Below are 125,896 nucleotides of genomic sequence, written 5' to 3'. Positions count from 1 at the left end.
GAACAAAAGATAGAAATTCACACAGTTGAATGCAAGAATGCAGGTTGCTGGACTCTTAAACTATTGCTCAAATGTCACCTTCTCCACAGGGACTTCCTGACCACCCTATTGAACATCACAAGCACTCTTGATCACCTCTACCCTGTACTTCTATTTCTCCTATTATTTGTACTCTTTGACTCCCCCTGGTAGAATATAAGCGCCCTAAAGCCAGGGATCTGTGTATTGTGTAAACTAAAGTCACCCTGGCACCTAGAACAGCACCTTCCACAGAGCCGGGCAGAGAGCAGGTCCTTAATAAACACTGTTGAGTACAAAAAGCCAAAGGTTACTACCGTGCAAAGAACAAGAGATTCCACATCGGGCCGGGGATTTAGCTTAGTAGCACTGCGCCTGCCTTGTAAGCACAAGGTTGTGAGTTCGATCCCCAGTGCAAAAAAAAAAAAAGAGAGACATTCCACATCACTCTGTCCAAGTTCAGTGGACCCCTCAGCACTTTCTGCTTTATCTCACGTGCTTAGGCTTCCATTTACTCATCTACAAAATATGGGTTTGTGGTGTGACCATGAGATTCAATACAGATGAGGTACCATAGCAGCCAGATCGGAGCCAACCTCAAGAAGTGCCTTTAGCAAATAAGTGTTATGAAGTAAAGCTCCAGCAAGTCCAACAAGACAAGTAGAGAGCTGGTAGACTTGACTTGGGCATGAAGCTCAAAGATGAAATATTTTCTTCCCTCATTGGAGGAAAATGTTTGGGTCCAAAATCCAAGGAGCTGAAAGGGCTCTGCAGAAAGAGTGAGGAGGCTAGTTCTCAGATTAACCTGCCCATTTCTTGGCATGAAGCTACCTTGGTCTGCTCATCTGTGAAATGGGATGAGAGTGCTTTCTCTGTTGACTTTGGAAGTGTTAGGAGAACTGAATGAGAAGTTGCAAAACGCTTCATGAGCAGGCTACAGTGTGCTTCTGTGGGGGCAGTGGGGCCTTGCCCTGGCAGCATGCCTGTTCTGGATAATATGCTTGCTGCTTTGGGGAGGTGCTAAGGGCAAAATTGTGCCCTCTCCAATTCATATGTTGAAGCCCTAACTTCCAGGATACTTTAGAATGGGGCTGTATTTAGAGATAGGATATTTAAAGAGGTAATAAAGTTAAAATGAGTCAATAGCATGGGACCTAGTCCATATGACTTGTGACCTTAGAAGAAGAATTTTGGACACAGACACATGCAGAGGGAAAATGACAAAAAGATACAGGGAGAAAGAGAGAGAGGCCTCAGAGAAACCAACACTGCCAACTCCTTGATCTTGAACTCCAGGCCTCCAGAACTGTGAGACAATACATTTCTGTGGTTGAAGCCATGTAGTCTTTGTTATAGCAGCCCCGGGAGAAGACGCAGAGATCTGGATGGGACGAAGCAAGTGCCAGCAGCAGAAACCTTGCTGCCCTTTCCCACACAGCCCCTCTCTACACATTGGCCTCAGACATCCAGTCCCTGGGGCCCACCCTGGCCTCGCTGGTCCCTGAGATTTCCAGCTGGGTGTCTCATCCTGAAAGACCTGGGGGCTCAGGAGGAGTCCTGATGGCACCTGGGGCTGATGGTCCCTGGCCAAAGACCCTCAGGAGCACACTGTGTTGAGATTCCATGAGAAGGGGGTGTCTGGAAGGGTGCTGGCCACACTGATCAGGAGGGAGAGTATGCTGCATACCTGTAATCCCAGAACTTTGGGAGGCTGAGGCAGGAGGATTAAAAATACAAGCCCAGCCTTGGCAACTTAGCAGCTTAATGAGACTCTGTCTCAAAATAAAATTTAAGAAAAGGGCCGGTGGTATGGCTCAGTATGAAAGTCCTGGGTTTAATCCCCAGTAACACACACACACACACACACACACACACACACACAGATGCACACTTGCACAGGCGCACACGTGTGTGCACACACACACACACACAGAAGTCTGTATTCAAAGGGCAAAGCAGATTCCCAGGCCCTGGACCCGAGTCCCTCTTTGCTCCACATGCCCTGAGAGTCCTACATTGCCCCACCAGGCTCTTAGAATCAAGAGATCTCTTAGTGATGAGATGTGATGGTGTCCTCTTGCATTTCCAGAGTCACCTGACACCATTATTCCTTCTGGCTGCGGGGGGATGCTCTTCCAATGGCTTTGGTCAACAGTGCAAGCTAAAGTTTAAGAGGACAAAACCAACATATCAATATTGTGTAGATTAATTAGTTCTTTTGGAAGAATTTCCAAGTCAGACTATGGGGTAGAAATCATGTGCAACCTTTGTAGAAAGGACCTTATTTCTTCTGCAAAGTGAGGGGAAAAATATAAACAAAATAAGGGTTTTTTCTTGGCAAAACAAGGCCACCCACATACTTAAAAATCTAGGCCCGCCTGCAGTAACTAGATTTTGTTCTGTTGTCATGTAACTGTCACCCTATGACAGCATATGGTCTGAGACATATGGCAGCATATGGTCTGAGACATTTCCTTATTTGACTGCCTCCTGATTCAGGAAAACAGGAGCTGCCAGGACCCAGGCCACATAAATTCCACAGCTAATACCACCTACTCCCTTCCCTTTTCCTGTGTGTGTGGTGACACATCCTAGGGCCCGTGGGGAGAGAAGACTGAATTCCAGCCCCACAGACTTGCTCCCAACTTGCTCCTGCATGTAAGGAAACAAATGTCAGAGAGTCTGGGTCCATCCATGGGCCAGCCCACAGAAATTGATTGTCCTGAAAAGCCTTTGGCTCCCTAGGAGCTGGTGGCATCAGGTGTTTCAGATTCACAGAAAATCCTGTTTGGTGCTGGACAGTTTCTGAATTCGGACTTCAGCTCTGGTTAAGAACAGTCATCCTGGTCAAGTGTTTTCAAAAAAGCGCTTTAGACTTTGGCTCCTCTCTGCATGCATCACCTGACCACCCTAAATATGGATGTTTTCTGTTAAAAGCTGAACAATGCCCAGACCTCAAGTTCTGTGGCCTTGAATGTATTTGTACAAAGGGTCAGACCAAAATGGGGTTCTACTGACAGTTCCAAGAGTGGATTAGTGCCTGGGCTTGTGGGTCTCAGGGCTGGAGCAGCCTGAGGAATCTATCTTCTAGCTGTCTGCAAGCGGAGGCAGCTCCTGAGAAGGGAGGAGCTGGCCTAGGTCCCCTATGATGGAGGGAACCCTGGAGGTCCCTCTGTGGCAATGGCTTTCTGCAGCCCAGGGCCTGCCTGCATCTGTAGCTTATACCATGATGCCTGTGTTCATGGGAACCCAATGCCAGGGACTTTTCCTTCTCAATGTCGCTTCCACTTAGAAGTCAGAGCAAATAAGCAAGCAGGAATGTATTTTTAAAAGATGTCTAGGGAGTTTCCTGGTTTTCACCACACAATAGTTCTTGCCTCCTACTTTTGCAGCCTGAGTCTGTTGGAATTCAGAATGATGTCCTGGGAATTATAAAATTCTGACTAATTTAAAAAGTTCAATTATGCTTACTAGATGAAACTTACAGAGTCAGGAAAATGAGAAATATGTTCAGTAAAGATTTCCAATAATGGGATGCGAAACATTCTGTAGACATTCTGTGGTCTATAGGCTCCTCCGATGACCATGCTCTGCTGACCTGATCACAGCTGAGGTCCCACCCAAAGGCAGCTGCTGGCTGGTGAGACAGACAGGAGAGGTCCAGGCACCTGGCTTCAGCAGGGAAAGAGTCCTGCTTTCTTTGCTTCCGTGGTTCCAATCAGATAGCTGTCCCTCAATGGCTTTAGAACCAGGGACCCACGAAATGAGAAGCAGAGGAGTACAGAGAGAAACAGACACAGAATACAGGGAAGTCACATCATGAGGCCAGCAGATCGATAGGAGTGGAAGTCATAGATGCCACCTTTGGGGGAGAACACATGCGGGTCACCTTGGCAAAACGGTTTTGCACTGATTGGCTCCTACAGCTTGGGTTTGCATCTCCATCCTGTGTTTACTGGCCGGAGAACTTTGGGTAAGTTCCAAACTTCTGTAAGTCTCAACATGCTTTATGGGCAGGATGATGCCATAAAGCTGTGTGAGCACCAGGGTGATGTACACAGAGAATCTGGTGTCATGTCCAGAAGTGTTCAGCAACACTCAGCATCATCATTGTTAAACCAGGCTTTGTGCAAATCCTCAATTCTAAGTCCTAACTCTAGGGCATGGCTGGTGTCCTGTTCATCTACCTGTCCACTCTTCCTTTCTTCGTTTAACTTAAGTGTACTCTGTTTCCTGAAGTGTGGAAGAGTCTCTCCAGCACAGAAATAAAAAGAACTCTAAGGAGGGGCCAAGGAACCACTCTGTGTTAAACACATGTAGGGAAAACTGCTAGAGAATGCTGGCTTGGCTCTTAAAGAACCTGGGTCTCGAGTGTCTTTTGGGTCAGTACCAACAGAATGAAATGCAGTTATGGGACACCGCCCTGCTGGTCAGGGGAGGGGGTTGCATTTTGAGGCAGGTTGAGAGGGAAGAAGCCCATGTCCTGGGCCTGTCCAGAGGAGGAACAGGAGCATGCTGAGGCTTGGTGTCAGCAGGGGTGCTGTGCACCTGCCCTGTGTGGGTGAAATGGGCATGTGTGTAGACGAGAATGGGTGAGATGCAAGTGCAGGTGTCCTGTGTCTGTGGGTGTGTACGTATTTGTGCCAGGATGGATATGTATGCAGACAGAAGCTGGAGGGAGAGTGACTGCGTGTGTGTGTGTGTTTGTGTGTGTGTCTGTGTGTAAGTCTGTACCTGGGGAGAGTTTTGTGGTTTGGGGAAGCTATGGGTGGTGGTGTCTTGAGCGAGCATGTACATATGAGGATGGATACATGTGCGTGGTGTGTGTGACCAAGCATGCATGAGGTTTCTATGCATGGCGTGTGTGTGAGGCAACTCTCTCCTACCTTCAGCAGCTCATCTAGCTGTAAAGCAGGAATGGGAGGGGAAGGCTATCTGGGTCATCCGCCTGGCAGGGTTGGTAATGACAGCTGTTATGGAGCCTGCTGTGTCCAGGAACCAGCTGTCGAAGACCAGGAATGAGGAAGTTCCAAAGGTTCCTCTGGGTTTTCATTTCAAGGGGCACAAAGTGACCTTTGCCTGCACCATCTGAGCTTGCAGTAGGCTCCTTGTCCCTTCCCCCCGGGAAGTAAGAGAAGCCAGGTTCACTTTGCTTCCCAATCATTTTCACTTTCATGCTCCCTCAGGTAAACACTGACGAAGGAGAAGCAGCAATAGTGTGAGAGTGTTCAGGCTCCAGGCTGCAGTGCACAGTCCTGGTAGAGATGTCCCACATTCAGGAACTGGCTTTGGATTCATATCAATTGCTGTGATCAGGCCATAACTTCCTCAAATACAGGGAACTGTAGCTCTCTGGGCCTCCTCCTTTGTGGTGATGAGAGCTTCAGAGCAGAGGGAGAGTTCTCCACAGTGACACAGAAGCTGATGCCAGAAGAGCTATCAGGCCTCATGTTGAGGGAGGTTACTGGCTGGTTGGCCAACAGCAGGTAAAGGTAGGTGCTAAACACCAATCCCTCATCCTAATGGTCAATGACAGATGACATGACTCCCAATATGTCTGTTCATCCAGAGGTGTCCCCTTGCCTTCCCTGGCCTGGCCATACTGCCTTCACTGTTCCCTGATTCCTGGGCACTCTTCCAGAGGCCCCTTCCTGCAAGACTCATCCCACTCACTTCCTTATGGGTCCATCCCATGTGACAGGCCATGAGCAGCAAGCTGAGCCTTCTCTCTGAGTTGCCAATGCCCAGCTCCCCACACACAGCATCCTTGAATCTGAACATTGTTCTGGGGCCTGAGGCCTTTTAAGACAGGCATAATGGGCCCATATTCTCCACAGTGCTTCTGACAATGATGACAGCAATAACAACAACAACACACACACACACATCTCTCATGGGTCTGTGCGTCCTTAGGACCCCCATCTCTAGCCAGTTGCACCCTCTCATGTGACTCTAATCTGTTCAGCTCTGCCTAAGCCTTGCTCCCCCAGCTCCCTACCAATACTCTTCAGAGTCACCCTCTGTGTTGTGGCCTATACTAAAAAGATGTGTCCTGGTGGGCCTTTGATATTCCTAGCTGAAATGCGTGTGTTCTGTGTTTTAAATAAAATGATAGTCTGATCTCAATTCGGAGGAAAACTTTAAGTGCATAACAAGAACTATTTCTCTTTTAAGTCAGTCTCCCATTAAACCTTTGAAACCTGCAACTTCAACCAAAATAATCAGGTATTTGATACATAGCATTTAGGCTCCAAGTTTGTCATCTCAATCTTCACAATAAATGTGGCTTTTGTCTACTTTTATCCCATTGAAACACTTCATGTGTCTGAGATGAAAGGCCAGCATCATGGCATCTCACTATGGAATGGATTAAATGGACCCATTCTCTGGGAGGTCACTCAAGAGCATCTTTGCTGTCATCTGTCCAGTGAGTAACCTTCCCATGAACTTGACTGTCCAGGGAGTCACAGCCAGGCTGGGTGTTTGTCACTAGCATCTTGGAGGTGGCTTAGAATAACCTTCAGCCACCTAGTGTAGGGTGGCCAGATTTAGCAAGTAAAAATAAAACACAGGGCACCCAGTTCAACTCTAATTTCAGATTAACAGTGGTTGCTTTTTAGTATAAGTATGTCCCAAGAATGAGATGCTTACACAATTGTACTGTACTTATACTGAAAGTGTGTTGTTTATCTGAAATTCAAATTGAACTGGCACCCAGTGTTTTCTCTGGCAGCCCTTCCCTGGCGCCTACCCCCACTGGTGCATGCCATCAGGCATCAGAGACTCTGCAGTGAACCTGTAACCATAGCAACAACTGAGTTTGTCAATGATCTACACTTGAAGGCAGATGCAGGCCTCTCTTGGCAGGAATGCTCCTCTCTTGGGCTCTAGAAAGTGGAATTGGCCAATCCCACATGTGTGCAGCCTTCCAGAGATCCCCTCAGTGCCTTGTACAGCAGATACCCCCTGCATAGTGTTTTGAGATGGCACTTCACTTTGTCCAGCCCCTTTGTTTTTCTTTTTCTTCTTTGCCCATGAATACATTTTGGGGAAGGAAAAAAACAAGCCCAATAAAGACAGCACAAGCAAACATATACCTCATGACACTGTCCCTGAGCAATGATGACACTGTGAACATCCCTCTGAGTGGATCCCATGAATGACCAGGCCTGGGCTTTGGTATAACACTATTTCAGTAAATGATCATCTGTCAATTAAATAACAGAAAGACTTGTTCATTCTGAGTCTTCTTTTTTTTTTTTTGGTACCGGGGATTGAACTCGGGACCTTGCGCTTGCAAGGCAGGAGCCGGAACCACTGAGCTAAATCCCTGGCCCTCATTCTCAGTCTTTAATAATGCCTCTAAACTTATTAATAATACTTACAAAGTATAGATAAACCAAATCAATACTTATGGAAAAGTAGTCAAGATTTGAGAACTTAAATCAATCTTGTTCATTTATCCTGTAAAACATCAAATTTTAGGCTGACTTGTTTAGTCATGCTAGTGCAATGTTTTGGGATGAATACTGCTTCAAAATGCCACATCTATACCTCATTTTGCTTTGTTTCCCCACACGGTGTTTGGGGGATACGTCAGCAGCTGGGGCTGGGGGCCAGAGCCTGGCCCAGAACATCACTGTGACCTACCCACTCCCACCTTTGAGCGGCTCAGCAGCCACATTTTCCTTCACCGACATCACTGTCAGATTGACTCAAGAATCTGCTGGGAACCTCATCATGGTTTCCCCAGAAATGCCAGGTCACGCATGAGCTAGAACAAATGTTCAAAGTTCTTGTGGGAAACAGAGGAGTTGTCATACCATTTACTTGGTCAGACAAAGGGTCCAGATAAGAAGGCAGTGGGCAGACCCTGTCTTGGAAGACTCAATGAGCAGACTCCCTGTCCACTCTGTCCTCAGGGGCTCTGTTCCAAGACATGCCTAGGCCTGAAGCTGTGACTTTGGGCCACACTGCCAAGATGGAGAGCATGGCCCAGCCTCCACCTAGCTGGACTTGGTGGACAACAGTCTTCGGCTGGAGCAACACAGAGGAATTCTTCAATGGCCAGGGGCCTGTGGCAACATCTGCTAAAGAAAAGTGCACATTCCATAGAAGGACTTGACATGGCTTTAGGTACACAAACAAACTTTGGTGTTTCTATAAATAAGTATGAGTTTGTTTTAATGTAAGCTTCAAAAATATGACATCAAAGTCAACAATAATCCTTTCTCTTATCCCAGTTTCTGTAGAGGGAGTTGTTTAACCTGTTCTGCTTCTTTTTATCATTTAGCTGTTTTAAATAGGATGGCTTTATCTCCCCAGGAGGACAGTGACTTTCTTAAGGAAATATCCTATGCCTGAACTTGTGGATTTGACCCAGAGAGCCCAATGAATAAGGCGAACCAGGCATAAAACCACACAGCTGTGGGTAGATTTTCCCAACTCTTGGCTCTGGGCAAGGCAGGTATTTTCACATATTTATGCCCATATTGATCCTTTAAAAATATCTTTTGTCTGCCTTTCATTAACTCCTGGCCCCCATGCCTGGTCTTTCTTCATTGTTCTTCAGCCCCCTAAATCTCCTGAGGCCTGAGGACTAGGATGGAGAGAAGCACCAGACTGAGGAACCTACAAGGGGAGAGATGCCTTCATAGTAATCAGAACACAGTTCTCCTCTTGTAGAGTCCCGGAGATCTAAACATCCAGAGAAGGGCAGAGAGCCCTGGATGGTTGCATCCATTTGGGGGGTCACCAGAAAGTGGGAATGGGAGCAGTAGAAGAAAGGGCTGATTTGGCTCAAGTAGGCTCTGAAGGCTCATGATGGGGAAATTGTAATTTGTATATTGCTGAGTGACCATTGTTCCCTGGCAGCCAGCTGCAGTATAAAAGAGAGTTTGTTTTATGCCCAGTGTGAGACCTTTAAAAAAGGGAAGGATTAAAAGAAATGGAAAAAAACTCAATTTAGATGAGAGTAGCCAGTATCACATCAGATCATCTGGACTGAATAGATCACCCTGGAATGAACACATTCATTCATTCATTCATCCAGCAAATATTTATTGACCACTTTTTTGGGGGGACGGGGCAGGCAGTGCTCCAAGCCTTGTACCACAGGCTTTATTAAAGTATGACTGTTTTGAATGGTTAAATAAGATCTGGGTCTTGGGAAGGAAGTATTTACCAAAGAAAATATCATATACTTTCAAGCTTCCTTCAAAGAAACTTAACCACTGACCCACAGCTTCACACATCCATGTGTCCTTGTGATGTCAGTCCTCCGGGAATCAACCTGCTTCTTTCTGTGGAGATATGATCATCCCTTGCTGACTGTGGAAAACAGGGCAGGCATTTAACAAGGGGTTCAAGGTAAAAGCCATGTTCTGAATTCCTTGTGCAGAATGAGGGCAGAGAGGAAGGAGAGGGGTGGCTATGAGGTGGTACCCCTGGGGAACAATGCCGACCTCAGTTTTTTTGTGTTTTTTTTTTTGGTACCAGGGATCGAACTTGGGTACTTGTGCTTTCGAGGCAGGCGCCGGAACCACTGAGCTAAATCCCCGGCCTGACCTCAGCTTTGATACTGTACTGGGACTCCTGCATCAGCAAATGTGTTTTATCTCCATGCATCAGCCCTGACTCTCAACCTAGCAAGTGGGTGCTGCAGGGAAGCCCAGAGGCCCTAGGGGACACTAAGAAGGAATGCTGCATGCATTTTTTTTTTTTTTTTTTACATTTTGAGGCCTTTGTGGAAGTGCAGCTTTGAATTTCTTAGTACACACAGGAATAGAGCCTAGAGAAAATTTAACAGTCACAAAAGGGCTATCTGGCTCTGGGGAAGTTGTGGAGTCAGAGTGCTCCTCTGGTGGCTGTCATTGCCACTTTTCTGTGCCTGATACTTGGTCAGTTCCCATTTTCCGCTCTCCAGCTATGGCAACAAGGACAAAAATTAAGTTGGAAAATGAGCCACCTGTGAGTTCAGACACAGAAGCAAGTTGATGAGCAGGGATGGACTCCCCATTGCCTGCAAATACAATACGGAGGGCCCAAACCACCCCTCCAGCTTGGGCAGGAGTGGTCCTCTCTTGTCTAAGCCTATTGTACTCATTGAAAGTTTTAAGATGAGATATTTTCTTCTAAAGAATGGTTCTGTAAGTGTGGTTGCTGAGCCAGAAGCAACAGTAGTGCCTAGGAGTTTGTCAGAGACGCAGAATTTAGGATGCCACCCCAGGCTTTCTGAATCACAAACTCCAGGCAGGGCCCAGCAATCTGTGCCTGAGGAGCTCTGCATGCTACACACACAGCAGGGGAACCACTGCTCTCTATAGACCACCTCCTCTTTCCTGCCCAGTAGCTGCTTGTGCCCAGCCACACAAGTGTTACTGCACAGACATGACATATCAGAACATGGGTCCCTGGGTTCAGCCAGTGGCTACAGGCTTGAGAATCTCCAAGGCCCTCTATCCCCCACTGGTTCCTGTCTTCTCCAGCTTTCATTGAAGTCCCACAGCATGCAGAAGTCGGTATGTTCCACAGAGACAACCTTCCATATGACCCATGACTCTTCAGGAGAGTCCCGAAAGGTAAACAGGTCAGAGAACGGACACATGGCCTATTTGCATAGTGAGATCAAAGTTAGGCCCGCTAAGAAAGATGAATCTCATGCATTGGTGAGGAATTACCTTTGGCACAAAAGCTCCATCTAATACATTTTAGGACTTGGGTATACCAAAACAGGGAGAAGCAAATTGCAGCTGGAAGGAAGGGTATTCTGACAGCTGTCCATCCTCTTCCCTCATCAGGAGCTTGAATAGCCATCCTCCGTCCACAGTATCGTTTCTATAGATGAAGAGAATGCCTAAGGCTTACATTCTGTGACAGAGTCTGAGAAGGTTGCAAGGAGCAGGAAAAAAGGTGGACTTGATAAATTCTAGAAGTGGAGACCTCAATAGAACAAGTCTTAAAAGAGGAAGGGGACACATTGGGGGTAGCATGAGGTCCAGAGGGGGCCCATATGGACCAGCCTCCTCTGAGTCATATAAAGCCTTTGAGGAACATCACAGTCTGGGCAGTAAGACCCATATTCTTGATATTCAATCTCAGCCCCAGCACATGAGTTATGTCATCCCAGGGCAATATGCCAGCATTGTCACTCCGGTGAGGATGACCTTCCCAGACCTCCCATGGATGCCTGAAACTTCAGACAGCACCGAGCTGTACATATACTATGCTTATTTCTATACAAACATGTCTATGGTAAAGTTTAATTTATAAATTAAGGCAGAGCAAGAAACAAATAATAACATGGAACGATTATAACTATACACTGTAATAAAGTGTATGGTGCATACTCTCATGCTCTCAGCATATCTTATTGTGCTGTGCTTACCCTTGTGGTAAGATGTGAGATGACACCCGCCCATGGGAAGAGATGGACGGTGGTTCGTGACACAGTCACTGCAAGAGAGCGCTGGGCTGCTGCTAATCTGACTAATCATCAGGCTCTGACGACACAGGTTGTCTGAGGGTAACTGAAACCTCAGAAAGTGAAACTGTGGGTAAGAGGGACAACTATATTGCAGCTGCCTGACTGTGAGGAGTAGGGGACACCAAGGAAGATTCCAAGATGCATGAGCAGGAAGATGAGATGGTGTGGGGAGAAAGAGGGGTGCATTCAGCTGTGAGATTGGAAGTAGGAGGTGGGGAGGACCCTGCATACCAGGTTTGAAGGGCAGACAGAGTCTGGGTTACAGAAAGATTCTGGGAGCTGATAGCAGCAGGTGGTCACTGAGCTCATGGGAAGTGAAGTGAGAAAAGGAAAGGATCAGAGACTTGTCATCTATGTTTTATGTGAATATTACTATTGCAATATGGTATATATATTGTAAAACTTACAGAAATTAAAAATTATGAGTCGGAAAAGACCTACAAATAAAAACTGAAATCTCTACCCACTGTCTGTGGGATGGCACTCTGTCCCCAAGCAGGGGGCACAGCCACCCCGCCTTTGAGATTGCTGAGCCGTGTTATGAGTTGCTAGGATGTGCTGGTGTCTCAGAGTTCCTCCGTGTCTCCTGCTTGAACAAGAATCATGTTATGTGCATAGCAGGTGCTCAGTAAATATTTGTGAAAGGGACAAATAAACAAGTCACCCAGGAATGCCCTGGGACAGAGGCAATGTCACAATGTAGCCAGTGGGGTGGATTTTGGAACTGGGCAGGCTGCCACTCAAATTCCAGCTCAGCCCCTCACTAGCCCTGTGGCAAAGGGTCCACAGTTAACCCTCCCTGATAACCACTGTGAGCAGGCCCTATGCAGCAGGGTCCAGTGCTTAGCCAGGAATCAGTAAAGATAGGCTGTATTCACCTGGAGAGGGAGCCTGGAGCAGCCGGACTTCTGGCTGTTTAATGAGTGCTCCCAGAAGTTGAGCTCTCACAGGAGGGCAGAGAAAAAGCGAGGATTTTGGCAGAGGCAGCGACTGAGACATTAGCACTGGAGGTAGCTCATGTGCCCTCCCATGGAATACAGAAGCAACAGATAGAAGTGGTAAATCCCCCATTTCCACAAAGGGAGGTGTCAAGGCAGGTCAGGGGCAGGCCCATATTCCTGAACACCCGTCTGGATACAGGATTCCAAATGATTGGCTTCCATTCCACAGTTGGTAAAGATGGAAAAACTGCTGTCTGATCAGGTTTCTCCCTGCTCTTATTGTTTTATAAAGCTTGTTATATTTGCTTCATTTTAAAGTAATATTTTTCATAAAAGTTAGATATAGAAAAATAAAATTATAAAAACATCCTTATCATGGAAATAAAATCTTTATTTACATTTTGCTATATTTTCTTCTAATCTTTTTTTCTTTTTAATTTTATTGGTACATTTTAGATATACATAATAATAACATTCATCATATAGACTTTGTACCTGTATGTAATATATCTTGTTTCTTCTTTTTTTCCCTTCCTCTCCCCTTCTTTCAACCCCTCTTCCCTTTCTCATTTACAAAAGTTCTGTTTCCATCTTTTCCCTCCTATTCTTTTTTTTGTCCCTTCCTCTCTACCCTGCCTCATTCCCCTCCCTATTTGAACTTTTTCTTCCCATTTCACAATATCTGTTATACATTTTGATCCTTATTTACTCTTTCAGGTTCTCACACCAAAGAAACAATGCAGTATTTAAATATGTGTGTCTGGTTTATTTCACTTAAGATATGGTCTCAAGGTACATCCATTTAGCTAGAACTGTCTCAAGCTTATCCTTCTTTATGGCAGAGAAGCACTCAATTGCATTAAAAGAAAACACATCCTCTTTATCCATTCATCAGTTGGTGGGCATTTGGATTGTTTCAAAATTTAGCTATTACAAACTGTGTCACTATAAACATGGGTGTGCATATATTGCTATGGTATGATGCTTTTAATTCTCTCAGAAAAATAGCAAGAGGTAGAATAGCTGGTCAAATAGCTGGGTCAAACCTCTAGGTTTAGTTTTTTAAGAATCTCTACACTGATTTTCATGGTGGTTGTACCAGTTTATACTACCACTAATAGTGGAGAAATGTTCCTTTATTACCACAGTCCAGCCAGTATTTGTTATTGGCTGATTTCTTGATAATAGCCATTCTTTCTGGAGTGAGATGGAATCTCAGCATTGTTTTAATTTGCCTCCCTTGAATGACCAGTGATGTTGAATATTTTTCATATATTTATTTACCATTTCTACTTCTTCATCTGAGATGTATCTATTCATTTCAAAGCCTATTTTTGGATTGGGTCTTTAAATTTGGGGGTCTGATTTTTTTGAGCTCTTTATATATTCTAGATAGTAGTCCTTTGTCTGAAGAACGACAGAAAAAAATTTTTCCCACTCTGTAGGTTGTCTCTTCACTCTGTTGAAAGCTTTGTGAAAGTTTCGTTGCTATGTGAAAGCTTTTTAGTAAGATGAGATCCCAATTTTTGATTCTTTGTGATATTTCCTGTACAATCAGGATTTTGTTAACAAAGTCTTTGCCTACACCAATGTCTTCAAGACATTCTATTCTATGCTATCTTACAACAGATTTAGTATTTCTGTTTTAATATTTAGATCTTTGATTCATTTTGATTTTAGTTTAGTGCATGGTGAAAGATATGGGCCTAGTTTTAATCTTTGGCATGTGGAAAACCAGCTTTTCCAGCACCATTTATTAAAGAGGCTATCTTTCTTCCAGTGAGGGTGTTTAGCTCCTTAGTCAACGATGAGGTGGCTGAGTGTGTTTGGAATTGTTTTTGCATCTTCTTGTCTGTTCCGTTCATCCTCAGTTCTGTTTTTTGTTTTGTTTTGTTTTGTTGCCAGTACCATGCTATTTTTTGTCACAGTAGCTTTGTAGTCTAATTCAAGTCAGGGATTGTGATGCCCCCTGCCCTGCCTTTGTTGCCCAGAATTGCTTTTGCTATTCTAGGTCTCTTCTGTTTCCAAATAAATTTTAGGATTGTTTTCTCTAATTCTGTGAAATATGCTATTGGTATTTTGTGTGTGTGTGTGTGTTTTTTTTGGTACCAGGGATCGAACTCGGGACCTTGCGCTTGCAAGGCAGGAGCCGGAACCACTGAGCTAAATCCCTGGCCCAGCTGTTGGTATTTTGATTGAGATTGCATTAAATTTGTGTAGCAACTTTGGAAGTATGGCCATTTTCACTATATTTGTTCTTCCTACCCGAGAACAAGGGATGTCTTTCCATTTTCTGATATCCTCTTTGATCTCTCTTTTCAGAGTACTGTAGTTTTCAATGTAAAGGTCTTTTACTTCCTTCATTAGATTGGTTCCTCGGTATTTTTTAGGGGGTGCTATTATGAAGTGTGTTGTTTCTCTAATTTCTTTCTCGGTGAGTTTGTTATTTGCATACAGGAAGGCTATTGATTTTTGAGTGATGACTTTGTATCTAGCTATGCTATTGAATTCGATTGTTAAATCTAGGTCTTCTGGTAGAGGTTTTGGGATCTTCTATGTAGAGTATCCTGTCATCTGTACATAATGATGATTTAACTTCTTCCTTTCCTATTTTTATTTCTTTTATTTCTTTCTCTTGTCTAATTGCTCTGGCTAATGTTTCCAGAACTATATTGAGTAACAGTAGTGATTGTCTTGTTCTTGACTATCCTTGTCTTGTTCTTGATTTTAGAATGAAAGCTTTCAGTTGTTGTCCATTTAGTATGATGTTGGCTATTGGTTTGTCATAGGTGGCTTTTATCAGATTGAGATGGATATAATCTACTCCAATTTTCTGTAGGTTTTTTTTGTCATGAATGGTTGTTGGACTTTGTCAAATGCTTTTTCTGCATCTATTGAGATGATAATATGGATCTGTCCTTGGTTCTGTTAATATGGTGTATTATATTTATTGATTTGCATATGTTGAGCCATCCCTGCATCCCTGGGATGAATTCTACTTGGTCATGGGGTATAATCTTTTTGATGATTTGCTACATTCTGTTTGCCAGTATCTTATTGAGGATTTTTGTGTCTATATTCATTAAGAATTTTTGGTTGGATCCTTCTCTGGTTTTGGTATCAGGGTAATCTTTGCTTCTAGGAATGAATTTTGGAGTATTGCTTCCCTTTCAATTTCATTAAAGAATTTGAAAAGTAGTGGCATTAAGTCTTCTTTAAATTTCTTGTAGAATTCAGTAGCGAATTCATCAGGATCTGGGCTTTTCTTTGTTGGTAGGTTTTTAATTACATCTTCAATTTCATTCACTAATATAGGATTATTTAGAATTTTTATATTTTCTTGATTCAGCTTTGGTAAATTATATGTATCCAAGAGTCTGTCCACTTCTTCTGTGTTTTCCATCTTATTAGAATACAGGTTCTCAAAGTAAGTATTGATGATCTTCTGGATTTCTGCAGAATCCGTTGTGATTTCACCTTTTTCATTCCTAACTGCATCAATTTGAGCCTTTCTTTCCTTGTTTTGATAAGGTTGGCTAAGGGTTTGTCAATTTTATTTAATCTCTCAAAGAACCAACTCCTTAATTTATTGATCCCTTGTATTGTTTTCTTTGTCTCAGTTGAACTTATTTCTACTCTGATCTTTATAATTTCCTCCCTTGTAAGAGCTTTAGGCTTGACTTCCTCTTCTTTTTCTAGAAGCTTGAGGTTCAACATTAGGTTGTTTATTTGAGCTCTCTCTATTTTTCTGGTGTGGAAATTCACCAATTTAAATTTCTCTTATAGAACTGCTTTCATTGTGTCCTATAAGTCCCAGTATGTTGTATTTGCAATATCATTTAATTGTAGAAAATGTTTAATTTCTTCTTTAATTTTTGTCTGTGATCCATTGGTTGTTCAGGAAGGTGATATTTAATTTTCATGTGTTTGTGTAGCTTTTGTGGCTTCTTTTGCCATTGGTTTCCAATTTCATTGCACTATGATCTGATAATAGGCTATTATATGGTATATATATACACAATGGATTATATTATATTATATGGTATATTTTCAGTTCCTTTGCATTTGCTTAAGTATGTTCTATGAGCTAATATGTGGTCTGTTTTGGAGAATACCTTTGTGCAGCTTAGAAGAATGTATATTCTGGTATTGTGGGGTGGAACACTCTGTAGACATCTACTAAGTGCATTTGTTCAAAAGTTTCATTAAGTTCTGATATTTCTTTGTTGATTTTTTGGCTAGCTAATCTATTTGTGACAGTGGAATACTGAGGTCCTCCATTACAACTGTATTAGTGCTTTGATTTTTCATGTCCATTAATATTTGTTTTATATAGTTGAGTGTGCTGGTATTTGGTGCATATATATTTATGGTTATCTCTTCCTCCTGGATTTTTTCCTTTACAAAGATGTAGTGACCTTCTTTGTCTCTCTTAATCAGTCTTTGTCTGCAAATAGAATAGCTACTCCTGCTTTTTTCTGTGTTCCTGTTGCATGAAGTATGGTTTTCCATCCTTTGACTTTCAGCCTGTGAATTTCTTTTTAAATTAAATGTGTTTCTTTTATGCAGCATATTGTTGGATCTTGCTTCTTGTTCCATTCTGCCAGTCTGTTTCCTTTGATTGGCGAATTAAGACCATTTAGGTTGATGGTGATAACTGATATATATTGACTTATCCTTGTCATGTTATTTTACTATTGTTGGTTCCCTTTTTTCACCTCTGTTTAATTACTTGTCTTTCCTGATAGATTCATTTTGTTGGGGCTCATGGAGTTGTAGTCTTGTATCCTTTTAGAATGTTCTTCAGAACATTTTGGTGGTTATGAATTTCTTCAGGTGTTCTTTGTCATGGAAGTCTCTTATTTTGAAAGATAGTTTTATGGGGTATATCAGTCTGGGCTGCAAGTTGTTTTCTTGTAGGGCTTTAAATATTTCACTACAAGCTCTCCTTGGCTTGAGAGTTTGTGTTGAGAAGTCTGCTGTGATTCTGATGAGCTTTCCTTTATAGGCGATTTGTTTCTTTTCTCTAACAGCTTTTAATCTTCTCTTTTTGTGTTGACTTTCTGGAATCTTGACTATTATATGCCTCAGCATAGTTTTTTTTTTTTTTTTCTGATCATGGGTATGTGGAATTCTATATTCCTCACTTAGCTGTATGTCAAATTCTTTTTACATGCTTGGGAAGTTTTCTGCCATTACTTCTGTGAACAGGTTTTTTTATGTCATTTGCACTATCTCCTGCTTTTTCATTGACTCTGATCAATCTTATGTTATTCTGCTTTTAATCATCTAGCAGCTGTTGGATTGATTTTTCATGGTCCTTTACTATATTTAAGAAATCTTTCTTTTCATGATCACTAACCAGAATCCTATATTCTATTCTTATATTCTATTTTCACATTGGTTCATTCTGCTGTGTATACTTTCAGTGGAATTTTAATCCCCCGGATATCTGTTTGAATTTATTTCCTGGATTCCATTTCTTTCCTATGTTGGGAGTTCATGTTTTCCACAACTTTCCTAAGCTCTTCTATTTTTTTTTAATATCTGTATCTGTTGTAGAGTCACTATTTCCTTCATTATGGTCACTATCTCTATAGTTATCTGAGAAATTATTTCTGATTTGGTTTTTTCTAGAGCCTCATTCATCTGTTACTTCCTCTGTTACCACTCCAGAGAGTCCAGGTTGGTGGCTTTTGAATAGTTCCACCTCATTGCCCCCTGGGTTTGTCTTTGGTGACCTGGAAGTTTGGGGTTGCATCTTGCTTCCATGTCTTCTCATTTTCCATTTTTTTAGTTTAATTCCTGGGTTGATGCTTATAAACTGCTTGTGGCAGGTAGCTTTATTGCTTGTATTGTGAACCCTTAGGAGACAACTACTTATAAGAGATGTCTTCTAGGTATAGTTGGCTTCTGGGTTCTGAATTCGTTGCAAGATCCTACCTCTTCAATTTATTGGGGATGAGAAGGTGCTGCCTATTTGGCCTAGCCCCCTGGTTCTTTAGTATTGGCCTATAGTATTATTTATGGCCCTTAGGCAGTCTCATTCTTGGCATACCAGAAAGAATAACAGATTAGAACAAGTATGTCACCTTGGATAAGGTAGTACAATCACTAATAACAGTAGCATCAAACACAGCCTAGAAAATGACAAACTGTGGTAACTATTAATTTGCCACCTTTAACTATATGAATTAGATTTGTGGTTATATAACAAAATTTAAAACAAACCAGAAAATTGTATACAGTAAATATGCCCTCAATATGATGATTTTACCTTTGGGTGAGAAATTTTAAAAGGGGTTGATAGACAAAATGAGAAATAGAAGAAGAGGAAGAAATTAGAAGCAAGGCTGGTGGACAAATGAAGATTACACAAACTTTCAGAAACTATGAAGAAAACAAGAGAGAAAGATGGAAGAAAGGAATAAAAACAAGAACAGACCAACAACAACAACAACTAGAAGCAATGTTTACCCTCATATGAAAACAAGAACAAACAAGAAAAAAGAAAAAGAAGAAGAAAAGAGGGGAAAAAATGTCCACTTCAGGGCATGTCTCTGCCATCACTGGTAGACAGAGTGGGCACACAGAGCCTAGACCCATGTTGATTAAGCCTACCAAACCAGCAATAGATTTACAGTAGGGTAGTGGATAATCCCAGCAAATTGGCTAAAGTTCCACTGAAGTTTGCTGGGTTTTCAAGACTGGGACCAATTTGTTCAGCCTACAATATTCTGTGTGCCTCCTACTGGTTTGAAGTTGGCTTCTTGACCTCCTGCTGATTTGAACTTGGTTCCATCTTACTCTGACACTGGGAGCCACTAGAAGAAGTTAGCCTGTAGCTGCTCTGAGTTCTGAGCTCAGTTGGCTCCTATCCAAGATGGCTACCAGGCAATTGCCCTCTCCTGGGAGACATTTAAACCTGAATAACTCATCAACCACTGCAGTCTGCAGTGTCCACTATGCCATTCCACAGGTGTATTTCTCTGTGGAGTTTTCTAGGGTCACCAGTAGTCGCCATGCATCTACAGGTTCAAGCTGCTCCTCCCACACAGTGAGTCAAGGCTCACAGAGAAAGTGCCACTTGCCACCTCCTTCTTCTATGTTGAGGTCTCTCTCTTCTCTCTCTCTATGGGCTTCAATTCTCACTTCAGATCTTTGCTGGGTCCAGGAGATTCACTTCCCTCCTTCTCTTTCTCACATTGCTGTATTCCAGCATCTGAACACCAAATCTTGGATAGGCTGTTTCTCTGCTGTTCACCACTCCTCCAGCTTCCAGAAAGTCCTTCTCTTCTAATCTTATATTCTATACAACAATTTTTTGAAGACCACAATTGCAATTATTATATATGGTATAATATATAAATTTGTCTTGAGATCATGACATAGATGTTTTCCTTATAATGACAAATTCTTCATAAGTATAATTTTAGTGGCTGTCTACATCCCAGGAAGCTGTTTCTCTGCACATTTTGGACCCCCCTGCAGCTCAGCCATCTCCCTACATGGCCAGGTAGTCCTCTTCTGCTCTTGCAGCCACCTCAGCTACCAGGGCCTGATCCCAGCAGGGTTTAGTGGGTCTTTGATATGTGAGACCCTACAGGACAAGGTCTGTATTCAGAAGGCCAGGGTGTTGGGTCACACTAACCTGTCACAGAGCTGGGCCAGTCTTTAATTTCTAGCCTTAGTTTCCCTTTGAAATGGAAATAACAACAACCAGCTGCCAGGTTAAGTGAGATGCTGACTTGGAGGCTGCTGTGTAAACTGCCTGGGGTTGTCCAAATCTTGGTGTATTGGAATCATCAGAACCTTTCAGAAGCCAGCAACAGGAAATCCAGCTCAACAAAACTTAAACCATAAACAGAATTTATTGGCTCACAGAATTGCAAAGTCCAGATGCTGTGGCCCAGTAGGACCCAAAGCCTGAAGGATGTGGCCAAGGTCCCAGTGATCTCTGTTCTACACTATCACTCTTCCAGTGGCCACATCCTGGGACAGATTCTCCCCAGGACTGGAAGGGAAGTACCCCACTGTTGGCAGCCCCGGGTAATAGCACATTTCTCCATTATTCCAGTAGAGGGCTGAGCACCCATGCTTGGGCCCCTGCCCTCCTGCCCCACCCCAGGACCACCTAGGCCTCCTACCCCAAGAAAGGAAGAGGGATATCCCAGAGCAGAGTGAGGTTGCTTTTACCACCATTGGAGCAAATTTGAAGAGGGGCAAATAGACACCCACCTCACTGACCATCATTCCTACCACTGTGTCTACGGGTAGGTTCTCAGAGTTGGGGAGGCCAAGACCCCTATGGGCTTATTCCCCATAGCCCATTGTGGTGTGGTCAGAATTCTGTGGTCAGTCTTCCCAGCCTCCTCTTTTGACAGCCATGATCATTCTCTTCCTGAATCCCCTGCAATAGGACCACACCCTTCCAGTGTTCCTTCTCTGTGATCATGACCAGGGAGGAGGCCTAACTTCTAGTGACCTCACCAGGTGACTCAGTACATCATGTATGGTCTAGGTCCAGGGTGTGTTTCAGTGTTACGGACCCAGGCCCAGTTGAAGGTGCTTTTATAGGCTCAACATTTACAGTTGAAAAAGAGACTGATGCTGTCTGGGAGAGCTAGGCTGGGCAAGGACAGGCACCAGGTATATAGAGAAGGTACAGAGCAGCAGAAGAGGAGATTGCTGAGCCCTATATCTAGGAGCCACTCTGTCTGTTCTCAGCAGCCTGGGTCCTGGCTTTGACAGACTGGAAAAAAAAAATATGTGGTTAATGTGTCCCCCACCAGCCCCTCAGGCTGAGAGGCAAGGAAAGGCAGGCTCTTCCCACAGAGCTCCCACAGTGGCATCCTGCTATCTGCTCTTTAGTTTGCACTTGGTCCCTGCCCTGAAGGCCCACACACCACCTGATATGAGGTCAGTCCAAACAATGCAGGAGGGTGTGTGCACACAAGGCAGGGCACGTACTCCCTTTCCCTGGGTGAGAGAGAAACAGAGCTCCGTACCCTTGGGTGCCAAACTGGGGTGCTGAATAGGCAGGACAGTAGGGAACAGGGAACCTGACACCTTTCCAGGAAGAGAGGAGGCTACAGATTTAAACTAAAAAAGGGGCATGAGAAAAGAGACTCCAAGGATCAAGACTGAGGAACCACTGGGAAGAGGAGAGCAGAAGCTCAGAAATAGATGCAGGATTAGGGCATAAGACATAGGCAGTGGACACCTGCCCTAGAATGAACATACAAGTAAATCAGGTGTTGAGGGAAGTACAGAACATGCACAGAGATGCTGAGAGCTCCTCCTCCTCGTGAGGGCTTTCAGGCTGTGGACAAGGGATAAGGCAGGGAAAGCACCATTGGCCAGCAAGTGCCAAGAAAACGTTAAGGAAGCCTGCCAGGTGAGGTATGTGTGTGTTTGTGCACACCCTGTGCTCAAGACAGTGCCCAGTGTTTAAGCTCCTGGAGAAGAAAGTTGGCATTCAGGGGCTGCAACTGGGACTCCTAGTCAGAGGGGAAGTTTCAGGAAGGAGAGAAGATAGTTAGAGTGTGGGAAGAGACTATACCAGCTGCAGCACCCACCTAGACCCAGACAAGGCAGGATCTCCTAAGGAAAAGTGGGGACTAGCTGTAAAGGAACAGGGAACCAAGAGGGAAGCATTGAAGAATTCAGGAGAAAGCACCACCACTAATAATGGTGACTGTTACTGAGAACTGTGAGACCAGTTCACTCCTCGCCATGGCTACATAAAGAGGTCAAATGACTTGTCTAAGGTCACACAGCCAGTAAATTAACAGTGCTGGGCTAGAACAAGAGGACAGCCCCCCCTCCCCTGTGGACCATGAAGTGCAGTGGGATCCAGCTCTTGCTGGGGAGGTGACTATACAAGGTTCTCTGACCTAGTACTGGGCACTACTTCCTTCTTTAGAACTGGGATAAGAGGTGGGGTCTGGATCATGGTAGCCACACCCCCATTACATCCTAGGTCAACCTCAATTTGCCGGGGAGTAAAATAGATTGGTGAGGCTCTCTGAGCTCCAGAGATTTGTCTGGACTGTTGGAGACAAGGTAGGTCCTGAGGCGTGCCAGGAAATAAAAGGGAGGTCCTCTATAGCCGGCATAATCATGCCACACCCCCTAGAGTGCCAGCCTTCTACTATAGAGGCCAGGAAGGTGTCACCATGAGAAAGGAGGAACCTACATAATGAAAACACAGCATGAGAAGTGACTTTGAATATAATAGAGAAAAATATCTAGAAGTGTTTAAACCCACTGAACTTAGTAATTACACTGCTGGGAATTAGTCCCAATATAAAGGACTTCTTTCAAAAAAAAAATCTATCAAATCACTGAAAGTTACAGACATCCCGAACATTCAACACCAGCAGAGTGTTTTAATATCTCCTGGTTGCCCACATAGCTATTCAAGAGATGGTGAAGAAGAAGAATAGAATGATGCATATTGTGAAAAGTAGAGTAGTAATGGTACACTGTGGGGTTTTTTAAAAAAACTAATATCATGCTTTTGGAAAAGAATTAGAAAAAGTAGATAATTCAGCAAAATTTAAATCATGATATAGAATGATAGGTGAATTCAACACACATTTGTATAACTTTCCCATTAGAACTAGAACAAAGTAAATTATTTTTGAAAAAGAATCATACAGAGATTATCAAGCAGTTTTAAAACAAGCAACGTGGCAGAGAGATTGTGGTTTTCTGTTGGCTCAGCCATCTGAAGATGGCCAGAGCCCCCAGGGCATTAGAGATGCTCAGTGAATGTCTGTTGAGTGATCCCATCAGGATCCAGACAGAGACAGAAAACTCTGCTCCCCAGGGGTGGCTGACTTTCACACAGGAGTGGTGAGGAGCTGGCACCCACTAAGATAGCAGCGGGGGAGAGGATGACCTGAATCCCAGGCGGTGCCGCACAGATGGGCCTGGGCTGGGCCTCCCACCCTGAGAGAGGAGGGCTGCAGAGGAAGTGGACATGGGAGGGGCACAGGGCGAGGCTGGTGGGGGTTTCTCCTTTTCCTGCCAAATCTGTGAGTGATCTCCACTGAGTAACACCAGAAGCTGGACCAGTACAACCAGGCCTTGAGGAAGTCATCACAGAAGACCACGGAAACCCCACTGCATGGGCCATGCCCTTGCATATCCCAGGGCAGAGCAGCTGGGGTCCCAGGTAGGAGGGCACTCTGATACTGTGGTGCCCCTCCCCTGCCACACTACATTTTCTCAGCTGGGAGGGGCTAGGGGGCAAAGACTGAGCCTGCAGAAGGAAGGGTGGGGTGAGGGAAAGAAGGCCTGCAGGAGGCACTGCTGGGAAACCCACACTGGGGGATGGAAAGCACAGAGGAAAGAGCAGGATGGCAGTTCTTGAGGGAGACCTGGGAAGACCTGCAGTGACCCTGGCCTCCAGTGCCCCCTGGGAGACTTCATTAAGCCAGGTGTGTTACCAACAGCAGAGGCTGCATCCCCGGGAGGATGGAGAGAAGACGTGAGAGCACCAGAGTAGCAGAAACACCACGGTGGGCTTCTCACTCCTGAAAGTCGTCCTGAAGGTGGGCACTGGACTTGGTTTACCCACATGCTATGGCTTGGTTCCTTTTCAGTGAGGGTCTTCAGAGTTTAGATTCTCTACCTAGGCTGTGTGAGTTTGAATCCTGGACTCTGACACTTACTAGCTATGTGGCTGACTGAGTTATTAGATCTCTCTGTGCCTCAGTTTCTCCAAATGTAAAATAGTACTAATTAAAGTAAGCTCTCTTGTTGGGTTGCTTTGCAGATTGAATGGATTAATATACCAGTACCCAGCAAAGACAGTTAGCACCATGTATTTGTCAAACAAAAATATAAAAGTGTCCAGGGGAGCCAAGAAGGGAAGTAAGCTCTCCTGTTGATGACAGTGACAAAGAGATGGAGCTCTTGGCCCTCCAACTAGGGGTAGGCACTTATCAGGGAACTCCCTGACCTCCATACCTGCTGGCAGCTGGCTCTCAAGAAGTCAGGTGACCAGAGTTAATGCAAACACATTTTGGTGTCCAAACTGCCCAAGGGTCCTTCATCAGCTGCTGTGGGAGTAGGCAGTGTAGCTTGTAGATGGACAGACCCATCAAGTCTGTGACCAGACATCAGTGAAAGCAGACAAGACTGAGACTCCAGGACAACCAGAGGCCTCTGGGCCTGGGTTTTGGTTGAGAGCAATGGCTTAGAGTCATCAGGACCAATGAGGTCTTCCCCAGGCATAGGAGTCATTTTGGAATTCATTTCTCCTTCATTCCATATAACAAATGTTTTAAAGCAACAAGGCCAAACTGGGGAAACAAAGAGTATTGACACAGAAGCTTCATCCTCTAGGAGCTCACAGCTGAGCTAGAGGAAAAGGCACCAAACACAGTTTACTAACAGCAAGGCCTCCAACCACTGCAGCAATAGCAGCTGCCTGGCCCTGGCCCTCTCCAGGTCCCAGCACCTTGTGTGAAAATCATCTTGTACATACTTTATAACAACTCCAAGTACCTGCACCTCAAAGAAGGCACTGAGGGTCCTGAAGGTGAAGCCAGCTATCTAAAGGAACACAGTTGGTGTGAAGGGAATGCAGCATCTTTGTCAGACTACCAGGTCTGTGCCCTTAGCCACCATATGTGTTATCTGTGTGACCTGTGATAATAAAGGCAGGAATACACTGTGTGTTTGTACTTTCTTCCTCCTAGTTACTCCTCAGTTTATAGAATCTGCCCTGTTCCCACATCACCAACTGGAAACAGTTTTGCTATGGTCCTCAGTACCAGACTTTGCCCCCCAGCAGCTACTGCTCAGGCCTTATCTTCCCTCTCTGCAACCTGGGTAGCCTCCTGTCCTGTCTCTGAGAAACACTACCTCTGTGTTCCTTCCACAGACTTCCCCACTCCTGGCTATCAGAGAGGCCAGGAGAAATGCAAATCAGCCTAGATCAGCTGGTGTTCAGAATGGCTCCCCATCTGTGCCCAGGCTGAGGCCTTCATTCTTAGCCTGCTTCTCTATGTTCCAGCATCTTTCTCAAGTTACACTGGACAGTCACCTCCTCCAAGAAGCCTTCCTCCTGTTCCAGGTGAGTCGGGGTCCCTCTTCTGTGCTCCTGTAGGGGCTGTGCACAGTAGCTCTCTACACCACTCCTAGATTTTCTCATCTCCCCTCCCTGAGACTAGAGAAGTTTTGAAGTCAGGGGCTGCTCTTATGTTTTTTCTTTTTCCAATGCTGGGAAATATTTGCTAAAATAGAAGGATGGAAATTCTGGGAGACAGACTCTAGGGGTACTTTTTTAAGGAAATGGATTTCTTTATGTGTAGACACTGAAAGTTGAAGATACAATATCCTTTCTCCCCCTTTCCCTAATAGAAACTCAATTTTGTTAAAGCACATTGAATCTGAATATACTGAGGAGAGGACATTCATGTATCAGAGAAGGAGATGTGATGTATCAGAGAAGGTGATGACTCTCAGAATCTGGCTTGTGCACCCCTATATTTCTTTGTGAGGTTTGTACAGGGTAACTATGTGACTCAGTGGTGGCCAATAAAACTTAAGGAAAAGCAGCTGTATATGTAGGGATGATTTTCTTTATGCTAGACCAGCCCTTTCCTGTTTTTAGTCTTCCACTTCTTTCCTAAGATTAGGAGAGGAGGGTGGAGGTGGACATTTTGTGACAGAGAGCCACACACTAAGAAATCCTGAAGGGGCCTCAGTCACAACCCATGCACTATGTACTAGCAGACCTCTTATTATAAATCACTTTGGTTGGATCTCCAGTAAGTTTAGCTGAACTCTACCTGGTAGCATTTCTGATTAGGCCTTCCTTTGGAGATGATGCTGGCCTTGATGGCAGGCAGAGGGCAAGGTTAACGGAGCAGGACAACTGGAGAGTTTGGGCATCTCTGGGATTCTTCTAGAAGCCCACTCTAAGACCAGAGGTTGGGGAAGAACCTCCAGCCATGGTGGTCTTAATGTGCCTGTGACCTTGGCCCAGGCATTCTTTGGTGCCTGCTTGGTTCCTCATGTGAAATGAGGCTGCTAGACTAGATGACTTTTCATATGCTTCAGGTCTGGGCTTTGGAGTCAGGCAGAGCTGAATTCAGGGCTCAGCACCACCATGTAATTGCTATATGGCTTTCAGCCAATTTTTAATTGGCCTCTCTAGCATCCTTGTCTATAAAGCCCAGACTGTAATAATAGCAATCACTTAGTGTTACTTTTGGAGTTACATGGAATGATGCTCATGAGTGTGCTGTAGAGTGGCTGGTGCAGTCCACCACATGTGCTGCAGTCAGTGACCAGATGCAGCAAGCACTCTGCTGTGGTTACTCCAAGTGGACGGAACAGTGAGCTGAAGTTGAGCTGAAGTGAGTCTACGGCTGCTGCGGGGTTCTACAAAGCCCTTCTGTATGCACCTTTCTCTGCAGATGAATGATCAATGGCAGCTCACTGTCCCACACCCTCTGAATGCTGCTAGATCTAGGTCCTTGGGCTGTAGGTGGACAGAAGAAGCCCCTGGACATAGGCCAGTCAGGTCAGGCCAAGAAAGGCACCAGGCCCAGGGGAGAAATAAGAAGTCTACGTGGTTCATCCACCTGGTGGCCTTTGTCTTAGTTGAAGCTTCCTGTGGTATTAAGGGGCATCTTTTCCTCCACTGGGGTGGCCTTAGAGGGGTCGACTGTGCACGGGGCAACAGAAATTAGGAAGCTGGAGGATGGCTCCTGCACTGGATTCCTCACAGCAGCTGCTTTTGGCAGAACCTTTCTGGCCTTCTCTGGGAAAGCTGCACCTTCTTTCTCTTTCTGGATCTCGCAGTCCTGGTGGTAAAAAAATCTTGGGGGAAAACAAACCCACTCTTCTTCCCAGCTTGAGAAAGAGGTCAGTGGGGTGCATCCCGCTTGTCCAGTGCCCCACCCCACTGCCCCCCGCAGCACTCCAGGCCAGTCCCAGCCTCACTGACACTTGACAGCGCATGCAGTTTACCTTGGCTCAGGTCCACGGAGTTCGGGCCCAGCCCGAGGCAGCCCCCACCTCTCCACCTTGTTACCCGCCCCTTCTCTAGCGCAAAGAGCAGTTTAAATATAAATCAGTCTTCAGCACAAACAGAGCCTCAGCGAGTCTCCGAGCCATCACCGGAACTGAGAGCCCAGGTTTGCCGCGGCGAGTGCAAACAAGCAGAGACCAGCTCCGTAAATCTCCCCAAGTGCGTCGGGCGGGGTGCCGGGGCTCACCTCCGCTCCAGGAACCTTGGAGTCCTTCCACTCGCTGGCTCCCGCTGTCCTTAGTGTCCTTCAGACCCCCTCCAGTCCCTTCCTATCCCAGCCCTCGTACCCCAGCCCTGCCCTGCCTGCCCCTTCGCAGGTCCCCTCTGGTCACCACCCGCGGGTTCCGCCGCTTCCACCTTTGTCTGCAGCCCACTGCCCCTCCAGCCACTAGCTCCCCTCCAGGGGCGCCTCCCTCCTCCCCTCTCCCAGCAGGCGGGACCTCTTCCTGGGCCGGTCAAGCCTGGCCGGTCCGAGCCGAGGTCGAGCCCTGGGGCACCCAGTGTCTGCTGGGCTCGGGTAGCGCGGAAGCCTGGGGCCCAGGACACCTGTCTGAGGAAGCGGAGGGGGCGGGGGCTCGCAGCGCCTTTGACACCCGAGGAAGAGAGGGAGGAGGGAGAAAGCGTTTCATCATCGGCGACGGCGGCGGCCACTTATAAAAACTTCTGGGATCGCACTGTCTCGCTCAGTCTCCGCACCGCACGCCTCCTCGGAGCCACCGCCCGGCCGGCAGCACCAGCCCCAGGAGCCCTGGGCCTGAAACCACCACCTCGGCTGAGACAGAGGGGGCGTCGGCGCAGCGCCGCCCGCCGCCCGCCACCATGGGGCTCCTGCCCAAGTTCGGCGCGCGCCAGAGCAGCAGCGCCTCTTCGGGCCGAGCCGGCCGCTGTTCCCGCGCGGTCTTTGGCAACATTAAGGTAAGCAAAGTGCACAGGACCATCGAGGCAGAGCGCTCCTTCAGGAGGCCGCAGGCGTCCGTGCCGCGGAAGCCCAGGAGGCGCTTGGTGCGCCGGCTTCCTCCTTCGCCCTGGGTGCCGAGCTCCGGGTCGGTCCCCCGGCCTGGCACAGCGAGCGCGTGGTGGGCGTGTGCACGTGCGTGTGTGCTCACACGCTCTCGTCGGGGTAAGGAACAGGACGACGAAGGTACCTCTTAGTGAGGCAGCTCTGTACAGAGCATAGGTAAGGTAGCAGATGAGGGAATTGTCCTGTTCTTTGATTGGAAAAGAACATCTGGAGGAACGTTTGGTCTGTCTGAGGCAGACAATTTCTCCGTTTGTGGCACTGGCTTGGAGGTGCCTAGGTTGGCGACTGGTGGGGACTGGCTGTGGGCACTAAGATGGCCCAGGTCAGAGCGCACCTCGTGCTTCTGGGGTGGTGGTAGAAGCGATGCCTGTCCTTCCTCAGGCTTTGAGAGAGACCTTTTTTTTTTGTGGTACCGGGGATCGAACTCAAGACCTTGTGCTTGTGAGGCAGACAGCGGCACCACTGAGCTAAATCTCCAGCCCCTTCCTCAGGCTTTGATCTTCCAGCCCTGGCAAAATAGAGAACTCCCCAGACTGCCTCCTCAGGGGTTCCTGACACAGGCAACCAACTGGCCTTCGATGACCCACTCTCTGGTCTGCTGATCGCTCCAGGAAAGCAGCAGACCTCTTGGTTCGCTTAAAAATGTTGAACCGGGTGCCTCTGACTTGGCAAGTTAAGGGGAGCCAGTAAGGAGAAAATGGGGTATTGACAGCTGGAGGAGCTGGAATGGTTGAATCCTCACTCAGGCTACTTTAAGGGTTGCTGAACAAAGCTACCCAGGGGGGAAATGGGAGTCTACAGGCACCCACTCATACCCGAGTGCCTTGGGGTCGGGCCATGGGTTATGGTGCAGGGCTCAATTTCACAGTTATTACAATCAGAGAAACTGGGTAAAGCCTCCAATGGAGCAAGCATGGGAACCTAGAGAACACGGGGAGAGGGAAGGTCTCCATGGGCTAGTTACATGTCTCACGGAAAGAGATCTGAGTTCCAAGTGGATCCCACCATAGTACTTCAACTCCTACTGTTATCCTACTGTTACTGGGGTTACCTATTTATTCCTGCCTCTGCTCTTTCCCTACACCATGATAAATAAAGGCTGAATTGATTTCACAGTTGAATATAAATAAGACAGAAACTCCGAGATAATTTAAAATAATACTCAGACTGCCTCCCCTTAAGCCAGACCTAGATAGGAGCAATGTGTGTCATTTTGTTTCCACCAGTTCGAAGGGTGGAACATCACCAGTTTGGAGATGTTTCAGCTAAGAATTGTGGCAATTTTGACATTTTAAAATTAGGAAATGGAAGGAAAGGACTGGGGCAGAGGTTGGGTGGTCTGAAAGGAATGAGACTATGGCAGGGTGGGGCGTGGGGGTGGGAGGCAGGATCTCCCTCCCATTTCCCCAAGAATGGCAGGAGGAGCAGTTGTCCCAGAACAGATTCCTGACACTGAAGGTACAAAGGGACTAAGAATGAGCCATGTAGACCCACATTGAGACCCTAAAATAAATGAGTCTATGGCAGCAGTTTCTTTGAAGAGCTATAAAAATAAGATAACTTCTACATTTGTGCCTGAGGCCTGGGCCCAGTCCAGTTGGCCTCCTGACTGGAGTTCAGTGCTCACATCAGTTCAGAGTTTTTCTGGACTCTGGAAAGCCAGATTCTCTTAATCATCACCTACATTGATCCACAACAATTCTAAGAATAGTTTTGAAGACCTCAGCTTGCTTCACTTATGGGCCTAAAACCAGGCATGTTTGGCTATCTTCAGGCAAGTCTAGAATCTGCATTCCTGTTAATAAAATTCAGTGAAGACTTTCCCTTCTGGGGCAGTAATAGCTATCTGGGAGTTTTCCTCCTCCTAGCAGGAGGCTGTTCTGCTCCTTCCCAGCAGGGAATAGGCTGCATGTATCTTGTGACATGGTTGGGAACAGGGGTCACCCAACCTGGGGATTTGTCATTTTTTCTAGGTTCCTTGTTGCTAGGACAGTCTAACCAATTGGCTTTGTGGACATTTCTGCAAAGACCCATATTCCATATGGTTTAGGGGAAGGGACAAAGCCAGAGGACTTAGATTCATGTCCCATCCCAAATACTTATTCACGGGGTGACACAAGGAGATATCACTCTCCTTTCCTAAGCCTAAGGTCCTGACCTGAAAAACTCAGTAATATGAACAATTCCTACCTTGAGCATCTTAGTAAGGATTATGTGAGATGCAGTATAGGAAAGGGGCTTGGCAAATGATCTTGAGCTGCCCACAATTGGTACCAATCTGAGACCACTTCTTGCTTCAACAAATAGGACTGCACATTCAAACATCCTTTAGGAACTATTGTTCCACTAATTCTATAATGCATAGTTATTAGTTGAGAAAAACTATGGCTAATAATACTGACAATGCCAATAATAATAATAGTAGTAGTAGTAATTGAGCTATATGAATGCACCAAAGTAATAGAAATATTGTGCTCTTATGTTGTTCTCTTTGCAGCTCTATCAGGTGGATATTATTGTCCTTATTAATGGCAAGGGGCACAAAGCTTTGTAAGGCTGGTCCCTATGTGTGAACATGCAGCCAGGAAAGGGTGACATATAAAGAAATCAGGCATGGGAGGCTCTATCTACTGTGCAAGCAGGCCCTCACGTAAGCACAATGCTATTCAATTATGGTTTAGCAGGTGGGGATACCATGGATGTGCTTGTTTCCAGTAGTCGGGACTGTCTCCAGGCCCTGATGACACATAACCGAGCTATAACTGAGGGAAGTTCCAGTAGCTGCAGTTTGGATGCTTCCAATTGTTAACAGGTTTATGACCTTTCATTCTTCAGAACTCTCATCTAAAGAGCCTGGCCACTTTCAGGATGAATTTTTTTTAATGACTGTGGGGATTGAACCCAGGGTCTTGCATAGGCGAGACATGCTCTCTACTACTGAGCTACACCCCCAGCTTCTCAGGGTAAAGTTTTGGGCCTCCTCCAACAGGGGTAAATACCACTGTATTTAATTTAGAGACAATTTCTGTGGTGTCTGGCTTGCAGAAATCTTAGGAAGCACAGGACCCCCTCAGACAATCATTGTCAGAGGGAGTAGCTCAGCGCCCAGAACTCTAAATCAAAAACAGGTTCACTCAGTGCTTATGGGGGGCACTGGTGGGAGGGAGCCTTTGTGGCTAATTTAACCTGGCAGCCTCAGTGAGGTCTGTTTTTCTCTAAAATGAAACTTTCTTTTGGGCCAAACTGAGGTTATCTTACAGCAGCAGTGGTTGGTCACTGACTACTGCCAAATTTCAGGAAATTACACATGTAAGGCTCCAGGGTAGTGAAATAATACAAGTATATTCAACTGTAGGGAGGCATCCCAGTGGAGATGCAGGGTGGGGCAAGAGCAGTGGGAAGAAAGGAAAAGCAAACCACACAGCTTGAAATGAGTAGCCCTGATGACCTCTGACCTGGGAGGACCAAAAATGGAGGAAGTGCTTTGTCCTGGCCCGTGTCTGTAACCTCTGAGGCCATGGGAAGACATCTTGAGCTTAATGTCTTGATTTTCAGAACAAAGCACTATATCCCCACAACCTGATTCATGCTCAGGAAAACTCTCAATAGAATCCCCTGTGCCAAAGAATTCCTTATCTGGCTCCATGAGTTAAGATATCCCCACTTCTCCCCAGGAGTGGTATATCTCTAGCGTTTGTCTCCCCATGCTTTCCTTCTCAGGCATCTGCCTCCTGAGAGTCCTGCCTTGCCCTGCTTGTAGGGAGGGGGTAGGGAGAATGAAGAGAATATGGGGGGCATTAGGCATTATCACAGATTGCTCGGGCTTTCCCCTTCTGGATGATGCTCAAAGCCTTTCTGAGCTTTTAATTTCTCTCCTAGTGGTACTGACACAGAACAAATGGAAGAATGACTTACATTTCACACTGTAGATATTTCATTTCATCTCTTCCTGGTTATTCTCCTTTGCTTGTGACAGTGACTACGTTTTTTCTATTCGGGGATACGCAGAATGGGGTGTTAGGATGAGGCTGCTCCTCTCCTTTTGTTCTGCTGTTCATAAGTCATGGAACATGCAGAGGAAAGTAGTGGGTCCCCAGGCCCCAGCTCCTCTTCATTCATTCTCCTTCCTTTATGCTTGGCTTTATCCTGTCTCATGGTTTTAACTAGCCCCCACCCTTACCTGAACCCTCTTCCTGTCTGTGGAGGCACTGAGCCAAATGGGGCTCCAGTTATATCCCAAAGCCTGAGAGCAAAGAAAGGTGGGGCTGGGCTGAGTGGAGTCCTCAGTGAACCCTGTGCAGGTCTGTGTTCTCTGTTTGACCCTTGTTCTTAGGTTACAAAGGTCACTTGTGTGCACTTGGCCACTCCACCCTCCGCTTCTGTTGATGAATGACATTGACAAAGAGCTGGATGAGTTCCTACCTGTCTGAGGCCAAAGCGTCCATTATTCAGATGGTTGTCACGACCACACTTGGCAACTCCCTCATGAGGGACCCTAGGAGAGAGTAAGCTAGACAAAACTTGACTTATTTTTCATCTTTAAAAAAATTGAGTTTGAAACAATTATAGATTCATAGCAAAAATATTATTTAGAAGGAATGTAAATATTATGTACTGCAAACATGTACAAAAATGGAAGGGGGTCAAGGAATGTGTAGAAAGGGGAGGGAGGGAAGGGAAAGAGGATGAAAAAAGGAATTAAAGTGTGTTATGTACTTATACCAAATCCACACAAAAGAATGTAAACATTACACACATTTGCTAATAAACTAAAATAATATTTTAAAACTGAAAAAAAGTAAAAGAAAAAATATTCAGAGGCCCTGTGTAGCCTTCACCCAGTTTCTCCCAGTGGCTCCACATTGCATAACTAGAGCAATTGCACTGTACAATCAAAAGCAGGAAATTGACATTACTATCAAGTGTGTGTACAGTTCTATGCCATTTTATCACAGGCATAGACTTATCAACACCACTCCACCACCTGAAGATACAGAACTGTTCACCACCACAAAGATTTCACCTGTGCTAACCCAATCTATAGTTCCATCCATGCCCTTTCTGACTACCAACCCTATGCCCTGGAAACCAGCAGTCTGCTCTCCATCTCTGTCATTTTGTCACTTCAACAATATACAATATGTGATGCCCCTGATATTGGCCTTTTTTGTTCAGCACAACGTCCTTGAGATGTGTCCAAGTTGCTGCATGTATCAACAGTTCTTCCTTCTTATTGTAGAGTTGTATTCTGTGGTGTGGATGTACCCTCTTTTGTTTAAATGTTTACTTCTTGAAGGACGCATGGATTGTTTCCAGTTTGGGGCTATTACAAATAAGTCTGCTTTGAACAATTGTATACAAGGTTTGGGGATGTGTGTGTGTGTGTGTGTGTGTGTGTTTGTGTGTATGTGTGTGTGTGTAAGTTTTCATTTCTCTGGGGTAAATGCCCAGGACTGTATATGCTGGGTCGTATGGTAGTTGCATGTTGAGCTTTTTTTTTTTTTTAAAGAATCTGATGAATTGTTTTCTGGCATGGCTATACCACCTGACATTTGCTCCAACAGTGAGTGAGAAAAGCAGCTCAGCAACCTTGTCAGCATTTGATATTTTTACTACTTTTTTAAAGCCCTTCTAGCAGATGTGTAGTGACATCTCCTCATACTCATAACTTGCATTTCCCTAAAGGCTAGCAATATGGAACATCTTTTCATTTGTTTATTAGCCACTTGTTATCTCCTCTTCATTGAAATGTCCATACATTTTGTCTATTTTTATTGGATTTTTTTACTGTTGAGTTTTGAGAGTTCTTTACATAGGTTAGATATAAGCCCCTTTGTTGGATACATGATTTGCAAATATTTTCTTCTGATCCCTAGCTTACTTTTTAGCCTCTTAGCAAAGCCTTTTACAGAGAAAATGCTTAAATGATTAATTTTGCCAGTCTTTTAAGTTTTTATATCCTGCTTATGTTGCCATATCTAAGAACTCTTCACCAGACTTTAGTTCCTGAATGCTTTTTCCTATATCTTCTAAGTCTTCTACTTGTTTATTAATACATGTTTGCACTACATAATGTTTCCTTGTATGGAGTTGGTACATGTACCTAATATATCTTATTCCTCTTTCTCTCCCCTGCCTCCCCATCCCTCTATCTCTTGATCTCATTCTGATTTGAAAAAGAGCTCTCTCTCCTTCCTATTATCTTTTATTTTGCTCAAATAAAAAAAGTTAATTCTACATTTAAATCTATGTTCTGTTTAGAGTTCAGCTTTTGTATCAGTGTAAGGTTTAGGCCAAAGTTCTTTTTTTGCCTATCACTGTCCAATTGTTCCTGCGCCATTTGTTGAAAAGATAAACCTTTCTGTATTGAATTGCCTTTGTACTTTTGTCAAAAATCAGTTGGCTCTGCTTGTGTAGGTCCATTGTTGGTTTCCTATTCTGTTTCATTGATCTGTGTGTATAGCTCTCAGCTGATACCATTGTGCCTCTGAATGAGTCCTGAAGTCAAGAAGCTTGGTCTCACCCTGCAATGCTATGTGTTCTATCTCACGGATATGAAATGGTACAACTCATTCAGTTTTCCTTCTGCATTGGTTTTTGAGATTTAAGGACTGATTTAAAGCTCACTTTTGGAAAAGGGAAAGGATCTTATGTATTTATGTGCTCTAGCTTTTCTCCTGGTGTTAGCTGGCTGGTATGCCTTTTTACCTGAGCTTGATCTTTACATCTAGGTTTCTTTACAACAGCTCAGCAAGAGAGGTATCAACATCTCCATCTCACAATGGAGGAAACTGAGCCTCATTCCAAGCCACATATCCAGTAACTAGCAAAGCAGGAATTCCCACCCAAGTCATCTCCCTCCTTACTTCCCCTCTTGCCATGACCTCAGACTGCTCCTCAGTCCTGGGTTCTCTCATCCATGACCATCTGGGCCAGAGCTCAGTGCTCTTGGAGTTCCTTTCTGCTTCTTAGATTCTCACCTCATGCTGCTGAGTTGCTGATTGAGATGAGACTCGGAGCCGAGCCAGTTGGGTCTCAGCTTTGCCGGGAGACCTGTTATGAAACCTGGCAGAAGCAGCTGGGTTGTCTTTGATCAATCCCCAGCTTGCTCAGTTTAGAAGACCTTGATTCCCTGGGTGTGTCTTACTGTTTGCGATGGATTAAATTTGCTTGGGGGTGGGGAGTGAAACCAAGGCAGAAGTCAGGGACTACACTGTGGGGTTGAAGGATGGGTTGGTACTGTCCAGAGAGCAGCCTTTTCCCAATCCTGTCTTCTCATCTCTTTGCCCTGCTCGATGGAAATGCCAGAGAGGCACATGAGAAGGCTGGGGCACAGCCTGAGGTGCAGGCAGGAGCAGGAACCTCAGGACTGGTAACCTTTGGGACACTCAGTCTCATCACCACCACACCCTACCTTCAGAAATGTGACAGTCTACCCCCTCCTTAGAGATCCAATGTTCATCTGAGCCTTGGCATAACCTAGTCCTGATGGCAAACTTTTTGGTGTTGACCTAAGCATCAGTACTACCCATTAATGTTCTGAAGACTTCTCCACCTCTCACCCCTGGGAGATGCTGCCCTGGAACACTCCAGGCCTCAGGATGTGAGTGTTATCAGAAGGGTAATTAATACTGAGCCAGTGTTTGTCAGCTGCCCTACCCTGAGGCCTGGAATTTTAGCAGGGAAGGAACAAGTTTCTGCGCTGGGGGCAAGGGAAGGTATTTGGGGATGTGGCCTGATTGCACTGAGCATTACATTTCTCTGTTTTATTTCTATATTTTGTCTGAAAACCAAGTGTATTTTGTATTTTCCTCCATTATCATCTGTTTCCAAAACAGGTTGTCTTTCCTCCCAAATCTTGGGGTAAACTTGGTCCTCCAGAAAGCTGTTCCATGTCTAACACAAGTCTCCCAAATGTGGACTCCCAGGTGGAATGTACCAAGTTTAGGAGACCACAAAGGCAGATCCCAAGTCAGAACTAGTTTGTCTGGTTAGCTCACCCCGCCAGCTTGTCGGTGCAGAGGAAACGGTACCTAGAGTCTAAGTGGGACAGGTGTGTGGGGTGTGGATGTCAGAAGACTCCTGGGCCTGGGGAAAAGGGGCAGTGGTGGGGAGAATGGCAGCTTCCTCTTTGGCTGCCAGGATGGGTTAAACTGATCCCTGGATGAGGTTCACTCCATTGCTTTCTTAGACTCTTGTATAAGTCACCCCTCACTTGTGCCTTGGCCTATTTGAAAGCTTCCTGCTTGATCTCTGCTTCTCAGTGGGGTTGAGAAGTGGATGGTTGCTGCGTGCAGGTGTGGGAGCCGGGGCTGCACTCACCCACTAAGCTTATACTGAGTATCCGCAGCTGACTCCTTCGCTAGGTGTTGCTGCTTTTGCCTGGCTCCCAAGTTTCCAAGGAGCAGTTGCTTAATTTTCCTGCCTCCTGTGGTGAATAGCTCTCTCTGTTTTCCCATGACTGAGAAGGTTCCAAGAACATAGGACTTTCAACTTTAAAACTAGAAGTGTTCTGGGCAAATTAGAATGAGTTCATCACTTTATTACCTCCCTTACTATGACATTTTATAAGAACAAACTTGCACCCTTTGACAGTGGGGCATGAAAGGCAGTGAGAAGGCCCAGGGATGTGTCCAGGAATGAAACTGAACCCAAAGACAATGGGAGGAAGGAATGGGAGACTTCCAGAGAGCACAGTGCATGGAACCAGGAGGCCAGAGGCTGGACTTGCAGAGTGACAAGGCCTATGTATCCCTCTTGTTTGCAAAAGTTTTGTAGAAGTTTGTAGAAGTCCTCCCCAGCCTCCTACCTTCATTGTTGGTCATAGTTTTTAGTGTGTTTTGAAACTTCTTACTGTACAGAATCTACATAAATGATGAAAAGGAAGTAGAGAAAGAGGTGCTTCCTGGTTTCTGGATTATTGAATTTCAGAATTGATTCTGACTAGCAAGCTCATCTACTGAAAGATGCAAGAATCCTCTGACGCCCCTGACTCTATTCACAAAGCTCCCAGGGACCACAAGACAGACCCAGAAAATGGAACCATGAGGTTTTCTTCAACCCATTTTTTTTTTTTTTTTTTTTTTTTTTTTTGGTACCGGGGATCAAACTCGAGACCTTGCGCTTGCGAGGCAGGTGCCGGAACCACTGAGCTAAATCCCCGGCCTCTTCAACCCATTTTGAGCTTTGTCATTACCCATGTAGGAGCCTCAGGCTTCTTAGCAACAAATAGAAAGTGAACCAGGGACCCTGGAACCAACACTGAGCTTCCCATGATGGGAACCTTCACTCTAACCGACCCTGCAAATTTGTGATGCCCCCATGAGCTGTAAGACCTGCTCATACATCATCTCTCACACTCTTCCTTCTCACCCCCACCTCCCTCTGTTTTCATGCCCCAGCTCTCACTTCTTTCCAGCTTTGGGAAGAAAGCTTTCATGGAGTGTCCATTACATGCCCAGAGGAGCCCTGGAAAGGTCATTGAGTCCACCTTCCAGGCTCTAGCTATACAATAGTTCTCTGGAGAAAGTACAGAGGAGTTGACTGGGGCCCCTCATTGACTATCATAATTGTCAGAGGACCCAACAGGGCATCTGGCCCAGTGCTTGTGTGAACATGTCTTGTAGGTCCCAGCCTGTGATCCTGGACAGCTCCCCACATACTTCACCCTTCCCAGATCGGCAGGGCCAAGTGAGTGAAGGACCTGTCTTGTCTGTTGGTATGGCTTGGAAAATAAAACCACAAGGTTTGGTGGTAGTCCATTTCATTTTCAAATTGCCTCTGCTCTCTATCTTACAATGCAGCTGAAATCTTCCCTCCCTCCCTCAAGCCTCCTTCTTCAGTTCTCAATGTCCTGAGCATTCATGGCCCACTGAATCCATATGAAAGTTTAATGTGAAAACATAAAATTTACAAGGATTGGGAATGGGCATTAGTCATGACTTTTTTGTTGCCTTTATATCACAGATGTTTAGAATTCCCACTCTCCATGCCAACATATCCTTCGAAGAAATTATTATTTTTCTGAGATATCCTCACACTAGTGGATATATTCTATTAGGACCCATACATATGGTAAAACACAGAGGGTATGTGAGTAATTATGCAATTCATTTGAGGCTTTTTACTTGGGAGGGCCCACTATGTGTGATCATATTAGGCAAGAGATAGTATGAGCACAGGTAGGTCCTTTCAGAAACACAATCTGACTAAGCTCTCCTCATATGCTACGAGGTACACACTGTCTACATTTTGTAGCCAAAGAAATTGAAAGGTGGCCTGGGAGAAGTCCCACATTCCACAGTGTCAGGCCTGCAATGGAGACTCCCTGAGAGATACTGTCTCAATATTGTTCCCTCTATGGCTGTTTCTTATACTTTGCCATAAGCCCCACGCATAAGCTAAGTTTTGCTATATTGTTGCTTCATCCAGTAAACATAGCAGAACCATCCTTTTATCTTTACTGTGTGCTTTCCACGCCAAATTTGGCAATGGCAGTCTTCATTCATCTCTTGCTGCACTTTCCCTCACCCAGAGTTGTGAGCCCAGACCCACGCCCCAGCTCATGAGCATTTAGACCTGGTGTGGGTGGGAGGCAACCACATGGCTTGATTTTTCAATGAAGATGGAAACTCAGTCAGCTTTATGATATTTTATCATGTCGTTAATCTGCTCAGAAACTTAGAATGAGGAAAGGACTTGTCTGTCTAATAATTGATTGGAAAGTCAATAAATAAATCATGGAGATCTCCATCTATGAAATATTTTTTGTTTTTGTTTTTAAGACAGGGTCTCACTATGTAGTTCAGGCTGGCCTTGAACTCACTATGTAGTCCAGGCTGGCCTTGAACTCCTGCCTCAGCCTCCCAAGTGCTAGGATTAAAGGCATGCTCCACCACACCTGGACCTATGAAATATTTTTTAAAGTTCTATTGAGAATAGTTCAAACTTTGGGGAAAGTTCATTCCCTAATGTAAGTAAAAGGAGGCAGGATAGATGACCATACATAGAGGTGATTCAAGTTTAAAAGTCGTGCAGAGAAGACTTGAATGGGGAATACCTAAGTACCAATGGCCTTCTCTGTGTGGGAATCCTATAATCAGCTCTGTTTTTTTGCTTTGTAGATTTCTATATTCTCCATTTTTCTACAACAAACATGTTCTGATAAATAGGACACACGTGTAAATACTGAATAGTTTCTCTGGTGTGAAAAACAAAGTATAAATAAGGATCAAAATGTATAATTGATAATGTGAAATAGGAAGAAAAGGTGTAAAGGGGAAGGGAAAGTGGGAGGGGTAGGCAAAAGGAAAGAAGGGAAAGGAAAAAATATGTGAAAAGGAAAACATGGAAACAAAGTCTGTAAATAGGGAGTAGTGGAGGGGTTGAAGGGAGGGCAGGGGAATGGGGAAAAAGTAAGGACCAAGAAATATTATGTACAGGTACAAGTTCCCAATGATGAATGTCATTATATTGTATACCTAAAATGTACCAATAAACTTAATGAAAAAAATACCTCCCCCAAAAAAACTAAACATGTTCTGCATTTAGACTTAGAAAAAAACTATCAATTAAGAAGCCCTAAAGTCTGTGGTGACACCAGCCTTCTTTGCCAGGTATATGCAGTATAAGCTGTGCAGTGTAAGTCAAAAGTGCTGCTCTCCAGGTCCCTGAGGCGGGAGCAAGGATGCCGTGAGCTTGCAGCCAGAAGGATGGAATTGTCTGGAATCACTGTGTCCTGCAGTGTTGTCACTGTTCCCATTGCACATTCACATCTATTATTGTGTTTGAGTGTCATGGTTCCCAAGGGATAGAGGCAAAGACAGAGAACAATACTTGAAGTCTTGAAGAGAGGCAGGAATATGGAACATTTTCTTTTCTGGGAAGATTGGGAGGCAGTTCTGTCCAGGAAACACTCTCTGCTCCTCTAGTGCCCACTTCCAGGGGCTGGCTCAGAGCTTAGGAATCTAGCCCTAAGGGTTGGCTAAACTTCTTAGAGAAAGGAGTATATCAGATCGGCTCCTTGCCCTATAGGAAGAGTGGGCCCCAAGGTGAGGCGGCGAGGACCGAAGCTGAGACAGGATTTGCTCAAGTCTGAATGAAAGTCTGGTCCAGTTCCTGGGGCTTCAGACCTGGGAGGATGTGGAGACCGGCCCTGAGCGGGCTTTCTCCAAGTCATCGGTGAGCCTTGATAGACCACCCACTGTTCGCAAGGCAGCCCTTTGCTGATATTCTAAACAGCAAGAATTTATGAACCCTAAGGCCCAAAGCGGTGTTGGGATGCCTGCCTGAGACTTATTTAGGCATTCATTTATTGTTATCGATCACCTCATCAACCATCAGGATCCAATAGTAAATATAACATAGTGGCCTACGTCCTCAAGAGTAAGATAGATAGTGGATAGGTGCACAAAGAAATGTAAAGTTAAAAAACATGTAATAGAAATGGGGAAAGAACTGAGTTTTCTGAGGGAGAACACAATAGAAACAGAACTGGGTTCTCCTTAATACATCTGGATCGTGGGCTTGCAATTTTAACAAGTCACCTTTGTGGTTCTTATGTAGAGCCTCTGAATGGAGAACACAACTATGAATCAGAAAAGATCCCTAGCTTCCAAAGGCTGTTGTGGGTAGATGGGGAAAAAATGGACTATAAAAAGCGATAATGAATCATGGTTTCCGTCAGTGTGACAAGTCCACTTTACACGGATCCATTCTACTGAAAATGCCTAGAGTCGATGCATAAAATAGAACAGCATCAAAGGTGCTATGTATTTAAATGCATAGCTCAGTTTGCAAGAAAGAAACCAAAATCTTCAGATGAAAGAAATTCTTATACAAAACTTAAAACACCAGTATAATGACAACACCAGCTGATCTGTTCTGCAGCAGGCATAAAGGGAAACTGCATGATGTGATTAGACCACTAAAGATACTCCTAATGAGGACTGGGTTTTAGTAATCACACTGTGCATCGATTGATCAGCTTTCTGTTGCTGGACAAAATTCTTGACATAGGCAACTTAAAGGAGGAAATGTTTATTTTGGCTTGTGATTTCAGAGGTCCATGGTCAGTTGGCTCCCAGGCAGAAATATCATGGCAGAGGGCATGGCAGAGAAAAGCTGTTCAAACCACAGCAGCCAGGAAGCAAGAACAAAGGAAAAGCCAGAGAGAAAGGGCCAGATATAGTCCCCCAAATCATGCCTGCATGACCCACACAAGAATACCCACAAGTGTGCTTCAAGTCCACGAGCAAGAGTAACCTTCACACACGGGTATGAAAAATAACATGAGGAGTTAAAACTGACATCCATCCATAAAGCCGGGTCCTTGGTGAAACACCCACCACCTCAGGGATAGCAAAGAGCTTTGTCTCTAACAAGATCTCTGGGTGAACAAATTCTTCCTAGAATTAGGAAGAGAATTTGTACTATCTGTATGGTAGATATACGATATACATTTTGTCATATATAAAAATTAACTTGCCAGGACATGCCTGTAATCCCAGCTACTCGGGACACTGAGGCAGAAGGATTAAAAGTTCAAGGCCAGCCAGAGCAACTTAGATCTTGTCTCAAAATTTTAAAATTTTTTAAAAAACTAAGGATGTAGTTCAGCACTTCCTGGGTTAAATCTCCAGAAGTGAAGGCACACTAACTAAACATGGATCGAAGACCTATAAACATAAGACCTAAAACTATAAAACTTGCAGGAGAAAACATGGAGGTAAAGTTTTTAAACATTGAATTTGACAGGAATTTCTTGGATAGGACACCAAAAGCACAGACACCAAAAATTAAAATAGACAAATTACAGTACATAAAAATTAAATATTTTTATGCATCAAATGACACAACTGACAGAGTGAAAAAAGAAATATATAGAATGGCAGAAAATATTTGTAAATCATATATCTGCAGGAGCTAATATATAGAATATATAAAAAAGCACCCATGACTCAACAACAAAAAGGCAACTGAAAAGTTGGCGAAGGATTTGTGTATACATTTTTCCATAAACAATAAACAAGTAGCCAGTAAGCACATGAGATGTTCAACATAACTAGTCATTAGTGAAATGCAAAAGCAAAACCACAATGAAATATCCATTCGTATCTATTAGGATGTGTACTATAAAAAAACAAAACAGGGCTGGGGATTTAGCTCAGTGGTTTCACCGCCTGCCTCACAAATGCAAGGTCTCGAGTTCATTCGCCAGTACCAAAAAAAAAAAAAAAAAAATCAAGAGGTACATGTTTTGGTTTTGGTTTTGATTTTGGTTTTGAGACAGAGTCTTGCTGTGTAGTTCAGACTGGCCTTGACTCACTATGTAGCCTAGGCTGGCCTCAAACTTGCAGCAATCCTCCTGCTTCAGCCTCCCAAGTGCTGGGATTACAGACGTGCACCATCATGCCTGGCATATGTGTTTTCAAAGATGTGGAGAAATTGCATTGTTGGTGGAAGTGTGAAATAGTGTAACCACTATGGAAAACAGCATGGAAGTCCCTCAAAATTAAAACCAGGATAATCATATGACCCAGCAATTCTACATCTGGGTATATATACAAAAGAATTAAAATCAAGCTCTCAAAAAAAGATATTTACACGCTCACATTCATAGAGTAGAAGCAACTCAGGTGTCCACCAATGGATAAAAGAACAAAAACTAAATATGCTGTATACATACAATGGAATATCATTTTGCCCTGAAAAGCCTAACACAGGCTACAAGACTGATGCACATTTAGCAAGAAGGGGGAGGGTAGTACACACTTGTAATCCCAGTGCTCTAAAAGTCTGAGACAAGATCACATTCAAACCCACTCTGGGCAACTTAGTGACTTAGTGAGATTCCCATCTCTAAAGAAAAAAAGGCTGAAGATGTGGCTCAGTATAAAGGCCCTGGGGTTCCAATTCCTAGTACTGCAAAAAAAAAAAAAATGTATGTGGAAGACATGCTAAGTGAAATAAGGCAGTTACAAAAAGACAAATATTACAATTCCACTTATAAGAGATATATAAAGTAGTCAAATTCGTAAAGACAGAAAATAGAATGGTGATTGCCAGGGCCTCTGGGGAGCAGGGAGAATGGGGAGTTTCTTTTCAATAGCTACAATGTTTCCATTTTACAAGATGAAAAGTCTTTTAGAGATGGATAGGGTGATGAGTGCCCAAGGTGCGAAGGTACTTAATGCCACAGAACTTTATATTTTTAAATGATGGTAAATTTTATGTTAGGTGCTTTTTACTACACTTTTAAAAATATATGGGTAGTCATTGAGACAAAACACATGGAATGCCTATCTCCCACAGCAGAAGTAAATAAAAGGGAGAATAAAGAAACAACAATAATAACAAGAAATAATCAAACAATAGAAGGCCGGAAAGAAGGGGCAGGCAAAAATAAATAAAAGAGGGGGCAGGGTTTTAGCTCAGTGGTTCCAAAGCCTGCCCTGCAAATGCAAGGATCCAAGTTTGATCCCTGGTACCAAAATAAATAAATAAACAAATAAATAGAAAACCAACCCTTCATGGCAAACAGAAGCACAATATAATGGGTAGATACAAATCTAGATTTAGTAGAAATTACATGCAAATGAACTACTCTCACTATTTCAAAGCTAGTGAATCTCAAATTGTATTTGTTAAATAGACACAAACACTAGTTACATAGTCTTTAAAAGAGACATCTAAAGGGGCCGGGGATTTAGCTCAGTGGTTTCACTGCCTGCTGCGCAAGGACCCAAGTTCGATCCCCAGTACCAAAAAAAAAAAAAAAACAGAGACATCTAAAACAATATAACAGAAAGTTTGAAAGTCAGAGGAAGATATATCAGAAGAGTGCTTACTAAAGAAAGATGACTTATCTATTTTAATAACACATCCTGTTTAAAGTAAAAAGGATGCCCGATTTTGAGATGCCAGGCCAAGGACTAAAAGCAGGATATACAAAGAACCCCTGATAATCAATAAGAAACCTGACAGGAAAATGTGTGAAGGATTTAGGCAGGTGAACTGGAGCGCCAGCTGAGCTGTCTACCCACTTGCCTCTGAATGTCACTGTCATTATCTCCCACTGTAAACCACTGTCTTCTCCATGGCTAATTCATGGTCAGCAACCAGAGGGTACTTACTTCTGTTCATTTAGTGCCAATTTGCAAGAATCCCAGGCAGGGCTCTAATTGGCTCTGCTGGGTCATGTGTCCCTGAGGAAAGCAAGACACTCTAACTGGTGGCTTCTCCTTGAGCTGTGTGGTTCAACAGAGGGCCTTCTCTAAAAGCAGGGAAGAGCTGTTCTAGGAATAGGGCTGAAGAGACAAGGCAATCAAGACTTCCTCTGGAGAGGAAGAGAACAGACAGGAAGACACCAAAGAAGAGGCATGATCCCCATTAAAAGGGAAAAATTCCTTAGGCCAATTATGTCAAGTAGAGTTTATTTGAGCAAAGAAGAACAAAACAAAAATGAGTGGCAAATCAAGCAGCTCCCAGAACCAGAGCAGGTCCTAAGAAGTGTAGCCAACAAGGTGATCAGATAGCATTTAAATAAAAATGGAAGTGAGACATAGAAAACAACTTAATTGTCTATAGGCCAGTCAATCAACCAGACAATTGGTTACAGCTTAGTTGTTTGGCTCCAGAAACTGTACTCAACCAAAGCTCAGGTAGTGAGATTACACTCTGTGGTGGTTTGATCTGTTGGGCCCAGTGCAGTTACCCAGTCCAAGTCCATGGCCTCCGCAGAATTTTACTTATTCTGCTGCAGAGAAAAAGAGGCAGCCTGATTAAGGGCAGTGAGGTGAGGGAAAGAGATCTCTGAGTCAGGGTTTGTATTAGTTTCTTATTACAGCTGTAACAAATGATCCCAAATGCAATGGCCGAAAACAGCAGGAATTCACTATTCCATAGTTCTGGAGGTCCGAAGTCCTTGAATTTTCAGAATGTCAGGAGGGCCATACTCCTTCTGCAGGCTTTAGTGGAGAATTTGTTGCCTTGCTTTTTACTTGACTAATGGCTTCTTCCTCTTTCTTCAAAGGTGGCAGTTTAGCATCTTGACATCTCTCCTTCTTACCTTTTTGAAAAATGGCTTTTGCCAATGTGATTACATTGTTCTTACCTAAATCAATGGTCCCCAAACTTTTTGGCACCAGGGACAGATTTTGTTGAAGACAAATTTTCCACAAATGGGGGTGGAGATGGGATGGTTTCAGGATTAAATTCTCATAAGGTGCGCACAACCTATACCCCCTGCATGAGCACTCACCATAAGGTTCATCCTCCTAAGAGATGCAGAGATGACACAGCTGATAGGCCAGAGGGCAGAGCTCAGGAGGTAATTCAAGCAATGGAGAGTGGCTGTAAATACAGATGAAGCTCCACTTGCCTGCTGCTCACCTCCTGCTATGCAGCCCATTCCTAACGGGCCACAGACCTCTGACCTAGATAATCCTGGACGATCTCAGAATTTAAAATCCTATTCACACCAGCAAACTTTTCTTTCCCTCTGTAAGGTTCTGAGGAATTTGGGAGACAATTATTTTGACCAACACAGGGTTCAATCGAACTAAAGCCAATGGAAGACACACACACACACACACACACACACACACACACACACACGTACTAAGAGATTTATTACAAAGACTTGGCTTACACAAGCCTGGGAGCTGGCAAAGCAAATCCAAAATTTATAGGAAAAGCAGTCAGTAAGGGAGGTAACCTGGGACTCAAAGGCATGGGCTCCAGCTGCTGCCCTAAGGGGGATTTTCTCTCTCCTCTCTTCTCTGTGTCTTCCTTTCTCTCTCCCTTTCTCAATCCTCAGCCTTTCTCTAAAGGTCTTTCAACTGATTGAATTGAGTCCACTCAGATTATCTAGGATGACCTCCCTATTCAAAGTCAAGTGATTGTGCATTTTAATTACATCTTCAGACTCCCTTCACAGCAACACCTAGATCAGTGGTTGAATATGTGGAGACTGTAGCCCAGTGAAGCTGACACACCAAACCCAAAATCATACAGTCAAAGGGCAGTGATATTTAGGACAGAATGTAGCAGCAGCAAGCAGAGGGCTTCAGGAGCAGTGAGCACCACTGGACGATAGGGAGCAAGAGGGGCCTTACTGAAATTGCTGATGGGAAGATGGCATGTTTGGGGTGAGTTTCTGCAAGGAGGTCTGGACCGGGGCATTCTGTTCACTCATTTCTACTTCTACACCAACTCTGCCACAGCCACTCAGACCAGCTATTATCACATCACCAATGTCCAGATGCCCCTTCCTTATGTTGCTTGCCAGTATGTGTCCTGTGATCCACTGCTAAGTCATGGGCCTCTGGGATGCAGGCATGAATGGACCAGTGGTTTGGGAAAGATAGGTGAGCTCATGTCTGCAGCACCTAGGACTGCGGCTTTGTAGGCGTCAAGTATTTGCTTAGCTAATCTTTCTCCATCTAAAGATGTTTATTGATGATTTCATTTGAGAGTTTTGAAACTTGAAAGTAGAAGTCCCAGCCAAAACCAACCAGGTGTGGATGATGAAACCACATTCCCCTGCACTTGCCTTCAAGAGCTAGGTGAGGCAAAGTAGTTGGGAAGTGGACCAATCCTGGGGCAGTGCCCACTACACAACAGGGTAGACAGCCCCGCACCATGTGAGGACCAGCCATGCCCAGATGGGCAGATGCCCAAGGGGAATACAGAGAAATCAAGAGGTTGGCTCCATCTTACCCCACAGAAAGATTTCAGTTTTCAGCTACTCTCTTTACAGAATGAATTTGTACACAGAGGCTGAGCCTTATCTCCAGGAAAGAGCTGTCAGGAAGGAAGGATTTAGGCTAGAGCTCAGGAAGACTTGCTTGACTCTAAAACAGTGATTCTCAAAGTCTGTTCCCTAGACCAGTGGTACCAGCCTCACATGGGAATTTCTTGTGAAGGCAAATTCTTGGACCCAATCCCAGGCTGACTGAATGAAAAACTCAAGTAGGACCCAGTGAGGCCTCTGGGCAAATCTGACTTACCCTGCAGCTGAAGGACATCTTCTTTTAGGGCACTGATTGACATACAGAGGTCACTGAGGTGCTGCACTAGGCTTGTAGCCAAGGTATTTATTTAAGTGATTGGCAGGAAGTAATTGGTATTCGACTTAAATGGTTGCCAGGGAACATGAGCTTCTAATGTAGAAGCCATGAACAACAGAAGGAACTCTGTGTGTGTGTGTGTGTGTGTGTGTGTGTGTGTGTGTGTGTGTGTATGTGGCGGGGGAGGTCTCCTAGCCTGGCCAGTGAAGGCTTTGCAGAGCTTCCCGCTGTGGCCCAGGCAAAAGACAAGGACTGTAAACCACAGGGCCCGAGGCCTCCCTGCCAGGAGACAGGAGAGCAGGAAGGTGCTGAGGCGGGGCATTCTGGGCAAGGAGGAGTGCCACAGACTGGAATTCAGAGAATCTCCAGGCATGCTCAGGGAACATGGGCTGGCAGTGCTATGCTGAGTTCCATATCAACCTCTTTTTGTTCCCAGATAGCTTGGAAAGGGCAAATGGCCTACAGTCAGGAGTATTGGAGCTCATATTTATAGTTTCAAGTTTCAAATCTTGTAGGTAAGTAGAGAATTTGAGAAACTGGCTTGCTTTTCCCTTTGTACCTTATTTCTCAGGCTCAGACTTAGAGGAGACCTTGGTACCTCGGTTGCGGCTCCCTGCAGCAGTGGGGACCACTGTGGTCTGCTCCTTTGTTGCTGTCTGGGGCCACAGTAGTGGGAGCTGGGAGGGAGTACCAGAGGGTGTGGGCACCAGAAAGGCATGTTCTGGTGGCTATCATCTAAAAATGGGAAAGCCAAAAGCATGCTTTTCATGACCTGTCTTGACCTCTGCAGGGTGTAGTTTCCTTTCCTCTCTCAGATCAGCCTAGGGCCTGAGGAAGCTTTTCCTAAGGAAGCATTTGGGCACTTTTCTGTGGTACTAAAGTCCCTCTTTCTTGTGTCTCATTCAGTTTCTTCCCCCTTCTGGTGTCCCAACCTCGCAGATGTTTCTGTCTTCCTCTCCTTGCTGATCTGAGGAGGGAGGTAGACAGAGTAGAGAGGCAGGAGGAAACCACATTGGGAGACAAGTGGGAAAGTCAGAAGTGAGGCCACAGAAGAACCAGTCCCCTGTCTGGAAAAGCCCAGAAACAAGTTGAAGCAATAGTGAAAGGAGAGCAGAAATGGAGGCTTCTTGGGGCCAGCAGGTGTCCAGGCCATTGTGCTGGGAGGGGAGAGCCAAACAGATTGCCTGACCACCTGCTCTCCTGTTGTAGCCCTCAGCGATAAAGTTGCCACTGCTGGAACAGGCAGAGAGAGCACCACATGGACAGGTTTCTGTCCATCTGAAGACACCAAAGACTCCACTTGGACCACATACATGTTGTTAGGAATCAATTGGCTCCTATCAGGCTCCAGATCCTTGATCTCTCAGTAGTCAGCATTCTGATGTGCCAAGAGCATCTGTCAAATGATAGGACCTTTGTCCTGGTGCTTTTGTCAATTTAGCAAGTGAAACTCTGCCAGGAGGTATCCCTGGGGTTCTCCTCCAGGTAAGCCCTCCATCTTACTAATGGGAACTTGCAGAGGCGTGGAGTCTGACAAGGAGGCTCTGGCCATAGGGGAAGGAACAAAAGGTAGCAGAGATAAAGACTTTTTCCATAGCTGCGGTTTGCTCAGGGAGCTCCAGCCTCATGTAAAGCTCTAAAGGGAGACTTATTTTAAGACCCCAAATGTAGCTACAGGGTTTCCATTTTAATTTGGTGTTGGCCCTTGGATTCCTTATGGCCCAGAAGGAATTTTCTACAGTGTAAAATGGAATAGTTGGCAGGAGTGAGACTCTTTCCCACCTGCTGGCTTGAACTGAAACCCAGGGATCCATTCCTGATACCACTGCCAGTCAGCACTCTGCACTCCCTGGCCCAGGTATGTGGCTCACCTTGTCACCAGCTGGAGAGAACTGGTCTTGTTGCCCTCTGTGGGCAGGACGTGCCTTGCCTGGTTTCTCTTCCCAGGCCTCCCACTGGCCCTTTTTCCCTGGCTTTCACAGCTCCACCCTGCTCTGTCACTACCTCCTTGTATGCTCCCCTCAGTGACCTGCTCTCTCCGTTAAACAGACTTTCAGACTGTGTCCTTGCTGACCTCTCTGCTCCCACACTCCCACTACCTCCCTGGCTGTGGTCTCCTCCTGCCTCCTGCCATTCGTCCTGCTCCACCATTTCTTTTGAGCCTTTTGCTCCCCTGACATCACCTTCCCCTCTCTTGGACCTCAGATGTCCCTCACCCACCCCACACCTCCTCAGTCCTCAAGTTGTTGTCTTGCCTGCGTTCCTCTCCCACCGTACTCCTAGGTCACAGAAAACACCTGACCAGGCCTTTTCTGCCTGATCTCTGTGCTCCTTGCCTCTAGTCCATCTGCTCTGTACCCTGCTACAACCTTTCTAAGAGGTCTGGCATGTGCCATCCCTGCTTAGAAGCCTCCAGTGATAGCCAGATGGAGACAGACTTCTGGGGCTCCGCTTGGGCACCAATCCTCTTTCATGACTTTGGTTTCCTCTTCTCAACTCCCCAGACTTTTCTCAGAACTTTTCCTGACTCCTGGTCACCCTGTGTTTTTCTTCTCCTTGTCTTGTCTCCTACATCTGGGGATGACTCTTCTTTTCTTCTCCTCTTTCTGAAATTCTACTTGTCCACAAACTCCCAGCTCCAGCTCCTTTCTCCACAGACCAGTCATTCACCCTTTCTGGACCATTGCATTTGTATCACTTCTCTAATGTCTGACATGTTGCCTCTGGAGTTGTTGCTGCTACTGGCATATGTGCCTCATCTTGCTAACAAGCTGTCCCCAGAAGGGTCTAGCACTCAGTCTCCCTTGGAATGTGCTTAGCCCAGAATGATAGCCAATAAATATTTGCCTGGGTACTAGTGGGGACTTTCACTGACATTTCTTCTTTCTCTTTGATTTGCTTCTTCATGATTATTTATGGAGAAGCTTGCTTTTCCCTTATGAGTGCTCCGCTTCTATGGTCACTTCCCTCCTCTACCTTGCTGGTGATAGGTATGCACTGCCTGCCATGCCAGGATTTACTACCAGGCCCAAATGCTTACAGGTGGCCATTGTAACTGCAATCTGAGTTTTTCTCTCCGCTACACATTTTGCCTGCTTATTGCCAAGCGCTGAATGTTGGTAGGTTGGGGCCTGAGAGGTAGCCATTGTAGGGACTCAGGAAAAATGGAAGGTGCATGGGGGCTGAAAGAGGGTACTATGGGCTGGACACTGTTTGGGTTTTGATCTGAGGTGATAGAAATCTATTGAATGGTTTTTCAGTCATGCCAGGCTCTGATCTCCATTTTCAGAAGATCATGCTGAAATACACTTGATTCTTTTTCTACAAAGTACAACGGCAGGCCAATCTGTATTCTTTGAAGTTAGGAGAAACATTAGCCTGGAGATAAGTGGTGGCTGAGGGAACCCTGGGGAGTTCCTGGGACACTAGTAATGGTCTATTTTTTTTATCTGGGTACCAGTTCCTCAGGTGCCTAGCTTGTGAAAATTTTGAAGCTGTACTCTTACAATTTATGCACTTTCTGTGTGAATGCCATATTTCAATAAAAAGTACCCTAAGTCATTTCTCTAACTGATGTTTAGGGAATGGATAGGAAGGAGAAGACAGTGGGCATAGGAGATGAGTAGGAAGTGGTGACACTGGGCCAGGGGAGAGCTGCCCCTGACCTGACAGGGGGAGAAGTAGAGAACACAGCCAGTCAGAGACTTGGTTTAGAGTTGAAGCACCAGGAAATAGGAGATGAGTAGGGCAACAGTGGTGGTCTGGGCATGCATTTGAGGCACTGAAGGGCGAATTGAAATGTGAGGAATGCAGTTTGATAGATGGGCAGTTTGAGGAGGGAAGTCTTCAGCGTGCAGGATTCCCCACAAGCTAATGACAGGACACCAAGGGAAAGTGTGTGAGGGGAGATCAGCAAAGGGATTAAGGACAGAGTCTGGATACCATCAGCATCCAGTGTGGAAACAGAAGAGTGTTCCCACAAGGATTCCCAAGAGGGAATATGTAGTCAGAGAGAGAGTCAGAGAGGGAACTAGGATGGCAAGTTACATAAAAAATGACAAGCATCTCCACCCCCACCCCCATAAGGTATCACTCGGGCCTCAGATTCATGGCAATCCTTTTGCCTCTGCCTCTGAGTCCTGGGATTACAGGTGTGCACAGCCACAAACGGCCAATGTCAAAGCTTGTAGGACTTGGGTAAAATGATTGTTGTATAGTCTGCCAGATGTGGCAGTTAGGAATTGGCAACCTTGGTGAAAATAATTTCAGCAACACCTCCTTCCCCTGACCTCCCAGAAGATTGTGCATGATTATGGAGCGAAATGATGATGTGACTCGACATCTGTTGGCAGCTACCACTTAGCAACTGCAGTAGGAGACAATTTTACAAATTCCCCTCAGCCTCACTCATCTCATCCATAAGCACAAGGAATCACCCATAACTCTCAGGGCTGGTGTGAGGATTAACAGTAAATATTTATTGATTATTTGTTATTTACTGGTACCTGGATGTAAAAGATACAGAGTGACCACAGCTGACAAGGTGAAGACAAAAATGAATAATAACCAATAAGATTATGTGAAGAGAATAAATGCAACCCCAGAGCTTCCTGGCGGTCATCTGCCAGCTTCTGAAGCTATGGGGTCCCTGCCTTCCTGGCTAGCTTCCTTGAGGTCTTATCCTAAGGTCCTAGGCTCTTCTCCTTCTCCTTCTCCTTCGCCTCCTCCTCTTTTCTGTTTGTTTGTTTGTTTGTTTTTTGAGACAGAGTCTCCCTTTGTAGTTCAGGCTGACCCTGAACTCACTATGTAGCCCAGGCTGGCCTCGAACTCCTGGCAATCCTCCTGCCTCCGCTTCCCGAGTGCTGGGATTACAGGCATGTGCCACCATGCCAAGCAGTCCAAGGCTCTTCTAAGACTGTCCTCAATCTTCACTTTCTCTGTCTGAAAAACTGGCTTCCCTTTCCCTGAAGACAGGAAGGGAAGGGCTTGATCTTCAAACCCTTCCAGGATGTGAAAAAAAATATTGACATCCCATCATGTTATTAGAACAAAGAATAGGAAGGATATAAAATGGCAAGGTTTCCATATTCATACGGTCTAAATGTCCTTTTCCTGCCATAAACAGATTGAAAGCAGGCTCCCTAATGGTTTCTCATTTCAGCCTAACAAACTACTCTCAAGCTAACTTCCCCAAAAGACAACATGCACATATTCTTCATAAAAGAAAGCTTTTCTGTCTTAAAAAAAATGAGAATTTCTCAAGAATTTGGACACCTATTTACATACATATATGCCAATGAAAATTTTGTCTCAAAGTGTTTATTCTTCCTGAGAAACTTGAACACCACACTGCTAGCTAATATGGTAAATTCATCTAGTAGTGTATGCTCCTGTTTTATCCTTTCCAGAACTTTTCTTCCTTTTTTAAACCTACGTCTTCCAAAGCCCACACCCCAGACTCAGGCCTTCAGTCCTTGTCTCACCTTGGTTTTCATTTCACCCTGTCCCAAAGCTCACCATACCCATCTAGCTTTCTGGCTTCATCCCTCAGCTTCACGTGGGGCACCACTAGGAAAAAACCAATCGACACAGAAGAACCACAATAACAGACATTTAGGATTCCTAATATTATTAGGAACCAGAAAGCTTATTTACTTTTCTTTTTATGCCCTAGCTTTCAAACAAGGATATAGCAGTGGAAATGTGCATGCTTCAGATTGTTCTGATCTTTGCTCTTTTGAGAACTCCCAGGACCCTGTCTTATCAAAAATCTTTTTTTAGCTCATAACAAGACAAAATAGAGAAATACAAAATCACAACAAAAAACAATTTATGCAGATTGAGATTTCCAGTATCCATTGTAATTATATATTTTACGGTGGCCCTCAAGTGAGATTTTTGTCTAACTTAAATGTAGTAAACTACAAAAAATGGTAGAAAAAAAAATCTCTGTTTGGTCAGGACATGGCCAGGGTCCCCCAGCAATGTGAAAGATGGAAAGAGAATTCCCGCAAAGGACGTGGCATCTTGTGCCTGCTGTGGTCCTCGGTGGCTTCCACTGAGGCCAGATGCACCTGTCCTCCTGGAAGCTGTTCTCACAGACGTGGTGTGTGGCTTTCCTCAGTCCCATCAGGGGAGCCCTGCCGAACAGCAAGGTCCCTCTGTGGACAGTAGAGGTGGGCAAGGGGATACTGGAAAGAAGGAGTGAAGCAATACTGGGCAGAGAGGGAACATGAGGGGCCTGGCTCTTCAGTCATCTGCCGCCCTCCTCTCCCAGCGGGTCCCACGCCCAGCTCCCCAACTGGCCTCTCCTCTCCAAAGAGATAAAGAGGTTGGTATAAAAATCTATGTGTTCCTTTGCCGTTTTTCTGATTTTTATACTTCCAGGCCCCACGGGACTATGTTTCGTCAAAGGCTTTTGCTAGCTCATAATAATACAAATAATACTAAAGTATTTTGGGTTTTTTTTTTTTGGTACCAGGGATTGAACTCGAGTCCTTGCGCTTGCACAGCAGGCGGCGAAACCTCTGCGCTAAATCCCCCGCCCCTAAAGATACTTTTTATTGGTTTTTTTTTTTTTCTATTACTGGGGATCAAACTCAGGACCTTACACTTACCAGGCAGGTGTGGCACTGCTAAGCTAAATCCCTGGGCTCAAGATATTTTTTATTATTGCCACTGTGAATACTACTAACGTTGACTCTAGGCTGGCTATTTTGACTTTCTGGGCTTTATCTTGTGCAGGCATTCTTCCTGCATGGGAACATATTTGATTTCCTGAATCACTTCTTGAAAGGGAAATTCCCCTTTGGGACATTGGGCCATGGTTTGGATCCAGAGCCACGCCCTGCAGGAGGTACAGGAGGGTGAGTAGGCTGATTGGCTGAAGGTGACCTTCTATTCCAGGACACATCTGAGTCTTGGCTTTGCTTCCTTCATCTTTTGCACGGATAGGGAGACGCTCTCTCTCCTCCAGCTCTCTGAGGGACTCTCACCTGGGTTTCAGAGCAGCCAGCCCTTCCTCCCCACTCAGGTGCCTGGATCTCTAGTGTCACTGAGAGACAGCCAGGAGTCACCCTTCTCTGAGTTCACTTCTTTGTCCCCTTAAGCTCCTTGTTCCCTATTGGTGAGTCGCCAGCCAGGTCTAAAGCTGTGCTGAGAATGGAAACACTGAGAAGAGGAATGTAGGGTGGGTAGCAGATCCCACAGCTGACCATGCGCTCCAGCCACATTTCTCTGGCTGGAGACACAGTGACCACTTCAGAAGACTGAGTCAAGTAAATGAGAGATTGCTCCCAGAGTCCTAGGCCAGAGGCCTGACTCCGGGGGCGGGGAGTGGTCCCAGCAGATCAGATTTGGGCACCTACCCTCTCAAGAGTACAACCAGGGTGAGATGAGTGGTGGAGAAGCAAGAAAGGGACTTACAAGATGTGATAAAAAATATAGTGTGTGTTAAATTTAAAAATTATTACAGTAAAAGACACATCACTATTAATCCCCCTCAGAATATTGCCCCTTGCTTTGGACATGCTCATGCCATCACGTCTGCCACTTTCTAAATCAGTTCTGGAAGTCCTCTTTCATGAGTGTCTTTAGTTGTGCTGTCCTGACTGCCTCAATGTCCTGAATCAATTCAAAACATTTCTCTTCCATGGTTATTTCCTCAGGGAAGAGCCAGAGTTGCATGGTGCCAGATCTGGTGAACAAGGTGGATGAGGACACACTGTAATGTTTTTACAAGCCTTTTTGTTGGATGGGACTCAGCAGCAGCATTCACTGAAACTTTTTTATTAGTACATATTTGCAGTGCATGCATTTTATAATCATCTTGGGGAGTGAGTACATGTACATGTACATAATACAACTTGCTTCCTTTTTTAAAATCCCCTTTCCCATCCTTTCCCCTCCCTAACTCCCTTCTCTAATTCTCCTTTCCTCATTTTTATTCTTATTGATATTATTAATCTTAGCTCATGTTTATGGCATATAATGTTTATACTCATTGAGGTTATTAGGTTCCTGTACAGGGCATATCTTTATTGTACTTATTTCCCCTTCTGCTCCCCATCAACCATCACCCTTGATCTCTTGGACCCCTTCCTGTTTGCAAGAGATCCATCCACTTCTCTCTTTTTATCCATCCTCTATTGATTTCTGTATATATTTTGCCTTACTCAAATGAGAGATACTACACTGTATTTAAGACTATGTGTCCAGTTAATTTCACTCAAGATTATATTTTCCAGGTGCATCAATTTTCCTACAAATGTCTCAGATTTTTCCTTCTTTACAGCCGAATAGTATTCCATTATATATACATACCACATTTTCTTTATCCAGTCATCTGTTGACCAGTATACAGACCAGTATACAGTATACAGTATGAATCCTGCTTCCAGGATTTAACTATTATGAATTGTACTGCTATAAACATTGATATGCTTGTATCACTGTAGTATGATGTCTTAAGCTTTTTGAGGAAGATACCTAAAAGGGGAATAACTAGGTCATATGGATTTTCTAATTTCAGTTCTTTGAGAAATCTCCATACTGATTTCCATAATGGCTGTACTGGTTTACATTCCCACCAATAATGTAGGAGAGTTTTTCACCATAGCTTTGCCACCATTTGTTTTTTTGTTTTTTTTTTTTGATGACTATCATTCTTTCTGAATTTTTTTTTTTTTTGTACTGGGGATCAAACTTGGGTCCTTGTGCTTGTGAGGCAGGCAGCGGAACCAGTGAGCTAAATCCCTAGCCCTCTTTCTGAATTTTTAATCATACCTTGTGCAGACACTCAAGAAAGAGAACTTCCAGAACCGCTTCAGAAAGTAGCAAGAATGATGTAATAAGTGTGTTTGAAGCAAAGAGGAGTATTTTAAGGGAGATTAGTGACAAAGTGTCTTTTAGTGTAATAAATATTTAACCTAACCCTAAGTATAATAAATCTTTCAGTGTAATTTAAACATTCACCATATTTTTGAAGAAACAGGAAGACTAATGTCCTAAGCATGGAGTACTAACAAGAGCTTCAGGATTATATAAGGGAAGGGCAAAAATGGGGACAAGAAGTATGCATGGTCAGACAGTCTTGCTCAAATTGTGTCTGGTTGATCATTTCTCAAGTCTGGTTCTGTAAGGTCTGCCAGGGGCCAGGAAAATCTAGGAAAGTAGACTCCTTGAGGGGGCAATTCTATTCCCATTTTGAGAAGATTGCTCATTATGGGGTGATTTGCTTACGAGACTCACTGCTTCTGGAATCTTGACAATATCTTAGTTACTCTTAGCTTGATGTCTTCAGTCTTTGAAGGCCTATTTATCTAATCAGATAAATGTAGGTCTATCAAGTTTGCATTACTAGTTTTTAGATGAACACTCCTTACATGATCAGCTGGAGTCTGACCCAAAGTTTAAGATAGTAAAGGAGAGGGGCTGGGGATTTAGCTCAGTGGAACTGTGCCTGTCTCGAAAGCACAAGGTCCTGAGTTTGATCCCTGGTACCAAAAAAAATAGCAAAGGAGCTAGCTCCAGGCCCAGCTGAAGTCAGTGGTTTTAGCAAAAGCAGCTGCTAATTTCCTGTTACAATCTGATAATAATAATAATAATAATAACAGTAATAATAGTAAATACTGATCGAACTATTTAAAGTTGGGAGAAGCTGAGTGTAGTGATGCATGCCTATAATCCTAGCACTTGGGAGGCTGAGGCAAGAGGATCACTGCAAGTTCAATGCCAGCCCAGGCTGCATAGTGAGTTCAAGGCCAGCTTCAACTACATAGTAAGACCTTATCTCAAAAAACCAAATTAATTAACAAGTTAGTTATTTAAAGTTGGGAGAAGTAGGAAGAAACACAGAGGCACATTTCACTAAGCTAACTCCTCTTGTATAATAGCAAGCACTCTAATGTGACAAGTCAAGAAATTGCAGAAAAAACATTATTTTGAGGCATGTGGCTGCAATCCACAGAAAACCCCAAAATGTGTTGCTTCAATTCAGCTGTGTTGTGAGAAAAGTTGTAGCCCTCCTTCCCAAGGGAAGAAGATGTTCCTATCCCAGAGGTACTCTTGCCTATCAGGGGTGCATGAGCTGTGACCTAGAGAGAGGAAAAGCAGGAAGGTCTCCAAGGCCAGATGTTCACTTCCAGAGGTGGGAAGAGCTGAAGCAAGCAGCAACCCTCATTCAGGGACCTGCAGAGTGGCCCCTAGCATACTCCTGAGCAATTCCTGACTCCTTGCAGGACTGAGAGAAAGGCTTCCCTTTGCTGTTCATTTATCTTTCTTCATTCCTTCCTTCTTTCCTGCCCTCCTTCACTCCCTTCCTTTGGAAGAGTTGTTCCTTAGATTGCCTTGTAAGTCTTGTTTGGGAAAGTGGACAGCTACCATCTAGGAATAGAAGCACTTGTTCCCAATGGGAGGTCACCAACTGTGTATCTCAGCCCCAAATCCTGCTCCTGAAGATCTTTTTGAGTACCTCACTATATTCAATCACCTTAGTGAAGACACATCCTAGGGGTCCTTAAGAATCAGGTGAGTTGTCTAGAATTTTGCCTTCCTTGTGATTTGTGTGGTTGAAATTGGCATTGGTTGACTGCAGACTCAACCATTAACCAGGTAGTAACCCTACAAGGGGCAGGGGGCGTCATATGTCACAACTTCTTCCCAATGTCCCTATAACTATGCTGTGATACCCCACGATCTAATGCTGAATAAAGCATAGTTCCAATGTTTAGTTTGGAAAAGAGCCATGATCATGTAGATAAATAGAGATCATGCCTAGGCTGTACTTTGACCCTTTCCCATTCACCCTGAGCTATAAGGGTTTCCCTCCTTGGCCTCTCCAGTAGCCATTTATGGTTTTCTTATATCATTGGAACTTAACTTGGGCCTGGGACCCTATTTGGTCCCTTCACATGGCATCTTGTCATGTTAGCAGCCTCTTTGGCAAAGGTAGTAAAAGTTTGCTCTGTATTAGAAGAAGATTTTCATGGCCACTCTAGTTTTTCAGCTTCCCTCCTGGCAGATCTCTCTCTTTGTGTTTGTTAACATTGGAGAAAGAATGGGGCTGTGAGTGTGGCTTTCATGTTTGGACATCTGAGAGCCTGCTGCCCACACCACCCTGCAAGAATGTCCTTCTTCAGCATGGAATTTATCCACCAGCTTCTGTCTATAAGTGTGCCTCAATTGACAAGTTAATTTTAACACACATACAAGTTCCTTGAGTAAACCTAATGTTTAGATTAGCACACATGCACACAGATCTATGGAGTTTGAACTTTTCAAAGAAGGCTCCTGTATAAACAAACTCATTCCAGTGATATCGCCAGTGCTCATAACAAAACAGAAAACTGCAGAATTTCCTTCAAAGCTTTGGGATATTATTTTGAATACCATCATGTTTACACATCTTTTTTCAAAGGAATTTTTCCTTAGCTGACTTTATTGAGGTATATCTTATGTATAATAAAATGTACAGACTTTAAAAGCTTGGTGAGTTTTGAAAAATGGAAATTATACCTGTATAAATACTACAACATAAAAATATAGCGTATTTCTACCACACCAGAAAGTCCTTGTACACATCTTTGCAAATCTTTAACTTTTTAGTTTGGGTTTAGAAATATCCAAAAACAATTTAGAGTTGAGCCAAGTAAGTGGGGAAGCTAAACCGACAAATGCTGTTCTGTGCCTTATAAATGGTGTGGCTCATAGAAGAAGCAGCATTGAAGAGGAAGTTTATAAACGATGGAGGACAAATCACTGAGATCAATCTGCAATCTCAGAGTGACTCTTCTGATGGCTGAACGTTCTGGGACATAGATTATCAGTCAGAGGACTTTAAATACACACTGCTCACTTGGCAAGGATTGAGCCCCAATCATGAACCAGGAATCATTTCAAGCTCTGGGGATTTGTTGCCCTAAGAAGCACCTGTCATCTTTTGTCCATGAAATCTACATTCTGATGGGGGTAGATGTTAATAAATGAGAGGTTAAATGCATGATGTAGTGTTGGAAAGCAGTAAATCCCAAGCAAAAGAAAAGGAGTAAGGAGATAGAAACATGGTGTGGTTCTGGACACAGTGAAACATGCCTATAATCCCAGCTTCTCAAGAGGCTGAGGCAGAAGGGTTGGGCATGTCAAATGGTGGTGGTGGTGGTAAGGCTACATAGTTCAGTAGGACAGGAAAAGTTGGGTCAAAAGCAGGTCTTTACTGAATGATATCTCAGGGCCCTTGATATGGTGATGGATTGCGAATATTTATACTACAATTCATGGCTGTATTATGCAACATTTTTCAAACTTTGTCTCCATGGAATCCCGTTGACTTGGAGCATCTAGAGCATTTCTGTGGAACACTATAGGAAACTCTAGATTTCTTATGCCACAGGATAATGGAACACTAACAGAGAATTTAAATTACTAGGGAATAAGTGTCATCTTGTTTAATTTACTGAATCTCTCCATGTCGGCCAGGCAGGGAGCCAGGTGCTGTAGCTACATTTTCTGGCACAGTTCTTGCAATCCAGAAGTTAAAACGAGTTCCTTTTTAGTGTTTGGGAAACTGTTCTTCAGAGTGGTCAAGTTAGTGGCTGAAGGTCCTGCCCTTCCTTACAGAGCCAGAATCTGAACCTAGGCCTCTTTGACTCCAAAACTTGAACCATCAAAACCCAGAACACTGTGTTGCCTTAATGATGGGGTGTGAGCATTGCAGCCGAACTAGTACACCTTTCCTTGCTTTTACCAAACCAATCCATCTCCTTGAACTCTTTTGTTTTGTTTTGTTGTTTTGTTTGAGACAAGGTCTTACTATGTAGCCCAAGCTGGCCTCAAACTCAAGGCGATCCTCCTCCCTCAGCCTCCTAGTGGTGGGATTACAGACACACACCACCATGCACTGCATTCCATGCACTCTTAAACCCGTGTCCTCCTCCAAGGTTGGGTTTCTGTTCTTTTGTATTGTGCTGGAATACCCTAGCTCCATCTCCTGCTGGCCATACAATGGGTATTTGATAGATTTGAGCTTCCAGAATCATGGTCCTGTGGTTCCACCCACATAAAACCATACGTGAGGCCAGATATGACCCTGAGTGACCCTGGCCAGAGAGCTCTGTTGAACCATCCATCTACTGCTTTCTCTTTTCTTGGCATTTTCTTTCTGCTCTTTGTTCCTTGAAGCCACAATATCTGCTGCATACAATGGGTCCCGGAGGCCCAGATCTATACCAGCATTTCTGCCAGGGCATCCATGAGGTACCTAGGCCCCATATGGCTGCAGTGACCAAGAGCTGGTGGTGAGGTTGGCTCTGCAAGGCACCAGGGATGTACAAAGCTGCCAGTTCAGTCTTGTTGGAGTCTTTCACCTAGTAGCTCAGGGGAAGAGATGGGAAATTTCTGTATTTGCTGGAAATAGCAAGACAAATCTTTCAGGAAAAGATCTGGGATAGATTTTCTCTCCCACCATTCCCATCTTTCTTTCATGAGACAGCTGAGGAAGTTGGTAATGATTAATCATTCCATGTTAATTTATTACTAATTTGGCTGGAGACAGATTGGTCTTTTCTGAGTTTAATCAGAAACTGAAGTGCTCCAAAACTGAACTCATTGTACTTCCTCTTGATGGACACATCTCCTCCTGGACCCTGTTTCCAGCAGGGATTTGCCCTTTCTTGGTCTTCAGGCTGTAAATACAGCCCCTTCTCTTTCTCTATTTGGAATCAGTGACAGTGCAACTTCTATTATTTATTTAAAATTTTTTATTACAGCATGTTTGTAGTACAGTGCAACTTCTATAGGAGCCCCTGATCTGGTCCCTCCCCACATGCCCACTGCCCTGGCCTGGCCTCAGATCCAGCCCTCCCTATGACAACCTTCACTCTTCTGCCAGATGTTACTTGTGCCACCAGCATGTTCCAGGCCTTTGAGATGCCTCTGTGCAAAAGTCAGCAATAGGGGACTAGAGTTTTAGAAGCAACTATGAACTAGACATACAACTGAACCCCATGGTGGAAAAGGGGCTTCTGAAGATCAGGGCTGTAATCCAGACAACAAAAGGAAAGATGATTCTGTGGAGATTTCAAGCAAAAGCACGGAAAAAGTGTGTGTACTTTAGGGACCTTGAAGAGTGTAACCTTGATGATGTTTGAAGGGCAAGGTATATGGCTGCAAGTCTTTCAGCTCTCCAATGCTCTATGCCAAAGCAACTCAAAATGTAGTGTTTCAAACAGTGACAACCTTTAGTTTTTCTGGCAAGTCTGCAACCTGGGCTCAGTGGGGGATAGCTCACTTCTGCTCTATTTGTCATCAAAGGCTGGGACAGAAATCATCTGAGGATTCATTCAGTAACATGCCTGATAGATTTTTCTGACTAAGAGCTGAAACCTTATCTGGATTTATCAGCTGAACACCAACATTTAGCCTTCCCATGTGTAAAAACAACTGGGCTTCCTTGTGATGTGATGTTTGAGTTCTAAGGATCCTAAGGGAGAAAAAAACAGGCAGATTCTCTACCCATGATGAGGACTGAGCCTCAGAAGTCACATGGTATTCTGCTTCATTCTTATTAGCAGCAAGTAGTTAAGACTGGCCCACATTCTCTGCCTCCTGAAGGAGTGTCGCTGTCATGCTGCATGAAGGGCATGTAGAGGGAGATATTAGTGTAGCCATCCTTGTAAAATGTGATATGTCTCATCAGGGTATGGAGTCAAGTGGCAGGCAGGCAGGGTGTAGATCTGTAGCATCAAGGATATCACACCAAGGGTGTTGGATTTTGTCTTGTAGGAACTGGGATCTGGGAAAAAAACATTGATTTGGGCATGATCTGTTCATGTAAGCCTTTGAGAACTCTCTCTCTGTCTCTGGGATGGTTTGGTGGAACATTTGGACCACGCAGATAAGAGACCTATGAGAGATAATCACAGTAATCCAGGGGAGAAATGGTAAGAACCCGAGTCAAAGCATGTACTTGGAGATGAGAACAGGGGTCAAATATGGAGAAACCAGAAAGAAATTACAGGATCTGGCAATAGAGTAACAATAGGGGTTGGGGAGCGGGCATCTAGGAAGATTCTTGGTTTCTAACTTGGAAACTAAATGAAGGTAATGGGAATTGAAGTAAGAAGGTCAGGGGTCTATGAGGAAGACAATGAGTCCCATTCAAGAAGTGATTAGTTGGAGGGGTCTAAGAATATTCAGGAGGACATGGCCAGCAGACAGTGGGGTGGTCCTGAGCATGGTGCTCTGGAGAATGTTCTGGAAGAGGAGCTGAGATTTGGGTACAATGCATTATCTTATGGGCAAATGAGATTGTTCATGAGCATGTCCAGAGAAGAGGACTATAGAGTCTTGGGGGAATTAGCCTTTAGGGGGTGGTCAGGGGAAGAAAATCATCAAGGGATTTGAAATTAAATTGCCTCTTTCCTAAGTCTGGCCTGACTCAGAAAATAATCTGGGCTTGAGTGTGCTTCAGTGCCCTGTGCCCATGAAAAGCAATCAGACATTGACAAACCCCCTCACCTTTGCCATCACCTTCACCATCACTACCATCACCATCACTTTCAGCACTACCACCACCTTCACCATCATCACCACTATCATCACCATGAGCTTCACCACCACAATCACCATCACCCTTACTACCATCAACACCACCGTCACCACCACTGTCACCTTCATCACCATCACAATCACCACCATTGCCTTCACTACCTCCGTCAGCATCATCAGCACCTTCACCTTCACCATCACCTTCGCTACTATCACCTCACCACCATTATCTTTACCACCACCATCACCTTCATCACCATCAGCATCATCTTCATCTTCTTCACTATCACTACCACTTCACCATCAGCTTCACATCACCATCACCTTCATCATCATCACATGTTGCTTTCCCAAAAGCCTGTTCCAAGGCTCTTGTCCTCCCTTCTGCAGGGAGCTCCTTCTGCATGGGAGCTCCTATAAATTATGAGAGTTCTCTATTTGTTTTGCTTTTCCCTTCTAATGTTCCATGTATTACCCTCTGCACATAGATACTCAGGGCCTGAATGTGTCTTCTAGTCCAGTGATTGTAACTCATTTTGCCCACCAGATTCTGCTGGAGGAACTTTTATTAATGACTTTCCCTCACCAGTTTTGATTCAGCTGGTCTTGAGTTGGGATTAGACTATTTCAAAGATACCACTGCCTCCTCAATTCAGGCAATTTTGACTCAAAACTGAGTTAAGATCCATTGATTTAAACCAGTTACTTCACCACTGGGGAAACCAAGGCCCGAGGAGAGGGGAACTGACTCCAAGTACCTCAAGTGACTGACACTTAAGTTCCAAACAATGCCTGTTATAATGCTAGGCACTCAGGTTCCCCTGCTCTGGACCTCAGTTTCCCATTCCGTGAAGAAAAAGTGAGACAAGGTGATTTCGACAATCCCTTCATCACAAAATATTAAGACAAATATAATGTATGAAGTGAATTACAGAGGTGGTGCCTCTGCCTGCAGCCAGGCAGACTTCCTCCTGCCACTGGTGAGGGGTGAGGTGGCCACAGGGCTCAGAGGTAGGTAGCAGTCTAGAGAGGCATCTAGTTTCCTCTTTGGATTTGGAGGCTGTGAGTATGGATGCATGGACAGGCAGTGAATCCTGGGCTCTGTAGGAAGTCCCTGGCTGGCCTCACTCAGTAAGACTGTGCTCTCAAAGGTAGGAAACTGCACAGCCTGGAACAAGGGCCTGTACAAAGAGGTAGGCTCAGCTTTGGAAGGAAATAGAAATGAAAGTGGAGCACCAGCTGCTCTTCTGAGATGCAAGCTTTCAATTAAGGGAAGAACTGTGGCAACTATGAAATGTAACAGCATCCCACCCTTCCCTGGAGGAAAAGTGTGACCCAGAAGGGCACCCTCCAGTGGCTGCTTGAGAATGTGGGACTCCTGGCTTAGGCCCTGTTCGGGCCTGGTCCAACAGTTCAGAACCGAGGAGAGTATAGAGCACAGCCCGGTGCTCACCAAGGATGCCATCAAATCCCTCCCCTCCCCTGCCTGACATGTGTCTGTCCTGTCAACTGAGGAACTCATGTCATCTCAGGGGTCACAGGACTGGTCATATAGGACAGGGTGGGATACAGAGTCCCTTCCCCAAGGTCTTGACCATGCCTCCAGGGGAGAACAGGTCCAATCACAGATACCCCTGATGAGAAGCCAGATATCCCTGATAAGTGGTTACAAGCTTGGTGTGGATGTGAAATGGGACACTCATTCAAACCAGGTGATCTGGGAACAGCATTCCTTCACCTTCTTGAAGATGTAAGAGTTGATTGGGTCTTGGAGGTCAAGAGAAATGGAGCAACGTGACCTAGGACTTGTTCGTGCTGCTGAGAGTGATTTGAATGGGATAGGGAGTAGACTTGAGCCCTCTAAAGGCAAAGGGGGAAGGCAGACCAGCAGCCCGCAGGGCACTGTGATGCTGCTGGAGAGCCGTCCAAGCTGAAACGTGCCATAGGTGCTTGGCTGGTGTCAGGCCTGTCCCCTGGGAAAGTCTTTTCCTGTAGTTTTACTGGGCTATTTACAATAACTGTGATAAAATGCAATAAAGATAGCAGCAGCTAACATTTCCACCTCCAGCAGGGTGAACAATGGTGGAGTAGCGATGGCATTTCAGCCTCTGACCACCTTATAAAGTAAATGTTCCTATGTGACAGATGAGGAAACAAAGGCCCCAGGATGGAAGGCTTGGTGGGGCCAGGGCTTGCTGTACAGAGGCCTCACAGCACGTTCTCTGTTTCCTCAGATATTTGTGCTCTGCCATGGTCTCCTGCAACTCTGCCAGCTCCTATACAGTGCCTACTTCAAAAGCACCCTCACTACCATTGAGAAGCGCTTCGGGCTCTCCAGTTCTTCCTCAGGCCTCATTTCCAGCTTGAACGAGGTGAGAGCATGTACTGGGCCACCGTCCCCACTTGTGTATGACCCTGACCACAGGATTGAGGGGAGCAGAGTGGAGACTCATTGTGCACCTAGGGTGAAGGCTGCTCTCTGTATCAGGACACACAATGCATTCTCTTAACATTGACCTTTGACTTTGATAATGCCCTGGCCTGTGTCCTCATTCATGAGAGATACAAGGAAACACGTCTCTGACTTTTGTGTCACCACAGTCCAGTCCCATAGCCCAGCATGCATTGCTAACCATTTATCACCTCATAGGAGTCCTCTCTCCTTCTGGGTCCAGACAAGGCCTCCTAATCCTGCCCATCCCAGCATTCCAGACTCCTCCGTTAATGAAAATCAGAGCTGGCAAGTAAGGTATCCTCTCTTCCAGCTCAGCCCCAATGATAGCCAAAGCCATGACTTCTCATGGTTAAATTTTCATCCATATTGTCCCATGTTCAGAACAAAAGTGTGAGTCCAGGAATAACTGAATGTTTTCCAGGGGCAAGAAGTAGCCAGCTGGAACATGTTGCAGGTCCATTTAAGATAGAAAATTGATTAGGCAAATAAGAGACATGATACTTCCTCATGGCTATGGTTCAATCAAAATGAAAATAACCATTAAATCTCTTTCCCAGGCTCAGATAAATTTTCAAGAATCTAACCTTTTCAAGATCATGCCTGTGGGCACAATTTGAGGCAAATGGCATCAGAGAGTTCATTCGTCTGACCAACAGTCCTGTGTGTGTGTTTGTGTGTGTGTGAGTGTGTGACTATGGTGTCTGGGTATTTATGTGTAACTATGTATCTAAGCATGCAATTGTGTGTGTGAATATATGTCTCTGTGTATGTGATTGTGTGAGTGTTTGTGTGTATGTGTGTGTGTACCTGTCTCTGGATTTTTGTGACTGTGTCTGGGTGTTCGTGTGACTGTGTGTGTGTATCTTTGTCTGTATGTCTGGTTTTCTGCCCTTATGTAAATTTGTGTCTCTGCATGATATGTGTTTACCTATTCTGTGTATTTGAGTGTGCCTATGTGTGTCTGTGTGTGTTTATCTGTGGCTCTGTATGTGTCTGTGTATATCTGTGTGTGTGTCTGAGTATTTGTGTATGACTATGAGTGTGTGTATTTATATGTGTGCATAACCCCACATCTGTGGGTATCTGAGCGTTTGTGTGTGGTCATGTGTGTACCTGCCTGCATGTATATTTGTGTGTGTCTGTGCATATATATGAGTGCTTAGGGATTCATGTGTGATTGTGTGTGTGTGTGTGTGTGTGTGTGTACCCTGAGGGTGTGAGCAGAATGCAGCCTGCTGCAGGGGGTGGTAGGCCATCCAGGCCATGAAGCCTGCAGTGGGTTTGAGTGGGCCACAGGCCAGTTAGTCTGAGAAAGCAGCTCACTCTCAGAAAGCCTTCTTGGGCCCACAGGTGTGGTGTGGGGCACAGGCTGGGTGTGAAATTCATGAGCAGGAGGAAGGGCTTGGTGAACAAGTGAGGTCAGGGGCTCTTGGACCTGGGAACTGGCAGCTCCTGTTGTCTACCCTGACAGCCAGGGCAGAGCAAACAAGGTAAGCAGGAGCCCAGGAGGCTCAGCTCTTAATGCCGGGCACTAGTGTTCTGGGGCTGGAGACTCTGGGCAGGGTGCGTCACTAATGGGCTTGTGGTGGCTTTCAGATGGCCTCCCATCAAGCCCAGAGAGCCTTTTCTAAAGGCTTTCCAGGCTGAGGGGAGAGGCCTGTGCCCCTGTTCTCCTGGCTAGAACAGATGCAGTTTCAGGGTATGTTTTCTATTACGGAAAAAGGGTTCTTCCAAAGAGCTCTGCTGGTGAAAAGTTTGAGGGATCAGCCCCAATACCTAGGCAGTGCCAGCTTCCCACAGAGGAGCATGCCCAGGCCCCAGAAGAGCCAGAAGGGCCTCTGCAGGTGGGTGAGGAACAGGCTACAGTCCTTCCTCCCAGTCTCCCCTAGGGTCCTCCACCACCTCTCCCACAGGCCTTACAAGTCAGCTCCAGTCGGCACAGCTGGAGGGCCCTGACATATCCATCACTTCATGGAAAATGAGAGAGGAGCAAGAAGGAAAAAGTAAAATTTAAGCACAAGAGTAAAGCTCTCTTTCCAGGCACAGGTTTCAGAATGTCCAGGAGCCAACTCTGGCAAGGGATGGAGCAGAGGTGACTGGCACTCCAGGCTGATTCCTCACACCCCTCACACACTTTTCTAGGTCCCACAGCCACCCTGCAGGGGTTTCTGGACAGCTGTGTCCTCTTCTAAAAAGTCTACTTGTGCCGCTTTGTTCCTTCACTGACTCGACACATATTAAAGGACTGTGTACCAGGTGCTGGGGAGGCAGGGTGAACAGGTAGACAAAAGTCTAAGGATACATGTAATATTTACTTATGAAGATCAATGAAGCTTCTCATAGATCAGACTATGATAAGTGCTATGAAGAAAAATAAGGTTGCAGGGAGAAAGGGCTAAAGAGGTGGGGCCAGAGAGCTCACCTGCCAGGGAGCCCCAGACACAGAATAACCAATGTTTACAACCAGGACGGAACTTAAGAGTACTGAGGTCCTTGTCCCTCATTTTACACAAGTGAAAACAGGCCCATGGAAGGGCAGAGGAAGGGCAGAAGCAGAGCTGCTAAGGCAGAAACCCACTTCTCCAAGAGGCAGCAGACCACTATCATGGAGCCTGGGCACTTTAAAGTCAGGCGACACCAGTTTAAGATACCTCCTGACCTCATGAGTGTGGACATGTTACTTAATATTCATCACCTGTAAAGTGAGGACTGTTGCATGGTGAAATGAGATAATGTGTGTTGTTTGGTTGTTATTCTGACTGCCAATTCAGAGCCCTTGGATCCTTTCATTAGGATCTCATTAGACTTAGGGGTTTTACTAGGAAACATGTACTATTCCTAGGAGCCAGCCAGAATTGGAAACTTCCTTGAATTTTTCCCCAAAAGATTTGAGGGGAAATGGTTGCTTTTAACCTAAGAGTCCTTCATACCTCCAGATACGTACTTACTTCCCTTGGGCTGCTCTGGAAGATGGTGACAGGTTTCTGATCATGGAGGGAAAGCTGCTGGTATATGGCTGGTGCTGGGCCTCCTGAGACAAGGCTAAGGTGGCTCTGCTAGGGCCCACTAACACCAGGCAGCGTCTTCACACCGCAGTCTTCCTGAGCAAGGTCTGGTCAGGTCCCCTCTGGGGTCTCACTCCACCCTTCTTCTCTTTCTGCAGATCAGCAATGCCATCCTCATCATCTTTGTTAGCTACTTTGGCAGCCGGGTAAACCGACCAAGACTGATCGGCATCGGGGGTCTCCTGCTGGCTGCAGGTGCCTTTGTTCTCACCCTGCCACACTTCCTCTCAGAGCCCTACCAGTACACCTCAGCCAGCATTGGTGAGTGGCCTCCAATCTCTGCCTCAGGGCAATGGAGAATGAGTGAGCATCTCACAAATTTGATAGAGACATTTGTGTGGTGATGCACACCACTCTGGGCAGTGCTGCCCCCTACAACCAGAAAATTTCCTTGGCTTTAATTGGCTTCTCCCCAGAGCACGTCAGAAGCTCAGAACATACTGGAATACATAGAGCTATGGAGTAGCTAACTAAGCCCCGGGCTGAAGCTGATGGCTTGTCTCCTCCTGTGATTCCCTGTACTTTCTGCCAGCAGTGACCCAAACTCTACCTACCCGGGGACACTTGTGAGTAGTGCCCACAATGAGGCTTGGAGGAAGAAGGGTCCAAAATGGATCATGATGAGATTTGTGGAATATAGTTCATGGTGCTTCATGACAATCGTACATTTACCCATCATTCTTTATACTACATTGCCCTCATATAGTATGATCATTTGATCCCTCTGGAAGCCAGGGAAGGGCAACAAAAAGGTATAAAATGAGGATTTGGCTCTCTCAAAGATGTCTAGTTACTTCCCAAGGAACAGTTGTTAAACAGAGAGCTCTGGCTCTACCTGTTCTCTCTGCCTTCAGCCATTATGAGGTGAACTTCTTTCATCTGCCACGCCCTTCCTCCACACTATTTCTGTCTTGGAGCCAGCTAACCATGGACTGAACCCTCTGGAAACCATGAGCCAAGATAAACTTTTTCTTCTTTAATTTCTGTATGTGAGGTACTTTGTCCAAGCAACTAAAAAGTGACTAATACATAACTAGAATCATATAATATTTGTCCTTTTATGTGTGTGGCTTCATTCACATAGCATTATGTTTTTAAGATTTATCCATGCAGCAAAGTCCTGTAAGTCCTGAATTAGGATTTACTCCTTTATGGCTGAACAATATACTATATTATTATACATTATATTCAATATATTATTATACTATACAATATACTATATTAATGTATATATTACATTTTGCTTACCTATTCATCTGTTGATGGACACTTGGATTGTCAGATACATCTTTTTTTTAAAAAAGTAAGACATTGTCTCCCCTTAGCCCCTCTCTTTTTCCCCAGAGGTACCCGCTAGCCTGTGGCCTTAAGTAATTGCTCATTTGGATATTTGCTATTCCTCCTTCTGCTGTCCTATTTCCTTGGTCTTGTTTTTTCTTCCCACTGGTTTGGAAGTTATACATTATTAGTTATGTTACATTTTAAATGTTTCTAAAAATGTGTCTTACAGTAACATTTTGTTAGAGCTAATGTATGGTTCAATACATTTTAACACATTTATAGGTTCGTGTAGTCACCACCACAATCGGCATAGAGAACAGTTTCATCACTTCCAAAATTCAATCCTGCTATTCCTTCATAGTCATGCACTCTCCCAGCTCTGTAACCATTGTTCTGCTTCTATCACTTTAGTTTTGTGATTTTTGAGAATATCATATAAATGGGAACAAATAACATGTAACCTTTTTTTTTTGGTACCAGGGATCAAACTCGGGTCCTTGCGCTTTCAAGGCAGGCGACAGAGCCATTGAGCTAAATCCCCGGCCCAACATGTAACCTTTTGAGACTGGCATAAACCTTTGAAATCTATCCAAGTGGTGTGTATCAGTCAGTAGTCTACGCCTTTTTGTGTCCAAATAGGATTCCATTGCATGAATATGTCACAGATCATTTATGCACTCACCTGTTGAGAGACACTTGGATTGTGTCCACTTGGTAATCATTATTAATAGAGCTGCTGCTTCAACCCACACAGCATAGGGTCCAAAGCCAGGGAGAGTAGTGGGAGATGAAGAAAAAAATAAAGAAATAAAGACTATTCTTAGACGTTGGGACCAGGTGGAACCATAGCTTGTCGGAAGCTAATGGCTGCCTGGAGTCCCATGTACTCTTGATTTATAGTGGAAGGCAAACAGGAAGAGAAGACGGGCAAATAGTGCTATGTGGCCTACGTGGCCTAGGTGGAACGTAGCGTGATTGTTTTGTGATCAGGGCATGCGCAGGAAGGGAAATGGGAAGGATACTTAGTGCAACTGTCTCTGAGGCTGTGTCTGTCACCCGGGGTCTAATCTATGGAGGAGAAAGGGAGTAGGGAGGAGGCAAAGAGCCATGTTCAGGCTTGGCCCATGGCAAGCTGCTATAAATATTTGTGTTCAAGTTTTTGTATAAGTAGAAGATTATGATGTGAAACATTCCTTTATGTGCTGCTCATTTGTCATCCAAATGTCCTTTAGGGTGAATTGTTTGTTCAAGTCATTTGCCCATTTTTCAATTGAGTTATTCACTTTGTTATTGTTGAGTTTGAATTGGTTACATGTTCTGAATACAACTTCTTTATTGGGTATGAAATCTGCAAATATTTTCTCCCAGTCTTTAGCTAATCTTGTATATTCTTTTAACAATGACATTTGCAGAACAAAAGTGTTAAATTTTAATGAAATCTAATCTGTCTTTTTTTTTTTTTTTTTTTTTTTACTTTTAAGAGTCATACCTTTAGTACCACATTTAAGAACTCCTTGCCTAACCCTAGAACAGGAAGATTTCCCTCTCTATATATTTTTAAAGGTGTTACAGTTTTACATTTACATTTAGATCTATGATCCATTTTGAGGTTTTTTTACAAGGTTAGTTTTTCCTTTTTGCCTAGATGTCAAATTGTTTTAGCATCATTCATTGAAAGATTATCTTTTCTCTATAAAATTAGTTTGTACTTTTATCAAAAATAATCAACTTGGGTGAAGGACGTAGCTCAGTGGTAGAGTGATTGTCTAGCACGTGTGAGGCCCTGGGTTTCTTCCCCAGCACTGAAAAAGAACTGGCCATAGGTGAGTCCGTTTCGGGACTTTTTTTTCTGTCCCATTGGTCTATTATCCCTTCTCCAGTATCACATGGTCTTGCTTGCTAATGCTTTATACTAAGTCTTAAAAGTAGTATGACTCTTCCAACTTTATTATTTTTCAGAATTGTTTTATCTATTCTAACTTATTTGCCTGTCCATGTAAGGTTTAAAATCAGCTTGTCTGTATTTACAAGAAAAATCCTTCTGAAATTGTGATTGAAATGCATTCAACGCATGGATCAGTTTGAGCACAGTTACTACACTGAGTAGCTAACTCGCAAACACAATATCCCTTGCCTTTACCCTTACATTCAACATTGACCTGGGATTTAACAAATTCCAAAGTTGAAGTTAGTCTCTAGAGAACAAAATAAGGATCCTAGGATGCGTTTTTTTTTATTGTTTTGTTTTGTTTTGTTTTTGGTACTGGGGATCCTTGCGCCTGCGCAGCAGGTGGCGAAACCGCTGAGCTAAATCCCCGACCCGTTCCTAGGATGTTTTAATGCAAACTGTCCTTGCCCATCTTCCATTTTCATTGATCACTGTTCTATTTCTACCTGTTTTTTAACATCACCTTAGTGGTCATTGTGAATTTGTATTATTTTGCTACTTACAGATGTCAGTGCTTGTTTGTATTTATCCATAAGTTTGCTGGAGTTTTTTGTTCAGCATTGCTTTTTGCGTTTCTCACACCCTGCTGTATTTAACGTCTTTTTTCCTGAAGTAAACACTGTAGTGTTATTTAGAGTAACTTACTGTATAATCTTAGTGTTACTTTCAGATGTGCCCCTGAGTGAGAAAATTCTCCAAAAATGCCTCAGTTTTACCCTTGCTCTTGAATTATAGGTTAGCCACAAAATATATTAACTATATTAAGTTATTTTAAATTAATGGCTACTTCTTTTCAGTACTTTGAAGGTAACACTCCTCTGTCCTTCAGCATTTCTTGATGGTGCCTGGACTTACTCATTGGTTTAACTTTCATCTCTTTTTTAAGTGTACTGTTTTTCTTTCTCTCTAGCTATACTTAATTTTTTCTTTTTTCTTGGTTGTTCTGCATGCCTATTATAAGTTTTCCAAGAATGGGTTAATTTTTATTTATTGTCAAAGCTCATTGTGGGTTTTGCTTTGTGATTTGTTTGATTTTTTTAAGATTAAATTTGAAAATTAAGATTTCTCTTTAATTCTGAAAAATTCTCAGGCAAAAATGCTCTTGAGATTGTACAGCCCTATTTTCTCCATCCTTTCCCTTGGAACATGTTTTACATATGCATGCGCACATGTATGTACATGAACATGTGTCTGCCTGTATGTCTATATGTCATTTGCATTTCTACCTTCTTGTTTCTTAACCTCTCTTTCATAATTTTTAGTACTTTATTCATTTGTGCTGCATCCTGGTGATTTCCTTAAAGTATATCTTTGTCACCAAGTGTCAGACCCAGCCCCCTTACATTGTAAACTTTAATGGCTTTATATAGTTTGCTAATTTCAAGACTATCTCATGCTTGCATTTCAAGTCTTTCTGCCCCAATTTAATGATTCCTTGGTGTTTCATTATGGTTTCTATTTCTTTTTAATGTCTTGAATTGTTTTAAATATATTTATTTTAGGGCCAGGGATTTAGCTCAATGGTTCTGCTGCCTGCCTCAAAAGGGCAAGGTCCTGAGTTCAATCCCCAGTACAAAAAAAAAAAAAAAAATATATATATATATATATATATTATAGTGTTTTTCAAGTGGTTCCATTAGCTCAAGTTTGGGGAATGCTAATCCTCTTGCTGTTTCATGTCTGCTTGCTCCTATTAAGTGAATCATCTCTCTGTATGCTCTACAGTGTTTGACCATGAAGCCATTTGAGGTAGGATCTCCTGTGTAGCAATTGTGTGTAGTCAGGGTTGAGAAAGAGCTCTGCAGAGTAGATTTGCATTTGCATTTACTCAGCACCCTGGGAACATCACCCACCGGCTTGGCACTTAGCTTTGTTAATTTGTAGGCTTGGAAGAGCCTTGCACTTGTTTTTAAAGGATGTAGGAAGTGGTGGTGGTTTTATGACAAACAGTGATGAAAGACCCGTTCTGCAAATGCTCATCTTTAGCCCGCTAAAGGACTAAATGATGAATGAACCATTCAGGGATGTGCTGAGGAAATAATTGATTCCGGTTTGCTAGAATACTGGGCTCGTTTAAAAATTAAGTGTGTAGACAAAGTCCAAAAAATGGTTTGGAATGACAGAGGGGATTCCTTTATAGTTTGTGAGACAGAGAGAGAGAGAGAGAGAGAGAGAGAGAGAGAGAGAGAGAGAGAGAGAAAGAGAGAGAGAGAGAAAGAGAAAGTGGCTAGAATGAAAAAGGAATCAAGACAGACAGTGATGTATAAGCAAAATGTCTGCTAGGTTCTGATCCTGGAAGCCTTTTTTTCCCCAACTTTCTGTTCATTGCTGGTACAATAGTCATTTCTCCTAAGTGCACTGTGATCTTGGATCTATTTGGTCTCTTCAAGGGCTGAGTCCTGCCTCAAGTAATCAAAGGATGAAGCCACACCTGAGCCCAGGGTTCAACACTGAACTCTCCCCCTTGTTCTTGACCAGGAGCTTGAGGCCAGCTCTGGAGGAGGGACAGGAGCTGATCTTCCCTGACACAGGAAGACTGAGCTAATGCAATCATCAAGGGAGCCTGGGGCACTGAGGCCAGGCAGAGAGGAGGGCACCTTGCCAGGCGCCACACACCATGGCAGCTCAGTCTGGTGGGTTGGCTCCCCATGGCCTGGGCCCATGTCCCACTGGCATTTTCTTTGTACAGAGGAGCCATGGGAGGGTGGTTAGAGATGGGTTTCACTCTGTTTCTCATTAGCAGTGATCAGTCTGACTGGATTCAGCTCTCCACAATCCCCCAACATCTGAGGGAAACACTCTGCCAGTCCAGTCTTAATCTCAGTGCTTTTAGCTAAAATCGTCTGAGAGGACCACAGCCTGCCTCCCAGAGCCTCAAGGGCATCCATAGGCCAGAAGAGTGGGCTGTTTGGTCATTGTTGCTCATTTAGTTTGTGCAAATTCTAATTGCACCAATAGGGCATAACAATCTCACTCACTCTGGCTGGGATCAGAGCAACAGCTGAAAGTGCTCAAGGCTGGGGTACCTTCAGGGCATCTTCCTGGTCCCAGGAGGTGAGATGAGGAGGACTTTTGCTCAGGAGCCACATCTGTGGGATGCAGCTGGGGCTGTGTGCTGAGTGCCAGTGTAACATGGGAATGTGTGCTAATATGTGCAAATAAAAATATTCCTGAAAATTCACTTCATGGGAAAAATCTCACATGTGACTCTATTTCAAATGTATTCTTATGGGGTCTTTTTTTGTTAGTACATGTTTGCAGTACACAATGATTGGATGATTACATTCCTTGAGATACATGTCCATAAAGCATCATAATTCTTTCTTCATCCTCTTCCCCCCGCCCCATCCCCTGCAATCTACTGGTCTCTTCCCATTTGCAAAAGATCTATCTCCCTATTTCCTAACATCTTCTATTTTGCTATTTATTTATCTTTGGGGTTTCTCATATAAGAGAAACCATGCAATATTTAAGCTTGTAGGACTTGTAGGAGCCAGTCCCAGCACCTGGAAGGAGACTCCCCTGCCGCCATTCCACGCTCCTAGGGTGGAGAAGGTGAGCCAGTCCCAGCGCCCAGAAGGAGGCTCCCCCACTGCCATTCCACGCTCCTAGGGCAGAGAAGGTGAGCCGTGCGGGCACCAGAAGCACACCCCCCGCCCCGTCCCCGTGGAAATGAGAAGACATGTAAACAAGCCTCAAAAGCAGACTTCCAGATCACCTACAGCAACCCCAAAGGGAAACGAGATGGAACAATCTGATACTCAACCACCTGGACTCACTGAACTGGCCACAAAAGAGGATCTGGGAAAAATGAAATCAGAAATAATTACTCAGATAACAGCAAAGATTGTGCTCATAGTGCAAGACATGATTAATAAATCTAGATAGGACACAGATAAAAAAATATTTAAGCTTGTATGTTTGATGTACTTCACTTAACATTATGATCTCAAAGTGCATCCATTTTCCTAAAAATGACTCAAGTTTATCCTATGAGATCTTGTTTTGAATTATGCATGGTCATCAGGAAAAAACACATTTTATTAAATGCAACACCTTATGGTGATGTAACTATGAACCATCTTCTGGAAATAGGCAGTCCTTGGAATGAAGCTGGCCTTTGATTATTTTTGTTTGTTTGGAGTTTATTTTGTTGTTGCTATTGTTGGGTTGTATTTTTTTGTGTTGACCAGGCTGGCCTTGAAATTGCAATTCTTTCACCTCAGCAAGTAGCTGGGATTAGAGGCTTTCACCTCCACACCCAGCTGAAGTGGAGTTTTGAGATTCCCTAATGGCATGGCCTTGGGCCACTTCCTCCCTACTGGGAATCTCAGTTCCTCTCCGTTCCTAGAACATGGACCTTTCCTCATAGATCTGCAAGGGCTGTGAAGATGCATGTCTCAAATTTAGCCCAGTGGCTGGCATATGCAGTAATCTGAAGTGGTGGCTCTTATTCCCAATGGATGTGACACTGAGTAAGCTAGTAGTACCTCAGAACCGCAAATAAGGAAGCACCCTGTTTCTTGTGAAAACCTGAGTCTGATAGCTCTTGGCCATGGAATGGGCGGCCTAGGGGCATCTAAAGTTGTCTTCTCTCTGGTCCTCACACTGGGGGCTCTACTTTGGCCTGGAAGCAGAGCCCATCCCTCAGCATAGTCCCTGCTTGAACCCTCACATGTGAGGCCATGGATTTCTCTGGGTTCTGCTCAATTCCCCGAGCCTCGCATTGGTACAAGACAGATGACGTTGGCATGATAGGCAGAGCAGGGACTTTGGCATTCAAATCCCAGCTCAGCCATTCCCTTGCCAAGTTTCCATAGGCAAGCTACTTTGCCTTTGTGAACCTCTGTCTCCTTAGCTATAAAAATGGGAACAACAATACCTTTGGTGTGTTCTGAGAGAAAAACGTAAAATAATATAGGTGAAGTGCCTGGCTCATGTTAGCTGTTTGGCAAATTTCTGTTTGCCTACCCTTGTTATGATATTTGAAATCTGTTGCTTTTAAAGAATGGACCCCAGACCTATTAGCATATGTTGATTGCTGATTTCTTCTCCCTTGGAACAAAGCTGCCCCAGAAATGAACATGGGAAATGAAGAGTAACTGTGTTTTAGGGGGAAACAAATGAAGAAGGACTGAACATTGTGGAAACCATGGAGACCTTTAACAACTAATTGGTAATTTTAAAAAGGCCACACAGACATTTATGAATGTTTAGATATTCTAAATGTCAGTAGGATCCATAAATGTGTCCTGGCACCTTTGAAAGAAAAGACTAGCTACCCAGCCAAAGTATTTAAGTCCATTTCTAGAAGGCACGGAGAGGTTTTTATAGATGGGAAACTGGCCAATGTGAAACCTTGTCTCCCAAGAGATAAGAGAAGGGTCTTTGGAAGCCAATGTCTGGGAGAACTAGGTGTAACCCTGAAAGATCCTGTGGCCAAGTTCAGAGGGAAGTCAGCCCCCACAGACAATGGAGGCAGGAAGCTTCCTGGAGCGTATGCAGGAAGGGGGAGATTGTATTTTTGGACCAGTCAAGAAAAGAAAAGGAAGAGTCACTTTCTAGTCCTTTATTCATGAAGCTGCCTGCACCTTTCCAGTGCTCAGTCATCCCAAGGGTGTCCTTGGGAAGGAGGGTGGTGGGAAGGCTCGGGTAGGGAGTCGGGATCCTGAGACATGTCATCCTTCCTCAGGGAAGAGCACACAGCTCCTGACCTGCAGAGCAGAATCCATTCCCTTGAAGGAACTGCTCCTCTGAGCTCAGGGTATCCTGTGGGTGTGAAATGGATGTGGCAGGAAGCCCTGGAGGAAAGCACAGGGCACACCCAGTGTGGGGCTCATGGTGGGAGTGTCTGAGATGTGCAGGTTGTGTAGGAGTGTGGTGTTTCCATACTTGGAGAGTTGATGTGGTAAGTGTAGGGGTGAGGAGAGGAGACAGGTGTATGGGAGTGGGTATGTGAAGGATGGGCATGAGAAGGTGTGTGTAGGGAAGGCGTGCGGGGGTAGAAGGGGGGACAGTGTATGGAAGTGGGAGTGGGGTATATGTGAAGGAAGGAGTGGGGTTTATGTGAGGGGGAACAGGGGTGAGGGAAGTGCAGAGGCACCTGTGAGGGAAAGGGGAAGTGTGTGTGTGCTGGGGCAAGTGGGTGGGCAGTCAGGGTAGGAATTGCACAATCTGGCCAGTTGTATCTATTTAACCTAAAAGGAAAAGAAAACAAACATGAGGGGAAAATCATAAAACACATGGGTGTTATTAATTCAACTGGAAGAAAAATAGTCCTGAACAGAGTAGAACAAAACCTAATGAGATCTGATGTGAAACACGTTTTAAATGCGCCTGGTAGGAAAGGTCAGAATGATGAAAAACACAGGGTAAGCCAGGGAAAGAGCAAGGCCCTGAGGATGGTAGCCTCTGCAAAGGCCTGAGCAGTTGATCTAAAGCTAGCCTGACTCTCCGTCAGGCTCTTTAAACATCTGTTTTGTGGGCAAGGCACCATCCCTCTCCGCAGGCCTGAAAACATGACCCTGATCCTCCTGGGCTTCCAACACAGGCCCAGTGGAGACCCAATGTGGCTCCCTCACCTTCTGGGACCTCAGGCATGGTTAATCATTTTCCTTGCTCGAGAATGAGGCAGGGGTGGCTTCCTGCTTCTGTTCAGGGGTCTTAGAGGCAAGCTGTGTCCAGCCCTCCAGCAAGAGTCACTTCTCTGGGGCAGCTATAAAACCATATGCCTCAAGCCCACCCAGGGCAATGAGAGGATCTCTTTAGGAGTTAGTATTCAGGGACAAAAGGGAAGGCTGCTTAATATCCTGGTGGCTTTGGGCATCCTGGGAACTAACCCCTGTCCTGCTGGGGAGTGAGGTTTGAAGAACAAAGTGGTCCTTCCTGCAAGAGGCCTTGAGCTCCCCAAGGATCTCACAGGAGACAAGGAGGACCTTCCCACTCCTCTTGCTGCAACCTGGTATAGCTGAGGATGCTGGCTGGGTGCAAATATCTCTGTGGCCCAAAGACTTGACATGGGGACAACTAAGCACACCTGGTAGCAAGCCCTCCATGAAGTGGGAAGCCATCAGGGTCAGCTTCTTTCACTCAGGAATCAGAGAACTTTCAGGATTCAGAACATGGACTGGCCAAGTCAGGATAGGAGGCACAGACATCTAAAGGGGGGTAAACAGCAAACACAATTCAGCACAACAGAGGACTGACTCATAATCAGGACCTCAGCAGTCAGCCATGGGCTGGCTGATGCTCTAGAATGGTCCCTTCTGGCCCCTTCCAGGCCTGGAGCTGAATGAGAAGGACAGATCCATCCAGTCTGAGCAGGGTGGAGCTCTGCACCCACCTTTCTCAGAGGAGAGCTATGCCTTTTACTGTTTCATGCATGGTGTGTGTCTCCAGAAGGTTTGTTTGCAGAGAGATTTGGTGGCTGAAGTGTTTGAATACCACTGGATTAGACCAGGGGTCAGCATTTTCCTTAAAGCAGCAGGTAGTAAATATTTCAGGCTTGCTCAGAATAAGGTCCCTATGAAACTATTCAGCAGTGCTATAGTGGCATGGAAGTGTCCCCCACCCCAAGATAAAGAAGAAAATGGATCTGGCTAGCTATGTTCCCGTATAACATATTGGCACAAACAGACTGAGGACCAAATTTAGCCCACAGGCAGTAGTTTGCCAACCTTTAGACTAGGCAGTTCTCGAGATTTCTGCTAGGTTCAATGTGGCCTTCAAGCACCCAGAACCAAATCCCAAGGGAGGGGGTATCCCCAAACTGCTTTGTGTGAACCATCACAGATCATGTGAGCAGGTCCCTTCTTCTCTGCCATATGACTCTTTTTCTTGGGTCTCCTAAATTCTGTCTCCCAATACTGTCTCTGTGGGTCTCAGGTCTGCCTCCCAGAATCGCCCAGAACAAGCCCATTGGCCCACAGCTGCAGGAACAGCCATCACATGGCCCAGAAGCTTTGCTTCCTGAGGTCCAGTCCCTTTGCTCATTCTCCTGATATAAGGCCCTTCCAGGAGGCCCAAGCCCACAGGCTGATGTCTAGGAAGAAGACAGAGGGACTCTCTTTTCCTGATGTGAGGAGCCTACTGCAGGCTAAAACTGTGAATGGGTGGTCAAAACACCAGGGACTTTCCCCTGAAAATTCTGTCAAGCCAGGTCTTATACTTCCATTTAATGAAAACCTGGATTCTTTGGAGTTACTCCTTCTCCTTGACTGGAACCTTTCCTTATATATCTTTTGATGTAATTTGAGCTTCCACACTTTGGGATGTCCCACTGGCCAGTCTTTCCATCTTCATATATCATGTCCCTCGTAAATTTGGGAGTGGTTGCTATTCTCTCACCCATTCCCTGACAACAGGGGACAGACTGGCACACATTCAGGCCATACCAGTCCCTGAGGACTCTCCTACCACGTGCCCCCATGGTGTCTAGCAGGATATCATGACAGGATTTGTCGACAGGCTTCCTCTAGTCAAGTAAGACCATACTACAGCTTCCTGCTGCTTTGGAACCCCACTGGCAAAGGAAATGAGGGGGTTTGGTATGAATGGCTGTTGATGAAGTCTTGTTGACTCAGCTCACCAGTTTGTTTTTTCTCCAAAGAGCTCCTCCTCAGCCTATTGAATAAATCTTTGAACAATAAGTTCTGCTTCATTCCTAATGGGGAAAAGGGTGCTGGTTAAGTGCACATCTCTTTGAATATTAAAATTGAATGGCTCTGAGCTGCCATTCTGCCTGCTCAAGTATATTTATCTTCTCTCCTATTACTAAAGAAGTATCTTTGTTGAAAGGAGCCAAAGCGGGTGCGGCTCAGGGTGTGGGCTCATGTGCACTGGCAAGGGAGGATGAGGAGGTAAGGGAGGGAAGGGAGACCCTGTCCAGCAGAGTGTCATCCAGCCTTAGTGGGCCACGAACAGCAGGCCAGCTCTCCCACACCCAGCTATCCATCACCCAGCCTCCTCCAGGTAAGTAGGGATATCCCAGAGACTCTTCTCATTGCAAGGTTGTCAGTGTAGGGAGGGCCAGTCTCAGCTGCACAGCTGGTCCTGGACACCCAGGCTGGAGGAAAGAGCAGAACCATTCCCTCCTTCCACCCCCTAAACCCACTCCTGCCTCTCCAGGTGTACACCCTCTAAGCATATCTACTTGCCCTGTGATTCCTTTATTATAATCCATCTACTCCTGGAGAACAGCATTGATCTTACTTGTTTGTCACTTTTAGACGTGGCCCCCAAATTCTTAACAGTCTGAGCAGCATTGCTTGTCCCTAGGATTCTGCCATCTCATTTACCCAGTTGAGTTTCTCAAAGCTACTCATCTCTTTGGATGGAAAGTGGTATTGTAGGATCACTATGTCCCAGGTTATAGCACACTCATTATTTTTATGAAATATATGATTATTTTTAATTGCCACATAGCACTTGTACATATTTATGGGATACAGTACTGTCACTGGATAGGGCCTGAGGAGGTTCCCCCAAAAGGACGTGGAGAGACCCCAACTTGCCCCCACCCTCTGAGTAGGTGGCAGGTTCACTGTCTTACATCATAGAAAAGCATTTCAGGACATGCTTATTTATTAAGGGGAAGATTTATTAAGCAGAGTTAAAGATGTACAGACTCAGAAAAAACAGAGTGAAGGTGCTTGAGAGAGTGGAACATTATGATCCAGGGTTGGAGGCATTTGTGTGTTCTTGGGGGTGTCTTGAAGGTGATGATCTAGGATGTGTATTGCTGGTGTCTGTCAGGCTACCTGTTAGTGGGCTACATTAGAATGCAAATCATTTGCCTATGTTTGAGGTTTAGGGATAAGGTACCCAGTTAATAGTGCTGGTTCCTTGTGGGTGGAAATTTGTAGGATTTGTGAATCTATAGTATGGAGGAAAAGTACAGGCTCAATTTGCAGGTGAAAGCCAGGGGCTTTATAGATTTATTGAATCTTTCAAGACTCAGGGATTTTTGGAGTTTCCTAGAAGGGAAAAAAAATAGGAATTGTAACCTGGAGTAACTTTGGGTCCCAAAGATGCAGTTTTTTAAAAGTATAATTTAAAAATTACAATTTTCTTATCTTTTCTCTATCTCTCTTCTATCCTACCTCAGTATGACATCTGAGTACATGTATACAATCAGCTTAACTGGCATACCTGTCATCTCAGACATTTATCATTTCTTTACATTGGGAATATTCTTTCTCCTAGCCATTTTGAAATATTCAATTAACTGTTGTCAATCATAGTTATTACATTACTTTACTCATCATTTTTAGTCTCATAAGAAGATTACAAAAAGGTATTATATCTATTATGGAGTTGAAGATACTGAGATTCAGAGAGGCCCCTGACTACTAAGCAGTAGAACCAAAATTTGAAGCTAGTCTGTCTGGTTTCAAAATAAGTTTATTCCACAGCCCCACAGCGTCCTCCTCCAGGCTGGCAACCCTGACTCTACTTTTTTCTGCTGGGGCAGAAGATTGTGTTCTCCTGATTTCCCAAGATGAAATTCAAAATGCATTTGCTTATAGGAATCATTTTATAAATGGAGGCTTACTTTAGTGGAAGAGAGCACATATAGGGGCACTATGGACTAACGAGACTGTGGGCTCCACTGTGAACCCGATCACTTCTAATCTGCAACAACCCAATTTGCAAACAACTTTGAGATCTTGTGTTCAGGACAGCCTGTTCCAAACTGGCCAGTGGGTGTTGCCAGAGTTTCGGGAAGAACTGTTGAAGAGCTGGATTTAGGAGGATGAGGAAATAGGTCCTTCGGAGTGGAGCATTCTGAAAGGGGTTCCAGGAGTTGTGCTGTAGCCTGAGGGCTTGGCACCTTAGCCTTGCTTCTGGAAGCATCTCTGCCTGTCTCCGTTGTCTTATGGATTGCTTCTGGGGTTTAAGATTGCAAACCTCCACCTCTTTTACTCTACTCACCCACAACCTCCCAGTTACTAGTCATGCCCCTTCCAGAGTGCCAGGAATGGTGGCTCTCAAGGACCAAGACTGGAGGCAGGACTTGCTGCTGCTCTCCTGTTTCGTGGCAGAATTCTCTCTTTGCTCTACAGATGGAGAGAATGACTAGTCAGAGGAAGCACTATTTGCTGTAGCCTTCTCTTGTTGATCCTCCTAGGGTCCTCTCCACTCCAGCTCCAGGCTTTTGCTCAGAGACCCCCTACTATGTCCATGACCACCTTGCAGCACTCTCAGCCTGGCCATTGGAGGGATGGAAAGGAGCATGGAACAATGGAGTGGTCAGACTTCTGTCTACCCCAGATCTCCCTCATCCCCATGGGCCCCGCTCTAGGGAAAGAGACCTTCCAGATATAGAATCTCCTGTATTTCCAACCTACTGAAAGATCCAGAAATTAGAAAGAAAATTCTGCATATGTAAATTTTGGGATGAGTCAGAGAGTGGCTGCTGGGGTGGGGCTGGGGTAGCAGGAGGAGGGGTGAGGGCCCTGCCTGTTTCGAGTTAGCATTTCACAGTCCTGTGAAAACTGTCCTTTGGGAGAAAGAATGTGCTCTGATTAACTAGAGTCTTTCAGAAGCCTGCCTCAGGGAAGATGAGAAACAGACCAACATCCACTAACACAACTCTCTGAGACCAAGGGGGACCTCTGCGGTGGCTGGAACAGGCAGTCATCGCTCTAGTCTTTCCACGCAGGGATTTGACATGGTGGGAAGGTTGGAGCAAGTAGCCCTGCAGGAGCTGGAGAGAGGGTCACCAGGTATAAGACCTGTGAGATGGTGGGCTGCTGGTTTTCTCTTTCATGGGCTTGAGCTCTTAACAAAAAGATTAGAACTCTGCTCCAGGGAGGAGACTGTAGGGGAATGGAGCCCCAAAAGCCAAGGCCCCCGGTTCAGTCTACAGGGCTCATCCACTCTCAGTGTCCCTAAGTGAAAGCCTGCCTGCTGGATGGTCCTTCTCCAAAGCCTCTCTCCCTTTGTCCTGCCTCTCACACTCACCTATTCCTGTCCTCTTATTTTTAAAAGTGCCTAACAGTCCAAGTTCAAGAAGGTCTTGTTCCCAACAGAGTGAACAGGCCAGAGCCACTCAATGCAGGCTTGAGCTCTTCCCATCTCACATTACAGCTGACTCTGATTCTGATGTAAACACCTGTTCCCATACAAGGCCAGGCAGCGAGACCTGACCCCAGGCCTCTGACCCGCCAGCTGCTGCTGCACTGAGGCCAGTGCCCATGGGGGAAGAAGTCTCACTGCATTTAACTGCTCTTCCATTTTACAGGTGTGAGAGCTTGATGTGGGATAGGTTTAGACCCCCAATCAGGTTGGCGTAAGGAAAAGTGTGTTATTGGGAGATTGAGAATCAACATGGAATGCAGAATTGGCCAAGAGGCACTCAGTAGACTTGGATGTACTTGGGGCCAACTGATGATTTTTTAAAAATACACATTTTTAATAAAAGCAGTTTCTGGCATGTAATGTGACATTTTAAAAGTTAATGACAATTAAGTGGTCCCCAGAGAACTCTGCTGGCTGGATACTGACTGCATTAGGTGAAACTCCATGAGGATTTTCGTGGCATTGGTGGACCGTGCAGTGTGCCATATGAAGACTTAATCAGGCAGTCAACATTTTTATGGTCTTTGCTGATCATTAAATATCCCACAAAAATGCTTTTGCTAGCCAAGTCAGCAACAAAGTTCTAACAAATGTGAATTTAATAAAATGACAAGAATCAGCAAATGAAGAACTAGCATTCTTAAAAGAAACCCTTATTCTCTGGCCCTCTGTTTCCCCCCAACAGCTTCTCCTGCAACAGCCTGGCCTTGTTTCACACAGCGCTGCCACAAAGTTCAAACACCTCATCTTCATGAGACAAACTACTCAGGTTTATCCAAAATTAACTGTTTCCCCCGGGGACCTCACTTCTCCCACCTCCTACACCTCTGACAGAGTAACCCTCCCCTTCACACCTGGGCCTTGAAACCCAGCCTTCATCCCCCAGGGTCTTCACTGCACTGCCGCCCTCAAGATCTTCACCCTTCTGGGGTTTTCCTTAGAATGCAGGTCAGGGCTTGCCAACCACACAGAACTTCACTTTTCCTCACAGACCGTGGCCTCCCCACCTCGGTGCTGCTCCACTTGCTGCTCCTCTCGGCCTCTGCAGCCCCTCTCCATGCCTATCTTCTGTGCGGGGCCTGTAGGTTCTCAGTTCAGGAGGCCTCTTTCTCTAGCAGCAACAACTCCTCCCTACAACTCTGGGTTTTCTACCGCTTCAGTTTGTTCTCTAGCCCCCTGTCCCAGTATCTGCCAGGCAATTTTTTTTTTTCTTTTTTTGTACCTGGGATCAAACTCGGGACCTTGTGCTTGTGAGGCAGGTGGCAGAACCACTGAACTGAATTCCCGACCTGCGAAATATACATAACATAAAAAATTTCCATTCAGTGGCACTAAGTACATTTCACTGTTATGCAACCACCACCATCATCCATCTCCAGAGAGTTTTCCTCTTCCCAGTGTGAACCTCTGTATCCATTTACTTCATTCCCTTCTTTTTCATCCTGCCCCGATACCCGCCATTCCTTGCTGTTTCTGTGAATTTGACTACTTTAGATACCACCTATCAATGGAGTCATACAGTGTTTGTCTTTTTGTGTCTGGCTTATTTCACTTAGCATAATGTTCTCAAGGCTCATCCACATTACAACATATGTCAGAACTCTCTTTTTAGGCTGAATAATGTCCCATTGTATATCCATATTTTGTTTATCCATTCATCCCTCAATAGACCATTAGGTTGTTTCTCTCTTTTGGTTATTATAAATACTGGTGTTGTGAATGTGGTATACAAATATTTGTTCAGGTCTCTGCTTCCAGTTCTTTTAGTTATATATCCAGAAGTGGAACTGCTGGGCCACACAGTTATTTTATTTTTAATTTCTCTACAACCTTGCCCACATTTGTTGTCTTCTGGTTTTTTGATAATAACCTACCTGTTAGGTGTAAAGTAGTGTCTCATAGTGGTTTTGATTTGGTCTCACAATATCATGGCTGACTTTTCCATGATCTGCAGACCACAGTAGATTGAAGAGTTTGTAAGGGCATTGCCTATGCCTTTCTGTCACCTCCACATCTCCACCTAAGCACAGGGCCCACCCAGTCATGACTGGCAACGTAACTGTGCAAACAAAGATAGAGTGAATCATGGTCCTGGTATCTCTTCAGGACTTGGTGCTGTGCATTCCTCTGTAAAGCAAGCATCACCTACACTATTTGTAAGGGGGTGCTACTTGGACCTATACAGGCTCCTTCAGTAGCCACACTAGGAACAGGGTCCAAGTATTTTCACCTCTTTCCTTTATTGTTCTTTGCCTTCGGATGACCTTTAAACCATTCTTGAATATAATGTAGTCCTGGCTCTGTCACCCCTTTGGTTCTGAAACAACACACTACAGAGAGCCACTGTCACATGAAGGAGAATGGCTTAGCCAAGCACACTTAAAAGTGACAGGTTCCAGGGAACTCAGACTTTATTCATTTCTTCATATAAAATGTACTGAAAATGTTTTGAATCTTTGGAATACCTATTTGAAAACTTGGCGGCAGCCCTTTTATTTAGGAACCCTAAGTATATGTTGGCCTTTTAGAAATGCATCTGTTTGGTCAAGGTTGGCCCAGGGGAGCAAGCAGAGGAGGGCTCATGCTGGTTTGTTTGAGTGATAGTTTGCTGGGTCAGGCAGGTTTGTGTACGTACCTGACTCCTTCCTGGGCCAGGCAACCACTGCAGCCCTCAGTCCAAACTTGCACATTTGCTCATGATTCAGTCTCAGGACTAGCACTGCTGGGTGTCCTGTGAGGCTGCTGCCACAAGGGCAGTGGATGAGCAGTAAGCCCACCCTGCCCACCTGGCCCACCATGGTCTCCCACCCTCTGCTGTGCTTGGCCTCTTGCTAGAATCCATGGTCTTTTAAAGTCAAGGACACTGGCAAAGAGAGTCACAGATGCAAGGCTAGAACCCAGGTCCTAGGTTTCTGGCCCAGCCTTTCCAACATCCCTTGGTCTTGCAGGGCCTTGGCCACCAGAACCTCCCCCTGGGCTTCTGCAAGAGTCTGCCAGCACTACACCATATCTGGGTGTGGGACAGGGTTAGTGCTGATGGAAGGATTCCTGAGTGGGGCAGGAGATAAGTCCTGGGTCTCTCAGCAGTGTTTTATCATTGTATTCTTCTAGATTAAAGTGCTGTCCTGAGAAGGGGAGCCTTGCAGCATTACTGAACCACACCAACCTTCCTTCCAGACGGCTAGTACAGCCACCAAGCCTGCTGACTTAAGACAGTGTCCAGCTTCACATGCTCGGACTTTGTAGAACCACAGCCTTCTAATTCTCAGTGGCTTTTGTGGAATCTCCATATCCACTTACCTTACAGTCTCTGTTTCAAGGAAACAGGCTTAGAGAGGGTTAGAAATTTGCTCAACATGACACAGCTACCTAGGAATAAAACTAATTTCTTAACTTCCTATATTATGTGTTTATTTTATCTTTTGGGTGGCCCTTTCCTCCAGGCTGGAAATACTGATCCTTCGCGTTCACCTCTCCATAGCACCTGTGGAGGAGAAAGGATGGACACCATGAGAAGATGCTTCCTCTCCCACCTGGGAAGGGCTGCTCCTGTGGTGGCCCACAGTCTGCTCCCTTTCACCTTGGTCTCCAGAGTCCATCCCACCAGCTAAGCAGGAGGAGTGATGCTCAGGGGGCCCTTCCCTAGAGGTCTGGGAGAAAGGCCAGGATTGGAGGTCAGCCGGGAGGTGGCGACCACTGGGCACTCTCATTGCAGGGAACTTCAGCCGTGTCCAGACGGAGCTTTGCCAGAGGCGTGGGCATAACCTACCCCCTAGTAAGTGCTCAAACACCATGCAGGATGTGCGGAAGGAGACCAGCAGCATGTGGGGCCTGATGGTGATCGCACAGCTGCTGGCGGGCATCGGGACCGTGCCCATTCAGCCGTTTGGCATCTCCTATGTGGATGACTTCGCAGAGCCCAACAACTCGCCCCTGTACATCTGTGAGTCACTGGCTTGAAGTAGACTGTGGGGAGGGTCCAGAACATAGCACTCGCGGAGGCCCTGGGGGCTAAAAGACATTCTGATGCTTTCTGCCCATAACACAGCAAATGACTACAGAGCTCTGGGTCTGGATCAGGCAGACCTGGCACAAATGTCGACTCACCCCCAGCTGTGTGGTGCCTGCAGGATGGAGTTAAGATTATGGGTGGGATTACACGTGCTAATGTCTGTAACCACTTAGCCCATGCCGGGCACAATGTAGGTCCTAAGTCAATACCATATTTCCAAAAAAATAAGACCGGGTCTTATATTAATCTTTGCTCCAAAAGATGCAATAGGGATTATGTTCAGTGGATCTTATTTTTTCATGTATAACAGTCTACATTTATTCATGTACAAAAAATACATTTATTCAAATACAGTCATGGCATCTTCTTCTGGAAAATCATCATAACTCTCCAAACCCCAAATTCTGGCCCGAGTTTCTTGTGACTCTTATTTCTTGTAGAAACATTGCCCCAAATCTCTCATGTCCAACAATAGAACTCTCCTTAAATGATCACTTTCTTGTCCATGTAGCCTGCTCATAGAAGTGTATATTGATTCAACACAATTATTGAATTATGAAGATTCATATAAGATACAGGGCCCGAGATTTAGCTCGTGGCACCACAACTGCCTTGCAAGTGCAAGGTCCTGAGTTTGATCTCCAGTACTGGAGAGAAAAAGATACAATCACGTCTGTTCATTATCAAGTGGGCATGTTATCTGTGTGTGTGTCTGTACTCTGATTGGTCACTTGGCAGTAAGTCTCAAGCTTATCTGTTTACAAAGATGTTTACCTCTTGTCCAAAGGTACCTGCTTGAGCCTTTACAAGTACTTAATTATAATTTATATTATCACTTATTTTAAGTGTTAATGTCAATAATATTATTTATTTATGTTAATATTATCTTATAATTCAATGCACCTATCACGTATTGCAATGGATGTACTAAAAGTGTTCATTTGGCTGATGGTCATTACTGGGGGTTATTTAGTGGTAGGGCTTATATTATGGGCATCCTAAAAAATCATGCTAGGGCTTATTTTATGGTTAAGTCTTATTTTGGGGGAAATATGGTAGCGACTCCTGGAGCTCTCCAGTCCTGTGGTCAGGTCTGGGACATACACATCTTACTTGAGTTGTCCACTTCGGGCCATGTTGGCACTTGCAAAGCAGACAGCAGATGACCACCTGAATGCCCAAATCCTTCCCTTAGAGCCAGTCACACTGGGCATCCTCAGGCCCATGCCCCACACCAGACAGACCACACTCATAAGCTCTGTGACCCCAGAAACTTCTGCCAGGGTCACCAGCACTGTACCAGTGGGAAAATTCACTCATCAACACACCCCTGGGCTGGCATTTAAAAATGCCATGAGGGCTGTTTCCTTCCTATCCAGCAGGTCTCTCTGGCAGGTGGCAGGAGGAAAAACAGGCTTGGTGCTATAAGTCATGGCATCTTGAGTAGTTATGGTCTTCTCCATGGGAGATGCCATAGGCATGGGCTTGTTAGAGCCAGGGAACAGAAGAGTGACATGTCAGAAATCCCTCAGTTTAGAAGCCTGGGGCTGCCCAACCTTCTCAGTACCCTCAGATTCCTTTCCCTTGTTTTAATTTCTAGCCATCCTATTTGCCATTGCTGTATTTGGACCAGCTTTTGGGTACCTGCTGGGCTCTGTCATGCTGCAGATCTTTGTGGACTACGGCAGGGTTGACATAGGTGAGTGTGTGCAATTCCATAAAACATCCCTACACAATTTCCCATCCAATCAGAGCAGAGAATGAGGCTTCAACTGTAGGTGTTCATTGACACCTCCCTCCCTCCTTCAGACAGCCAGAAGAAGACGGCCTCTGCCTCCCCTCACCAGGCTCATGCTGGATCCTGTGGGGACACAAATACAGTTCTTACCCTCAAGAAGTTTGCAGTGGGAACCTTAAGACCTAGGGCAGGCCTCGGGAGTGGTCTTTGCAGCTGCTCATCTTGATGGTGGCATTAAAAGTACTTCTCTGGTTCATCAAGATCCTGCTGATTATTTAAAAACAAAAGAGGGCCGGGATTTAGCTCAGTGGCACTGTGCCTGCCTTGCAAGTGCAAGGTCCTGAGTTCGATCCCCGGTACAAAAACAATAAAATAAAATAAAATAAAAAGACTTAATAAGAACTCTTGAAGGAAAAAAGAAACACTACATAAGACATACCTATGGATTATGACTCATCCAGAAGAGTGTAGCATGGTGCCTTTACCCTGCGTAGGCACCAGAATTGTGTCTAATCTTGTTTTCACCTTTTATGACCTGAGGGATCTCGGTAACTTCATCTTTCTGAAGTTCAGTTTCATCATCTCTAAATGCTAGTAAAAAATACAGCAGTTGTAAAGATTATAGTAAGCTTAATATATGCTAGGAGGTTAACAGATGTGAGCTCATATTCTTCTAAAAATGGTATGGGCTAAATCACTGAGCATTTTAGAATGAGAAACTATAGTCCATAGACCAGGCACAAATGCTGAATCAACCTTTAGAGAACCAGAATGCTAACCTACATCTCCAGGCCCTCTAGCCAATTTTTTTTTTGAGACACTAAAGTTTCACCAAGTTGTCCCAACTGGCTTTGAACTTGCAAACCTCCTGCCTCAGCCGTCCATGTAGCTGGTATTACAGGTGTTGGGTCACTGCACCCAGCTCAGCAAAGGCTTCTTGCCTCTGTGGGCATGTCTTTTGTCTTCTCCTAGCCTCCCACAATACAGAAAAGTCTGCAGTGTGGCAGAGGGAATGGCAAAGTGCTTTGGAAGTTTTTTTTGTGGTTTGTTGGTTGGTTGGTTGGGTTGAATTTTGTTTGTTGGTTGTTTTGTTTATTGTGGTGGTGGGGCTTGAACCTAGGACCTTAGCACTGAACTACATCACCAGACCTTTATTTTTTATTTTCAGACAGGTCTCTGCAAGTCATTAAGTTGTCCACGCTGGGCTCAAACTTATGACCTTCCTGCCTCAACCTCCCAGAATGCTGGGATTACAGGCATGCCTGGCCACTTTGGAAGTTTAAGATCAGGAGAAAGCACTCCTGCATGAGGCAGCCAGGGAGGACTTCCTGGGAGTGTGATGTCTGTATGGAGCCATGACAGATGGGTGGGATCTCCACTGGCAGTGATGGGAAGAAGGAAGCTGCTTGAACACAACCAAGAGGGAGGGAAGCATGGGGAGTGTGTGGGTGCTGTCTGAAGTTGCCACTTTCCTGAGGATGTACTGGCAGCCCTGCCAGTGTCTGGTGCACAGGGAGGGCCTGCCTGTCTCACAAAGAATCTGCCAGATGCTAAACCTGACCTACTGCCAGAACTTAGACAGCTCTCCTTAGGGGCTGTCAGACCACAGTGTCAATTGCCTGTACTTCAGGTGGAAGTGGCAAGCCAGAGAGAGTTTTATGCTTCAGGATCAAGCCATCTTTGCCTTTTTGTTGGCACTTCTTAAATTGGTCCCTGATTCCTGGCTGCCCAAAGAGACCAGTAACTGAGCCCCCAAGCCACCTGGGGCAGTTCCCAGGGATGTCTGTCACTGTGTGACTCTGAACTGTTCTGCCACCTTCTCTTCCCCCTGTGCTCATAATTTGTTTGCACAAAGGCAATGGCAGACTTCTGGGTGTGGGGAGAATGGCCAGGAGAAGGGTTCTCCCTTGATGGCCAGGCAGCCCACATTGTTGAGTGATTGCTTCCTCAGACCCCTTTCTCAGGAAGGATCAATAAAGCTGAGAAGTAGTAGAGTTCAGTGGTTAAGAGTATAAGTTTGGGCACCCAGAAGATGTAAGATTGAAATTGACCAATGAAATGGCACTTACTATCCTTAACCTTGGACAAGGGACTTAACCTGCCAGATCTCCAATTCCTGATCAGCTAGAGGTGAATAGATGTAACTCCTACCTCAACACCTTCTCAGCAACCTCAGTGGGATAACAGATGTAAACCATGTAGGGTCTGGACCATGGGAAGCCATCTGAAGAATCAGCTCTTGCCACCATTACTCTTGCCAATGGGGTTGGAACAAAATCTTGGAGGGGAGGGAATATATTGTCCCTTCAGCCTGGGGATTTGCTAATGCTCTGCTCTGTGTGCAGTGGCCTCAATTCTCTGAGGAAACCAGAATCCCTGAAGAGGGAATGTTGTCCTGATCAAGGTTCTAGCTCGAGGCTTGCTTTGTTTTCACTGGGGGAAGAAGTCAATAGAACACTCCCTGAATAGAATTTCTCTTTCTAGTAATGTGAGAACATACATTATTCAACAAACATTTCTACCCTTTTGTTTCTCTTTAGCTAAAGTTAACTTGAGCCCAGGTGACCCTCGATGGATTGGAGCCTGGTGGCTGGGCCTGCTCATTTCTTCAGCCTGTTTGGTTCTCACCTCTTTTCCTTTTTTCTTCTTTCCTCGAACGATGCCCAGAGGAGTAGAGGTAAGTTTCTGAGAGACCATGACTCTACCTGTATGAGTTTAAGAAAGAGAGGCAGGCACAGAAAATAAATAGAACTGAAAAGCTACAGCCAGTTAAGCAAATTCTGGGTGATGCTGAAACAAGGTCATGTTGGAGGACTTCTCAGAGGCTTGGAGGATTCCAGGGAACATAGAGTTTATCTAAATTGGGATAGAGGTGAGAGCCCATAAAAGTTGAATAGGTAGGACTAAGAAGGGGGGCTCTGAGCACTGACCAGTGTAAGAATGGGTGTGGAAAGTGGAGACTATTTTGAGGTGGGTGACAGTCCACCTTCTAGACTATCTGGGGAAAGAAATCAGGGAATGATGACAATGGAAAACAAGGAAAAGAAGCCCTTGATGTGAGGCTGACATGTCTACAGCCTGTGCTTTACACATGAAGTGTCCCATAAAATCCTGGGCACTACAGTGACTGGGTGATCACCTGGTGGTAACAGAGAAGCTGGGTTGAGGTTGGGGGTGAGGAAGAGCTGAAGAAGTTCAGGTAAGAGATGGAGCACACAGTTGAGGACCAGGGCATGGCTGTCAGACAGTTGGGATAAGAGCAAGGCCAGATGTTCCTGGAGGGCTGCTGTGAAGGACCCAGCTGTAAGCCAGACTGGAGAAGGAGATCATGTCTGTACCCACGTTTGAGTCAAAAATAAAACTTAGTTGGGGCAGGCGATTTAGCTCAGTGGTTCCACTGCTTGCCTCACAAGCACAAGGTCCTGAGTTTGATCCCCAGTACCAAAAAAAAAAAGAGCTCAGTGTTTGGCAATGAGGTGGATGAAATGAGGTCCATCTGTGGGGTAGAAAACCTTGGCTTGTCTTAGGGAAGAATTTTAGAGATTGGCAGGAAGTCCTGGTGGATGGAGGGTGGATCACATAACCTGGGTTTGAATGCACCTGTGTTACCTATAAACTAGCTGAGTGATCTTAGGCAAGGTGCTTTGTTCCAGAGCTTCCTCTTATTTAAAATACTTGAGATCATTAGACTAGCTATCTTAGAAGGAAGCTGTGAGATGTGAGATGATGTGTGTGGAGCATGCTCAGTGCTCAGTGTGGAGTAAGAACTCAGTCCATGGAGTGCCTGCTCCTGGCACGAGCTCCCTGGAGGATCCTAATAGTGGGATAACTCAGAGGCCTGGCATCTGTGTGGTGCTCCAGACCTGGGGCCTGGAGCTGGGGCTGTTGCTATCAAAAGAAGGAGGCAGTTTCACAAAGCAGTGTACCCAGAAGGTGCCAAGGAATGGCTAGAACAGAGCCTTGAGCAGGACTCACTCTGGGCCCAGGAGGAAGCAGGGACATCAGAGAGAAAACAGATAGAAAGAGCTAAAACAGTGCATTCTAGATCCCAGTGTTCCATAAGCCAGAAGTCCTGGAACCTGAGGGCAGGAGAGAAGTATAGCCATGACATATAGACAAGGAGTGGGATCCAGGAAGGCACCTTGGGCATCAGTCATGTGAAAGTTAAATATGAAATACTATGCCCTCAGGAATCACAGAAGCCACTGGGACACATTCATTCTGGTCTCCAGCCAAGGCACCAGGCTCACCAAATACAGGCAATATTTGCTTCAAGAGTGTGTCCTCTGGATGCACTCCCATATACACCTGCCAGCCCTGAGCCTGAGACCAAGGTCACAGGTCCAGGGAAGGACTGTTAACACTCACCCCTGTTTTCACCTTCAGAGTTCTCCTGAGACAGAGGATGGAACAAGAAAGATGGAGGAGGTCAGGTCAAGAGGCTCCCTGATGGATTTCATTAAAAGTAATTGATCAACCGAGCAGCCTTGGGGAAGGGGCTTGGGTGTGTGGCAAGGGGCAGTCAGAGCAGGAGAGCAAGTGGTCCATAATTGTAGGCCTGCCTCCAACATTACCTGCACTCAGGAGTGCTTCTGCAAAGACCCTGGTGGCTAGTTCTTCACAGCTAGCAGCAGAACCAAATTCAGGCAGACAATCTCTACCCCCACTTCCTACCTTCTTGGTGGGGCAAACTATGTTAGTCCTATTTCTATCTGCCTCCCTCCCACTGGGTTTCTCCTAGGTATCTCCTCATCCTAGCCCATGAGCATGTTGAATGGGCATCCCCGTGGCTGTGTGCTCCAGGACTGGCCACTGCACATCTTGGTGCCTCTGATTCTGCCCTAAGGAAGAGAGGAGAGTTATCTGGAGGGAGGAGGCAGGAAAGTGGCCAGTCTAGAAGTAGCCAGGAGACCCCTGGTCCAGCCCCTGACGGCAGTCTGCTTGCAGGGTTCCCCCGCATCTTCCTGAGGCTGCTCATGAACCCACTCTTTGTGCTGGTGGTTCTGGCCCAGTGCACCTTCTCTTCTGTCATCGCCGGCCTCTCCACATTCCTCAACAAGTTTCTAGAGAAGCAGTATGGCACCTCTGCAGCCTATGCCAACTTTCTCATTGGTGAGTCCAGAGGGTGCAGTGGGAGCTGGGTGGGGCCAATTGAAGGAGGGCCTGGGCACTCTGCCATCTGCCCAGGGACGCCCAAAGGTTGAACCGGACACAGATAGGAGACAGAGGACTTGCCCAGGAGAAAGAATTTTAAGGACATTTTTCCTGGTTGGCAATTTAGAATGTTCTTGGCAGATTTCTGGGACTCTTATTATTCCATTCAGGAGTGGGTGGAGGCTAGGGTCTGCCTTCCTCCCGGCCAAGGAGCTGGATGTCTGACCCAGCTGATATCACTGGGGTCAAGAGAGGAGAGAGGTGAGTGGAATTGGGAAGAAAAAAACAAAAGTTTCCTGAGTTTCTTCCTTTCTCATTCAAGAAATTGAACACATCTGCTTTGGTAAAGTGGTCCTAAACCCAGCTGGACACTGTGCTCCTCTGGAGAGCTGTTCACAGCTCAGATGCTCACCCCCACCTAGGTCAATGAAACCAGAATGGAAGCAGGTCCCAGCATCAGCACTTTTTGCAGCTGAGGATGTGGTTTCACTAAGTGTCCAAGTGAACTACTGGGCCCAACCCACATTATTTGGTGAATTTTACCCTATGGATTTGGCAAGATGTTAGTACATGAGATTTGAGGATGACTCCCCTGCCCCCTTGACTTCTTTATGGCCCTCAGCTATGGCGCCCCCCTCTGGCCTTCAGTCTCTAACTGGTGGATCAGGAGTCATGTTCTTTGCCCTACAAAGCCCATATGGTCACAGCAAGGATACAGTGAGGGCCAGATGATAAAAGGTGCTTAATAAATCCATATTCAGCCCACATTTCTTGGGCGGCAAGAGCTCTGCTTCTTTATGCCTTTGCGCAGGCAGGATACTCTGGTGAGGATAACTCTCTAAATGTTCCTGGCAAACAGTAAATGCTCAGCTGATGCCAGCAATTACCTCGATAATTTAACATATCCAGTGTTCCTTCATGCCCCTTTCTTGGTGGTCCAGCTTAGTGCTCCCAGGCTGTGCACCCAGACCAGCTCCTTCTCTCCATCCTTAGGTGCTGTAAACCTCCCTGCTGCAGCATTAGGGATGTTGTTTGGAGGAATCCTCATGAAGCGTTTTGTTTTCCCTCTGCAAACCATGCCCCGTGTGGCTGCCACCATCACCACCATCTCTATGATCCTCTGTGTCCCTCTGTTCTTCATGGGATGCTCCACCCCACCTGTGGCCGAGGTCTACCCTCCCAGGTAATGGGAATAAGGACTATGGAGGTACCCTTTGCTACAGAGCCTAGACTGGCTGCCATATGCATTCCTTTCTCCCTTCTCTTTCCTCCTCGCTTCTGTCCATTTTTGATCTGATCTCTCATGTAGCAACTTAGAAAATCAGGTCTTAAATAGTATGTTCCATTATAAGATGATCAAAAGATCCTAGCAGACCACTAGTAATCAGAGTTAGGGTTCTGTTTTGTTTTGTTTTGTTTTTTGGTATTGGGGATCAAACTCGGAACCTTGCACTTGCAAGGCAGGCGGTGGAACCACTGAGCTAAATCCCTGGCCCAGGGTTCTGTTTTTTAAAGAAGTGTCCAAAACCAATTAATTTGGTTTCAGGATAAACCTGAGCCCCAGAAACCAGGAAATATGCTATGTTTAGCATCAGCTCTGAGCCAGCTAGAATTACCAAATCTCATTAAGCTGCTGAAGAAAGATGAAGTGATACTTGAAAAGATGTAGAAGAGAACAATGAAAGTGATGGCAGACTTAAAAACCCAGAACAGGGGAGGAGGGGGCAAGTGAAGTCTACCTGTCAGTTTGCATAGAGCAATATAGGTCAGAAGTTTTAGGTCTGGCTTCGTGTTCAGGAAGGGCTTTAGAGCCCTGTGAGGGGAAGCATGCTGAGCAAGGAGCATGTTCATTTTTCCCCTGGGTCCCATCTTGCAGCAACCTTTTCTTTTGAACTCTGCCTAATGAGGTCACAAGATTTGGAAATGCTGTACCTTTCAGCCTTGGTGTTTTCTCTTTCTCTTTGAAATAACCTTTTCTGTCTTTGGCGGGTGAAGGAGAGAAGGGGTATGGGGAAAGGAGGGTTGCTCAGAGAAGGGAACACACTGCTTCTCTGTAAGTTGGTTATGGACTGAGAGAAGATAGAACCCTTCAGGCTTTTTGGCAGCTTTCAAGGGGAGCTGGGCTCAGGGGGTTGTCATCAAGCTGGCCTGAGTTCTATTCCAGATGCTCTTTACTAGTTGGGGGAAGTCACTTAACTTATCTAAGTTTCAGTTTTCTCATCCACAAAAAGTGAATAATTAACTGTAGACTTATTGCAATGATTGTGCATGAAAAGGCCTAGGGCCTTGTGCTTGGCACATAAGAGATGCTCCATAAATCATAACTATCATTAGTAGTAGTAGTTTAGCAAACCTCTGGACTGTAGTTTGTCAACCTCTAGCACAACCTTCCCCCAAAATCCTGAATATCAGGTATGAAGGAGGATGGGAACAGTCAGATAAGCCAGTGAAGTTCAGAAGGATGCGGTGACCTGGATAATGTCTGCATGGCCCAGAAGACAGGTGGCCAATGACAACCCCAACTGCCTCAAGTGGTCCTGCTCCCACCCAAAGCCTGAGCTTATCTGGAAGAGAAGGGAAGGCAAACACTGCCTGGGACTCTCCTGTTGCATCTGCCATTTCTCTCATCAGAATCTTGCTTGGTTGGTTACTTTGACTCCTACTATGGCAGGGAGTTTGCTGACCAAGCCTTTCCAACTGAGTAATTGGTGGGTTTAAGCTGCAAATGTCAGAAGAAATGCAGAAGCACTGTAACCCCAAACAGTGGCAGAGTCATTGTTGGCTCCTACATGCATAATTCTGATCCCAAGGTGGCACTGGCCCAAGACAAACAGAGACACACAGGCCCATTAGCCAGGCCAGGAACTCACACTGGGCTGGAGTGTAGAATTATTTCTTTGGTCTTTCTTTGTTTGATTCGTTGTTTCCTGTTTTGCTGGCAGCACATCAAGTTCTATACATCTGCAGCCTCCTGCCTGCCACAGGGACTGCTCGTGCCCGGATCCCATCTTCCACCCTGTCTGCGGAGACAATGGAGTCGAGTACCTTTCTCCTTGCCATGCTGGCTGCAGCAGCATCAACAAGAGCTCTGCAGACTCCAAGCAATTGGTGAGGGCAGCTGGGGCCCTGGTGTCAGGAGGCGCCCCAGACAGTCTTAGAGCTCACTGTGTATCCTTGAAGACTACTTCTGACTCAGGGACTCTACCAGCATCCTAGTCTCCTCTGAGCCCCATCCACCCTCTCTGCACCTCCCCTGCCTTAGGGTCATGTCTGGATGCCTCCAGCCCAAACCCAGTTAAAAAGGGGCCCATGTTCAATGAGCTCATTCTCCAGACTTGACAATGCTCACAGCAGAAACAAGTCACAGCACTCACCCTCCTCCGCAGAGGCCCTCGAGCCTCAGCTTGAAAGGTCCTGAGGGGCACCGCTGGGCCCTACATTCTTGCCCTGCTCCAAAACCTCCCTGAGTGGCCTAGGTAAACTAAGAGCAGAGGGCCTCTGTGACATTAACTGGAAGGTCAGAGCTAGGAGGAGTGGTCAAGGACATTTGCTTCAAGCCCTCTGCTCCCAGGTGTGACTCACAACTGGCCTGAAGTCATGGCAGCTCTATGAATAGAAGCCAGAGGTCTGGCTCTTGTGGAGCATCTGTGCTCAAGGCCATGTATGTCTTGGCCGCCAGCCTTCCACCTGGGACAGCCACATTCATGTGTTCACTTGGGGAGGCCCTGTCCCTCCTTCTCTGAGCACTGTGGCTCCAGACCTTCTAGGATTAGTCAGCAGTGAACCAACTTGTCATTTGTTTCGTTAATCAACAAATAGTGAGTGCTGGTCACAGCCACAGACATGGAGCATGTAGTGGTGGGTCTTTTCAACAGGGTCCCTGCTCTCACAGAGTTTGCCAATAAATGCACAAGATAGTGTTAGAGAGTAACCCGTGCTGGGAGAGCCTTCATAGGACAGAGAGTGCCTGGGGGCCTCCCTGAGGAGGTGACTTTAGAACTGACAAGCAGCAGAAGAAAACCTAGGAAGACCAGGGAGAAACGTTTTGCAGATAATGGGAACAGCCTGAGCAAGGGCCAGGGCGTGCTTAGGGGGCAAGATAAAAGGCAGATGGGCCCTGCTGGCCCAGAAGCAGGCTGGGGCCAGGCTTAGGAGTTAGGCGTTCTTTCTCCTAAGAGTAGTGGGAAGTCCATGAGTTACCATAGATTCCCCTAAGGAAGGAAACATACCTGTTCCCTGTGGCCTGTGCAGAAGGCATGGCCCAGGAAGCCCCACTTACCTACCACCCTGCTCTGAGGGGCAGAGCAAGACTGCTTCCCCAGCTACCTCTGTGTGCAGAGCAGTGTGGCTCTCAGACAGGGAGAGGATGAGGAGCTTGGATGAGATGCTCCCTTTGTTGTCCTAAGTTGGAGGAATCTGTGGTAGCTTCTGTGGTTTTCTTATCTTTATTTACTCACCTCTGACTCATCCTCTCCCAGAAACAATCTTGACAAGTTTCCAACAACAGCACAAGTACATCAAGATTGAAAATCCATTAGCACAATATAAGGGGAAAAAACCCTATATGTTAAAATTCCAAACTGAGGAAGATAACAGCAATGTGGTATATAACATACTTCTGTGCTTCCTAGGAGCCAAGGTAAAGAGGGTGCATAGTTCTCACTGACTGGCAGAAGGAAGTGTAGCAGCTCATCAGTTCCAATATTGGCCTGACTGCTATGGCACTTACACGGTCACAGGCTGGGCCATCAGACACCATAGGAAGGAAAGCGAAGACCACTAGCCAAGCAGTGGCCACCAAAGTGAGATGTATAATAGTATTGAGCTGCCCAGACTGGCAGACTTGAAACAGGGGCTTCCTCAGGGGCCCTTTCCAGACAGGAGTTCCTTTTAAGCAGGAAACTCCTTTGGAGGCCTGAAAGTCCCAGAGCTCAAGTGGATTCCATCAGTTCCCCTATTTACACCTTCCCCTGCCACCAGTGCACAGATGGCACAAACAACAATGCTCACAGCCATCACTGCTGGGCATGAGGTATGGCCTGGCCACAGCAGAGCTTCCTCCCGGAGCAAGATAAGGGGGCCTTGCCCAGTGGTAGGATCTTGGGCACCAAATGTGGGTGTAAGTCTAGGAGCCCGACCCATGCTGCTGAACCCCAGACCATGCACTGGTTCTGGTGAACACAATTTCTGTTGCCCAAACACTGAGGGAGGTGGGACCCCTCGGGCACCTTCAAATGCTCGCTTAATCTCTCCACTTCCAAATCCAGGCTCACCTTCCTTGCCTGGGGACCTGGAGGGCAGAGGGGTTAACCCAGAGCAACTCAGGCAAGAGCTGGTGTAGATGTTGGAAGTGTTTGGAAGTGAATCAAGACAAATTCCCCCCTTTTCCCTCCCTTTCCTCTTCAAGATCTATTTGAACTGCAGCTGTGTGACTGGGAGATCTACTTCAGCGAAGACAGGATCATGCCCCATCCCCTGTGCCCACTTCCTGCTCCCGACCATCTTTCTCATCTCCTTCGCAGCCCTGATAGCCTGCATCTCCCACAACCCCCTCTACATGATGGTTCTGCGGTGAGTGGCACACCTGGGCCCCAGCCTTGTCTTGTACTTTCCCTCATCTCCCTTTGTCCTTACACCCTGCTGCTCACATCTCATCTCACTTGCCTTCTCTGGCCCTCAGAGTCCTATGAACAACAACATGCAAGGCTCTTTTGGTAAAATGGGCAAATAATACTAATGGCAGCTGGGTCAGGCTCTGCATTGAGCACTGTGTTGTGTGGCCCAGTTCAATCCAACAGCACCGGTGTGACACAGGCCCTGTTAGCTCCTCTCTTCTACATTAGCACAAGAAGACAGCTGGTGCCCCGCTGAGCCACATGTTAAGGCTAGGCTGTCTGGCTCCCCATTGTGGAAATGCTAGCAGATTCACTTATTTTAAATCCTGAAAGAACTGAGAAGAAGGAAGAGAATTCAGTTGGATGCACAAAGTCAGGGCAGGAAAATAAGGCAGGTTCCAGTGATAGAGTAAGAGCTAGAGGAAAGGCCCAGAAGGAGACAATCCCAGCCAAGTCCTCAGGTCAGAAGGGAGAGGCTGCCCAGGGTGGGAAGGAAAGGTGAGAGGTGTCCCAGTACAGGTGGTGCTTCTGAGGCTTATACAAGGAATGTCCCTCCCTTCACCTCACTCTGCAAAGGAGAAAAGAGCATTTCACTCAGTTTCACCTACACCACCCTCATGCTGCCTCACCACACTCGCTCCTAGCCTCACTCACCTCAAAAGCAGAAAGGCAGGAGCACAGGCCTTAGAGCCCTGGTGCCAGGGGCAAAGTTTCTGTTCCACCATATACTGCCTGAGTGTCCTTGGGTGTTTCCTAACCTCACCAAGCCTCAGTGTCTTCATTCATGCAGCGCAGGCAAGATACTGACCTCAAAGTGTTAGTGTCAGGATTATGTAATCTATTGCTTTGTAAATTGGGTGTTCTACATATTGGTTAATTATTACTATTAAGCAAATTATCATAATCATTAACAGCTAGCTAGGTGCCCAGGACCTGTTTTCTCCAGGATAGAAGATGAGGGAGAAGCAGAAGAAACCACTTGTCAAGATCACTGGGTTTTTTCTATTCACAAATCAGCTGTCAAGTTCATCTGAAAGCTACCAAGCTCTTCTTTGTATTGCTGTTTTGAGAATGCTTACAAAAGCTAGGAAACTCTGGAGTCAAAGACAAAGGACTTGATTACAGCACAGAAGCAGTGGGACTCTCATGTTATGTCATGTTATATCTGTGCCCCCTAAACCCTACAAGGGTAAGATGGAGAGGTCCACGTGTGTGTTCTGCATGCAGTCCAGCTGAGGACCCTGTGCTCAGGAGGGCCACTTCTCACACTGTCCCCGTCTTCCTCCTACCCCCATCCTGTGGAGTCCACATACTGGCACTTTCACCCAAGGCACTTCAGTGGGATTCCTCTCTTGCACCCCAGGGTCAAATGGACCATAGTAGATCCTCTGACCCTAAGACAGTCTGCATGAGGCCATGAAAAGGAGAAGAGACAGGGTAAGGAAATCTCATGGGGAAGTTCCTGGGCAGCAGGGGGTGAGGGCAATCCCTAGCGGATGTCATGGAGAACAGAGCATCATTTCAACCACATTTCTAGAAAATGTCTCCTTCCTAAGTCTGTTTAGGGGCTGAGATAAAACTGGAGAGGTGGCCCTGGGATTTCAAAAAGGCTTACAGATAAACGATACTGGAAAAGATGACAGAATGAATGCTATTTAATGGTGAAGGTGAGGCTTAAAGGTAACAGTGTCTCACGCATTATTTCTATTAGTCCTGGGTCCCAGCCAGGCAGGGGAACACAGGCTGGGAGCAAAGCTTAGCTGAAGATGTGGAAGGAGAGAGAATGGTTGGAAACCCAAGAGCAAGTCAGGGGCAAATGGGACAGACACCAGGAGGGGCCAAGATCTCTCTACCCAGGTTTCACTCAGCTAAGAATCTGCAAGTGAGTCTGCTCAGGTTAAAGACCAAGACAAGGACAAGGGGGAGACCTATTATGGACTGGGCCTTTGGGGTGGGGGAACCTTCAGGCACAAAGAGAGCATAATTGTGTCAAGCTGTTTCCATGCGGGTCCCAACTGGGGCCTCCTTTCCTCCCCTGCCTGCACTCCAGTGATTATCCTCTTACTGGGGCATCCCTCAGCAGATCTGGAAGAAATTCCTTTTCCAATTTGCTAGCCGAACTTTGTTAGTGGGAGTGAAACAAACTATGTGCAGAGCTCTGGGGAAGCTACCTATCTCACTGTCCCCTCAGCCCCAAATGCTGTTTCCTGACAAGTACCCAACCAGAAGTGTGTGTGCCCAGAGCACGAAGTCCAAGGCCGAGTCACTCAGCAGGTGCCTCTGCTGGCCAGGTCAGGACTCTTCACTTCATATGAGGGCTTGTCCTCTGCTCTACTCCCCAGCTGGGATGGCAGGGCCATCCGCCCTCTTTCTGAACCTCCTTCCTCAGCCAAGCATACTTCCCACTGTAGAAGGAAGAAGGTTAGGGACAGCAACAGCTACCTAATTTGCAAGACCTTGTACAAATAAAAAATGTGAAGTCCCTGGATCAAAAGTGATTAAGAATTTCAAGACAGGCACGAGACTGTGGGTGGAGTCCTGTGCAGCTGCAAGCCACACACCCACGGAGCTGGCCAAGGGCAAAGAATTCTTGCAATCGTACACAGAAGCTGACAGCTCAGGGCCCTAATTACACCAGGGATGTCTTTTCCTGGTACGAGACGCTCTAAGGGAGCTGTTCAGACCTGCCACCATAAACACTCCACTATCATCTTTCTCTCCGCTCTCTGCCTCTCCTGTCCTCTTTCTTTTCAAGTGGACTCTGGGTAGCCCTGAAAATCACGTAGACCAGTGATCCTCAAACTTGACCTTGTACCAGAATCTCCTGGAGGGCTTGTGAAAGCACACATTGCTAGTCCTCAGCCCCAGAGTTTCTGCCTCTTCTTGATACATCCATCCACTAGATTCAGGGCTTGAGAATCTGTATTCCTAAAAAGTGCCTAGGCAGTGCTACTGATCCATGCATCATACTTGGGAACCACTAACATAACAGGAGTATTGAGGCCAGGTGAATCCAGCCAGTCAAGTGGCTCACCACACCACAGAAGGGCAGGTTCTGACCTGCTCTGAGGCTGGCTACCCCCTTGACCAGGAAAGAGCATAGCCTTGAATCTTTTCACTGCTGATTTCCTGTTTTCCTCTTCAGTGTGGTGAACCATGAGGAAAAGTCATTTGCCATTGGGGTACAGTTCTTGCTGATGCGCTTGCTGGGTAAGTGTCTCAGAGCCCGCCCCCCCGGAGTGGCCCAGGCTGTGGGCACGTGGGGAGCAGGGTAGGGTAGGGGAAGCCCCATCTCGTCTCCTCTATGCATAATCAACAACAGATGCCAAACCCTACATGGACCGTTTCCCTGATTGCTTGAGGTTAGGAAAGATTCCATCTATGGCATCAATTCCAAACTAAATTATATAAGAAAAATGGAAAGTAGACACAGCCAGGAATACCTAATACAGAGTTAAAAAGTAAGTTCTTTAAATCTTTCTTAAGAATTTGCCGGCGGAACAAAACCTTGCATTCCTGCCCCAGACAGAACAGCAGCTGAGCCCAACCCTGGCCTCCTTCCCATATTACAGAATTCACTCCTCCTATTGCTATTCAGCAAATGTTTCTTTGTATGGCACCCTCTGCCTGTGAACCCCATCTGTACTCGGGCAGTCCAGAGCTCACTGGCGGAATAGAGCTGTGCACATTCGATCAGCAGTAGCCCCTAAAAGGGAGAGCTGCTCAGGGCAGCAGGAAGCCCCAGCTCTCCTTGGGAGCATGGACTGGGCTAGGGCAGCAAACTGCAGGGCCTTTCCCTGACTGCTTACACAGGGCTATCCATTCTTGACACAAGGCGCCAGTATGGAGACCCTTGCAATGACAGAAGTAAAGAGATTGAATTCACCAGAGGGTATATTTGTTAAGGACTTAATGGGTGTGAAGTGCAGTGGGGAATATGGAGATTCCAACAAGAGAGACTTTGGTTGCTATCAACACATATTTTCCAAACTGAAATCTCTCTGCTCCATTACCCGGAAGGCTAAGTCCACAGCTCACCCTGCAGCCCTTCCATCCTTCCAGAGTGAGTAAGCCATGGCCCTCCTGGGGCTGGCTGAGTAAGAGCCTTTGAAGGGCTCAATCTGATGGCATGGGCTGATGAGAAATGAACTAGCTTTTTGAGTGGGATTTCTTGGCTTCAGGCTACTTGCTCCTCTTTTTGTGGTTGAGTCCCTAGGAGCCTCTTCAGATCCTGCCCCTCTGGCCTGTATTATAAACACAGAGGATGCAAGCAGAAGGTTCTGTCCCATCCTCCTGCCAGAGGCTAGGGTGTCATCTACAACTCCTCTGGTGTTTTCATTTATAACATCACCTATAACTCATTTATAAACTGCTCTAAAGCCTCCACTGGGAGGGAGACCTTGCATTTCTCCCAGTCCAGCCACCAGCTGCAAAGAGCCCTGCTTCTCCCAATGATCCTCCACTTTCTCCCACTGCTGAAAGCTCTAGATACTTCTGTTTTTCCACTGAGCCCAGATAGCTCAATATAGGATCATAGTTAGGAAACCCAGGCCTTGGAGAAAGTCTATCACTGAAGAACTAGAGGCTGATGAAATTACTTCCTCTTATAAGCTCCAGCACATTCACAATTACCCACTGGGATCTGGCTGAATTTTTGTCTGGACTTTATTTCTACTTAGAGATAGAGGTCTGTCCTTTTGGCCAGCTCTTATTCCTTGTTCACCTAGAGATGGAAGTAAGCAGGGTCAGAGTAGAGAGGCCACTTCTAGAAGCTGCCAGCTCAGGGATAGGGCTATAAGTGCAATGCATTGCATCTTTCTTTCCTCCAGAAGAAGCAACTCACAGGGCCCTAAATAGTTTGGGAAGCTGTTCTCAGAACTGTGGTTTCAGAATGAAAAGACCCATGTTCAGTGTGAATCCTGGACCAGCCCAACCTCGGCCCAGTGACTGCCTAGAACTTAGCTAGTGACACAGAGTAGGAGCTCCCAGTATGTCACTGCCAGTAAGGCACAGAGCCTGCTGGACCAGGTCATACCATTCAGCTGCTGGGACATTCAGGGGGCAAGGGCAGAGCCTCTGATAGCTCTGATAGATAGGGGTATCTTCAGAGGGTGTTGTTTAACCCAGCAGGGTAGTATGAGATGGAGAACAGACAAGCAATTCGAACTTCCATAAGCCAGGGTGCAGAGTGCAGCCCTGAGTCCCATGGCCAAGCTCAACATTCCCTTGTTGTGGTGGCAGACCTGTCCTCAGGGCCCTGTGAGGACAGGAAGTGATGCCTTCGCTGGGGCCAGCCTCAGCATGAGAACTGCTGTGTGTCTGAGCTGGCATCAAGGTAACTGTGTGACTCATCCTGCCCTGAAAAGATGGCCGAGGTCCCTTTTATCTCCTAAGCCTTCTGGTAAAAGAGAAATTCAGATTTCACTGGCAGCTATTCTGCTTTCTCAAGTCAGCATGATTCCAAGGGCAGGGCAAAGCCATCCTCTTGCGTGGGAACAGGGCAAGGTCCTGTGTGTGTGTGGGGGGGGGGGGTGTCTGCCTGCAGTTCCCCATGACCCAGGCTCTCAGAAATTTCTTCTCTGCTGCTTCCAGCCTGGCTGCCATCTCCAGCCCTCTATGGCCTCATCATCGACTACTCCTGCATCCGGTGGAATTCACAGTGCTCAGGGAGGCGAGGGGCCTGCATCTACTATGACAATGATGCTCTCCGGGACAGGTAAGGGTCCCAGGCTCTGAGCCCAAGCAGATAATAGCCATATGCTCAGTAGCTATGGTGGGGGCTGCTGACGGGAGAGGACCTGAGGGACCATCTCTTCAGGCCTGCCATGGATAGTGCCAGGAGCCACCGTGACAAGCATTTCAGAGCCCACAGGGAGTCACCCAGGCACGGAGATGGTTCCCTCCTGTACTAGTCCCACAGACCCTGGGGAGGAGCAGCAGCAGAAGCAGTGAAAGGGAAAGGGGTGGCTGCTGGAGTCTGAGGGACACCAGGTGTGATGTGGAGAAATACCAGGCCAGCCTCCTATTATTCAAACAGAGGGGCCCCACCCTAGCTCCTGCAGGAGCCCAGGCCAGGGGGACCCAACCTGCCTCAGTGAGCCAAGGCCAGCTGTAGCCCACCGAGTTCTACCCCCTCTACACACACACGCACTGCCACCTTACCTGCTGCTATCATCGCACAAACCAGAAACTGCAGGGAAGGTGGGTTTGAGCAGGCTGTGTGGGGCTGGAAACACTGTGGGACTGGCCAAGCAGGCCAGGAGCCAGACCAAGTGGTAGGGCAACAAAAAGATGCTCCCTCCTCCTCTGCTGAGGGAACAGGCCCCTCCAAGGCTGGCTGGGGTGGCTGTGTCACCTCTCATGCTCTGGGTATGCCAGTGGGGAGCTGAGGAGCACTGCAGTCCCATGTTTGCTCCTGGCCCACTTCTTGTGAGATGTATATCCTTCCAAGTCAAAAGAGTGAAGAAAATGATCCCCGCTTGGGTAGTGACCGATTCTTACCTAAGTTATGACAGACACATTCCCTGGGCCACTGTGAGAATGATGCTCCTCTTGCTGATAGCCTGATCCTCTGAAGTGGGCTCCAGGGACCCTGTCCCTCACCACATGTGTTTCTTCCACTCCACAGGTACCTGGGCCTACAGATGGGCTACAAGGCACTGGGCATACTCCTGCTTTTCTTCATCAGCTGGAAGGTGAAGAAGAACAGAGAATATAATGTGCAAGAGAAGGCTATGGACCTCATCTGACCCTCACCCAGGCCATCACCTTGCTCCAAAGTGGACCCTGCCTACTCCTCACTTGTCTGTATCCACTAATGTTAACATGTCTCTTTCTTTTTGTTTTTTAAATAAGAAAGAAAACCCCAATCACCATTTGCCTCTCCTGCCTCCTCTTGCCAAAGTCTCCCTATGGCTCCTGAGGTCTGGTGCCTACCTGAATTAAGTGGGCTCACAGCTGGAGGGCCTAGTCTTCCTTGGCTTCTTGGAAGGGGCCCCCATATGCCCAAGCTCTCCTTACTGCCCGGGCCTCCAACAAGGATGCTCATGAAGGCAGCCCTTGACCCTGACCAACCCTGGGGGTGGGAGTTAAATGGAGTAAGAAAAAAAGGATGTGCCCTGCTTGCCAGGCAGCCAGGCTCCCCTGTCTGCCCACATCCTGCAGAGAACAGAGTTAAAAGGAGGAAGGGAACAGCTGAGTCATTAATAGCCAGAGCTGGGCTCCGGGAAGAAGAAGCCAGCCATAGTCCCTGCTGCATCTGCATTCATACAGCATGGAATTCAGGAGGAACTGGCTCCCTTTGCCCTCAGATCCTCCTTTCCTGCACCCCAGAAGCCTCTTGGAAGCTGCAGAATCAGAAGTACAGCCCCTTTTCTGTTACCCAGACTCTGGCACCAGAGCAGGAACTGAAAAACCCTGAGATGGGTCATCCAAATGCTAACACTGTGAACCTAAGACCTTTCTGTCCTTAAACTTGCATGTGTGTCCCTTCCTCTTCCTGGGGCTACATGTCAGGCTGAGAAAGCCCCATACAGTGAAGACCCAAGAAGACCTGTGAAATGACGTGATGCCCAATCTCTCACCCTCACAATGGAAACGAGACCCCTTCATCTCAGAGCCATGGGAAGGCCCTCCCTACATTTCCTTGAGACCAGAGGAAGCAGCTTCACGTGGTCTCGCATGTCTAGTCCAGCTTGTATCCAGAGGGCTGAAGAGAGGTGGTCTGAGATACCACCCAGACACACAATGAAGCAGAGAGGTTTCAGCTGTGACTACCTGGATAACACACTAGACAGAGGTCGGCGAGTCTGACTTTCCTAGTTTCAAACACACTGCATTCATCAACATTTTCTCAGCCTCTTCTTGTTGCCTCCAGAGAGGTGGGCACCCTCTGTGGGTCGGTGCTAGGAGACACTGCAGTTATGTGATAAAGATTCAGAGCTAGAAGCCACCAAGATGCCTTTCATCAGCAGCAGTTCTACTTACTGGAGACCACCTTTGTGCTCAGCCATGCTAGTATGTGGTTCTCCAGAGAGCTTCCCTCATATTTTACCTTACCTCCCTCCACTGACACGAGGGCTCCCAGAGTGTGCTTGGTGGGCAGTGCGGACAGTGAGGGGCAGGGGACGACTCATGCTTTTCAAGCACAAGTATCCAAAAACTGGCAAAAAGGATCCTGACCTGACTATCTGTGGCCCCACCAGACTGACTCCTTTGTGAAACAGAAACCTGGCTCACCGTGTCCACTGGAGCAGCTGGGCTTGGTCCCTGCAGTGCATGACCCTCGAGCGCCACTCCTTTTGGAAGACTAACCTTGGTCTTTCTTAATGCAATTTAACCAAATCCTGAAGGCACTGACTTCCACTGAGCTCATGAATAACGAATGCCAACTTGCAGGTTCTGGAAACATGGTTGCCCTCCAAAACCTTTATTCTATTATATTGTTATTAATATATTATAATTGTGCTACTGATATAACTTGGTCATGAATTTATGCTGTTACATACATCTACCAGAGAGTAGACAGAACCTTCTCTCTCTTATTTTTTTTCCCCCCATTAACTTCATTGGTACATTTTAGGTATACAATACAGTTACTTTCATCATTGGGATCTTGTACCATTACATGAGTTTCTTGGTTCTTATTTTTTTCCCCTTCCCTTGCCCTCCCTTCACCCCCTCTACCCTTCCCTATTTGCAAAGACCTTGTTTCCATTTTTTTCCTCTTCTCATAGTTTTTCCTTTCCCTTTTTTCCTTCCCCTACCCCTCCCAATTCCCCTGCTCTTTTAGACCTTTTCTTCCTGTTACACAATATCAGTTATACATTTTTAAATTACAATATTAAGATCTAGGAGACATTACCACAGATTTTACAGAATTTAAAAGGATATAGAAAGCATATTACAAAAATCTTTTTTGAAATAAATTTGACAACTTCTAAGAAGTAACTTAGAAGACAAATTCATGAAACTAACTCTGGAGGAAATATAAAATTTGAATAGCACCTATTCAAGAAAGTATATTCCTAGCTTGAAAACCTACCTATATGACAACAGCAGGCTCATAAACATTTTAACTGATAAATTATATCAAACAATTAAAGCAGAAAAAAGAAGGAACACTTCTCCCCTCATTTTAGGAACTCAACATTATGCTAATCCTAAAATTGGATAAAGATAATAGAAGAAAAAAGTATGAACATAGATAGAAATTTGTTTAACAAAACAAACTATTAGAAGTCAGATCTGGCAGGATGTAGAAAGTGGTTTTGTTATAGGGATGGCAGTGTTAGTTCAGCATTGGAAGATCCACCCCCAAAAGTAATCATTTTAACAGAGGAAAGGAAAAAGCCATATGATCCTGTCACTAGTTGGAGAAAGAGTATTGGACTAAATTCTACAGCTGTGCATGGTAAAAGCTATCAGGAGACTAGAAGTAGAACAGAACCTTCTCAACAGATCAAAGACATGTACTCCATACTTCCAACAAAAACTCCTTCTATGAATGGAGACGATACAATGCTTTCTCTCTAAAGTGGGGAACAAGGGCATATATGCCTACTCTTCATCTTAGACAGAACCTTCTAGACAGAGGAAATACCCATGCCACAGCTCTCAGAGGCCTTAGATCACGTGACTCTCAACCTGTCAACTTGGTGCTAAACAGGCACCAGGCACATCTTGTTCCTTCAGAGAAATTCTTCAGGTTACTGTCAAAGATCCATGCTGCTGGGCTCTCAGGATATATCTAGAAGAACTGAACATGAACAACTGTCCATGACACAAAGCTGAATTCATATCATAATCACAATTGATGTCTTACTACCCCCCCAGGAAATCTTTTCTCTAATACCAGCAGGGAATATATAATGGTGTCACTTTTATTTCTCTTAGGAAAAAAGAACTTCCTTGAGTATAGGATGCTCACAGAGGATGCTGCTACAATGTGGATTCTGTACATTAAGGCCAAGAGTCCATTTCTGTAACTGGGAAGGAGACCCAGAAATGGCACTTTTAACTGGCCCTCACATGAGGCTATGGGTGGTCCTCAAACCCCACGTCGTGAGTCAGCAGTGCAGCAGAGCCTTGGGCAAGCCCAGCTTGACCCAGCTACTGAGGAGAAGTGTATCGACTGAGAGGCCTTTGGTAAATTCCACTGTGAGTGAAGGATGACAGGGTGAAGGGATGCCTGCCTGAGAGTATGATTTCCTGGGTGGTTGCAGCCAGGAGTGCAAAGGCATGAAAAACAAGCCAAGAGCTCACAGTCCCACTAGGTTCTTATCAGCACTGAGAGAGAAATGCACATTCCACAAGCGTGGATGTGCAGGAAATGTCACAGTTGTCTCTTTCAGTCAGTTAAAGCTGGTGTCAAGCCCCCATCCTGCTGAGCGGCTGGAAATTCAACATCATATATCCTTAGGACTGGCTCCCAGAGCCATCCCAAGGTCCTTGGATGCCTGTGCTTTGAAGCTCATTGAGAGTCTTTGATCCTTTCCCAGACTGAGGCCCCCTAGTGCTAGTGGCCCTGCTTCTCCACTGAGCCTGGAAACCCAGCAGAGGTTAAATTCATCTCCTCAGGCACACCCACAGCTCTCCCCTCTTCCCATTCGAGTCACCCGGATCCAGTCCTAGGAAGCCCACTCCTCTGCACCACACCATTTCCCTGCACAGTCCAGCCCCACAGGCGATGAACAAAAGAGTCAGGAAAGGAAGGATCTGCAGGAATTCTACTCTGTCCTTCTCTGACCCTTCTTGGAATAAGAGGGAGAAAATACAGTGAGAACCAAACATCATATTGCCATCAATTACCCTTCGGCCCAAAGCCCTTTAGAAGGAGCCCCACTACAGCCCCATGATGGTGGCCAGACTGGTTTTAGGTCTTAAAAAAATGAGGAATCTGAAATCAAGAAAGAAATTATTGTGGTCAGCTTCACACAAACAATAACTTGCCAAGCTTGCACTCAGAACAGGCTGCCCAGATCTCTCTGCCTGATACAACCCCATGTTCCCTACTTAGTCATTCTGAATTTAGTGGGGGTACTTATATAGTGGGTACCCCCCTCTTCTCCCACTGAAGTTCACTGGCCTGTGGGAGAGAGCTGAAAAATCTCCTTAGGGCAATGTAGGATGGGTAACAGAGATGGGGAAAACCAGGTTATATTGCAGTTACCCACCTTCTATTCAACCAGCACAGAGCATCACAGCTATTCATTGTAGGCCCATTTAGCCCTATAGCACTATGAATTAGAGACTCATGGAGAAAATGGACAAACAGGAAACAGTTGTGAGAAGAAAAGGCCTTAAGAACTCTACACACAGACAGACCTTTGAGGTAACACCCCCATCTGGTGACTGGTTAGCAGATTCTTGCTTAAGAAACAAAGCCATACTGTGATTTTCTTCAACTGTTTTCAACGATGGAAAGATATAGTTAAGCTGGCACCTGAATTCATTTAGTATCAAAGTGGTATTAAAATATTATATTACAGATTCCCAGACAGATTGACAGTGGCAGAGAGAGAGAGAGAGAGAGAGAGAGAGAGAGAGAGAGAGAGCCTTTCTCAACCTTGGAGGAATTAAATACCTAGGAGAAATGTCCATCTACTGCCAATAGTGCTACATTCATTATATCCTTTCATCAAAGATTAAGTATGTAAACAGGTCCTAGGCAAGCCCTTGGCAAAACATAAATGAAAGAAAGCCTTTCTCCCATGGCACACCCTGCTCATTCATCCCTTCTCCACCCCTATTCCAGCCCAGCCGCATGGCCACACTATACAGAGTTCTACACCATCTTGGAGTCCCTGCCTCCCTAGGCACCTGCTCCACCTTGATAACAATAATAATAAAATATGCACAGGTCTTTACAGTTTACTAGGCTCCCAGTTCATTTAAAAAACAGCTCTAATCAGTAAATCAAGAGAGACTCAGCTATGCTTTGGTAACAAACCTCACCAATCTCAGTCATGGGACACAATCAATCTCTCTCTCTCTCTCCCTCTCTCTCTCTCTCTCTCACACTCTCTCGGATGAAACCCAGGGATGTGGCACACACCATGTAAGTGCTCTGGCACAGAGCTACACCCCCACAACAAGTGTACCTTTCGCTCTCACAAACTCCATGGCAGGTCTGGGTGACTCTCCAGAGCTACAGCTGTGGATGAGCACTAGAATCCTCTACCTTGGGGAGCAATCCACATGGACACTGCTGCTCACAGGTTTGTCAGGCTGGTAGGAAAGGAGGAAGTGTCCCAGTGGAGAGGCATCTATAGTGGGTCCAAAAAATTGAGGAGATGATACCCAGGCAAGGTCCAGGCCATCTGCAGAGGGAAGGGAGGCAGGTGAGAAGATTGGCCCCCAGTAGGCAGAGATGGAGCAATGTCTGAGAGAGAAGCAGGGCCAGGAAAGGGCTCTCTTCAGGGGAAAGAGGTTTACTGGGCCAAAGCATGAGAAGCCAAAGGGTCCAAGGAAGGACAGCAGACTGACCAAGGTCCCTGACAGGGAACAGATGATGAGCTGATCCCCAGTGGAAGGCTCACACCAAGAGTTTCCCCACCCCTGTGAGGCCCATGTGACTGTCCCACCTGGAATGGAGAGGATGAGGCCCCCTCCAACCATCACTCATGCTTCCCCTTTCTTCATTTAGCTCCCCATGTGTGCAAGGACGAAATGACAAGCACTTGTCCCTGAACTTGCAGGGTTTATACTTCAAGAATAAAAATTTAACACAGGGCAAAGTACAGGTGCTGTGAGCTCATTCACTTCAGAGATCAGAGAAGGGACTTGGGCTGGGTTTCAAGAGAGTCAAAGGTACAGGAGAAGATTTTCCAGGCAGAGGGAACAACCAAAGGTGTGGACAAAGGTAAGGAGGCAGGAACACCTGTGCACATTCTGAGAGGTCATGGTCCAGGACACATGAAGAACAGCAGCAGTAAGGCCAGGAGAGGGCTCAGGTCCAGGCTCAAAGCTGTGGCCATGATAGGAACCAGGTCACATAGCAGAAGGAGCAGCACGCGAAAGTTTGTCTGTATTTACAGCCATGCCCCATCACTCGAATTGGTAGATTGTGGGCTCCATTGAATTATTCCCCCACTACCACAACCACATCTGTAGAAAAATTGTTTTCCACAAAATTGGTCCCTGGTGCCAAAATGGTTCTACCCTCTCCCTCCCTTCTGGTCCCACCTTCCACCTCTCCAGCTGGGTGCTAGAATCCCAGGCATGGAGCTGAGAGTCAGGAAGGCTCAGATTCAGGGCAGAGTGAGGCAACTACCTTTAAAAGTCTTCCCTTCAGGTCCCCATGGTTACTAACGCCCCTTCTCCTCTTTGCTCAAGGGGTCATGGTTCAGGCATCCTTTAAATCCGTCCACACTCCAAGTCCATAAAAAATGCCTTTAGAGGTCCCAGTTTGCACAATACTTGTTGAAACCTTCCTTCTCCTCTCCCTCCCTCACACTTCACGACCGCTAGCTGACAAGAGGTGGGTTCTGAATGAGCCAGGAGCTCTCCCCGGAGAGGACAGAGGCAGTTTTCACAGGTTCCCCTTTGACCGGGACGCTTCTCCAGACACATGAAAATTCAAGAACAGTCCCGAAGCCGAGGGCGGTGGAAGCTCGGAATGGGCCATCCTAAGTGTTTTACCTACATCATCTGCTCCTTGAATCCACGACAACCCGATGACATTCAATTACCTCGCCATTCGGCAGAGGAGGGAAAAGGGGCGCCGCTGGCTAAGTCCAGGTCCCAGCTTCCGCTTAGGGTTTGGAGACCCAGCCGGCAGGCGGCGCGGGCACAAAGGTTTACAGAGGACCCGGAGCCCGCCGGATGGACGGGGCCTCCGGGGGTCCTGGAGTCGCAGCCGCCACCAGAGGGCGCTGCCTGGCACTGCGATCCGCGGAGACACCACGAACGCCCAGCCAAGGGATCCAGGATAGCCAGACCGCTCGCTGGACTGGGGACCCCCAAACCCACCTAGCGCCCCTCTGACGACCCGGCCTCCCCGCGCCCACCCCATATTCGCAGCCTCCTATTTTGGCCACCCTAGAGGGATCGGACCCTATTGGCACCTGCTCACTGGACATGGCCTAGAGATTTTTCCCTCCTTCCCCGCGAATAAAGCACTAGTCTGTTCATCTATAGATTCAGCACAGAAGTGCGATGTGCACGTTAAAGAACAAGGAATGAGCCCGGCATGGTGGCACAGGAGGGTAATCCCAGCACTCTAGGAGGCTGAGGCAGGAGAATAGAAAATTCAAGCTCAGCCTGGGCAACTCTGAGACTTAGTGAAATTCTGTCAACCAACCAACCAACCAATCAATCAATCAGTAAATATCCCGGCGATTTAGCTCAGTGGAAAGGTCCTGGGTTCAATGCCCAGTATCAGAAAAGGAATAAGAATATAGAAAATAAGGGACCACTAGGCTCCAGAGGGCCTGCAGACACACAGGGCTTCCCGGGGGGCCCCAGCCTGTGATGGGCAGGGCAGCCACCCTGCTGTAGGTGCGAACACGTGCACCCACCTGCAGTCTCCTCAGCTCACCATTGGTCTGGACTATTCAGCGGTGCAGGCGCTCAGGGGCTTCCACCTCCTTCTTGATCCAGTTCTCCAAAGGTTTTGGCAGAGCGCCTGCTGGGCCAGCCCGCATCTCTGCCCCCTGTCGCAGCCTGGGGCACTCGGGAAGGAAAGTGCTGGTGCACAAGACGATCAGAGCCCCTTCTCCTTGAGAAGGAAGATGGACATGACCAAGAGCACACAGACTGTGCCGTTGCAACTGGCGGTCAATTCTGGGGCTTGAAGGGAAAGTGCAGTGCGGGCTGGACACTGCAAGGAGCGCAGTACAGAGCTCGGCTTCCCACCTTCCTTCCCTCACCTCCTTTCCCTGGCTTCCAGCTCAGTTAACAGCAATCCAGCCTTAGCTAAGGCGACCAAACCTTGGAGTGTATGTCCACTTATTGTTCAATGAGTTTTAATAAATGTATACAACCATGCAACTCCATAGAACATTTCTATGACCCTCAGAGAATGTCTTGATACTCCTCTACAATTCAACGCTGCGTCCACCTCCCCACCCTCTCCTTCTGCAGGCAACCACTGTACTACTTCACTGTAGACTAATTTAATGTGTTCTATAATTTCCATGTAAATAGCATCATACAATGCATTCTCAGTAGGAAACAAGGAGATAGATCAGATTGTTTGCAAATGGAAAGGGACCAAGAGATAGAGGGAGGGAAAGGAAGAGGATGAAAAAAAGATGTGTTAGGTACATGTACCAACTCCCCATGATGAATGTAATCATTGTGTAATGCAAACATGTACTAAAAAATAAAAATTAGAAAAAGAGAAAAACTAATGCATTCTCTTATGTATCTGTCATCTTCTGCTTAGAATATGTTTCCGAGATTCATTTGTGTGGTTGTATGGCTAGGTAGTTCATTCCTTCTGTTTTTAGGTAATATTGCATTAGAGGAAATATTCCATAATCTGTTTATCCATTCATATGAGCATAGGTTGTTTGTAATTTATTATTATGAATAGACTGTTATGAAAATTTGTGCACAAGTCTTCTTTTATGGACCCATGTTTACTGCTAAGTAAAAATTGCTAGAACACAGGGTAAATATATGTTTAATTTTGAAAGAAACTGTTTGTTTCCAAAGATAGGCCATTGACATTTCTCACCAGCAATGTAGAAGTCACTCATCCTACTAAAATTTTGTATTTTTAAAACAATCAGCCATATTAGGGTTTAATTTACATGCAGTAATTACTCACACATTTGCAGTATTCAGTTTGTTTGATATATGCATATACATCTACGTGACTACCTTACCCCAATTGAGACATAGAACGTTTCCATCTCCCTTGTACACTCCTTCCTGTACTTGCCATGCTTGTCACCATGCTCCTTGCCCCCAGACAACCACTGATGTAATGTCTCACTACGGATTAATTTTTCCTGTTCCAAAGCTTGATATGAGTAGAATCTTAAGTATGCCCTGTCACCACAGTGCTTTTGAGATCCATCCATATTGTTTCATGAACCAGTAATTCATTCCTAGTTTTCTTCCTGCAAAATGGATTTTAGCATCAATTTGATGCTATCAAACAGATAGGGATCTGTTTTACTACTCCTTAAATATTTAACAAAATATGCAGTTTTAAAAGTCACATATTTGTACAGTGAACCTAGTCTAGGCTTGTACTTTAAGACCACCTATTGAATATTCCATTCTTCCAGGCACCCACAGGCAGACTCTTAAGTGGGATAAGCTTATGACAATCAGAGCATCTTGGTTTCTATGAAGGCATCAATTTAGAGTCTGTTTCACTGGTTCCCACATGGAAATCCTCATGTGACCATGCACAGGAAAACACTGTCTTAACCATCTCACTATGCTTGCTCCATTGCCCCAAAAATATTTTAATTTAAAATTTTACTGCAATTACTGTAAAGACACATGCAGTTGTGAGAAATAATGCAGGGATTCTTTGTACACTTTGCCTGGTTTCCACTGATTGTAACACTTTACAAAACAGTAGTATAATATCATAACCAGAATATCTACATTGATACACTCCACCTATCTTATTCTGGTTTCCCCAGCTTTACTTGCTGTCATTTGTATATGTGTACATGTGTGCGTGTGTGTAGTTAGCACTATACAATTCTATCACCTGTGTAGGTTTATCACCACAGTGGTGATACTGAACAGTTTCATCACCTTAAAAATCACTCCTGTGGGGGCTGGGGATTCAGCTCAGTGGTTCCGCCGCCTGCCTCAAAAGCTCAAGGTCCCAAGTTCAATCCCCGGTACCAAAATACAAAATGTCTCATGTGGCCCTTTTCTAAACACAACCACTTCCCTTCCTTCTGCCCCTTCCCAAGCTATCCCTCTCCTGGTAACCACATTAATCTCTCCTGCATTTCTAAACTGTTGCCATTTCAACAATGTTAGGTACATGTGGAATCAAACACATATGTAACCTGTCACTCAACATAATTCACTGGAGAGTCATACAAGCTGCTACATGTATTGGTAGTTTGTTCTCCGCCCCCCAATGGAATAAAACCCAGGGGCTCTTTACCATCACCCCTCAGCCTTTTAATTTTTTTCTTTTTCTTTTGAGATATGGTCTTACTAAGTTGCCCAGACTGGCTTCCAACTTTTGATCCAACTACCTCATCCTCCCAAGTATCTGGGATTACATGCACCCAGTACATGTTTAAATTTTTAAAGAACTGCTAAAGCATTTTCCCGAGTGACAGTACCATTTACATTATCACTAGCAATGTATGACTGATCCAGTTTCTCTGCATTCTTGCCAGTGTTTGATGTTGGTTATTCTTTTTTAGGTCAGCTGTTCTGATAAGTATGTAGTGATGTACCTTTGTGTTTTTAATTTGCATCTGACAGTTAATGACATAGAGTATCTTTTCATGTGCTTATTTACCATCTCTATTTCCTCCTTGGTCAAATGTCTGCTTAAGTCTATTGTCCATTTTCTCATTCATTATTAGCCAAATGTTGAATTTTGAGAGTTTTTGTATCATTCTAAATATATACAAGTTTTTTGTTACATACATGATTTGCAAATATGGTGTCCTAGTCTGTAGTTTATATTTTCATTTTCTCCACATGAGCTTTCATAAAACAAAAGTGTTTAATTTTGATAAAGTCTAACTGGTTGATTTTTCCTTTTATGAATTGTATTTCTAGTGTCATGTTTTTTCTTTTTTATTGCTGTTTCCCACTAAGTGAATATGTCAATGTTTTGTTGATTGACTTATTGATGGCCATACATATCTGTTTAACTGTGTAAGAAATGTCAACTGTTTACAAAGTCTTTAAAGTTAGAATTGGGTTACTGCATATTTTCCATTTTTGGCCCTCTTTCTTCCTTTCCATAGATCCAGGTTTTCATCTGGAATCATTTACTGTTAGCCCAAAGAACTTCTTTTAGTATTTCTTGTATTATAGTTCTCACAGTGACAAATTGCCTTGGCTTTGACTTTTATTTTTGATAGATTACTTTTTTTTTACTGGTTATAAAATTCCAGGTTGACATTTGTTTTCTTTCAGCACTTTAAAAATGTCATGTCCTTGTCTTCTAGATCTCATTATTTATGCTGAGAAGTTAGCTGTCTGTTTGTGACATTCATCTCTGTGGGACATGTGACAGCTTTTAATATTTTCTCTTTATCCTTGGTTTTCAGCAGTTTGACCACAAGGTCCCTCGGTGTAATTATATTTATATATAGCTTTCTTGGTATTCACTGAGCTATTTTGTATCATATTTGAGAAATTTTCTGCTATTATATCTTAAAATATTTTTTCTTCCATTTTCAGTCTCATCTCCTTCTGGAACTCAGTGTTAAGCCCCAGTCCTGAAAAAGGAAAAAAATAAAGGAGTGGCTCCAATATTTTCTTGTAGCTTTCTACCACCTGGGTAGAAGTGGAAGTAATGATTTCTTATATAGTGGACAAGCAGCATCAACCATTAAAAAGACTGATAAATTGAACTATATGAACATTAAATCCTTTCATCAAAAACATAATTTAAAAAGTGAAAACAGGGGCCGGGGATTTAGCTCAGTGGTTCCAGTGCCTGCCTCGCAAGCACAAGGTTCCGAGTTCGATCCCCAGTACCAAAAAAAGAGTGAAAACAGCACTCTGGATAAAAAAAAAAAAAGATATTTACACACACACACACACACACACACACAAAATAATAATAAGGCCTGGGGATGTAGCTCAGTGGCACCGCACCTGCCTGACAAGCGCAAGGTCCTGAGTTTGATTTCCAGTATCAAAAAAAAAAAAGAAAAATATATTTCCAGCTTATATAACAAATGTGTATGCAGAATCTGTACATTAAATTTCACAAGTGAATAAGAAAAAGATACAGTAATAGAGAAATGGGCAAAAGACTTATAACAGATACTTCACAAAAGAAGATATCCAAATGACCAATAAATATATTTAAATGCATTTAAGCTTGATCATCAAGGAAATGAAGATTAAAACTACAGCATGATGCTACAATACCCCACCAAAATGGCTAAAGTTAAAAAGCTTGATGCTACTAAGTGTCAACAAGAATATGGAACAATGAGAACTCTTGTGCATTGCTGGTGGGAGCATAAGTTTGTATAATCATTTTGAAAATATTTTGGCATTTTCTACTAAAGTTGAACATGTGCATGTCATCTGACCTAGACATTCCACACCCAAGCACAGAAAAAATCTTTGCATTGCACATGTGCCCAAGGGACATGTATAATGTGTGTCGTAAGAACATTATTATTCATCATAGTCCCAAACTGGTAATACACACACACACACACACACACACACACACACACACACACACACACACACCCCATATACAGCAATGATTATAAATGACCTATAGTACCCATAACATCACAAACATTTCACTGAGTGAAAAACTAAAACACAAAAGAACACATACCCAGTGATTCCAAAAACAAGAAAAACTAAACTGTTGCATTATAAGTTAAAAAAAAGAGGTTAAATCTAGAAAGGAAGAAAAGTTTGGTAAGTGGGGGTGGGGTGAAGGAGACTTCTGTGATTGTGATAATGTCCTATTTCCTGGACTCGTGGTGGGTACATTGCTTTGTCTTAATTCATTGAGTTATAATTTATGCTTTTATCCCTCTGCATATTATACTTCACAATGGAAAATATTATAATGCCTTTTACATATCTCAGTTGGACACTATTATAACTGTACTATTAGGCCATAGAATAATCACAGAATCATCCTTAAAGTAAAGCACATACCTAATATTTCCTACCTGCTTATTTAAGTACGGGTTTTGAATAAATTTTAGATTAAAATCAATACATTGTTTTATTGTACTACTACTACTTTTTTTAATAAATGGTTTTTGTGTTTAAATGTCCTCAGATGGAAAGCATTTTCAATTTTAGGAGTTTTGCTAATTTGCCTTTACATTCATGAAGCTGTTTGAATGGGGCCCATTCCCATACTGCAAAACACCACATGCCCTGCAATTTATTTTATCCAGAAATTGCTTCAAGCCAAAAGTCTGATTTTTAAAACTATTCTTTTCTGGTTCTGGGTACTGAACCTAGGGCCTTGGTACTGTCAGAAATAAGCTCCCAGACTAAATTGTCAGTGCCAGAAAGAATGCACTCAGACACAGGGCAAGAGATCTTGATAAAGAGAGTTTTTAATCCTGCAGCAAGGCACAAGCACAAGGTAGCAAGCCCACAGGACAAAGGAGGGTTGGCCCTTTTATTCATAACAGAGAAGCAGCTGACCTTCTCCTCCTTGTCTGGGTTGCAGGTTCCCAGGACCAGGGATGTAGCTCAGTTGCACAGTGCCTGCCTGGCAAGCACGAGGTACTGAGTTCGATCCCCAGTACCAAAGAAGGTTCACAATCTATTCCAATTGGCTAGTTTAAACAGTGCAGGGTGAGGGGGATCTGAAGAGTTGCTGAGGGGAAGGAAGAGCAAGGGGGTTGTGGGGAAAAGAGAGTCCTTGACTGTCAATAATTTATCTTTGATTTGTAGCTGTGTTCTCAAAATTTAAACTGTACCTTGGTTGATTCCTGTTCCTTGAGGTCTAACGTTATCCTTTATCAGGAGGTTGGGTGATTTACCAAAGATGTAGGATCCTTTAGAAAAGATCTACTCATGTCCTGGGTCCTTGTTGACCTTGGAGGGGCAGGGCCAAAATATTGGTTGTCCTCTCAGCCCAGTTACCTTTTTAGCTTTGGTCTCTAAGACTCACTTGTTGAACACCCAGGAGATCAGTTATCTTTTCTAGACATCAAGTATCTTGAAATATACACTATGACCAGGGATCTGTTATTTTTACCAATCATTGTTGTCTTAGAAGTTGAGACCCTGCAGGATATTAGCAGATAGCAGTAACAAAGTTTTATAGAGGAAATTTGAGCTTAAGGGCAACATAACACATTATCGTAACAATCATGATGACATCATTATATTAGAACCATTAGATTTGTTATTATCTCTGAAACACATTTGATTCTTTATCTTAGTATAAAATAACTTTTAGCCAGTTGTCTTTATCTAGTTATAAGATCTTAAATAACATACAGAAACTTTTATCTAATTTGTTATCTTTTAACCACTTTTTGTTACCAGAGTGATAGTAAAGTAGAATGTACTTCATAGAATATTAATGTTTAATCCCAAATCACTGTAGAGACATTGTCTGGATGGTATAAGGTGTAAGCATATAAGCACATCAAACTATCATAACACAATTATATAACAATCACATAAACATAAACCTGAAAAAGTCCATCATAGCAACTGTAGTTTGGAGGTCATCAATATGGCAAGATGTCTTTCTCCGGTCTTGCATCTATACACTTGGGAAAACAAAAATGTATTTAATATACTATGAAGTTAGCCATAATTAGCATTACTGCTACATAGAAATCTTAGAACCTTATTGCTTTAGACAGATTAACCTTCTATTTATAACCAACTTAAGTGTATTATAATAATTATTTAATCATTATTTGGGTGTGGCACCATAGACCCCAGGAAAACTGGACAAACCACCCATCAGTGGAAAAACTGGACAAATTCTGGTCTACGCAGCTGTTTTATTTTAACCACTGAGAGGAGTTTTGTCCAACAGTTTTTCAAGTTTAAGGAATCCCCACTTAGGTACCTTAACAAATGTTTTAGATAACTCATCATAACAACTATCATTTTAAACTATTTATAAGTATTATCTTTGGCCAAAGAAAACTCTTAAGTTATTATACACAGACAATAATAAACATTGCATTTATAAAACTAAGTTTGGACATTATCTTGGTTATCTAGGTTACCTAACAACCTGGCTGGAAGCATGTCACCAATCTTTAAAATATCTTTATTTTTATCAACTGATTTAAATTAGCCTACTGTTAAGCTATGTGAACAATATAGAAACATACACAGTTTAAATTGTATATAATCTTTGTGTTTTCAAATTCTAAGGCTTTGATTTGTAAGTTTCATATACGTTTGAAGTCTCTTAACCCTCATCTTGTAACCTTTTAAGTGGCTTTGCCTATTTCTAAAAACCTAGACAACTGGTTTTTGTGTGGGAGGTCAAAACAGACAGATGGGAAAAAAAAAAGAAAATTTATATGAGCTCAAAAAGCTTAAACAAAGCATTTTAAGGTTAAAAAAAATGAACAAAAAACACAATTACTTTTAGATCAGAGTGCACTCTTTGAAATATGGCCAAATTGGGCTATACCTATAATAATCTGTTGTAGGTTTATTGTGAATTAACTAGTCAGAACATTTCTTGCAATAAACTAACACCAGTGAGGAGTTAAGAGAGGAAAACCTCTTACTATAGACTTAACAACCAGAAAGAGTTGGGGGAGTGAGAAAAGAGCTTTGAAGTTTTGTCTTTTTATTTTCCAATTCACCTTTGGAGAAAAAAAATCAACTTTTAATTTAACTATAGATCACATGTCAAGGAAAGAAGAGGCTACATGTTTTCCCTCCCCTCTCCCATGTGGTGGGAGGCATTAGTTTCCATTGCCCTCTAGCTTCCTACCTTTTCGGTAACCAACAGAAAAAATTAAAAGGGTCTCAATTGTCCCCTTTTTCTATTTAGCCAAGCTTTCGATCTAATTTTTTTTATAATTTTGGTTATATATTTTTCCTTTGGGTGTTAAAGACCGAGTCAAATGGAGAGGAGAGCTGAGACCTGGGAAACGGTGATTGATGACCTGAGAGTTGGGGCCATAGAGCCCCCAACCTTTTACTTAGCAACAAGAAGCCTTTAGAAGGAACATCCTAGGCTCCACCAAACCAACAAGCAAACATACATATTTCTTTCTGTAAATTGCATCCTCTACGAGCTTTTCCTAGACATACTTGAACTTTCCAGTATCATCATTATCTCTCTCTTTAAATTCTAGCAGGGCAAAACTTTTACCCTAAAATCCTCTGATATCAAGGGTATATCTCTTGTAACCTTCTTTATATTTTTTCTCCTATTTTTATAAACTTTTTATAGCAAACTTGGCTGTGGTCACTTGGATTTTAAAATATTCTTCTCTCTCTCTTTTTTCTTTCCTTCTCCTTTGGTCTCAGATTGTTACATTTTTAAATTTGACTGGCTGCCCACAGGCTTTCAAGTAACCTTGAATTGGTACTCTTCTCTTAAACCAGCAGAGAGCAAAGAGTAAATTAACCCAGTAATTGTAGTTTAAGAATTTATAGTCCATAGGAAATGGTTTTTTTGTTTTGTTTTGTTTTTGTTTTTGTTTTTTTTGGTACCGGAGATCGAACTCGGGTCCTTGGGCTTGCCCAGCAGGCAGCGAAACCACTGAGCTAAATCCCTGGCCCTAAATCATTTTCTTTTTTTTTTTTTTGGTACCGGGGATCAAACTCGGGTCCTTGCACTTTTGAGGCAGGTACCAGAACCACTGAGCTAAATCCCCAGCCCCATAGGAAATGTTTTAAGCCAAGCTTTTTCTGTGTTTTTCAGCCATGGTTTGTCTTCCTAAATCCTTAACATCAGTCCAAGGTGACTACTGGAGGCACTTTTTTCTCTGAGCCCCTTAATTTCCTATAGTGTCCTAACTGGGGGAAGGGGGCACATTTATTTCTCATTCTGTTTGTCTCAAAGCCCAAGGCTCAATCTCCAGCATATGCCAAGATATCTTGCTGTTGGTTACTTTTGATTTCACCAAAAAAAATCCCAACCTCACCTGAGGTCTTTAGTGTCACCTGAGACCATCCCTATCTCACCCAAGATTGTCTGGACTTCACCTGTGGTTGTCCCAGGACAGGGACAGAATAACCTGACCACCAAACCAATACTCAGTCACCCCCATGACTTTTCGTACCTTGGTTCATGCACGAAGTTGCCTGGTCACCACAGTCTCTTTGCCTCCCTCTGGCCCCTTTTTGCATCTTTGAGAAGTCTTTATTGGGTCCTAAGCCCACGGGTGCAGGTCCTCACTCTGGAGGCCACTAGCAATAAGGCCATGGGATGCATCTCCTCCAGAGAGATCTCACACCCCGAGGGGCCAGTTGGGGACCAAATTGTTGGAAATAAGCCCTCAGATTCAAATTGTCAGTGCCCAAAAGAAGTCACTCAAACATAGGGCAAGAGGTATTGATAAGGCAAGTTTTTATTCCTGCAGGAGGGTGCAAGCCCACAGAACAAAGGAGGGTTGGCCCTTTTATCTATGACAGAGGAGAAGCAGTTGACCTTTTCTTTATTGGCTGGGTTGAAGGCTCACAAGCTTTTCCAATTGGCTAGTTTAAATGGAACAAAGTATGTGTGTGTAGGGGTGGGGGGAGGCTCTGAAGGGTTGCTGAGGGAAAGGAAGAGCAAGAGGGGATGTGGGGAACAGAGTCCCTGACTGTCAATAAGCTATCTTTGGTTTGTAGCTGCGTTCTCAGAATTTAAACTGAGCAGGCATTTCTCATAATTTAGTGTGTTTGGGAGGGGCTGCCTAGGGTGGAGTAGAGTCCAAGATGGAGACACTCTCTTGTTTATAATTTTGATAGAAAAGACCTTGTTCCTTACAAATTCTTCTCTCTCATATCTTTGTATTCTTTTCAGAGCTTAAAAAAACCCCACAGTTTCACTCAGCTTTCTATGAGATCAAAAATACAGTGGAGGCACCCTCTCATCCCCAACCCGACCCAGGCTGCAGGGACACATGAAGGGCAGGGGCATCAACGCAGTGTGCATTAGCTTCTGTTGTCAGAGCAGAGTCCGGAATCCATAAAACACTTGTGTAAATCTGGGGATCTTACTCCACGTCTTTGGACTGATGACCTCAGACACCATGATTCATACTCCTTGAGTCAGGGGGAATCCGTGGGACTGGACCCTCCTCTCTCCCCTGCCTCCTAGGCTTGAGGGTCCTCAGGGAGCCTCATTCACACTGCACACCCAGTACAGTGTGTATGTCTGCTGCCAGGAAGTAATGCATAAGAAGAGGGGAAGCTTCTGGGATGGAGAGCACAAGGTGCACATCTGAGGGGGCTATCCATCTTTAGACACATAGCAAGCACCCACTTTCTGTTCTGGCTCATGGATTGTGGGCCCTCTTTAGGTATGAATGATGTTCCATGGGCATGTACTATGTGCCATTATAAGAGGGAAGAGATGCTTTGGCCAGAACCACCTCCTGTTGAAGCTAGGAAGACTAATACACAAAAACCCAGACACGTGTTGTGTTTGTGGATCAACACTCTCTTCAGCCCTCTTGTCCTTACTAGGGTCCAAAAGAGCAAATACACTCTGACTGTTATAGGGTAGTTTCTTAGAAATGGCTTGCCAATCAAAAGTATTCCAAGTCCTTCTTGCCTTAAACAAAAAATTGAAGGAGACAAGCCAATAATAGGGCCAAAA

The 125,896-nt window shown here is 45.2% G+C and overlaps 1 protein-coding gene and 1 long non-coding RNA gene across 3 annotated transcripts; one reads left to right on the top strand and one right to left on the bottom strand.

Annotated features, from left to right (window-relative positions):
• The first annotated feature begins 27,553 nt into the window (after positions 1-27,553).
• Positions 27,554-108,960, top strand: Slco2a1 (solute carrier organic anion transporter family member 2A1). Of its 2 annotated transcripts, XM_004834261.4 has the most exons (15): positions 27,554-27,658; positions 28,187-28,414; positions 65,368-65,505; positions 68,752-68,914; positions 87,679-87,906; positions 89,576-89,674; positions 92,254-92,390; positions 94,100-94,178; positions 94,661-94,825; positions 95,861-96,050; positions 97,810-97,975; positions 100,275-100,438; positions 103,628-103,692; positions 106,075-106,198; positions 107,111-108,960. In XM_004834261.4, the coding sequence occupies exons 2-15, from the start codon at positions 28,319-28,321 to the stop codon at positions 107,229-107,231; spliced, it is 1,935 nt and encodes a 644-aa protein (XP_004834318.1). In that variant the 5' UTR covers positions 27,554-27,658; positions 28,187-28,318; the 3' UTR covers positions 107,232-108,960. The 2 variants fall into 2 exon arrangements, with proteins under 2 accessions (XP_004834318.1, XP_087042295.1); XM_087186169.1 differs by lacking the exons at positions 87,679-87,906; positions 89,576-89,674 and having other exon boundaries at positions 27,559-28,414.
• Positions 84,119-103,633, bottom strand: LOC106009014 (uncharacterized). The gene is made up of 4 exons (XR_001183200.3): positions 101,137-103,633; positions 90,153-92,418; positions 89,864-89,980; positions 84,119-87,447 (listed from the first exon to the last, which is right to left on the bottom strand). It is a non-coding gene; the product is annotated as an uncharacterized LOC106009014 (long non-coding RNA).
• Positions 108,961-125,896: the final 16,936 nt, after the last annotated feature.

This window comes from Heterocephalus glaber, unplaced genomic scaffold (assembly GCF_053883595.1).
Source record: "Heterocephalus glaber isolate CG9 unplaced genomic scaffold, H.glaber_assembly_v1.0 deba00001504, whole genome shotgun sequence".
In the NCBI taxonomy this organism is placed as follows: domain Eukaryota; kingdom Metazoa; phylum Chordata; class Mammalia; order Rodentia; family Bathyergidae; genus Heterocephalus; species Heterocephalus glaber.
Note: the sequence above shows the minus strand (reverse complement) of the source record. Positions and strands in the feature narration are given on the sequence as shown.

Excerpts from the sequence above, each read along its gene's own strand:
- Slco2a1 (XM_004834261.4), top strand. The coding sequence starts at position 28,319 with ATGGGGCTCCTGCCCAAGTTCGGCGCGCGCCAGAGCAGCAGCGCCTCT. Across the intron at positions 92,391-94,099 it reads CGATGCCCAGAGGAGTAGAG|AGTTCTCCTGAGACAGAGGA; the intron begins GTAAGTTTCTGA and ends TTTCACCTTCAG. Across the intron at positions 103,693-106,074 it reads CTTGCTGATGCGCTTGCTGG|CCTGGCTGCCATCTCCAGCC; the intron begins GTAAGTGTCTCA and ends TGCTGCTTCCAG.